The following is a 144,179-nucleotide window of genomic DNA, read 5'->3' on the forward strand; positions in this document are numbered from 1 at the left end:
AGAACAGAGGGAGGGAGAAAGGAAGGAAGGAGTGAAGGAGGTGCCTGGGAGATTGAGAGAGAGTGTGCTGAGGAGGGTAAAAGGGAAGGAGAGAGAATGTAAGAGAGAGGATACTGACAGTATAAGAGAGTGGAAGTGTTAGGGAGTGTGCAAGAGGATGGAGGAAAGTACAAAGGAGAAAAAAGACTTCATGCCCCACAGTCATACATTCTCTGCCCCAGCTTACTGGCAAGAGGCACATATATTATCCCCAAAATACCTACACCCAAAACATATATACATACATCCCACCTTCACCCCCCCACAGATAAAACAGCTAAACTCGCCTCTTAGAAATAGATACATCATACCATTGTTTCTCACACACCACATGTATACCATTAATCACTACCTACACTAGGCCCACCAACTGACATATCCCCTGAGAGACTACTATGGCTGTTTCAACCAGGTCCCTCATGTAGACATACCTTAGTCTATGAAGGAAATGGAAAATATTTATGCTTATGTCACACTGTATATAAAAATGAATTTTCTAACTTGTTCAAATTTAATTTCTAGATACAGTTTATGGAATCATCCTTTCTTTAAAAAAAAAAAAAATATATATATATTATTCTAAATCCTGTTTCCCAAATATTGCATTGGCATGTTGCAGCTTTTGGTTTCTATAATTCCTGACATAGTGTGGTGAAATGTGTTATGCATAAAATGTTCATGGGAGCATTTATTAGTCCTTCTAGTACAGGGATGGACAACCGTAATCCTTGAGGGCCACAACTCAGTCAGGTTTTCAAGATTTCTACAATGACTGTGCATGAGATTGATTTGCATGCACTTCCATTGTATGCAAATAGATCTCATGCATCTTCATTGCGGAAATCTTGAAAACTTGACTGGGTTGTGCCCCTCGAGGATTGTAGTTGCTTACCCCTGTTGTAGAAGAACTTGTCTTTTATAAAATAAACATACTTTTCCTTCAGAAGAAAAGCAATTGATGTTGATTCAAGTCAATATGATGTCTGATTATGTAAACCCTGCATTCATCTTGCATTCAACTGTCAAAAGTAAGGACATTGTCCACATCAAAGCTCTTCATCTTCTATTAAAGCATCAAGATAATCTGTGTCAGCATACAAGAGAAATCCAGAAAACAGACTGTCTGCCCAGGTTGGGTCAGAGAACAAACCATTTTGGTCTGTATAAAAGATTTCAAGCCACACTTCATCCTCTGGCTTGAGGTACATCACTGTGGATCCAGAAGCGACGTCATGGTTTCCCGTGTTGGCATCAAATGTCTTTATCCGATATTCACCGTTATGTACTAGCCCAATGGCAAGATGCTTATTTGCTAGGGTGATGTCATAGGAAAAGTAGTAAATGCCAGGAATAGCACAAATAAACTTTCCAGTGGAAGGGCTGTAATTGTCTCCTTCATTAAAGAGGACCTTATTGAATACTATTGGCAACCGTTCCTCTGGGTAGCTAGTGGTGATTCCAACGGAGAAGGCGGATTTCAGCATTATACTGCCACACTTACAGATCCCAGGTGATCCCACTTCGCCCCGTGGCCCTTTATCTCCCTTGAGCCCAAGAGGTCCATGCGTGCCTACTTTTCCTTTGTCACCTCTCGTGCCTGTAGGCCCTTGTTTTCCGCTCTCTCCTTGATCTCCCTTCTCTCCATTTGCTCCTGCTGGTCCATTTTTACCTCTTAATCCTTTAAAGACATTTAAAAAGACTTTTTTTAAAAAAATGTAAGTAACAACATTCTTTTATAAATTAATGATATTAGGCCAGTGGTACTATTCATTTATTTTTAGCATTTATATATCACTTATCGCCTAAGTGGTTTACATTCAGGTACTCAAGTATTTTTCCCTATCTGTCCTGGTGGGCTCATACTCTATCTAAAATATCTGGGCCAATGGGGGATTAAGTGACTTACCCAGGGTCACATGGAGCAGCATGGGAGTTGAACCTACAATCTTAGGGTGCTGAGGCTGTAGCTCTAACCACTGTGCCACACACAGGGTTTTCTCCATGGTGTTACTGATGTCCTAACTGAGCTAATTATATTATATAGTAACACTTTGACACAAGTGAAATCCTATGTGAAATTGCTTGATTTTGAATGCATTACTTTTAACATAGGTACTTATTGAAGTATGTTAAGTATGGGGATAAGGAGTCAATGACCCTAACTGGTGGTAATTTTCCTGTGCCCTGGTTACTGCAGAAAACTTAATACCATTGAGAAAGCTTGTGCTATACCTCCCTGCCTTTGGTTGCCAAGTGTGAACGAGGAATGTCAAAAAAGTGGCTAGGTCCCCTGTGCTAAATCCCTCTATGGTAAGCCCATCACTGAATCTAGGCAAACTGTTTTTCCAAGAAGGCAGTTCTCCCCAGATACTGTCCTCTACAGAAGCCTCCATAATTGAAGAGTTCCTTTCCTCTCTGAGTCACCCTTTGACATGACCACTTCAGCCAACAGGAGGAAAGTATCATACCTGCTTCTCACTTTCTTCCTTCTGGGTCCTCAGTAGTGCTGCCCGATTTGCCAATTCAAATTGATTTACCAATTCAGTTCAGTGAATCGATTTGTTTTCTTAAAAAAATCAGACTCACCGATTCAGTGAGTACTGATATACCTCCAGGTCTCTTAAAGCAGCAACAGCAGTGCTCTGGACAAGCTGCTCTTGGCCTGCCCCACCAGGGCCTTCCCTCTGCCATGTCACTAATGATGGCACTGATGACACAGCAGAAGGAAACCCTGGTGGGACACTGTTCACTGTCTTTGCCTGCCTGCCACTGCTGCCCAGAGGCCTGGAGGCATATCGGATCTCAAAGGAGACGGGGTCAGTGGGGAGCTGCTGCACAGGGAAATGGGAGAGTGGAGATGGAAAACTACTGCACAGGGGGGTGGAAAGGAGGGATGGAGGAGAGGAATGAAGAGATGCAATAAAGGTAGAAAGGGGTGAGTGGGAGAAATCCTGCATATGGAGGAGGGAGGGAGACATGCATGGAGAAGAGAGAGGGAGAAATGTTGGGCATAGCATGGCAGGAAGAGATAGTGCATGTGGAGAGAGAAAGAAATGTTGCACATGATAATAGAGAGAAAGAAGGGAGAGATGCTGTATGGAGAGGAATAGGGAGATTTAACCCAGGACACAAGGTAGGGAAAGAGATGGTAGACAGTGGGAAAGAAGTTGGATATGGCAGTGGAAGGGAAGGTACAGAGATGGAAGATGGATGGTGAGCACGGAGAAAGAAGAAAATGTGAAATGGGCAGGAGACGCTGGCAAGCAAGTTAACCGAAGACAAACAGAAACCAGAACCTGGGACCAACATGATTTGAATAATAAAATGACCAGACAACAAAAGGTAGAAAACATAATTTTATATTCTATTTTGTGATTACAATATGTCAGATTTGAAATGTGTATCATGCCAGAACTGCTGTTAGACAGTGAGAGTGAACTAGGACCTAACAGAAAGAGGAAATATCTTTTTTGTTTCTACCACAGCACTGATGTGGTATCATAGAGGGCAAAGGAGGGGGGGGATTGGTGAAGAGGCTACAAAATAAACCCACCAGGACATTTGATAAAAACACCTGCTTGGGTAGGAAAAGTGAATTAAATTTAAAAATCAATTCAATAGGTCAAATCAAATCAAACATTTTTCCCTGAATCGGGCAGAACTAGTCCTCAGCGTGGCTGTCCAAAGTATCACACTTTGATCAGCATGGGTTACAGGGCACCACCTGGGCCACAGCACAAAGCCACAAAGAATGGGTTTATGGATCCAGAAGTCTAAAGACTAGTAATAATGAATGGTGCTCTCCTCCTGCTGACCAGAGAATGAAAGGGCTTCAGTGAAGGATATCTTCATTTAGGGACCTTTTCAGGGGAGGAAATATGTTGATCAGGTGAGATGAGATCTTCAAGGTTGTTAGGAAAGCACCATGCTAAACGCACGATTGTGACATCCTGTCTGCACTCTAGGGATAGCTGTTTTACCTCTTCCAAAATCTACATCTCATTAGTACAAGAGTTCTCAACCTGATCTTTGAGACACACCTAGCCAATCAGGTTTTCAGGATATCCACAAAGAATATGAGATATATTTGCATATTCATTGTGGATATCCTAAATTCATGACTGACTGTGTGTTTCCTGAGGACTCAGTTGAGAACCCCTAGTTTAGTACATAAGGTCCAAAACTCCATTTCATGTTTACTGTAGAACCCTATTTGTTTCTATGGAATATAATGTACTTAACTGGTAATGTATGCACATACAGGTCAATAATGAGCTTCATGGTCAGTGCTGGTACCCAGATTTCAGCCACTACTGGATATCTGTGCAGTGCTGTCAGTGTTAGTACTATCCAGATAGCAGTGGTTTTCAAACCATCATCTAGGTAGCTAACAGGATAAAGTTAGGAAAGCACATTTTTCTGGACTAATTTTATCCAGATAGTTATCTGGACTGTAGTCTGAATATTGCCACTTTTTGGATAACTATTGTCTCCAGTCTCACCCTGCCCATGTACTGCCCACCCTGACACTATTCAGATAGAACCAAGGTGTTCTGTAAGGATATTCAACAGCTTTAAGTAGTAGATTTAAAACAAACTAGAGAAAATATTTCTTCACACGTGTAATTAAACTCTGGAATTTGTTGCCGGAGATTGTGGTAAAATCAGTTAGCTTAGCGGGGTTTAAAAGAGATTTGGATAATTTCCTAAAAGAGAAGTCCATAGACCATTATTGAGATGGCTTGGGGAAATCAACTGCTAATTCCTAGGATAAGCAGCATAAAATCTGTTTTATTATTTGGGATCTAGCTAGCTACTTGGGACCTGGGTTGGCCACTGTTGGAAACAAGATATGAGGTTTGATGGATCTTCAGTCTGTCCCAATATGGCAATTTATATGTTCTATCTGACTAGTACTGCTGAATATCCATAGTTTATGCTGGCTAAACCATCTATCCAGATAACAGTGGTTGTTATCCAGAACAATGGCTTTGAATATTGACCTAATACTTTTCAGCCCACACAAACTCTAGGGCTGATGCAGAAAGCCATGGCAAGCCTAGCCGTGGGGGTTGTATGTGTTCATTAATGGTTGAGAAATACATAGAGCAGTTGAGTGTAAGTGTGAGTGTTATCTTGCACCTAAAATGTGGCTGCAGATTGTATTGCAGTGTATGATCACGAGTCCTTTTATTATTCTATGGCAGGCAGAGAAGGGCGCAGTGGCATTTGCCACTTGGATATCACAAGAAATGTTTTTGCCAGCTCTAAGGCAGCATAGAGGGGTTAACAGCGAGAATGTAATTCTAGGTTTTAAGACTTAACTGCCAGTTTTGTCTTCTGCAGCCAGAAGTACCTGCAAGTATAGAAGACTGATGGGAGGTAACAGGGCTTATGCGCCTGTAAGAACAAAAACAAATGTTAACTCACATGGGCATCTATCCTTCTGTACATAAATATCAGCTGTGCAAAATTTTAATGTGCTAGAATTTTTTTCTTGGCTGATTATTTATACGCAGGAGAAAGGTGCCAATGTGTGCAGACACTTCCACACACTCAAGAAGCTAAGCTTACTGTAAAAGCTTTGTACGCTTGTGTCTGGCAGGCTCGCCTTTAATTTGCACACAAGTCCTGCATACACAAAGTTTGCACGTACCTTGCTTTCTGCCTGCACAGTATTACACTCATGGTAGAAACTGACCTCTATGAATGAAAGCATATGCAAACACCCAAATCAGTGTTCAACAAACAAAGGAGTCATTTACAAAGGCTACTGTGTGCAATCTTCTGCCCATTTTATTCTTTTGGAGCTCTGCAGCAGAGGGCACATGCTAACAATTAGTAAATGACCCCCCCCCTCCCCATCTGTTTTATTGGCATGCCAAATATATATTTGAAATTCCCCCCCCCCCAATACCTTTTTTGCTATTGCCATACTTTCTGGAAGCTAAAAATCCATTTGGTTTCAGAATTTAGATTTAATTACTCGCTTTTCCCTAAAGCTCAAGGCAAGTTACATATTCAAGTTCAGCTGGTAGGTCTGTGCCCAAGCAGACCTAAAAATCTAAGGGCTCCTTTTACTTTTACATAGCGGTAGAGGTTTCTACTGCGGGCCGGCGAGGTAAATGCTTTGACGCTCATAGGAATTCTGTGAGCGCTGGAGTACTTACCTCACCATTCTGTGGTAGAACCCTTTACCGCCATTTAGTAAAACCCAGCGTTAAGTTGAGGAGGAGATGATGGAGGGTGAAATGAATTGCTAGTGTCAGTGCAAAAAGCAGGATTTGAACTCCAATTTCCGTTTTCAGTCCTGCTGCTCTAACCAACATGCTACTCAATCAAATATGGCAAAAAAGATGCGCAAGTCTTTCAAAATTCAACCCTAAACTGCAGCGATATTTATGTTCAGCACAAGCATTTATTTATTGCGCTCCTATTTTGGGGGGTAGTTTATACTATTTTATACCCTGGAGTAATAATGATTTTTATAAATCTTTATTGATTTTCCATTACTAACAAAAAGTGCAAGACAATATTCATATCCGTAATAATAACAAATAAGCACTTAAATACAAACATTAGCAATATAAGCCCCCCCACCCCAGAATTACCTCAAGGAATCACACTAAAAGATATAACCTTCCCCTCCCTTCCCCCTGGATGTGTTTGAATTATACCAACAAAAAGAGAAATAAAAGAACTATGACAAATGTACAAAAGACGTCAATGGACCCCAAACTAAGTTAAATACGCTAGATAGATTGTGAGCCCACCGGGACAGGTAGGGAAAAATACTTGAGTACCTGATTGTAAAAACCGCTTAGATAATCTTGATAGGTGGTATATAAAAACCTAATAAACTTGGAAACTTGGAATGCCCTTGTATGTCGGCATTCATTTTCTCATACCTAAAGTTTAAACATAAGCTCGCCCACCAAAAAGAAAAATGAAGTCGATCACAATTTTCCCAATTGCGAGTTATCATCTTTATGGCTATCCCAGTCATAATCAGAAAAAGCCGGCATTTATAACGGTCCATGGGGGGCTTAACATACAGTAATGTTCCACATATGACTGCCTCATAGGTCAATGGAATTGTAGATTCCAGTATGAGATTAATCTGTCCCCATATAGTCTTCCAAAAGTTAAGTATCAAAGGACAACAGAAGAGGAATGATTTTTAAAATGTGCTGCTAGGTGCACTGTCCATCCTGTGAATAAATGCAATGTAGCAGTCGACAACATGAGCTTATATCACAGAATTCACTGCACTGTCTGATGTTCCAAGGTTTGGGGTAGAGAATAGCACCAAATCAAAATAGATGACTCCTTCAACTGGGAGAGATGAAAGGCTTATTAAAATTGAATGTGCAGCTTAACAGGACCAGTTACATCATAATACCCCCTCTTCTTGTTAAAGATTATGTTCTCCACATACATATACACTTTACACAGGCATGCAGACTCACACATAACCTAGAATTATGTTCACACATAACAAAGCTCAACGGATTCCCTGGAAGTTATGCATGCAAAAGCCCAATCACTACAGGCATTATACTATTCCAGGCATCCACAGAATTATACTATTATACATCTAATTATACTGCAAGATCTCACGGCAGCCAATCAGCTAGTGGCTCTGCACAGACAGGAGCGAAGGAAGGTCGCTCCTGCTGCAATTCACCGCTGGACCACCGGGGATACCTAAGGTACACAGGGGAGGCAGGAGGGAGATAAAAATAATTAGAATCAGGCTGGGACAGGAGGTGGGAGGAATCCCTCCTATCCCAGCCACCGCTGGACCACCAGGTCTCATGGCAGGCCCGGCAGAGGTCTGCGAACAGGTTTGGGAGGGGATGGATCAGTGCTGACCTGAATATAAACCAAGACCCCCATGTTTGGACCCCAAAATCTTGGTTTATATTCTAGTATATATGAGGGTAAGAGGGCAGCTGCAATCTTTTTCCTGCTCTGGTGATGCATGGGGAAAAGTGGGGGAGGCTCCTTTTCTTTGGCTCCTCTGGGTGTTGCTCCTACTGGGCAACCAACATAAAGCTGTAAGGGAAAATAAATGATAATTAAGAACTCATCATGAATGGAAACCTTTACAAGAAGATTGTAAGACACGACTGTGGGCAGAGCACAAAGCTGCCTTCCCAGAGGGGCTATCAAAGTTATACCCCAAGGCATGCATCCATTACTCAATCCTGACTGGATGAGTCAGATCCTTTACAGATGGGACTACATGGTCAGTCTAAAGAAACTGATTAAAACATGTACTATTAGAGGGAGAAATAAAAATGCTGAGCAAACAGCTGGAAACAATAACACATGTAAAAAAGCAAAGAAACAGGAAAATTCACAAGACAGAGGGGAAAAGACATTCCATGATCTGAAACCTGGAAGAACTACTGTCAGTAGGAGAGATAAGTCATTCCCACACCATATATGTTAGCTCCAGGAGAATAGCTACCACTGAGTGAACCCAGCAAAATGCCCAGGGCTGCCAAATGATAGGTGTGGCCTGCTCTGTCACTCTGTACATTTGATTCCCGATCTTTGTTCTCCACTCCCATGGGTCTGGCACACACTCTCTCTCCCTTCTCTGCCTCTCTTGTGGAGCTGACATCTTTCCCTCTTCCTTTCCTACCTTCTGCCTCATGGTCCTGCAATCTTACAGTGGGTTGCTGGCAGCTGCAACAATACAAATACATACTGCTTGCAGCTGACTGGCCCATCATTTGTCCCACTGCTGTGTCCTGCCTCCTCAAATCGCAACATTCAGTGGATGGGATGAGGCAGAGGGAAGACCATATCTTCATCACTACTGCTGCCAGTACCCATTGTAATTTGCTGGATTGGGGGAGGGGGGAGGAGGTAGAGAGAGATGCCAGACTTGCAGAGAAGGACATAAGAAAGGGGGAGAGATGCTGGACTCTGAGGGCAAGGGAAGAAAGGCCAAATCATGGGGGGAGGGGGAGGGGAGGGGGGTTAGAGGAGAAAGGGGGGAGAGATGCTTTGACTGGACGGAGTTGAGGAAAAAGATATAGACAGACCACAGAGGAGAGAATTGCTAGCCCCAAGGTGAGGGGTGTGGGAGCAGGGAAATTGCCGTCCTCCTGCAATTCGATCTTTCTGCCGCTTTCGACGTCGTTCACCACGATATTCTAATTTACCAACTCTCTGAGATTGGCATCACCTCTACAGTCCTTGAATGGTTCTCAAAATTCCTCCGTTCCCAATCCTACATTGTCAAAATGAATGGCACCTCATCCTCCCCCTGGATACCAACCTGCGGAGTCCCGCAAGGTTCTCCTCTATCTCCTATCCTCTTCAACATTTATATGTCTTCTCTAAAACTCCTCCATCTATCCCCCCCTTGAAACAATTTACACCTATGCTGATGACATCCTTGTCCTTCATGAGACTGACTCAAACCTCACTAATCTCTCAGAGAACATTTCCTCTTGTATCTCGAACCTCCAATCTTGGGCCCACACCGTCCAAATGAAACTGAACGAATCCAAGACAAAACTTCTTTGGCTCGGCCCAAACTTAGCTCAGCTACCCACCTCAATCCCACTGTCCTCTGGCTCCACTCTGCAGCTCGAATTCTCCAGCAAGGTCCTGGGTGTCATTATCGATTCTACACTGTCCTTCAATGACCACTTCAACTCCCTGGTAAAAAAATGTTATTTCAGCCTTCACATGCTGAGGAAAGTAAGATCTTGTTTCCACCAAAATCATTTTGCCGTTCTTGTCCAATCCATCATCCTATCCAGACTGGACTATTGCAATTCTATCTTCATAACCCTAACAAAGAAAAACTTTCACAGACTCCAACGGATTCAAAATGCCGCAGCCAAGCTTATCTTTGCAAAAAGTAAATACGATCATGTCTCACCGCTCCTTCTCAAGCTTCACTGGCTTCCGATAATTCCCAGAGACCATTTCAAATGCATCTGCCTAACTTTCAAGATCGTCCATGGCATCCTCCCTCCATTAATTCCGCTTTCTTGGAACTCCTCAAATCCTAATACCACCAGACCCACCCAAAAATTGAAGCTATCCTTCCCCTCACTAAAAGGCATTTCCCTCCCAGGAATACTGGGAACTTCCCTCCACTTCAGACTCATCGAGCTCTGGAACAACCCTACCTCCCCCGTCGGAACCTGAGTGCTCTCCAACCCTTCCGTAAACATCTGAAAACCTGGTTATTCTCAAAAATCTAACACTTCCCTCCTCATTTGACATCCTAGCCCTCTAACTTCCTTTTTTCCTCTGATCCTCATCTAGCCCTTTCCTTGTAGTTCTTTTCTCATTACAACTCCTGTAAACCGTGCCGAGCTCCACAACCTTGGAGATGGTGCGGTATATAAACCTAAGGTTTAGTTTAGTTTAGTTTAGAAGGGATAAGCTGGATAAGGGGAGGGACAGGGAGACAGAAGAGTTGCTGGTCACGGAAGAACAGCGACACTGAGGGTTGATGCTGGATACAGAGAACAAATGCTGAATATGGAAGGAAGGTGGAGACAGGGACACAGAGAGGAGATGCTGGACAGGACAGATAAGGGGCACTGAGGAAAGATGAATGATGGATATATATAGAGAAGAAATGCCCAATGGACTGGAAAGCCTGGAAAGAGAGAGACACTTAGATGAAAACAAATGCAAAAATAAAAAATGTTCAGACAACAAAAGGTAACACAGAGGGAAGGATAAATTTTCCCAATTTTTATAGGTACCATCAATCCTATATTATGCGCCAGGGTATGTATTGGATCCTCCCAGAGCCTGTTGATAATATCCCGGATTGGTTGTGGTTGGAATGGCGACTCATATTTCCTCTGCGATTATGCCATGTACTTAGTACCAAAATGCCTGGGTTGTACAAAGAAAACAGAATATTTGTAGACACATGGAAAACAATAAGATTTGTAAGTAATTTATCACCTATTCCAATTCACAAATCAACAAATCAAACTATATGGCTAAACTCCAAGATTCAAATTGGCGGATTTAAGGTCATCTGGAAGCATTGGATGATTGCAGGAATACGTGTATTAGAAGATGTTATTTCTAATGGTAAACTGCTTGAGTTTTCACAGTTGCAACATAAATATGGCCTTAATATGGCCAGAAGCAAATGGTTGAAAGGGGTTTTTCTTTATTTACTTAGTTCCACAGACTTTAAGTCTTTTTCTTTACATTAGGGACAACATGATGTGTGAGGCAGCCTTTATCTAGACTTTGTCTAGGTGATGCAAGTCATCGAAAAGCTACTGCCTGAGCCTTTAACATTTACTGGGCGCCTTTTAAATGGCTCATACTGATGTCCATTGGAACAACAGGGTTTAAACTAAAGGTTTGTTTAACAAACCAATTCAAATTCTTCCTTTCAATCTTTTTCTTTTGGGAAAAGTTTGACTGCCAGCCAATTCTTTTTCTTTTCTTAATAAATCACAACATTTTAGATGGATGCAACTGAAGCAGGCCATTCAGGTGGGGTTCCCTGAATGGAAAAATCTTAATAATCAATATAGCTTAGAGTTCTTATGCTTTCAGGTGGATTTTCTGGGACACCAGGCTGCTCAGTGGTACAAATTAATATCTGGATTTATGAATAAAAAACTAAAGACTGGTCTGAGAGACATTTGGAGCATTGAGATTAAACATCAAATTACTGAATCTCAATGGCTACGAATTTGGTCTTGGAGGATGAGATGTACAATGTCTGCATCTATGAGACAAACATGGTTTTTTTCTATTGCATAGAGCATTCTGGATCCCTGTTCGTTTAAAAAAATTAGATTGCTCTAAGTCTGATAGATGTTGGCATTGTCATCTTGAAGTAGGGACTTTAGATCATTTATTGTTCTACTGTCCATTTATTATGACTTTTTGGAAACCAATTTGGGGCCAAATTAATAATTTGTTAGAAAATCAAGTGGCATTATCATATGATACAATATTATTTAGCATGTCTATGAAAATTAAGAGTCAAATATCTTCCAAAAATAATAAACTCTTACTTATTTTAACAGGAGTCGCCATACAACAAATAACAAATAATTGGAAAAATTGGAAAAGATTAAACTATAGTTTTTGGTGGAATTCAGTGTGTCACATTTACAAAATGGAAAGAACACTAGCTATTCAGAAAGGGAATTTTAATAAATTTCAAGATGTGTGAGGGCCATTAACAAATTTTTGCTATGAATAGGTATTATTTTCCCTGATTTGTATAAGTGAAAGAATAGGGTGGGGGAGGGGGGATTTTATTATATGGTACATGCATTATGAGATATTGAAGGATATGAGGGGGAAAGGGATAATTCTATGTAATTTAAAGAATTATAGAATTTCAAGTGATATATTTAAGTCAAAATGGTGTTATTTTTTTATGCACTTGATGTAAGTTACAAAAACGAATAAAGAATTTAAAAAACAAAACAAAACGGTAACACAGCAGATAAAAACCTGAATGATCCACCCAGTCTGTCCAGTAGTTAAATGCCTTATTACATTACATTACATTACATTACATTAGTGATTTCTATTCCACTTGTGCCTTGCGGTTCTAAGCGGATTACAAATTAGTAGTCTGGACATTTCCAGGAACGTTACAATACAAAGAATCATGTATATAGCAAGTTACAATTGGTAGTCTGGACATTTCCAGGAGAATTACAAAGCAGAGAGTGAGTATATAATAGGTTACTGTGATGAATAATAATACATTCGGGGTACAGTAGTGAGTTGTACAATGTTGAGGGTGTTGCTGTGGTAGTGGTGGTGGTATTCATGAGAGTATATTCTAGTGCTATAGTGAGGTTAGAATGATGGGAAGTGTTTTTTGAAAAGATGAGTTTTGATTTATTTTCGGAATACTTTAATGTCTGTTGATTTGATCAGTAGATTGGAGATGGTAGGGTCGATCTTCGCTGCCTGTGTTGCCAAAAGGCTGTCGTATAGTTTCTTGCGTCAGGTACCATTGAGAGGGGGGTAGATGAATAGGCTCTGAGTTCTCCTTATTCTGGGCGAGAGGTTATGGTATAGTCGGTTGTTTAGGTAGCTGGGTGCAGTTCCATGGGTTACTTTATATAGTAGACAGTAGAATTTGAATTGGGCTCTTGCTTTTATCGGTAGCCAGTGTGAGTCTAGGTATGCATTGGTGATGTGGTCATATTTGCCGAGGGAGTAGATGAGTCTGAGGGCTGTGTTCTGTACGGTCTGTAGTTGTTTTATCATGTAGTTTATAAATTCATAATTAAATTAACTTGCCTTACATTTCTGAGCCTCTCTTGCTGTTTCTCTTGTGGCGAGACGAGATGGAGCCCCCAATGTAAAGCTCTTCTTGTTGCTCTAAGATATGTTGGGGCCGCTGAGCCCTTCTAACTATTTCTCTGGAGGTTGAGATCCTACCAGCTCCAGAGAAACAGCAAAAGGGGATTGACAGAGGAAAGTATACACCAGAGACTGAGACCAACATAATTAACATGACTAATCAAAGGTAGAAAAATAATTTTATTTTCTATGTTGTGATCGACATAGAAACATGATGGCAGATAAAGACCAAATGGCCCATCTAGTCTGCCCATCCGCAGTAGCCATTATCTCTTTCTCTCTCCGAGAGATCCCAGGCCTTTTTGAATTCAGACACAGTCTCTGTCTCCACCACCTCTTCTAGAATATGCAAGTTTTTTTAGAATGTACATCTGTCAGACATGAGCATGAAATATAACAAATCATGGTATGTTAGTTTCCAAATTTTCTAAGCATATAATGCTAAAAAAAGTAACAACTTAAGTTTAAGTGGCTGTGTTTGCATTCTTTATACGTTCTAAAGACAGTTTGCACTTTGTGTCATTACTATGTAATATCATTTATAGTTTTTATTTGGTATATGCATAGAAAGGTGCCTTGGTTCACTAAGGCCTGTTTAGTAAAAAAAAAAAAAATATATATATATATCAACCAAAATTTGCAATTGAAGTACCTACTATAGGTTTTTCTAATCCTCTTTTTCTATTATTTAAGAGTCAAAGAATCAAGTGATAACTCCATATGTAAAATATTCTAAGTACTGTTCTGTAAATACCTGCTTAACTTACATTGTGCATGTTAGCGAGGAAGGAGCTCCCACTTACATGTGTAGCATACAGGTGTCACAATATTATAACTACTCCAAGCATATACCACTTTATTTCACCTAATAAGCATATGTCTTCAGGCCTCAGCACCACCACCCCACCACTCTAATAATTTTGCAAAGCGGGAAGAATTACATGTAAAGTCATCACTGGCCCTTTGATTTTAAACTTGTTATACAGCTCACTTTTCTAAATGTGTATTCCAGTGATTAAATCATAAATTTCAATATTATTTTAAAGCCACTTACCTTTTTACCCGAGAGAGTTAGCATATAGGCATTACATAGGAGCCAGGAATATTTAGGTGCTCAATACACTAGCTTTATGGCTGGTCTAAGTGTGGTTCCTAAATATTCTAATATTCTATAATGCATTTTCATTTCTGTTACATTCCATGTAACCACACCATTTTTTTTTAAATGAGCTGCAAAGCTTTTAATGGAGCATGGCAGCCCTAAATACAAAGAGCTAGATTCACTAAACCTCCTTTGCTGCCCCGATCCGTGGCCGATCTGTGCAGGCCCAATGAATTCAGAAAACAAAAAAAATCAAATGAGGGCGATCGGAGGAATGCCACCCGCTAGTGTGCGATCCCAATGCATGCGCAGACTATCTGTTGATGGTCTGTGCATGCGTCTAAGAGCCATCTAGAGCTGCAACTTTTTTTTTTTAACCTTTTACTAGCCCAGCGAGCCCGTGGTTTTTAACCAGCTTTAAACCCACAGGTTAAAACTATGGACTCGCAGTGCGGGGAACAGCAGGAAAGATTCGGAGCAAGAGCAGGGTGGCGAGTTGGGACAGCAGGCAGGAGAGATTTGGGGCAGAGCACAAGATTGGGGCAGGCAGGAGACAGCAGGAGATCGGGGCAGGCAGGAGATTGGGGCAGAGAGCAGATTGGGGCAGGCAGGAGATCGGGGCTGAAACAGGGCAGCAGATCAGGGCAGGAGCAAGGTGGCAGAAGGCAGGGCAGTCGGATAGGACCTCAGCGACTGGTCCTCAGCAGTCACTTCTTGTGTTGATCGGCCAGCTCAGTCGGTTTCTAAGATTTCTGTAGTGAATCACATCCCTGCCTACTTTGTATGCCGTTCCCCTCATTTGCATGCACGGATCAGGATCGGATCGGAGGAGAGGTAAGTGAATTGGGCCAGAGTAAAATCGGGTTGCAAAGGGGTCGCAAACCGATCAGTACACGATTGGTTTGCTTAGTGAATCTAGCCCAAAATGTTGCAATAATTCATAAGAATCAAAAGATGAACAGTTATAACATTGTTTGAAAGTCACAAGTCTCTGAGAATAGTTTCAGCCGTCTTAGCATCCTCAATTTGTAGAACTTAATGTTAAACTCAAAGACAATGATGAGTCCAAGGGGACTCCTAAATATCATACTTCTTACTAGTTATAAATTTGCTGGCTAGCTATGTTGACCTTGTCAGCAATATCAACAGTTATAATTTTGGGAATAACCAGTATCTCTGTTCTTTCCAAATTCAGATTTCTGTAATGACCTTCCCCAGAAGGTTAATATTGTTTGCTCAGGTCTGTCTTAACACACAAAAGCACCATGATATTGTCAGCATAAATTACCAAGTCCATAAGGACACTGCACAATAGATGGATGAATGGAGAGGTTATGCAAAACTGTTGATAGGGCAGAACCCCGAGGAACATCCTCTAAAATTATAACTGGCACTGAGCTATGAGTCTCGGCACTGAACTATGAGCCTCTATGTTGATTTATTGCATTCTTATAGCAAGTTATGAAGTGAATCATGTCAAATCTGTAGAACCTATTCCAAAATTAACTAATCTCTGCAGTAATACGTAGTAGTCCAGGAAGCAAAAAGCTGCAGAAGTGTCCAGAAAAGTTAGTACAATAGGGTCAACTGCTTCCAAATGCCATTACCAGCTAATTGGTGGAAGAATAGTTTGAGAACCTGGGGTATTGGGTTTGATTCTCACTGCAGCTCTTTGTGACCACAGACAGGTCAGTTTACAAAGCTGTGATTAGAATTGGTCTTAGTGCGCCCTTACATGGGTCTTTCCCACACTCTAAGGCCATTTTTACTTTGGCCGTAGAAACCATTTATTTCCTGTTAAACTTCATTTAAGGTCGTGTGCAAATGTTATTATTAGCACATGGCCACAGGAATGCCTTCCTTAAAATATTCTCCCATACATCTATATCTATACAATCCTGTAATGCAGAGATAGGGAACTCCGGGTCATCAAGGGCCGTAATCCAGTTGGGTTTTCAATGAATATGCACAAAATCTATTTGCATGCACTGCTTTCAATGCATATTCATTGGGGAAATCCTGAAAACCCGATTGGATTACGGCCCTCGAGGACTGGAGTTCCCTACCCCTGCTGTAGTGTATGGGTAAAGGTTTCTCATACCGTTCTAATTTTAGACTGAAAATATCCCAAAATCATCTACAATAGGTTGCATTTCCTCAGAGATGGCTTAAATTTTATCTGTTGAAGTCAATGACATAAAGATTCTAAATAAACATTTAGATGAAATACTAGATCTTTCAATCATTTTTTCATAGTATGTTTTTTAGCTTCTTATTTATTTATTAATTCATTAATTCATTCAATATTCTGTATTGTTCTCCCAAGGGAGCTCAGAATGGTTTACATGAGTTTATTCAGGTACTCAAGCATTTTTCCCTGACCTGGTGGGCTCACAATCTATCTAATGTACCTGGGACGGGGGGGGGGGGGGGTATTAAATGTCTTGCCCAGGGTCACAAGGAACAGTGTGGATTTGAATCCACAACCTCAGGGTGTTGGGGCTTTAGCTTTAATTACTATGCCACACTCTCCCTACTTGACCCCCCCTACTCCCACACACACCTTTTATAAACCATGCAAGAGGTTTTTAGCGCTGACCGGCACGCTGAATGCTTTGCCTGCTCTGATGCTCATAGGAACTTTAGGAGCATCAGAGCAGTGTAGAGCATACAGTGCACCGGCCGTTGCTAAAAACCTATTGCGCAGTTTTATAAAGGGGGGGGGGGGGGGTCATAGTATTTTACATCTCTACTCCACTGAACATATACCTCCTGATTCTGATGTTTCCTTCAATACCTTTCCAGCTTTCTATTCTCCGGAGAACATAAAAACATAAGAATAGCCTTACTGGATCAGACCAATGGTCCATCAAGCCCAGTAGCCTGTTCTCATGGTGGCCAATCCAGGTCACCAGTACCTGGCCAAAACCCAAGGTGTAGCAATATTCCATGCTACCAATACAGGGCAGCAGTGGCTTCCCCCTTGTCTTTCTCAATTACAGACTTTGGACATTTTTTCTCCAGGAACTTGTCCAAACCTTTCTTAAAATCAGCTACGCTATTCACTCTTACCATATCCTCTGGCAATGCGTTCCAGAGCTTAACTATTCTCTGAGTGAAGAAATGAGAAGGGCCTAATGCTAAAAAGGACTGTTGTGCCAAAAAGTAAATATTGGGGAAAAAGAGGTAGAAAGTTGGGTTTAGGTGAGGATAAGGCAAATTCTGCCATCTTTGTCAATCTTTTTAAGCCATCAGGTCTGCAGTGTCTTGTGTTTAGCAACAGGTGAGAATGGACCTAGGCTAGGGTAGGCAGAAACTTAAGGGGTGAGAGTAGATCAGGACAGAATGGTGCATGATAATTGTTATAGGTACAAAATAAGTACTGTAAACTGCTTTGAATAAGTAACACAAAAAGACGGTATATAAGTCCCATCCCCTTTATAAAGAAGGTAGGAGATGAGAGCGAGTTGGAGGATTTCATGTATGAGAGAAAGCCAGCAGTGGGGAAGGGAGTGAGGGAATGAAAGAGCCAGAGATGCTTATGGGGTTGGGTAAGGTAGAGGTGGTAAAGGAGGGAATGTACAAGAGAAAGCTGAAGGTGGCAAAAGGGGAGGGAAGATAGCATGGCTAGAGGTGGTGAGGAGAGGAGCTGGGGTATTGATAGGTTGAGAATGAGTCAGTTCTGGTGACTAGAGAGGGAAAGGGTTAGAAAGTGACTGACGTACATGGAGGGATGGGTGTGCAAGATCATGAAGAGGCTATGGGGAAAATTACACGAGAAAGATCAAGAGAGGGTTTTGGGAGGGGATAGCATGCAGGTGGTTGATTGGGGGTGAGAGTGAATCAGAACGAAAAGGAGGCATCAGAGGGGACAGTTGAGTGTGAGTGAGTCAGTCTCAAAGAGCTGAAAGAATATGAGAGAGGATGAATAGAATGAACAGGTTAAGAGACGTGACAGTAACTGATGGGAGAAAGTCAGTACATGTTTACGTTTCTGTTTTATTCAATTATTTGCCTAAAAAGGCACCGAAAATGGTATACAATGCAAGGTCTACATCTAGAGTAGAATGCCATTATCATAAAATAGGATAGGAAAGCATAACAAAATTTACACAGAACTGACAGCACTGGCTGGCACATTCAACACAAAGACTTATCATGTTTGTATTGACCCAGAATCAGTGCAGCACTTTTGATTCCAGGTATCTACATAAAGGGGTCCTCTTACTAAGGTGCGCTAGTCGTTTTAGCACGTGTCAAATATTAGCCTGCGCTAAACGCTAACGCATCCATTATAGTCTATGCGTTAGCATTTAGCGTGTGCTAAAACGGTTAGCGTGCCTCAGTAAAAGGACCCCAAAATTTTTTGCTTGGATATTTATAATAAAACTGCTGGAAAATAAGACAAGTCTCCTCGTAAAGATATTGATTGTATTTAACATAAGGTCTCTTCCATTTAAGATATGTGTTATTCTGCCACTGAAAATTAATACATATTTAGTGTGGAGGGCCATTTTTGATAGTGCATCTAGCTCCGATTTGGATGTCTTGAAGAGAGCGTTCAAAAATCGGGAGGAGAAAAAGGAAGATTAGATTCTTACCTCAATAATCTTCTTTCTAGTAGAAAGGCATATGAGTTTTGAACCAATGGGTTATTCGCTTTTACTTGTGAGTTTGTGTAGAAGGCATCATCTACATTTTCTGGCTCAGCCTCCACTTTCTCTGCACTGTGCTCTACTCCTTAGTTTGTCCCAAAGTAGTTGACAGCCACTAAAACAGGAAAAAAGAAAGACGAGGGGCATGGGGAACTCATTGATAAAGCCAAATCTGTACTACTCTTAAACAACTATCATTAAAGAAAACCAATGCCAACAGGAACACAACAAAAGTGTTAGTGCATACTGTCTACGTAGGTGCCCTGATAAAAAGGGTTGTCTTCCCTGCTACAGGCCTCTGACAGTGAGGTCCTGATTCTGCAAAGTGCACCTAAAGTTAGGCGTGGTTTGGACATCCTCAGTAGTCTCTAGTGCTGCCCAATTTCTGATTTGAATCGATTCATTGATTCATTTCGGGTGAATCGATTCCCTTTTTTAAAAAATCAACTTCGCTAATTTGTTGCCCATGGATTGGCTGCTGTTGCTTCAAGGTGGGGTTATGCGTGACACGGATTGTATCTGAGGTGTGTGAGTGGGTATTATTCTCGCCATCTCACTTCCCCTATGGGGAGAGAGCTGGTAGGTGATTGGTGGGTGGTCGTGTGGGCGGGTTAGTTCCCTCGCTTCCTATTGTGGCTCAAGGCTGGTGAGGGAAACGGTGGGTGAATTAAGGTTAGGCTCCCTTCTACTAAACCGCACTAGTGGTTTTTATTGCTGGGAGCTGTGCTAAATGCTGCATGCTGCTCCCGAAGTTCATAGAGTTCCTATGAGCGTCGGGAGCTGCGTGCAGCATTCAGCGCGTCTCCCAGCAATAAAAAAAACACTAGCGCGGTTTAGTAGAAGGGGGCCTAGTCTAGAGATGGTTCTGCATTTCCCCCCCCCCCCCCTGTTATCTTTCACCGCAGTTATGGTGAAGAAGCCTGTGAAGGAGCAGGATGAGGTCTGGGGTCGGCAAATACGGGAGCTGGGTTCCAGCCTGCCCAACCGCCACTGTTTTGAGTGTGAGCATCGCGGGGTGACGTACATTGACATCACCGTAGGAAGCTTCGTGTGCACCTCCTGCTCTGGCCTCTTGTGAGTATCATCTAATCGGAGTCCCAGGGTATTAATACTCATCTCTGCTTGCCTGCCTCGTGCACCTTCGGCATCTCGGCTGGTAATAGGGCTTATGCTGTTCCTATGTGTATTCCCTCTTTCCCTATGATAGTAATGCAACTGTCTGTTCTGTGCCCTTTCTGTGAATTCTAACAGTATTGCTAACACCATAAATATCCATGGAAAAAAACATAATTGGTCCTGTACTAAGTTATTCCTGCCCACACTTCCGGGATCTGTCCTACTTGCTTACATGAATTGATTGCTCCCCTACATCAGCTTTAAAAAATGAGCAAAAAGAACAAACTTCGTAAGCTTCTAGAATGGATGACCAATCCTGACATCAAAATCCTTATTGAAACTATGAATCGCCCCAAAAATCACAGACTAGAAAGCTTGGGACCCATTCATTTACTTTGATCTCTTCAAGTTCAGACAAAGCTTTTATCATTTGTATCAACTAGAAAAGCTCTTTGTATACATCTCGAAAGAAAATCTGATCACTATGATTTGTGTGGTGGTGATATGGCCAGATTGGTGATATGCCTTGTAGATTGGTGATATGCCTTGTAGATTGGTTTGACCACAAAGAGTTTGCACCAGTGACAATTCAGAATGTATATAGCTGGTGACAAAAATTACAAGTGGAGTCACCCACATTACACCCTTTCTGCAAAAAAAAAAAAAAAAAAAAAAAAAGAAAAGAGCTGCCTACCAGTATCTTAAAGGGTCAGATTTAAGAAATAATGGATCTAAAATCAGAGGAGAGGGAGAGAGATGGTGGACAATGGGATTTAGAGAGGGAAGGAACAGAAAGGGAGAGAAGTTGGACACAAGGGATGGTATGGAGGGGGGTTGGGGGATAGATATACTAGATAGGAGGGAAGTTGGGAAGAGAAAGGGAGAGCTGGTGGACCCTGGGGTGGTGGGGAAGGAGGGAGAGATTCTTGATGAAAGGGTGGTTGAGAAAAGGAGAGATGGTGGATCTGGGGATAGTGGGGTCCATCACTGCAGCTGCAGGGTTGGAGACGGAAAAAGGAAAGATGCCAGACCTCCTGTGGAGGGAAAGAAAATGGAAGGGAAGGACAGAGATGGAAGATGGATGGTTAGTACGGAGAAAGAAGAAAATGACAAATGAGCAGAAGACCCTGGCAAGTGAGTTTCAGAAGACAACCAGAGCCTGGGACCAACATGATTTGAATAATGACTAGTCAACAAAAGGAAGAAAAAATAATTTTATTTTCTGTTTTGTAATTACAATATGTCAGATTTGAAATGTGTATCCTGCCAGAGCTGATGTTAGACCGCAAACGTGAGCTAGGATTTAATAGAGAGAAGAAAAATCTTTTTTGTTTGTTTATTTTGTTTACACCCCAGCGCCAGTGTGGGTAGGAGAGGGTAAATGGGGTGAAGAGGCTATAAAATAAACCCACTAGGATATTTAAAAAAAACACCCAATTGGGTAGGAAAATCGAATCAAAAAATCAATTCAATAGGCTGAATCAAATCGAATCGAAATTTTTTTCCCTGAATCGGGCAGCACTAGTAGATATAGTTTGCAGAATCGCGTTGAGTAGTGCTGAGCGCTGGTTAGACGTTCACATTTTTGGGCATCCTTTACAAAGAGGAAGAGATAATGGTTACTGTGGATGGGCAGACTAGATAGACCATTTGGCCTTTATCGGCCATCATATTCCTGCCTAAGGTGGTTTGAGATTTCCATCTTAACCAAACCATCACTTTGCCTTCCTTTTTTCCACCGACACATGACTCTGAGGCAGAGGAAAGACCTCATTCCTTGAATTGCAGGAACGCACTGCTTTTTTACCTCAAAGCAACTTCCCATCTTTGGAAATCTTCTCAATTATTCATTTCCTACAATCCACCTACCTATGGTCAACCAGCAACTAAAAAAACCATTTCATCTTGGATTTCACGTTGCATACATTTTTTCTACACAAAAGTTCAGCTACTGCCCCTTCTTCAATTGGGGCTCACAGGCTGCGAGCTGCAGCAAACTCAATTACAAATGTCCAATATAGGACATTTGTAAAGCAGCTACCTGGTCTATACATACTTTTACCTAACACTACTGCTTAGACCAAAGTTTAGCTCAAGATGTTCTCTTTGGACAGTCAGTTTTATGTAACCTATTTGCATTATAGACTGTTTTCCACCTCTCATATGCTTCTTCAGCTTGGGACTCATCATCAAGTGGGGCTGCATATCCCCTCCCTGTCTCCGGAGAAACAGGGTGTTCTTCGTAGACAGCAGGGAAATGCAGCCACACTTGCCCACCCACCATCCCCTCGTCTCCTCTTTTATAGCTAGGAACGAAACTGACAGGAGGAGGGGAGGGGGCTCATGGATTAGGACAATCCTGCACATGCTCAGTTAGCTCAAAAGCTTACTATAGCTAGTGGATATCTTGAAAACCTGACTGGCAAGGGGGTACTCTAGGACCGAGTTGAGAAACACTGCTCTATAGCACCGATAAGCATCTGAAGATGAGACCAAAAAGCCACAAAACAACAAAACTGAGCACTGCAGAGCATCTCAGAAAGACACCTTCAACTTGCGGTAAAAGGAGAAACAGATGAGCAGAGCACAGTGCAGAGATAGTGGAGGCAGTCAAAAAATGTAGATGATGTCTTCTATACCAATTCCACCAAGCCAATCGGGTTTTCAGGCTAGACCTAATGAATATGCATGGAGCAGATTTGCATGCCTGTCACTTCCGTTCTATGCAAATCTCTCTCGTGCATATTCATTAGGGCTAGCCTGAAAACCCGATTGGCCTGGTGGTCCTTCGGGACAGGGTTGGGAACCACTGTTCTATACAAATTCACAAGTAGAGATGAACAACCCACTGGTTCAAGACTCATATGCTTTTGCAATAGAATGTCCATTTTAAAATCACCATGTCTACCTTTTTTTTTTTTTTTTTAAATCACATACTTAGACATCTAAGTTTTTTGGCCATTTTTTTAAAAAACCCCAAGCCATTTGGACATAGGTGGGGCCATCATTTATACTAGACTGGCCACACAGACCTGCCAGCAGAGCAGTGGGGCACCTGCAGTGAACCTCTCAGCATAACTCCCTTAAAATGCATAGTGAGCCCTCCAATACACTCCCCAAACCTACTATTCCCACTTGTCTACCATCCCAATCTTATGGCTGCATGTGTCACCTATATGGCAATATAGTAGGCTCACACTTTCCACCATAAATGTAGTGGCCAGAATGGGATATGGGCCTGGATCCCCCTACCTATGGTTCACTACACTGCCCGCAAAAGACAGAATGGAATTGTCCGAACCAGAATGATGTTCACTAATGAAAGTGTCCTCCAACTCATCTGATAGTGTAAAAACCTTTATTCATCCAATAGCACAAAAGTTCATCCAACGACTCAATGACTCAACATGTACATGTTTCAGCTGACGGGCATGCCTCAGGAGTTTTAAGAGCCTCCAACGCCAATAAGAATAGGCGTGGTGCCAACTAACCAAGGTGTTGCCAAACTTCAACAGAAACAATTAAGGAAAAAACAAGCAGAAAATGCTTGTGGACGATTTCTTGGAAAAAAAAGCAAGGTACCGGCATACTACCATTCTGTCTTTTGCATATTTGTATTTGTGGCTTTGTTTTCCCCTGTTTTGTTCCTCCTTCACTACATTGCCTACCACGTTACTCCAGACACCTGCTTGCTGCTCTACTAGGATTTCCCATACTAGGTGCTGCTGTTAAAGAGACAGATATGCACTGTTTAATTTAGATCTTTAGGTGTGGGAGGGAGTCGGTGACCACTGGGGGAATGTTTGGGGGGGGGGGTCATATCATGACAGTAGTCATCTGGTCAATTTCAGTACCTTTATGGCCCATAGATGCTTTTAATACAGGTCTAGTTCCAGACATCTAAAAGGCATCCTGGACACCTTGGTAAATGTTTGATTATTACTGCAAGATGTACAAGCGCTAAGCATGCCCTAAGCCCACCCATAACATGCCCCTCCAACACGCCCCTTTGAGTGTTAGATGCACTGCAGACAAATAGCCTAGCATGATATGTACAAAGAAAGTTTCGAAAATCAGCACTTGGACGTTTTGGTGATTGAAATGTTCAAGTGCCAGTTTAAGCCGCCTGTTGGACATCTTTCTTTTGTGAAAATGAGCCTCATATGGAAAGTATAGTTACTGTACTGGCCCTACACATCAGGCCTAAACTAAATTATGTAAATTCTGGATGGTGGCAGAATATTGCCACTATCCAGATAATTTCAAAGCCCTCCCTTAGACTACTACAAACTTGGCTCCATAGTATATGGATATTTGGCCTGATACATTCTGTCTAATTAAAAAAAATAATTAGAGAGGTTTTGCATTTATCAGCTGCCAGTGAACATATAACTTCTTTTGAATATCAGTCTGATTCTTATTATATTCAGGACTGGAAGACCATTAGCAAACATATCAACAAATGCCATAGATTTTTGTTTTTACTGTAGTTGTCTTAATTTTTAGTACCTGCATTCCCCTTTTCTCCTTTTTCTCCTTTCCTGCCATCTCTACCATCTCTTCCTGGGAGACCAATTCTTCCATGAGGTCCATGTGATCCATTAGCTCCTGGAGGACCTGCTGGACCTGGCAAACCTGGGATGCTACAAATATATGTTGGAAAGCTATTTTCCCCCTTCAGCTTGTTGTTCAGTGGTTGTCCACTTGTATAAAAGGTGAAGCTTGCAAAATAGAGTAAGATCAACATCTTTGGATCTGGAAGAAATACATTACATATTAACACTAATAATGCACAGGCACAATTGTTGTTTGCTTTAAAGATAAGTTTGCAGAATCACTCTCTGATTACACAAATACAGTTTCGGGCAAGTACCCTCATCTCTAGTTCTTCTTCCTCCTTGCTACCAGGTCTACGAAAAACAACTCCTTCAGGAATATTAACAGGCATTTTCCATTCTTCCCAGAAGTTATTTTTACAATTCCTAGCCTTGACTACCATGTACTACAGGACCAAGCTCAGATTCTGAACTAGAACCTTCTATATAGTAGCCAAGCATTAGAGCAGCAGGCTGAGAACCAGGAGGTCCTAGTTTAAATCCCACAGAAGCTCTGTGTGATATTGAATAAGTCACAACCCTTCATTGCTCAGGTACAAATTGACTGTGACCCTTTCTGGGACCTAAAAATATCTACAGTACCTGAATGTCTGATAGCTTGCAGGCACTACGTAAGATATTCTGGCTCTTTGGATAATCAATTGTCAACAGATCTATAATAATATGTTTTTCTATAAATGAGGGATAATCTTCCCATCTGTCTTCATAGAAAGCACTATTGCTGAATCCTGCTTATAACAAAGATCATTTTAATAATAATAACTTTATTCTTCTATACTGCCATAGTCAGAAGACTTCTAGGCGATTCACACCGAAGAGTGCTGGACTGTCAGCGAATTACAATGTGCACATTATAAGATTATAAGAGTATGACATGTTATACAAGAATAGATATAATACAATTGTTGGTTTTGGGTTTTTTTGTGTAGCTTCTGTTTAGGAGATTAATCTATCGAACAATGCAGTTTTAATTTCTTTCCTGAAGGCGCCATAAGTCAACCTAGCTCCATTAATATAGTTGCCTAACCAAGACTGCTGTTTACTTGCTTGATACATGAGAGTTCTATCTACGAAGGATTTGTATTTACAGCCAGTGATGCTCGGGTATGCAAAAAGGTTACAATTTCTGGTTGTCCTTGTTGGACTATAATAGCGCAAAATGAGATAGAAGATAAGTGGGAGCTAGTCCCCATACCAGTTTGAAACAAATACAGGAAAACTTGAACATTATTTGTGCCTCTATAGTCAGCCAGTGCAGCAGCTTGTAGTAGGGACTAACATGGTTGCTTTTCTTCAATCCAAATATCAAGCGGACAGCCGTGTTCTGAACTATTCTTAATTTTCTCACTGTTTATTCGAAGGAAAGCTAAGGAACTAAGGGTTCCTTTTACTAAACCACAGAAGAGCTTCTTATCGAGGGCCAGCGAGGTAAATGGTCCGATGCTCATTCAATTCCTGTGAGCGTTGGAGCATTTATCTCTCCAGCCCACGGTAAGAAGCTCTTCCGTGGTTTAGTAAAACCCAACATAAGGGGCCAGATCTCCTGGAGTAAAGATTATACTCCTCGATGAAGTTAAATCTACCTTTCTGTATTCACTATTATAGATCTGGCCACAGCCTTATAAAACTTCAAGTGCTTCTTGAACTTTCCTATATCGTGCCTACTCCATTGTGCCTTAATAATTTAAATTGTTTCTATTTTTTCAGTATTACCATTTCAATACCACCTAATCAAGTTTTGTAAACAAAGTGAATCAGAAGGAATTGTTTAACGAACTTGATTAGGTGGTATTGAAATGGTAATATTGAAAAAATAGAAATTTAAATTAAGGCACAAAGGCATAGGCACAATATATGGAAGTTCTTGAAACACTTGATGTTTTATAATGGAATAGCAATTTATAGTCTACACTAGTGTTTTAGCCCGTTACATTCATTACAGTAACGGGTGCTAGAATAGCCCCACCTATACCCTAAACCCTAGACCCCGACTCTGACCCCTCCCATGCCCCGCCTCTATCATGCCCGGACCCTTCCTCTCACTGATCCCAGTCCCACCACCCAATCTTTCACCATTTCCTTTGTACCCTTTTGGCCCTCCTGACAGGGTCTTTACTTACCCGAGGCTGCAGCAGCAGTCCTGACGTACCAACCTTTCCTCCCTCAGTGCCCCAAGCAGCGGTGGTCCTACCATTTCCATCTCTCCCTTTCCCCCTTTCACACCCTCTACCATTTCTCTCTAACCCTGTTTCACCTCTTTTGCCATCTTTCCCTTTTCTGTCCCCCTCTGTCCTTCCCCAAGACCATCTCTCTCTCCTGCCCCCTCCACACTCCCTGAAGTCTATCTCTCCCTATCCCCTACCATCTTTCCTGGTCCCCCTAGTAGCCCCTATGTCCTACTCATCCATCTGTCTCTGTCTCTCTCTTCTCGCCTCCTACCTCTGCGGAGCTCTCGCAGCTCCTCCTTGTCCTCCTCCAGCCAAGCTTCAGCCATCTTCCGCCGCGGCCTGCAGCCGCCGACAGCTGCGGCGGCCGACATCTGCCTCGGGGGATTCTCACGCATGCGCACTCCTACCTGCAGTGGCCTACAGCACACGAAAAATGGGAGCACGCAGGTGGGAGTGCGCATGCGCGCTTAGGGCTTTATTATATTAGATTTTCAGTGCCTACTTTTGCGATTCTCTAAACGGTGGCATCATGTGATTAACATGTGATCAAGTGGCCGCCAACAATAGTGCATTTAGGGGTCCTTTTATTAAGGCGCGCTAGCCATTTTAGTGCGCACTAAACGCTAACCTGCCCATTATATTCTACGGACGTGTTAGCATTTAGCTAGTGCGCCATAGTAGAGAGGGGGTTAGAGGATCCATGCCTAAGTGTCTATTCTCTGCATCAGCTTCATGGCCAGATCCTGGAAATGACTCCAGCAGTTAAATTAGAATCTTGGCAATTGCTATGTGTTAACTCTAAAACATTAGCGCAGTCTAGAAAAAGATTGCCTAAGATATCATAAATGGTAAGAATTCTATGGGGACGTATGTAGGTGACCCTGCCACCTCGTCGGAGCCAACCCGCTCCATCCCCCCCAGCAGCAACTCCGTGCAGGGAAAGGCCACAGAGTGTGCAGCAACTCACATACTGCACGCGGCCGACTCACAAGCCTTCCCCCCCCCTCCCCGATGTCAATTCTGACGTTGGAGAGAAGGTTCCGGGCCAGCAGCAGCACTAATGTAATATTACTCTTCAAGCATATGGATTTCATGAAGTTCCAATGAGTGTTGAGGGGCGGGAGTGAGAGAAAAGAACGCAAGAAGCTTTCCCAAACTGCAGAGATGATTGCACCATGGGTGGTATTCCTTGTTTAGGCCAGATGTCATGTATACTAACTGTCTATATCCTTGAGCAAATTGCTGCTGATAGTTAAATGTCATACTACTGTCGGAGACTTAAGAAATAAACAAATTCACTGATAGTGTTTTCTTTGAAGCAAGTTCAGAAAATTGTTTCTTCCCATCCCTCCTCCTCCTTTTTTTTAACACTGAAGTAATAATAACAAATCAGAGACTAGAGTGCTGGAGTCTCTGTGCCAAATGGAAAACAGGATGAATAAGCCAATACTTATCTGTTCTTGGGAGTCTTAAAAACACATTTTTTTTAGCAAGGATTTTTATCACCTAGAGGCCCTTTAACAGAGCTACAGTAAGCACTAATGTGCTTATCACAGCACAAAATGGTGTACTATGGGGTGTGCTGAAGTGCCCTGCGGTAGTCTTGTACCTGCATACCCATACACTTAAAAAAAATATATATTTTTTTTTGGGGGGGGGACAAGTTTGTATCTGGGACGGAGATTAGGCGTGTTATGTGCTAATCAGCACAGATGCATTGCCACGTGCTAACCAAATTAGCACATTTTCTTATTTATTTAATTTTTTATCATGTCCTCCCCAGAGAGCTCAGAACGGGTTACAGGCTAACATACGTAATATACAGTTTACAGATTGCAATTTGTCATAGTTACAGTGCAAGGTTTTTCAATACAAGTTTTTGCCCTAACTTGACACAAAGTAGGGATCTAAAGCCAATATACGAGTATATAATATACGGTTTACAGGTCCTATTTGTCTTTCATGAGGTACATGTGTGAGCTCTTACCACCTACATAATGGGTGAGGTAAGGGCTTATATGCTAATCTGTTTTAATGGCAAAATTAGCATGTGTGATCTTGAAATGATAATAACTCCTTCAAAAATATCTTGTGCACCGCACTCAAATACCACAATTTATATAGGCTGCTGCTCGAGCCACTGTTCTTTACATCTCATTCAGAAAATTTCTGATAACTTTTATAATAAAAGAATGTTATTATGGAACTCAAGCGCTTACAGTTGTACTGCCATTAGAACACATCTCGGCGTATAACCTTAATGTGAGCTATCATCGGTCCTTTTTATTCTTTTATTAATCTCTTTAAATTTTATTTTTACTGTGACTATTTACTACAACTGTTCACTACAAGAATCTTCTTATATCATTATTGTAATAGTACTTAGCTTGTGAGTAGAATTACTACACAGCCATCTAGAAACGATGGAAGATCTCCGTTTCGCTCTCTCAATTTACAACAGAGCTTCTTCAGGAGCACTGTAGTTGATTTTATCAGCACTAAACAACAAAGAATAAAGAATAAGATCACTAAACGTATATACTATTTCAAACCAATTTTTCATTTACTTAAAACTCTAACCATTACTGAAGGCTTCAAGGGTCAACCTACTCACAAGCTAAGTACTATTACAATAATGATATAAGAAGATTCTTGTAGTGAACAGTTGTAGTAAATAGTTACAGTAAAAATAAAATTTAAAGAGATTAATAAAAGAATAAAAAGGACCGATGATAGCTCACATTAAGGTTATACGCCGAGATGTGTTCTAATGGCAGTACAACTGTGAGCGCTTGAGTTCCATAATAACATTCTTTTATTATAAAAGTTATCAGAAATTTTCTGACTGAGATGTAAAGAACTGTGGCTCGAGCAGCAGCCTATATAAATCGTGGTATTTGAGTGCGGTGCACAAAATTAGCATGTGGCCATTAATACAAAAAATAAGAAATTTGGCCACATTATCCTGACGTTAAAAATTGGCTTAGTGCACATTCACTTTTTTTAGACTTTGCTCTAGTAACAGTAGACAATAGCAGACAAAGACCATAATGGCTTATGTATCTGCCCAGTCGGGTGGTTAGGGTTGTAACTGCTGCTCCCTGCACATTAACCCTATTCCTTCTTGGAAACCTGTCTTGAAAATCAGAAGCCAGTGGAAAACCCTAGGTGGGGGGAAGGATGTAGGGGTTGGAGAGCATATAATATGTAGGGAGTAGTATTGAAGACTCCTGGTACATCATTCAGCAGCTGTTTCAGTTAATTATCCCTATACATCTGCCTTAGTTCCTGAATTTAATTCACTTTGAGCTACAACTGAAAGAGGTGTGAGCTAAATCCAAAATTCCTTTCTCTTTGTTGCCAGTTGGGGAGGTGGGGGAGTGAGGATATCTTTAGACTGAAATAGTGGCCAGCATCTTATAGCTGCTCACAGTCTCCCATAGACAGCAATGAGGATTTCTAGTAAGACCAACCCTCCGTTCCTGAACATGTGTGAGCTTCATTAACATTCTTTTGCTCTACTTCCCATCCCTCTGGGCTGTCCTCCAATTTCCCAGTTGTCTCTGTCCAAGTGAGATGGTAGGAGCCTGTCTTTTCTGCTCATGATACTTTTCATTTAAATTTAATCTTTTTGAAAACTGTTTGCAAGGCCTTTTGGTGCTACAGAGGATCCCTCTGTAGCAGGCATGCTGCTTCATCTCTACTAGGTGGGCCGGATCTGGTGGAGGCCCCTGATCTTGGGGAGAACCCGATTGTGCGCAGGCTGTTTAAGTCTTCAACATTTTTGAAGGTGATCATGGAATCCCTCCAGGAAATAAAAATAGAGATGCAAAGTCCTCTGCTACATAGTGCTCGCTTATGAACAGCAGAAAGGCACAGACCTCCTATTTTCCTTCTCATCAGGCCATTACCAAAATGCTCACGTACCATTGGGAGGTCCCGGAGGGGCCCCTTTGGATGGCCATTGCAAAGCTCTATCCAATGGGTGCAGAATTTAACCAGCTTTTTGTTCCTCCCAAAATGGATTCACTGGTAGCACAGGTTATAAAGTATACCTCCCTTCTTAGTGTAGGTGGCGTGGTATTAAAGGATGCCCAGCTCTGCAGGCTGGATTTTGTTCATAAGAAGCTCTTTGAGGCCACGGCCTCAGGTGTGAAAGCAGCTGCTGCGGTGTCTTTTGTTGACTGGGCTTGCCGCTCCAAGTTGCACCATGATATGGAGACTATTTTTGGGAGAGATCTCCAGTTTTTAATGTCTGGAGTTGATTATGTAGCTCTGTATGACCTTTTCAGATTCATGAGCAAAACATTTGCTTATTCCATTTCCGCCCGCAGGATGCTATGGATCAGACGGTGGACGGGGGATTCTTCCTCTAAGGCAACCTTGAGTAAATTTCCATTTAAGGGACATTCACTTTTTGGGAAAGGTCTGGATCTTATGGCCAGAGTACAAGATAAGCCAAAGTCTTTACTGGACAGCAGACCTCGAGCCCCTACGGGGTCAGGTCACAGTAATTTGTGGACTTCCAGATGAAGCGATAGGCCTGTAGTTGGAGGGGTTATCTATTGGGCCCTTGTGATCTTTTATGATAGGAGTGATTATAATCTCTCCTAAATCCTGTGGGAATTGGCCTTCTGTTAGTGTGGTTTGAATCCATAGCATCAAGTTGGTTTTGAATGTGGTGGAGGCGTTTGATAACAGGTAGGTGGGGCAATTATTGAGTTCGCTGGATGCATGGCTGTATTTATTGTAGAGTCTGTTCATATCCGACCAAAGTAGGATTGGGAAGTTGGACCAGCATCTGTCTGCTACGATGGCTTCATCCGTTGTTGGGTTTGTTATTATTTTTTCGAGATGGGTGGGTGTGTTTATGAATGCAGCTCTGATATTTGTGATCTTATTTTTGAAGTGATCTGCTAGTTGGATGGCTGTCGGTGGGTGGATACCTTGAGTGGCCAGGTATGGTTTGGGGAACCTCACTGACACCAAACCATACCTGGCCACTCAAGGTATCCACCCACCGACAGCCATCCAACTAGCAGATCACTTCAAAAATAAGATCACAAATATCAGAGCTGCATTCATAAACACACCCACCCATCTCGAAAAAATAATAACAAACCCAACAACGGATGAAGCCATCGTAGCAGACAGATGCTGGTCCAACTTCCCAATCCTACTTTGGTCGGATATGAACAGACTCTACAATAAATACAGCCATGCATCCAGCGAACTCAATAATTGCCCCACCTACCTGTTATCAAACGCCTCCACCACATTCAAAACCAACTTGATGCTATGGATTCAAACCACACTAACAGAAGGCCAATTCCCACAGGATTTAGGAGAGATTATAATCACTCCTATCATAAAAGATCACAAGGGCCCAATAGATAACCCCTCCAACTACAGGCCTATCGCTTCAATACCAATGTATGTCAAAATAATAGAAGGCCTTGTTACACAACACCTCACAAACTACCTGGAAAAACATAACCTACTTCACCACTCACAATCAGGTTTTCGAACCAACCATAGCACAGAAACACTTCTAATCTCACTCCTAGATATAGCCCGGCAACATATCAGTAAAGGAAAAAAGATGATACTAATACAACTTGACCTCTCTGCAGCATTTGACCTAGTTGACCACACCTTATTACTACAGATACTCGACGCCATAGGGATCTCAGGCAAGGTCTACAATTGGTTACAAGGGTTCCTCAAATCAAGAACCTACAGGGTAAAATACAACGATACCAAATCAGAGCCATGGGCAAACCCCTGCGGAGTACCACAAGGATCACCTCTCTCACCTACACTCTTCAACCTCTTTATCTCCTCCTTAGGAGCCACCTTAGATAAACTAAACGTCACATCCTTCAGCTACGCAGACGACATCACTATACTCCTCCCCTTCGACCCTTTAGAACCCACCACCACAGAAAAGCTGGATACAACCTTAGAAACAGTAGAAAAATGGATGATGGATCACAAACTAAAACTAAACCCAGAAAAAACAAAATTCCTCCTGCTTGAAAAGGCTAAAACCCCTACCATCACAGAACTGATAATCAAAAACACCAAATACCCAATACAACTTGAACTAAAACTACTAGGAGTTACCATAGACAGATGTTGCACAATGCACTCCCAAATCAACAAGACGACACAGAAAGCCTTCCTAACCATGAGAAACCTACGCAAAATCAGAAAATTCTTCAACCAAACACAATTCAGACTAATAGTACAATCCTTAGTACTAGGTCTACTGGACTATTGCAACTCCCTATATCTCCCTTGTCCAGCCTTTATGATAAAGCAACTCCAGACCATACAAAACACCGCCCTCAGACTAATCTACTCACTTAGAAAATATGATCACATAACAGCTGCCTTCTTAGACTCCCACTGGCTACCCATACAAGCACGAATTCAATTCAAATTCTACTGCCTATTATTTAAAGCATTACACGGCTCTTCCCCATCCTACCTAACCAACCGCTTAAACCAGATCTCCTCAAAAAGACACAGAAGAACCCCTAACCCTTTCACCTTCCCCCCTTTCAAGGGCACACATCGCAAGAAAATGTTCGATAATCTTCTGGCAACTCAAGCAGCAAAACTCAACCAATCCGTCTCCAACCTGCTGACAACATCGGACGACTTCAAGACGTTCCGCAAAGAAATCAAAACCCTGCTCTTCAAAAAATTCATCCAAAAATCCTAACCCCCTTACCTACCACCAGCTCACTTCTCCAACCTCTCACCTTCACCCAGAAAATTCCAGTTACCCAAAAAAAAAAAAAAAAAAAAAAAAAAAAAATTGCATCCTCACTGGAAAATGTCCAGTAATCTCATCTGAAATGTTTACATCTCTGGAAATGTCCAGTCAATTCTTTTGTAATCCGCCTTGAACTGCAAGGTATAGGCGGAATAGAAATCCGTAATGTAATGTAATGTAATGTAATAATCGCCAGTTCTCGGGAGGGCCTTTGGGCCAGAGTTTCTTTCAAAGCTCTAGACAAAGATTGGAGGGGGGAGGGGGGAGGGGGGCAGGTGCCTGAAATCTTCAGGATCTCACTTTGCCATGACTCCCAAGAAGCAGTTATGATGCCAAGCTGTCAGCCAAGACTTCACCCATCAGAGGAAGGTTATCAGCCTATTGGGGAATGTGGATGGAGATTGCCAGAGATCGTTGGGTGCTGGACATTATAAGGGAGGAGTATAAAACTGAGTCCTTTTCAACCACTCTTGGACCTTTTTCTAGACTCTCTAGCTGGGAGGTCAGAAAAAAGGACCAAAGTCAGAGCAAAAGTGCAAAAGTTGCTGGATCTGGAAGCCATAGAGCCTACACCAGAGGAAGACTTGGTCTCCAGAAGATATTCGATATACTTCATAATGCCTAAGAGAGACTCAGAAGACTGGAGGCTGATTCTAAACCTCAAAGCAGTGAATACGGCCCTCAAGATCCCATGTGAGGTCTGTGATTGCATCAGTGGTGCTGGGGAAATTTCTGGCCTCACTAGATTTCATGGAGGCTTATCTGCACATTCCCATTTTTCCAGAGCACATGAAGGTTTTGCGATTTTCATGTGCTGGAGCAACACTTCTAGTTTGCGGCCTTCTAGGTCTGGTGCAAAGTCAGCCACTGTAAAAGTATGGTAGTTCTTAGTTTGTTTTCCTTAGCTGCAATTCATGAACAGAGTCATGGATTTGATATACCCCATTTTTGAGGTACAATGAAAGTGGTTTACATTTATTTTATACAGGCTATTTTGCTTGGAGATAAAATATGGTCTTTCATAGCTTAAATTAGTATATTTGGGCTTGGATAGTGTGGGTTTAGTAGAAGGATGCAGACTGCAAGCTCTGACAGTCCTCGGCAGCCCTCACAGATTCACATGTACACAATCAAACTTGAGTTTTCAGTTTTAGTTTCGGCTTCATTCAAAACTGGTGATTATTTTCAGACATGACTAGAAACAATAAATAGAGGGCTCAATCCTGTACCCCCAGGACTGCAGCACTACACTCTGAGGCAGAAGGCTGGAAATTTTAACATCTTATTACAGTACTTTGTATGTCTAGGAGAAGATAATACAAATTATTTTCACTGTATTCAGCAACAATCTCCAGTCTAGTTTTCAACAGCACTAAATATAGAATATTGAAGTTGAAGGTTCTTAGAGGTGAATACAAGACTTGTATCTTACAGTGGAGAATATTAATGCAGTATTTAAGGTGGATCTTCTTGCATGTTCTGAATATCTTTTTCTGGGATTGTGATGAATATTTTGTTTTTGCCAAAAATCTCTTAAATATTTGCTTTTATAACAGTTGCTTTTTAGGCTTTTGGCTCTGTTCACCCTCTGGAGGCCAAAAAGAATTTAAGTGACTGAAATCCAAAGTGTCTCTGATTCCAAATATGAAGGTCAAGATTTAGCTTAGCTTTTATGTAATATAAAAACAATTGAACTTAAAAAAAAAGATTTTGTTTCACTGCAATTCAAAATAGGTTGTGTTAATCTACATATGCACTATGCAGAACAGAAAGTGCATTTAGCAAGTACTGAAATCTTGTGATAAGATATCTGTAGGTGTCTGGGCATGTTGATGAGAAGGCCCCAGTGTACCGGTAGTTCTCTAAAGTGAAGAACTCGCTACTGTTGCTTCTAAAAAAACCTTGAAGCTGTCCTCTACTTTGGTTTTTGGCAGAAATGAAGTGAAATGGTATGGTGGTCGTGTTAGTCCACTTTTTCAGATCTGAAGAAGAAGGGTTACCTTTGAAAGTTCATCATAAAATGCATTGAGTTAGTCCAATGTTTCCTTTGTTTTATTTCTTTATATTACCTTGGCATAAATGAAGAACAATTCTGTTTGAGGGCTAAAAGTAGGTTAGCTGACAAATGATAATTTGGGTAGGAAAACACAGTGAATGGTGAGAATTGCAGAGAAAACATCAAATCCTCTGGACGCAGATGTAGTCAATATCAACCGTCCTTAAACATATATAACATATATAATTGAGACAAATAAATAATAAAGTGCAAAGTGGAGAAAACCAGATTTCAATAACTTGGCTCCTGGACTCACAAGCTGTCCTTTAGAACCCATATCATCACATGTCTGTAAAAAAAAACCTTCCGCATAACATAGAAATCAAGATTCATTCATAATCTTCTTATTCTTCAGTATGTATTCTTTTCAATAGGAGTCTACAACAATAAACTTGAAAATGTGATTGCAACTAAAGTGAAAAAAATATGGGAAACTGCTTAAATAGCAGTATTATTGGTGAACTCTCATAAGAAATGTCCCGATATATGGAGGCAAAATTCACTTATCTCAGTTACTGCTCCCAATGTTCTTCATGTATACTGGAACACTTTGCCCAGAATTTCTCCCAACAGGGGTCCTCCTGCTTAATCGAGCTACCTCAGGGGAAGATTAATAGTTCATCTATTCACACCACCACAATTCAGTGGGAATGCTTTCAAAAATGGTCATGGCTCAGAGCCATGCTCCACTGAGGAACCCTAATATTCCTTCCCTTAGGCTGCTGGTAAAGCTTCCTGTAATCCACTAGCAGTAGGGAGGGTAACCAAAGAGTTAAGAAAAAGGGAAGTGCCTGTAAAACTGTGCTGCACCAGGAAGTGTAGCAGCCTGGGGAGAGTAAATCTCTTTTAGCTGAGAGATGGGGATGATCCAGTCCTTTCATGCACAGAGACAGAGAAACACCCTAGCTGGGTGGAACAGGCTGGAAAACCCTGGGCACCAATTCCACTCCCTTGCAGAAATGTTCTACAGGAGGAACTCAGGCTAATGAGTTACCAGGTTCTTGGAGGAAGGCTTCCCTGGAGTGGGGATAGTTTACAGAGAACTGATATTGAAGCTGGCAGTAAAAGAGTGATTCACCCACAGGTAGAAGGTGGGGGTTGGGATGTGCTGAAGAGTATCCCATGAAGATAGGAGAGCCACTTTATGAATTGAGCGAGGAAGAATGTGGAATGAAATGTGATTATGAACGAGGACAAGTTATCACAAAAAATCTTCCAAAGTGGAGGAACTGGGGTAAAATAGAAACATATAATTCTAGAACACCACCAGTACTGGGACTTCAGTAAAGCTTTTGATAGCGTTCCACACCGTAGGTTATTGAGCAAGATGAAATCGATGGGATTAGGAGAAACACTAACTACAGGGGTCGAAAATTGGCTAAGTGGTAGACTTCAGAGGGTAGTGGTTAACGGTACCCTCTCCAAAATGTCAGAGGTAACCAGTGGAGTGCCGCAGGGCTCGGTCTTAGGCCCAATCCTCTTCAACATATTCGTAGGAGACCTGACCAAGGGGCTTCAAGGTAAAAATAACATTATTCGCCGATGACGCCAAACTATGTAAGTAAGTAATAGCAATTTGCCTGACGGTATGACACAGGACCTACTCCTGTTGGAACACTGGTCCTAAACTTGGCAACTTAACTTCAATGCTAAGAAATGTAAGGTCATGCACCTTGGCAGTAGAAATCCGTGCAGAAATTACACCCTAAATGGTGAGACCTTAACTAGGACTGCAGCAGAGCGTGATTTAGGAGTAATCATTAGTGAAGATATGAAAGCTGCTAATCAAGTGGAGAAGGCTTCATTCAAGGCTAGACAAATGGGGTGTATCCATAGAAGTTTCAATAGCAAGAAGCCCGAGGTCATAATGCCGTTGTACAGATCCATGGTGAGACCTCATCTGGAATACTGTGTACAATTCTGGAGGCCACACTACCGAAAAGATGTGCTGAGAGTTGAGTCGGTTCAATGAATGGCCACCAGGATGGCCTCGGGGCTCAAGGATCTCTCATACGAGGAGAGGCTGACTAAATCGCGGCTGTACTATCTTGAAGAACGTAGGGAGAGGGGAGACATGATTGAGATGTTTAAATATATCACCGGTCGTATCAAGGAGGAAGATGATATTTTCTTTCTTAAAGGACCCTTGGCAACAAGAGGGCATCCGCTAAAAATCAGGGGTGGGAAATTTCAAGGCAACACTAGGAAGTATTTCTTCACCGAAAGAGTGGTTGATCATTGGAATGAACTTCCAATGCAGGTGATTGAGGCCAGCAGCGTGCCAGATTTTAAGAAAAAATGGGATGCACAGGTGGGATCTCTAAGAGGGTAAATTGGGGGAGGGCAATCAGAGCGGGCAGACTTGATGGGCTATGGGATATCTAGGAGGGTAAAGTTAGGGGGGTGGATCATTAGTGTGGGCAGACTTGATGGGCTTTGGCCCTTTTCTGCCTTCATTTTCTATGTTTCTATTTTCTTGCCAGAAATTTTATTATTATTTATTTATTATTTTCAACTTAAATTTCAAGTATTTCACTTGTACAGAAAGCAAGAATAGGATAGGTATCAAATACAAAGCAATATAAATCTTAAATTAAACTAATGTACTATTTATGCTCAAGTCCACAATTAGAATCCAAGAATTATTGAAAATTGGCGAAATTATCTAAAAAGAAAATTGTAAAAGAAACTGAGAACTATAGCACTGAGATGAGGTCACAATATCCTAAATATAGGGCTCAAAGATTGTTAACATTCAGGCGAGACATAGCCACAAAGTTTGTCAATTGTGATGGTTCAAAAAACACATATTTAAGAGTACGGTGATATACAATACATTTACACGGATGTCTCAAATAAAAAGTTGCTCCCAAAGATAAAACCCCAGGTTTCAATAGAAGAAATTCACGGCAACGCCTTTGCGTCTCCCGTGCCAAATCTGGGAACATTTGTATTTTATAACCAAGAAAGCTTTTTTGTCTATTTTTAAAGAAAAGTTTTAACAACCATATTTTATCAATTGGCAAAGCTAAAGTAATAATCATGGTGGTTGGTGATGCTAGATCCTTCTCAGATGTTTCTAAGATCTGCGATATATTTGGAAGTTCTTGATCTGAGGGTTTTTCTTTTAGTTGTTGATTTTGTTCTTTATCAGGCAAATAATAAACCCGTGAAAATGGTGGTAATGAATCTTCGGGTATCTCTAAGTTCTCTACTAGATATCTCTTTAGCATTTCTCTAGGTGTTACTAACTCGAGTCTTGGAAAGTTAATTAACCTTAAGTTATTACTGCGTGAATTGTTCTCGAGCATTTCAGTCTTCTTCCTTAGGTTAATATTATCTTTAACTAAAGCCTCTTGAACTTGTTTCAATGATACAATTTCTTTTTCCATTTTTTGAACAGATAAATTAGAAATATTCGTTTCTTTCCTTAAATCCTTCAATTCTTTATCATGTTCCTTAATTTTCCCTTCAATTTGTTGGAGTGTAGGAGTAATTTTTTTAACAAAACCAGCCAATAAATCCCAGATAGAGTCTAAAGTCACTTCTGCAGGTTTAATCAGTTCAATTGAGGTTTGTGTAAGTGTAGAGTGCTCACCGTTCTGAAGTCCTTCGGGGGGTGTCTTCAGCCCTTCCCCCTCATGTTGAGATGATATTCCCCCAGGTACCTCCATAGGGGCCCTGGAAAAGTGGGCCCCAGTCTCCAAGCTCTCCAGTAACTCTTCCCTTGCCTCTGGAGAGGAGAAAACCAATGAATCCGGGGTTTCCCCGCCCCTGGGAGAGCTGGTCGTCTGGGGTTGCGGGGGCGGTGCCCTAACGTCGGGGCTCAGTGTAGTGTCGGGCCCAGGAACATCCACGTTGGTTTCGCCTCCCTGTGTTGTCAGCGGGCCGCCATCCGACGTCACTGCGACCTCCTGCATGCGCCGCAGTAAATCCTGAATATTCCCGAGACCCGGGGCTCCAGGACGCCGCGAGGCAGAAGCGGCACTCCGGCCCCGTCTCTTCGGCATCGCGGTAAGTAATTACCGTTAAGAAAATTGAAAAAAGCACAGTCCTGGGACACGCAGCTCAGCGCGTCCTGTCTCAAATCGCCATCTTGGATCCTCGCTCTTCTTGCCAGAAATTTCACTCTGCCATAAAACACAAAAGCCAGATATGTGCTGCAAGAGCAAGGTATGCCAGATGAAGGGATATATGAATGAACCAGTAAAGGTTGGAAATATAAATGAAATGATCCTGTTAAATAAGAGAGAGTTTATTTTTAAATTAGAAGAGATATTTGGTTAAAAACTGTGTCAAACTTTGGGGTAGGGGAGCTTCTCTGTGTGAAACCGTAACACAGCTAAAGCAGGAAGCTGTGTGTAAAAAGCTGAGTCTTTTGTAGGCACTTTAAAAGCCTCCATGTTTGACCGTATCTTGAGTAATAAACATCTGGGAACCATGGGTGGGAACAGGGTCATATTGATCTCATTAAGGGTGGTTAGTGTTCCCCATATACTGGCCCCAACTAGAAAAGGCAGGTCAGTTATGTGCTACTCAATTAGAAAGTAAAAGTAAATGTGTGACTTGAAATATGACCAGTATTATAGTGAGCCTAGGGAAGCATTGGTGAAATGTGAAAGTAGGAGCACTGCCTGGGATTGTCAATTTGGCAGGAAACTGTGAATTGAAATCCAGGTTAGAGAAGGCTGCCTGGACCTGTAAAGCAACAGTCAATAAGCCATAAAATGGCGAAGAAAGCCCTGTTTTGATGTCACTGTACTTTTAAGATCAAATGACTGTGGGTGGAGAAATACATCTTTTTGTGTTTGGAAAGTGATTGTGTCTGAGATTGGAAATTACTGCCATTTCCCCATTGGCACTCTGTGAAGCTGGACTGTGTTTAGATAAATGTCTTCAAACATTTGTTTTGTCCAGTTTTTGTACATTCAGTCTTTTATTAGTTGGGATGGGGATGTCCCAAGTGATCATAACCTCTTTGTTTGCCACAGTTCTCTTAGGGTCATGATCCAAATGCATTTCAGATACTGTGATGTTGTAATGTTTACACATTAACCCCTTAATTCTATATGTGGTGTTCAGAATTGTGCCGGCAAATTGGGACACACACAATATAATTGCCAAATGAGTCAATTAGCAGTAATAATTGGGTGGTAATAATTATCAGTGCTAATTGCCATTAATTTAAATTTGTGTGTGCATCTTTCAGCACCGGGATCAGCATATAAATTTTTCTTGTGGAACTGAGAAGGGGGTGTGTGTCCATGGGCAGATCAGGGCTGTTCCTGCCACTTGCTCATGGTATTACAGAATAAGGGGGTTCTGTACCTAATTTAGACATAAAGATTTACACCAGTGTTCAGTTGCTGTAAATCCTCATGCCTAAAAGTTAGGTATTGATCCTGATGCAAAGCTATGTTATATAAATGGCAACAAACATGGCACACTGAGTGCTTATTTTATCAGGTGCCAATTTTTTTGTACCATTTAAAAAAATTTGGTCCTATATCTTTCCATTTGCTTGCTTTCACTGGCAATCTCTTATATCACCTGGTTATTTCTGATAATATGTTTGTGAATGATATTGCCGAAGGGTTAGAAGGAAAAGTTTGCCTTTTTGCAGATGATACCAAGATTTGTAACAGAGTAGACACCGAGGAGGGAGTGGAAAACATGGAAAAGGATCTGCAAAAGTTAGAAGAATGGTCTAATAATTGGCAACTAAAATTCAATGCAAAGAAGTGCAGAGTAATATATTTGGGGATTAGAAATCGGAAGGAGCCGTATGTGCTGGGAGGTGAGAGGCTGATATGCACGGATGGGGAGAGGGACCTTGGGGTGATAGTGTCTGAAGATCTAAAGGCAAAGAAACAGTGTGAAAAGGTGATGGCTGTTGCCAGAAGGATGCTAGGCTGTATAGAGAGAGGCATGACCAGTAGAAGAAAGAAGGTGTTAATGGCCCTGTACAGGTCGATGGTGAGGCCCCACTTGGAGTATTGTGTTCAATTTTGGAGACCATATCTGGTGAAGGACATAAAAAGACTTGAAGCAGTCCAGAGGAAGGCAATGAAAATGGTAGGAGGTTTGTGCCAGAGGACATATGAGGAAAGACTGGAAGCCCTGAATATGTATACCCTAGAGTAAAGGTAGGCAATTCCGGCCCTTGAGAGCCGGAGCCAGGTCAGGTTTTCAGGATATCCACAATGAATATGTATGAGATGGATTTGCATGCACTGCCTCCTTGAGATGCAAATCTATCTCATGCATATTTATTGTGGATATCCTGAAAACCTGACCTGGCTCCAGCTCTCAAGGACCGGAATTGCCTACCCCTGCCCTAGAGGAAAGGAGGGACTGGGGAGATATGTTTCAGATGTTCAAATACTTGAAAGGTATTAACGTAGAACAAAATCTATTCCAGAGAAAGGAAAATGGTAAAACCAGAGGGCATAATTTGAGGTTGAGGGGTGGTAGATTCAAGAGTAATGTTAGGAAATTCTTCTTTACAGAGAGGGTGGTTGATGCGTGGAATGTGCTCCGTAGGGAGGTGGTAGAGAAGAAAACGGTGACAGCATGGGATGAACACAGAGGATCTCTAATCAGAAAATAATGGGTATACATTGAAGAAACTAAGGCCAGTACTGGGCAGGCTTGCACAGCCTGTGTCCCGTATATGAACATTCAGTTGAGGACAGGCTGGGGAGGGTTTTGATGGCTGGGATGGTTAAGATGGGCTGGAGTGAGCTTTTATGGAGACTCCAGTAAATGGAACCTAAGTGCACTATTGGGCAGGGCTCTGGGTTTATGGCCCAGAAATATCTAAGAAAAAGGATCATTTAAACTAAATAATTAATTTATGGAGCATATATGGTTGGGCAGACTGGATGGACCACTCGGGTCTTTATCTGCCGTCATTTACTATGTTACTTGCTAGGAAAAAGCAGAGCATTTAGTGTACTTGGCAAAGCTACAGTTTGCAGCCTAATCCAAAAATAACACTTAACATGGGGATGTTTGAACATTTCATAATGCCGTGTTTGTCACAGAAACTTGCATATGGTAATAACTACTAACCAATGGCAAAGGAGCTTTCAAAACGATCTCAGTGTTTTCTGTCCTATTTTTGTGAACTAAACTGGTCTGCTTCTTTATAGGAAAACGACAAATAAAATCTCCAGGAATGTAAGGAACATGCAAAATGGAATGCTGAGTATTCTATTAACTATGGCAGGAAATGCAATGAAATCGGATGAATTGTTTAAAGTTACACAGTGGCCAAGTGACCCAGCCCAAAAGGAAGGTGTCGGGCCAGTCCTGGATTTTGGACAAAACCATGCTGATTTCTAATGGTAGAAGCAGGGCCTGCAAACATCACAAAATATTGCAGTTTAAGTTAAAAACAAAGGACTAGCCAAAAGTCTCATTCCTTGATTTAGGTCACTTGGCAGTACTCTGTTCTGTGAGACACACACATTGGTGGGTGGGGTGTAGAGAATCAGACATATGAACACACACACACATAGAGAGAGTAGATTCAGTACTGTCGCCTAAGGTAAGGCACTGTTAAGATCCATGCTAAAGCGCTTATTCAATAATGCAGATTCCTGAGCCCAATTTTGAGCACAAAGACTTACACCTGCTGTAACCTGGTGTAAATGCCAGCATGTAACTAATGGCAGTTGAGTACATAAAAGACCTTATTCTATAATACTGCACCTAAATTTTGGGAATGCCCCTAACACACCCATGCTCCTTCGCTGGCCAAGCCCCCCTTTTGAGTTGTGTACTATGAAATCTGTGCATGCAGTGTTATAGAATAATGCATGGGCAGATTTCATGCGTAAGCCCTAATTAATGACAATATCAGTAATTGTTAATGGCTCATTAACTAATTAGTTTGCCCGCAGACCTGGGATTTGTGCCCAGAATTGTGAGACCTTTATATAATCTGGGATAGAGTAGACATGCTGGATGGCGTGAATAACACGAAGAAAGACCTGGCGAAGCTTGAAAAATGGTCTGAAATTTGGCAGCTAAAATTTAATGCTAAGAAATGTAAGGTCATGCATTTGGGCTGAAAAAACCCGAGGGAACGGTACAGTTTAGGGGGTGAAGAACTTAAGTGCATGACTTGGGTTTGATTGTATGTGATGATCTTAAGCTGGCCAAACAGGTTGAAAAGGTGATGGTGAAAGATAGAAGGATGCTAGGGTGCATAGAGAGAGGTATGGCCAGTAGGAAAAAGGAGGTATTGATGCCCCTATATAAGACTTTGGGAGTCCTCATTTAGAATATTGTGTACAATTATGGAGGCCACACCTTCAAAAAGATATAAAAAGGATGGAGTCGGACCAGAGAAAGGCTACTAAAATGGTATGTGGTCTTCATCATAAGGCTTATGGGGACAGACTTAAAGATCTCAATTTGTATACTTTGGAGGAAAGGAGATATGATAGAGATGTTTAAATACCTATGTAATGTAAATGCGTATGAGTCGAGTCTCTTTCATTTGAAAGGAAACTGTAATGAGAGGGCATAGGATGAAGTTAAGAGGTGATAGGCTCCAGAGTAATCTAAGGAAATTCTTTTTTACAGATAGGGTGGAACAGTCTCCCGGAAGAGGTGGTGGAGACAGATTGTCTGAATTCAAAAGGGTAGTCACGTGGGATCTCTCAGAGAGAGAAAGAGATAATGGTTACTGTGGATGGGCAAACTAGATGGGCCATTTGGCTTTTATCTGCCATCATGTTTCTATTTTCTCTATGGGTTAAGACTGCTAGCAGAGATGACACTGTGCTTTGATCTCAAAGAATCAGATACTGTTTTTCATTAGAGAGAGGGACCTAAAGGGGGTGGAGCAGCTTTCAAAATTCTTAATGACATCACACAATGTGTTCTGACCTCCACGAGATTTCAATACTCTTTTCTTCTTTATAGAAAGTGGTAGAACTGTGTGTGTTGCAATCTTTCAACCTCTGGGCCAGATATAGTATGCTTCCAGTTTACAGCCCTACTGTATGTGAGTGCACATTTGTGGGAACTAGCCATGGACAGTAGACAGCCTACTGATACAAGTATAATTACATGCTCTCATTGCCTTGAAATTTCAACTTAACTTAACTAGACTATTGCCTTTTAAGACAGCACAGAGAATACAGGCATAAAAGTCATAGAGGGCATATAGAAGGTGTGAGCTAGGGTCACAGGGTGTTCTCTTAGTGTATCTAACAGAAAACTGAATGAAATTGGATGACGCTTATTAGCAAAGTTGCCAAGTAACCCCTTCCACTTACCCTGTCATCAAAAAGGCATCAATAAGAGTTCTACCACTACATATTTTCTCTGATGGCTCAATCTATTTTCCTCTTAAATATGACCTGCGCCATTGAAGACTTGTAGCTACAGGTCTGGACAACATGTTTTTAATGGTGTTGGGACAATCGTGCGCCAGACACCAGCATGCCGACAATCGAGCGCTGACAATTTGGTGCAAGACACAAGTGCGCTGTGGGAAAATTCAGTTTTAAAGAGCTCCGACGGAGGGTGTGTGTGGGGGAGAACCCCCCCCACACACTTTACTGCATACTGTTCGCGCTGCCGTTGGGGGGGGGGGCAACCCCCCACATTATAGAGAAAATGGAACTTTTCCCGAAAAAAATCAGAAAAAGTTCCATTTTCTCTATAATGGAGGGTTCCAACCCCCCAAACCCCCCACCCAAACAGCAGTGCGAAAACTATGCAGTAAAGTGGAGAGGTTCCCCACTCACACCCTGCTTCAGAGCTCTTTAAAACTAAGTTTTCCCGTGGTGCGCTGGTGTCTTGCGCTGAATTTTATGCCCTCCATTGTTGGCGCGCTGGTGTCTCGCATACGACTGATTATGAACTGTTTTTAATAGTTATGGCAGACCTATTTTTTATGCTATCTTAATAGGGGGAATGGGATGTAAAAGACTGCTTCAGAGGACACTGTTATCTTGCACATTTCAGACACTTCATCTCTCTTCCTCTGTCTCTCTGCATGTGTGTTTCCCATGCCCTAAGTTGAGGCATAAGTGTTTCACATTCTTTTATGAAACTGCATTCAGCATTCACTGAGAATCCTTATGAACCCTTCAGATATGCTCTGTGCCTCTCACAAATTCCAGATAATTAAAAAAAAAAAGTCTGTTCGGGTGCATTATTGAGTCCCCTCGATCGAACTCCTCCCCCTCCTCCAGTATCGAGTGATAGTGGGATGAAGACCAATCCTACTAATTCCACTGAGTATGGGGTTTCCTCTACTCAAACTATTAAGTTAGTATTTACCTCAATTTCTAAGTCACTCGATTTTTCGAGTGCAGTGGAGGAACAATCATTACCAGAGGAATCACAAGATATCACATTAAAGGACTTGTGGTTGGGTATTTCTAGAGTTGAGGGATTTCTTAGGTCAACAGTGAAACAAACAGTAGATTTTTCACAGTCTCTCAGAAGTTTGAAAATATGGATACTAATTTGGGCCAAAAACAAAAAAATAGGACAGTTATGCCTTTAAACCGAAACGGTGCTCAGATTCCACGAGTGGAACAGAAAGTCTCAAAGCAGAGGAAGAACTCCTTAAAGAGATCTTCAGAGTCTATCACTGCACCAACTTCTTAAGGTAGAAAGGTAGTTAAAATATAGTCCATAGTGACACAAAACTGTGTAAAAAATCTTTTTTCTTTTTCAATTTAAATTATTTTATAATAATTATAATAATTATTTTATAATAATTTAAATTGAAAAAGAAAAAAGATTTTTTACACAGTTTTGTGTCACTATGGACTATATTTTAACTACCTTTCTACCTTAAGAAGTTGGTGCAGTGATAGACTCTGAAAATCTCTTTAAGGGGTTCTTCCTCTGCTTTGAGACTTTCTGTTCCACTCGTGGAATCTGAGCACCGTTTCGGTTTAAAGGCATTTAAACAAACTGTCCTATTTTTTTGTTTTGGTTTACTCCTTTTTTGGGACATTACTTTTGTACTTTCACCCAGTTGTTATATTGGGGATACTAATTTGGGTTCATTAGGTAAAAGGTTGAATGTAGTGGAATCTCAACTTGTTACACTTCAGACTGTCTCTATCTCTGCGGTTAATGATTTTACGGTGATACATTCTAAGATAAAAATTATGGGAAACTTGTATAGAGCACGGACCCTCCGTTTGGTTAATTTTCCAGTAACCCATTTATTATCACCTGAAGTTCTGTTAAAGAAATTTGTAAAGGAAATACTGGGATTACCCAATGCGGAGGGTTTCCCAATTAGTAATTATTATTATATTCCTCAGAAAAAAATAGAGTCTGCCCAGGGTATAGACCACTTGATATCAACTGAAATTAATTTAACAGAGTTCCTGGAGGATAGTCAGGATTTGATCCAGACACGGTCTGGTGATAACATGCATGAGTGAGACAGATAAGATGTTACTAATGAAATTGTATTTTAAGAAAAGATCAATGAAATTTTGTGGAGATTTGGTTAGAATTTTTCTGGATGTCTCTAGAGCCATTCAATTAAGGAGAAAATAATTTCTGAAGTTAAAAGCTAGGGTTTTGGCTTTGGAGGCATCGTTTTATTTAAAATTTCCTTGTAAGGGCCTTGTTAAATTACAAGATACTGAATTTGTATTTTGGGACTCAAAACAATTACAACAATTTTTGCTTGCTAGAGAGATGAAATGAACACTGTTTAACTATAAAGAATAAGAGGAAGTAATAATTATCCTTATCAAATTAAGAATGTATCCAGATCCATAATGTATGGACCTTGAGTTTATTCATTTTTGCCTATAATTTTCTTTAGTAATGAAGTATATCTCCCCATTAATGTGGGTTTGAAAAGGAATTATGAATGGATGTATTGATTATGGTAAATGTTTTGTATATGATACCTTTTTTTCTGGTTTCATTACGATAATATAATGATTGAAAAATTATAAATAATTTTTAAAAGTCTGTTCTTCATAAACCTGTGGGATTTCTATTCTCATTTTTCAATATGCCATGACAGTCTGAGAAATTTGAAATTCCATATTAAAAAGAAATAATGGAACATTTAATTTACCTATTTGCTGTTTTGCCTGGGACTTGACTATGTTTGCAGAATGACCAATGAACAAAGGTGCATGATGCATGACTTTGATACACTGTATAAATAAACTGGGCCCTAAAATGACTGACTAGGTTAGGAACTGGTTGAGTGGAAGGCAACAGAAGGTAGTGATAAATGGAGCTCACTTTGGGGAAAGGGATGTTACCAGTGGTGTGCTGCAAGGTTCTGTTTTTGGGCTGGTTCTCTAACATTTTTATAAGTGATATTGCTGAAGGGCTATTTGGTATGGTTTGCCTCTTTGCAGATGATACCATAATCTACAAAAGGGTAGTTACACCTGATGGTGTAGATCAGAAGTTCTCAACAGACAGTAGGGTACGTGAGCTGCTTGTTGGGGGTATGCACTGCGCAGGTCTCTTGCACCACTTCCTACTTAATGGCTGCAGGGGATCCCGTGCCCTCCTTCCTGCTTGCTTCCCTTCTCCAAAGCTGACCAAGAAGGCTTTCTTGCGATGTCAGAGCTGATGTCAGAGGGAAGCCTTCCGTGTCAGTGGGGGATCCCAGTTACCTCCTTCCAGATGTTATGCTGCTCCTTCCTGCCTTCAGCTGCACTTGTAGGGATGCGGGAAGCCGCTGCACATGGCTCACCCCCAAGCCTTCTCTTTGATGCCAGCTCTGATCTTAAGGTGGCCAAATGAATAGAAAAGGCAATGGTGAAAGCTGGAAGGATGCTTGGTGCATAGGGAGAGGTATAACCAGCAGGTAAAATGAGGTGATAATGCCTCTGTTAGAATGCTGTGTATAGTTCTGGAGAATGTACTTTTACAAAGATATAGACAGGATGATATCAATCCAAAGGCAGCTACTAAAATGGTCAGTGGTCTTCATCATAAAGCATATGGAGACAGACTTAAAAATCTCAATATGTATCCTTTGGAAGAAAGGTGGGAGAGGGGAGATATGACCAAGACATTTAAATACCTCCATGGTATAAATGCACAAGAGGCATGTCTCTCTCACTTGAAAGGAAGTTCTGGAATGTGGGTGCATAAAATGAAGATGGAAAGGGAACAGACTCAGAAGTTGTTGTTGTTAGGTGCCATCGACTCATACTCGAGTCCTAGTGGCTTGATGAATTGCTAGTCTGGTAAGGTTCTCCAGTGTCATCTCACAGGAAGGGTGCTAGGTGCGTAGAAAGGCCTCCTGATGGAAGTAGTGGAGATGAAGACTACCTAAATTTAAGAAAGCTTGGGACAAATACGTAGGATCTCTAAGAAAGAGGAAGAGATAGGTAGATGGTATGGCAGGGCAGACTGGATAGGACATGCTAGTCAATAAAATGATTTAACAGAAATGGCCGCTGAATGGTTAAATCGCTTGTTCAGGGATATTCGACAATTTTTAGCAATACAAGTGGTTATCGCTGCTGAAAATGAGCAATTAATGGCTAAGTGAAAGTCAGCTATTTTGGAGACATTCTGGAGGCAGAATCAGCATTTGGCCGTTTAAGTGCCGATATACTGCATTAACCAGCTAGTGCAGTGGTTCCCAAACCTGTCCTGGGGGTCCCCCAGCCAGTCAGGTTTTCAAGATATCCCTAATGAATATGCATGGAGAGAGATTTGCATACCTGTCACTTCCATTATATGCAAATCTCTCTCATGCATCTGCGCATGCTCAAGGCCATCTAATTCTCCCTTTCGCCAAGATTCTCGTAGATCTCCGAGAATCTCGGCGAGAGGGAGAATTAGATGGCCTTGAGCATGCGCAGGTGCGCAGATGCATGCTCAAGGCCCGGCAGAGGCAGGAAGTTCTTCAAGCGGCACCGACACGTCCTGTGGGCTGCGTGCCGGTGCCAGATGGGGGGTAAGTTCCAAGTTGTTCGGGCGGGGGCTGCCGGTTCGAGCGGGGGGGGGGCCTTTGCGAGTGGGTGGAGCGATGCTGGTTCTCGGGGGAGGGGGGGTGCTCACAAATCGAGTCAACACTTGGTTTGTGAGACAAGTTTTACAAGAATGTTTTGCTCGTCTTGCAAAACACTCGCAAACTGGGTTACTCGCAAACCGAGGTTTGACTGTACATTCAAAACCCGTTTGTATTATCGGCACTTGGCTGTATTTTGACAATGTTCGTCCAAGTGCCGACTTAGGCTGGCTTTTGGACGTTTTTCTCTTTTGATTATGAGCCCCATACTGTACAGTCACTTTTTACTGGATGACTATATAACTTATAGAATACTATGAGTTATGCATGAATGTTGTACTTCGTAACTGCAAAGATAAATGCTTGAGTACCTGATTGTAAAACCGCTTAGATAAATCTTGATAGGCGGCATATAAAACACCTAATACACTTGAAACTTGATAAACACAGGAGAACCAAATCTACAAACTCAAAGTCACTAAACAAAGAGTAGATATGTCCTTTGCATGTCTTGCACACTTTCTATGATTAATTATATATAGTATATTTATTTTTCAATATATATATTGTTTTAAAACTTGTTACGAATATATATAAATGTTGGCGTCATTTGTAATTGAAATATTTGTGTGCCTGTTTTTTCGTTTAAGTATAGAGTTCATGAATTACGGCATTTGTTTATGTGTTTCATGTGTTCATCCTGTCCTTGTTGTACCACAATGTTGCTTTGCTATATTTGGATGTTTACATATTCTGTTTTAATGTTTTTTTAATGGTTTTATACCTATATTTTGTAGACTCCTGAAGCAGGCCGGTTGAGGCCGAAACATGTACATGTCGAGTCATTGAGTTTAAACCGTATATTTGATGAATAAAGAACTTTTATGTAACAAATAGTGTTCACCAATCTTATTAGGACATATCTACTCTTTGTTTTGCAACTTCGTAACTGCAAACATGTCTATCAGTTATTGACAAGGCATAAGTGATTGCATCGGAAAAAAGGCAAAAATTAATTACAACACTCTCCAACAACACACACTAATATATCGCAGGAAAAGGATGAGTGAAAAATTCTCACTTAGGATAAACATGAAATTTAAAAAAAACACATAAAAATACTATATAAAAAGATATGAGCTTAAAGGACATAGGGCCATGTTAATGGGAGTGGCGGTGGTTGAAATCCCCTGAAGCAGGTTGCCTTAACTAAAATGCTATAACACGGCCCTGCGCCCTTTTAGCTCAGGTTTAAAGTGCAGCACTATGTTAATGATCCGATTTAAATAAGCTATACTGATGTCCCTTTCCCTCCTCTCTTGAATAGCATTTGCTGAATAAGGAGGGTTTTTTTTTTTTTTTTTTTTTGCAGAAGAACCTTTCAGAGCAATGGCTAATTTACCATTACCTTAATGATGGTCGCTAAACCGGTGCCAGTATTTTACTGGCTGATTATCAGAATGGCTCACCATGATCTTTTCCGAGCTTACTAGCAGACTTCGATTCTGCCATGCAAATGTAGTATAATGAGGTCATTAATATTAAAATGTTAGCAAAATGGGCTCATTAAAATTTAAACAAGCAATCTGGGTGATTCTCTATCATTGATGGGTGATTTTTTAACCTTGTTGTGCTACATTTGCAGACACAATTTTCCAGCAGAGTCTGAGCTGTTATAGCCTTACTTTCCAATCAGTGCCTGAGCCTGCCTTGACAGCTCCAACACCCTTTCCTCACAAATTTTTTAAAAAAGACCCCCTCCCCGATTCCTGCCGCCCACCTATCTCCCCCCAGGCCATTCAAAGCTTCCTGTTCAGCAGGAAGGATGACCACTCTCTCGTGCTGCGGGTCATCTGCCCCCCTGACAACCTGCTTGTCAGCCCACACCTTTATGATACAGGATGGTAGGAGGGATGCCCACTCCCTCCTGCTGCCGGGCCCCCCTGCCCCCATACTTATAAGACAAAGGCTGACAGGAGGGATGTCTACTCCCTCTGGCCGGCAGGCCCATCTCTTCAAAATGGCTGGCCTGTTCCTTCCTGGTGCATCCTGTGATGCACCGGAGAGGAGCCTAAGGCTCTGACTGGCCCAGGCGCCTAAGGCCCCTTCTTGAGTAATTTTCTTGTCAGGTTTGTTACTTGGACAAAATCATTGATGTTATACGAGGTTAAATCCCAATGCAGGCTGGATGGGCTGAAGCAGGTCGCTGCATGGCACATAATTCATATTCATCATAAACACCACAAGCCTAGGCTAATTTCTTAGTCTGGCTTTACAGTTTATTTCCATTAGTCTGGCTTTACAGTTTATTTCCAGTGTTGGGATAAATGTTACATAAACAGGGCATTTCAAAAAATTACCACATTGAAGGTGAGAGTCTGTAGAGCTTATGTAATGTTACCAAATGGTTCCATAAAAAGGAGGACGGATTGAGAAATTGAGTTCCTCCAGGGACAGCGACAAATTTGTAAAGCCAAATTTGTCCTTGTGTCATTCTCTAGTTTGGGGGGGGGGGAGGAGAAGAAACAAGTGCTATAAACTGAACACCCTGTCAAAAACACACCCTAGCTATTAGAAGTAATTTTAAAAGATTTTATCATAGCATGTGCTGTCAAGTATGAGAGAAGCCACTTACATTGCTTGCAAATCCTTCCTGATGCTGCAGACTCTGAATTCCGTTGCTTGCAGATGTTGTGGTTGTTTGAAAGCCCCTATCCCCTCCCTATCCTAATCTGTAGCACTCCAGTTTAGTTTACTGCATGCTCTCTCACGCTTCAAATTACAACAGCAATGTCCCGATCCTTCCTTCAAGAATCAGCCTGGGATGCCTTTGATCTTGGGACGTTCGCATGGGATCACTGAATGTAAAGTTTATTGAATTCCCTTCAGTTCCCTCCTTTGATAGAACCCAGCGCAAGCGTCCTTGTCCGGAATCCTTCACGTCTGCAGCTAAATAAACGCTGCTAAGTATGTTGGCTCTGGGCTCGGTGCATATTTGAGCAGTAACATAACAGCCTGTCTGTTTTCAGTGCACATATTCTGACTTTTCACATCAAACATTATGAATGCAGAGGTGGAAGAGCAGCGATTGCCAAGGTGAAAGCTAAATACTGATTTACACTTTGCAGGTCGGGGCATATATTTCTTAGGTTAACCCTTTTTATAACTGTAAGGCTACATAACATTTATTTATTTTTTTCTGTTTCAATTATTATTCCAAAAGAACAAGGAGTATAGTTTTTTTAACTGTAGCTTTAACCTTGCTTTAACTACCAAAAGCAGGCAAACTATACCTATGTCAGCAACACAAAAAAAAAAGCAACCTCCCACTCCAACAATAAAAGCTCAACCACCCCGAATTCATAGTTCCCACCATAGGGCTCAGTGGTCCTAAAATAACAGTTCTCATCCTCACATATTTCATGAGATAAAGAAATCACACCTAAAGTTGGACTATATTCAACAAGACAAAAGCCCTTACGGTACCTAGATGATTTCCACCTGGAAGTTACTTTTTTAAAAATTGGCTTAAATGGCATGGTAATTGAAAATGGAAAACAAACGAGAAACTGCCTTCACACCGGTGAACAGTATTTACTCATGTGAATATAGCTACAATTCTATATGGGCTTTCACAGAGTGCAGGTGGAATTAGGTGGCATTTACAGTCTATAATTGGGGTTTAGAGCTGAACATAAACCAGACAAAGATCATGAAAATGGAAAATAATGAAGATTTTGAGCTTGAAGGTGATTGAAATCCTCTACAACTTCTATTCTATCTCCTGGGCTCTTTTGTAAACAAAGATGCAACTAGCAAGGAAGAAATACTCTGCAGAATAGCACTTGGCCGCTCTTCAATGAAGGCTCTTGACAAAATATTCAAAGGCAAGGAAATAACACTCCAAACGAAGATCAAACTTTTCCATGCACTAATTTTCTCAGTGGTCAATTAAATTACAGATGTGAAAGCTGGACCCTACAGACACAAGACAGAAAGAATATTGACTCATTTGAGCTTTAGTATTAGAGAAGGATTTTATGCGTGCCATGGACTACCAGAACTAATAAATCATTTCTGGAAGAGATCAAACTGGCTATGTCACTGAAAGCCCAAATGACAAAGTTACTGTCTTATTTTGGTCATACTGTCAGAAGAGAGATCACTGGAGAAGGACATCATGTTTGAGAAGATCAAAGGAACCAGGCGAAGAGGGCAACCTACAGTCAGATGGCCAGACATATTGATAACAACCATGGGGATGATGCTGGAAGATCTTACCAGATTAGCACAGAACTGATTTCTTTTTAGATCTGTAACTCATCAAGTCACTAAGATTCAAGCATGATCAATGGCACTTAAAGAATAAGAAAGAATAGGAGCTGATTGATCCCAACACTATACATCCCATTGCAACTAAACCAAGAGAGGCTTGACAACTCCAATATAATGGCACTGAATCAGAAGCCAAGAAGAGGCCTCAATAATGAGAGAAACACAAACAATGATGGAGTCGTGAGGATTAGATGTCAAGTAATCAGCCAGGGGTATATGGTTCAAAAATCACTTTATTGATAAATATGCCACATCTTATCTTCACAACTCAAATATAATACCATCAAAAAATAAGTAGACAAAGTTGGACAAATTCATGCTAAACTGTTGAGACTGGACTCATTTGGAGCACTAGTCTTGACCTTGGGGCCGCCGCGTGAGCAGACTGCTGGGCAGGATGGACAATTGGTCTGACCCAGAAGTGGCAATTCTTATATTCTTATGTTTAGTTCCCTATGCTTCTCTTTTCTTGCCTGTGCTAAACCACTTCCAATCAACTAGTACTAGTACTAGGTTCCTGCCTTATGGAGCCTTCCTGGTAACACTACAGATGGACGGTTTTTCATCTACCCTTGCATTACCATATATGCGGAGCTCATAGGTAATAAGGATAGATCCGATGGCGTTCTGTTTTTCCACCTAGCCAAGTGTATAAAACTTGTTCTATATATTATGGCTTTTACCATTATAATATTCATCTTTGAAGTCTGTGCAGTTTTATTAGTTTTACATTTAAACTGTATTGAAAACACCGGTTCAGCTTCAAAGCCTGGTGCATTTGTCATTGATATGCATTTTATAGTTTTAGCCAGCTGGGTAAGCAATGCAACATTGTTCTTAAACCTTTATCATATGTTTTGAATATATAATATCCTCTTTTCTACTTAAACCCCTAGGGCTAAAGAGCTGCCAAAATATTTTTATGCATGTTTTTCATATTACATCTTTCTTTGTAATGATACTTGACTTCCATGTTTTTGTAATTGGACTAGTGCTCTTGTCCTTGAGGAAATTGGAATCTTAGCATATTGTAATACCTTTAAAGGACCAGCCGAGATGAAACGAGAATGCAAAAGCGGTAACACTATTATTATGGGAGACTTCAACTATCCCGGGATAGACTGGAGTCTTGGAAACTCAAAATGCGCTAGGGAAACCGGATTCCTGGAGGCTATACAGGACTGCTTCATGGACCAGCTTGTTGGAGAACTGACGAGAGGGAATGCCACTCTGGCTCTAATCCTAAATGGGCTAAGAAGACCTGCAAAGGAAGTGGAAGTAGTGGGACCATTGGGAAACAGCAATCACAACATGATCAACTTCAAAGTTGAAGTAGGAATATCGAAAGGAAAGAGAACCACAGCGACAACTTTCAACTTCAAGAAAGGAAACTACGAAGAGATGAGGAAGAAACTTAGGAACAGCTCAAAGAATAGGCAGACTGTAGAGCAAGCCTGGTGTTTATTCAAGGACATGGTGAGCGAGGCGCAAAATCTGTATATCCCCAGATTCATAAAAGGGTGCAAAAAGAGCCGAACTAAAGACCCGGCTTGGATAACTAAAGAAGTAAAGAAAGCAATAGGTGATAAGAGGAATTCATTCAAGAAATGAAAAAAGGGTAAAACCGAGGAGAACTGGAAAGAACACAGGAAGTATCAAAAAGAATGTCACCTCGCGGTTAAAAAAGCAAAAAGAGAATATGAAGAGAGGCTAGCCAGAGAAGCACGAAATTTCAAACCGTTCTTCAGATATGTTAAAGGGAAATAGCCGGCTAGGGAGGAGGTGGGACCGCTGGATGACGGAGTTAGGAAGGGAGTGGTGAAGGAGGAGAAAGATGTGGCAGAAAGACTAATCACGTTCTTTTCATCAGTTTTACAAATGAGGACACATCCGACATACCGGAATCTGAACAAATCTTCAAAGGAGAACAAGCAGAAAAATTAACATCCATAGAAGTAAACCTTGAAGACGTACACAGGCAGTTAGAAAAATTAAAAACTGACAAATCACCGAGCCCGGACGGAATCCACCCTAGGGTACTGAAAGAGGTAAAGGAGGAAATAGCGGAACTACTACAGCAAGTTTGTAACCTATCCCTGAAAGCAGGTGTGATCCCAGAGGATTGGAAGATAGCCAATGTTACGCCCATCTTTAAAAAGGGATCAAGAGGTGACCCGAGGAACTACAGACCGGTAAATCTGACCTCGATTCCAGGGAAAATGGTGGAAGCACTGATAAAAGATAGCATCGAGGAGCATCTAGAAAGGAATAAACTTATGAAAACAAGCCAACATGGCTTCTGCAAGGGAAGATCGTTCTTAACAAACTTATTGAACTTCTTCAAAGGAATTAACAAACGGATGGACAAAGGGGACCCCATAGACATCGTATACTTAGACTTCCAAAAAGCCTTTGACAAGGTACCCCATGAACGCCTACTTCGGAAACTGAAGAACCATGGGGTAGAAGGAGACGTACACAGATGGATCAGGAATTGGTTGGTGGGTAGGAAACAGAGGGTAGGAGTGAAGGGCCACTACTCGGACTGGAAGAGGGTCACGAGTGGTGTTCCGCAGGGGTCGGTGCTTGGACCGCTTCTATTCAATGTATTTATAAATGGTCTAGAAATAGGGATGAAGTGTGAAATAATAAAATTCACAGACGACACCGAACTATTTAGTGGGGCTAGGACTATAGAAGACTGCGAAGATTTACAAAGGGATCTGAACAAACTAGGGAAGTGGGCGACGAGATGGCAGATGAAGTTCAATGTAGAAAAATGTAAAGTCTTGCATGTAGGAACAGAAACCCGAGATACAGCTACAAGATGGGAGGGCTGTTATTGAGTGAGAGTACCCAAGAAAGGGACTTGGGGGTAATAGTGGACAAGACAATGAAGCCGTCAGCACAGTGTGCAGCAGCTGCTAAGAAAGCGAATAGAATGCTAGGTATAATCAAGAAGGGTATTACAACCAGAATGAAAGAAGTTATCCTGCCGCTGTATCGGGCGATGGTGCGCCCGCATCTGGAGTACTGCGTCCAGTATTGGTCGCCATACCTAAAGAAAGATATGGCGATACTCAAGAGGGTTCAGAAGAGAGTGACATGTATCAAACGGTAAGGAAAAGCTTTCATACGCTGAAAGACTGGAGAAACTGGGGCTCTTTTCCCTGGAGAAGTGGAGACTTAGAGGGGATATGATAGAGACTTACAAGATCATGAAAGGCATAGAGAAAGTGGAGAGGGACAGATTCTTCAAACTTTCAAATTCTACATGAACGAGAGGGCATTCGGCAAAATTAAAAGGGGACAGATTCAGAACCAATGCTAGGAAGTTCTTCTTCACCCATTGGGTGGTGGACACTTGGAATGCGCTTCCACAGGGCATGATAGGACAAGGTACAGTACTGAAGTTCAAGAAGGGATTAGATGATTTCCTGAAGGAAAGGGAATAGAAGCGTATAGATAGTATAGATAGAGGAATACTATACAGGTCCTGGACCTGATGGGCCGCCTTGGGAGTGAACTGCTGGGTATGATGGACCTCTGGTCTGACCCAGCAGAGGCGCTGCTTATGTTCTTATGTTCTAGTGTCACCTGCAAATTTAATCACCTCACTTGTCGTTCCAATTTCCAGATCATTTATAAATGAGTTAAATAGCACCAATCCCAGTACAGATCTCTGCGGCACTCCACTGTTTACTCTCCTCCATTGAGAAAAATGACCATTTAACCCCACCCTCTCTTTCTACTCGATGACCAATTCCTAATCTACAATTGAACTTTGCTACCTATTCCATGACTCTTTAATTTTTTCAGGAGCCTCTCATGAGGAAGTTTGTCAAAAGCTTTCTGAAAATCTAGATACAATATTACATTACATTACATTACATTAGTGATTTCTATTCCGCCTGTGTCTTGCGGTTCTAGGCGGATTACAAATTATAAGAGATCTGGACATTACCGAGAGAATTGCGTAACAACGATTATCTAGAGAAATTAAATAACAGTGATTCATGTACTTTACATGGTGTGGTAGAGGATTCAATTGTAAGAATTACAAAGCAGAGAATCAAGTGATAACAGGATACAGTAGAGAATATCAGTATATACGGGTTACAGACTAGAAGTTACCTAATAATGACGTAAGATGTTTGTTGGATAGTGAGGTAAATGCTTATATAGGAGTCAGAATATGTTTGGAAGGACAGGTTCTAGGAGATGACTAATGTGTTATTCAATAGAGGGAGAGCTTGTGCGAAAGGGGAGGATATTAGTTGGTAAGGACGTGTTTTTTGAATAGAAATGTTTTGATTTCTCTTCGAAACACTTTGATGTTTGTTGTGTTGATCATTAGTTTGGTGATGGTGGGGTCAATTTTCGCTGCCTGTGTCGCTAGAAGGCTGTCGTATAGTTTCTTACGTCGGGTTCCATTATGAGGGGGGAAGGTGAATAGGTTTTGAGTTCTTCTTGATCTGGATGAGTGGTAGCGGTATAGGCGGTTGTTTAGGTAACAGGGGGCAGTTCCATGGGTTACTTTAAATAGTAGACAATAGAACTTGAATTTAGTTCTTGCTTTTATCGGAAGCCAGTGAGAGTCTACATAGGCGGGAGTGATGTGGTCAAATTTGCTGAGACAGTAGATGAGTCTGATGGCTGTGTTCTGAACGGTCTGTAGTTGTTTTATCATGTTGTTTGGGCATGGTAGGTAGAGGCTGTTGCAGTAATCCAAGGTACTGAGTGTGAGGGATTGTACAATTATCTTGTAGTGTTCTTTGGTAAAGAACTTTCTTATTTTTCTTAGGTTTCGCATGGTGAAGAATGCCTTCTGTATGACTTTGTTTATCTGTGTCTGCATAGTGCAGCGTCTGTCTAATTGTATTCCTAGAATTTTGAGAGTGCTCTGTATGGGATATTTGATTGCGTTTACTTCCAGTTCTGTTATAGATGGCTTTTGTTCCTTCTCTAGTAGTAGGAATTTGGTTTTCTCCGCATTCAGTTTCAGCTTATGGTTCATCATCCATTTTTCTACTGTTTCCAGTGTTGTTTTTAGGTGTCCATTGGAGCTGGGGTCTTGGATGTCAAATGGGAGAATGATGGTTATGTCATCTGCGTAGCTGAAAGAAGTTATATTTAGGGCGTCTAGGGCAGTGCCTAAGGAAGCTATGAAGAGGTTGAATAGTATGGGCGATAGTGGGGATCCTTGTGGTACTCCGCAGGGGTTTGTCCACGGTTCGGATAAAATATCTTTTGACTTAACTCTATATGATCTTGTTTGAAGGAATCCTTGGAACCAGTTGTGAACTTTACCAGTTATTCCTATGGCATCTAGTGTCTGGAGAAGTATTGGATGATCTACTAAGTCAAATACTGCTGAAAGGTCGAGTTGGATGATTAGTAACTTGTTTCCTTTGCTGAGGTGCTGTCGGGCTATATCAAGTAAAGATACCAGTAATGTTTCTGTGCTGTGATTAGCTCTGAAACCAGATTGAGTTGGATGCAGAATGTGGTGGTCTTCTAGGTAGTAGGATAGATATTGTGCTACTAGACCCTCTATGAGTTTGATGTATAGTGGTATAGAAGCGATTGGTCTATAATTTGTTGGGTTGTCTATTGGGCCTTTGGGGTCTTTTAGTATGGGGGTGATTATGATTTCGCCAAGTTCCGGAGGGAACTGACCTTCCTTGAGAGAGGTTTGCAACCATAGCGTGAGACAAGCGATGAATTTGGTGGATGCTGTTGCTAATAGGTAAGGAGGACAGTTGTTCAAATCACAGGAGGATTTGCTGTATTTTTTGTACAGCCGGTCCAGGTCTGACCATTGTGTCGTTGGGAAGTTGGTCCAGGTCCTATCTGCTGAGATGGCTTCGTCTTTTGTGGGTTTTATTAGTATCTCTTCTATGATATTTTGAGAATTGTTGAATGTGGCTCTGATTGTGATGATTTTATTTTTGAAGTAGTCCGATAGTTGTGAAGCTGATGGAGTCTGGGTTCCTTGGGTGGCGAGGAAGGGTTTGGTATCTGTGAGGTTTTTTACAATGCTGAAAAGTTTTTTGGTGTCTGGTTTTTCAGTGCCAATGAGTTTGGAGTAGTAGTCTTTACGTTTTTCCTTCAGTTTGATTTTGTATTGTTTGATTTGGGATCTCCATTCTGTTTTATTGTGGTCTTGTTTCTGTTTTTTCCATGTTCTTTCTAGTTGTCTGCAATGCCTCTTTAGGTGTAGGAGTTCGGCGTCAAACCATTTGTCTGATGGTCTGCTTATTTTGTTTTTTGTTTTTAGTGGTGCTAGTTTGTTCAAAGTGGTCTCACTAATAGAAAACCATGTGTTTATGAACTCCTTGTGGTTGTTTAAGTCTAGTGCTGGGTCTACTGTGTCCCAGAAGGTAGTGGGTTCGATTTTCTGTCTGGACTTGAAGCTGGTTGTGCTTGGAATAGGTTTGATGTTATTATGCACCCAGTTGATGGTGAAGGTGTACTTGTAGTGTTCGGACCATAAGGTTGGATTCCAAGAGCCGTTGGTGATGTGGATGTTTTGTGTGTTGAGGTTGGGAGATGTGTAAGCGGCAATGTCAAGTTGATGGCCCTTTTCATGTGTGGGTTCAGGATTGAGGATCTGGTAGGATAGGGTGTTGAGGAATGAAAGAATGTCTGCTACTTGTTTGGAGGTGTGGTCTTCTAGGTGGAGATTAATGTCTCCTAGGATCAGGTTGTGTGGGGAAGATAAGGAATTCTGGAAGATAAATTCTTCTAGTTCTTGTTTAGAAGTGTTCCATTTTCCTGGTGTGACATAGCATAGAAGGCAGTTCAGAGTTCCTGTGAGAGACTTGTCTGAGAGTTGGCAGGCAAGAAGGTCTAGGTGAAGGGTGGAGTGCTTGGTTAGGACTTTAATGTTGAGGTTGTTTTTTACAATGATTGCTAGACCTCCCCCTCTTCTGTTTTCTCTGCAAACTAGCTCTAGTTTGTATCCGTTTGGACAGAATTCAGTAATGCGAGGATCTGAGTCTGAAGTGAGCCAGGTTTCGGCTAGGAAGAGGCAGCCTAAATTATCTTTGATCAGCCAGTCTTTGATGAGTTCTGTCTTTGGACTGATGGATCGTATATTCAAATATGCGCAAGCAATTGACGTGAGTTTAGTGGGAGATTGCGTAGTGTGAGTATTGATAATTGTTCTGGATGGTGATTGAGGTTTTTGAGAGCTGGCATTAGTTTTTGATGGTGGTCTTTTTCCCCAGGTTGCGGGAATGTTTTCATGATTGGATGATGGACAAGGTATCAGGGTTCTGGGGGTTTGCAGTTTCCTAGTGGGTTGAAGCAGTCTGTGTGTTGTTGTGAGGATGGGTATAGAATGAGTGTGGTATCCAGCTGTTTTCCATTTATCTAAGAGAATGGAGAGCAGTAGTAGGACTAGGCAGAGTTTGGTTGTGAGTGTTGCCATTTTTATTTTATTTTTTTGCGTGGATAGGGGTGTTAGTTCTGGAGTTTTTTGCTCTGTTGGTGTTACCTGTCTTTTTGGAGTGCCTATGCCTGTAAGTAGGATTTGTGTGTGAGGATTTGTCTATCAACCATTAAGTATGAGTCTACAGTTAAATAAAACAATGTGAACCAACTGTTAAGTAAAATCAGCAGTTAGACATGAGACTTGTTCTTGGTGCTAGTATGTGTTTAAACAGGTTAGGGCAAGAAGTCAATCAATACGTTGTTTATCAACCATTAATTATAAGTCAACAGTAATAATAAGACAAGGTAAACCAGCAGATAAATATAACAATGTATAACAAGTTATACCAGCCTTCCTGCTGGCTTACGGTGCAAGAGGCTGTGCGCTGTTGGAGGGCTCAAAATTAAGGAGACCCTGCTGGTTTCGGGGGAGGGGCGGACCGCCTCGCGCTCCCCCGCAGGATCGGGCTCCTCTCTCCTCTTTTCCTGCTGGCTCTCTAAGCAGGCAAGGCAGTGTGTCGTGGGGTAGGTTCAAAGGAGACCCCGCTGGTTTTGGGGGAGGGGCGGACTGCCTTGCGCTCCCCCGCAGGATCGGGCTCCTCTCTCCTCTTTTCCTGCCTTCCTGCTGGCTCAAGGAGCAGGCAAGGCTGTGTGCCGTTGTAGGGTTAAATTCAAAAGGAAACACCGCTGGTTTCGGGGGAGGGGCGGACCGCCTCGCGCTCCCCCGCAGGATCGGGCTCCTCTCTCCTCTTTTCCTGCCTTCCTGCTGGCTCTCTAAGCAAGCAAGGCAGTGTGTCGTGGGGCAGGTTCAGAGGAGACCCCGCTGGTTTCGGGGGAGGGGCGGACTGCCTCGCGCTCCCCCGCAGGATCGGGCTCCTCTCTCCTCTTTTCCTGCCTTCCTGCTGGCTCAAGGAGCAGGCAAGGCTGTGTGCCGTTGTAGGGTTAAATTCAAAAGGAAACCCCGCTGGTTTCGGGGGAGGGGCGGACCGCCTCGCGCTCCCCCGCAGGATCGGGCTCCTGTCTCCTCTTTTCCTGCCTTCCTGCTGGCTCAAGGAGCAGGCAAGGCTGTGTGCCGTTGTAGGGTTAAATTCAAAACGAAACCCCGCTGGTTTCGGGGGAGGGGCGGACCGCCTCGCGCTCCCCCGCAGGATCGGGCTCCTCTCTCCTCTTTTCCTGCCTTCCTGCTGGCTCTCTAAGCAGGCAAGGCAGTGTGTCGTGGGGCAGGTTCAAAGGAGACCCCGCTGGTTTCGGGGGAGGGGCGGACCGCCTCACGCTCCCCCGCAGGATCGGGCTCCTCTCTCCTCTTTTCCTGCTTTCCTGCTGGCTCAAGGAGCAGGCAAGGCTGTGTGCAGTTGTAGGGTTAAATTCAAAAGGAAACCCCACTGGTTTCGGGGGAGGGGCGGACCGCCTCGCGCTCCCCCGCAGGATTGGGCTCCTCTCTCCTCTTTTCCTGCCTTCCTGCTGGCTCTCTAAGCAGGTAAGGCAGTGTGTCGTGGGGCAGGTTCAAAGGAGACCCCGCTGGTTTCGGGGGAGGGGCGGACTGCCTCGCGCTCCTCCGCAGGATCGGGCTCCTCTCTCCTCTTTTCCTGCCTTCCTGCTGGCTCAAGGAGCAGGCAAGGCTGTGTGCCGTTGTAGGGTTAAATTCAAAAGGAAACCCCGCTGGTTTCGGGGGAGGGGCGGACCGCCTCACGCTCCCCCGCAGGATCGGGCTCCTCTCTCCTCTTTTCCTGCTTTCCTGCTGGCTCAAGGAGCAGGCAAGGCTGTGTGCCGTTGTAGGGTTAAATTCAAAAGGAAACCCCGCTGGTTTCGGGGGAGGGGCGGACCGCCTCGCGCTCCCCCGCAGGATTGGGCTCCTCTCTCCTCTTTTCCTGCCTTCCTGCTGGCTCTCTAAGCAGGCAAGGCAGTGTGTTGTGGGGCAGGTTCAAAGGAGACCCCGCTGGTTTCGGGGGAGGGGCGGACTGCCTCGCGCTCCTCCGCAGGATCGGGCTCCTCTCTCCTCTTTTCCTGCCTTCCTGCTGGCTCAAGGAGCAGGCAAGGCTGTGTGCCGTTGTAGGGTTAAATTCAAAAGGAAACCCCGCTGGTTTCGGGGGAGTGGCGGACCGCCTCGCGCTCCCCCGCAGGATCGGGCTCCTCTCTACTCTTTTCCTGCCTTCCTGCTGGCTCAAGGAGCAGGCAAGGCTGTGTGCCGTTGTAGGGTTAAATTCAAAAGGAAACAACGCTGGTTTCGGGGGAGGGGCGGACCGCCTCGCGCTCCCCCGCAGGATCGGGCTCCTCTCTCCTCTTTTCCTGCCTTCCTGCTGGCTCTCTAAGCAAGCAAGGCAGTGTGTCGTGGGGCAGGTTCAGAGGAGACCCCGCTGGTTTCGGGGGAGGGGCGGACTGCCTCGCGCTCCCCCGCAGGATCGGGCTCCTCTCTCCTCTTTTCCTGCCTTCCTGCTGGCTCAAGGAGCAGGCAAGGCTGTGTGCCGTTGTAGGGTTAAATTCAAAAGGAAACCCCGCTGGTTTCGGGGGAGGGGCGGACCGCCTCGCGCTCCCCCGCAGGATCGGGCTCCTGTCTCCTCTTTTCCTGCCTTCCTGCTGGCTCAAGGAGCAGGCAAGGCTGTGTGCCGTTGTAGGGTTAAATTCAAAACGAAACCCCGCTGGTTTCGGGGGAGGGGCGGACCGCCTCGCGCTCCCCCGCAGGATCGGGCTCCTCTCTCCTCTTTTCCTGCCTTCCTGCTGGCTCTCTAAGCAGGCAAGGCAGTGTGTCGTGGGGCAGGTTCAAAGGAGACCCCGCTGGTTTCGGGGGAGGGGCGGACCGCCTCACGCTCCCCCGCAGGATCGGGCTCCTCTCTCCTCTTTTCCTGCTTTCCTGCTGGCTCAAGGAGCAGGCAAGGCTGTGTGCAGTTGTAGGGTTAAATTCAAAAGGAAACCCCACTGGTTTCGGGGGAGGGGCGGACCGCCTCGCGCTCCCCCGCAGGATTGGGCTCCTCTCTCCTCTTTTCCTGCCTTCCTGCTGGCTCTCTAAGCAGGTAAGGCAGTGTGTCGTGGGGCAGGTTCAAAGGAGACCCCGCTGGTTTCGGGGGAGGGGCGGACTGCCTCGCGCTCCTCCGCAGGATCGGGCTCCTCTCTCCTCTTTTCCTGCCTTCCTGCTGGCTCAAGGAGCAGGCAAGGCTGTGTGCCGTTGTAGGGTTAAATTCAAAAGGAAACCCCGCTGGTTTCGGGGGAGGGGCGGACCGCCTCACGCTCCCCCGCAGGATCGGGCTCCTCTCTCCTCTTTTCCTGCTTTCCTGCTGGCTCAAGGAGCAGGCAAGGCTGTGTGCCGTTGTAGGGTTAAATTCAAAAGGAAACCCCGCTGGTTTCGGGGGAGGGGCGGACCGCCTCGCGCTCCCCCGCAGGATTGGGCTCCTCTCTCCTCTTTTCCTGCCTTCCTGCTGGCTCTCTAAGCAGGCAAGGCAGTGTGTTGTGGGGCAGGTTCAAAGGAGACCCCGCTGGTTTCGGGGGAGGGGCGGACTGCCTCGCGCTCCTCCGCAGGATCGGGCTCCTCTCTCCTCTTTTCCTGCCTTCCTGCTGGCTCAAGGAGCAGGCAAGGCTGTGTGCCGTTGTAGGGTTAAATTCAAAAGGAAACCCCGCTGGTTTCGGGGGAGTGGCGGACCGCCTCGCGCTCCCCCGCAGGATCGGGCTCCTCTCTACTCTTTTCCTGCCTTCCTGCTGGCTCAAGGAGCAGGCAAGGCTGTGTGCCGTTGTAGGGTTAAATTCAAAAGGAAACCCCGCTGGTTTTGGGGGAGGGGCGGACCGCCTCGCGCTCCCCCGCAGGATCGGGCTCCTCTTTCCTCTTTTCCTGCCTTCCTGCTGGCTCTCTAAGCAGGCAAGGCAGTGTGTCGTGGGGCAGGTTCAAAGGAGACCCCGCTGGTTTCGGGGGAGGGGCGGACTGCCTCGCGCTCCCCCGCAGGATCGGGCTCCTCTCTCCTCTTTTCCTGCCTTCCTGCTGGCTCAAGGAGCAGGCAAGGCTGTGTGCCATTGTAGGGTTAAATTCAAAAGGAAACCCCGCTGGTTTCGGGGGAGGGGCGGACCGCCTCGCGCTCCCCCGCAGGATCGGGCTCCTCTCTCCTCTTTTCCTGCCTTCCTGCTGGCTCAAGGAGCAGGCAAGGCTGTGTGCCGTTGTAGGGTTAAATTCAAAAGGAAACCCCGCTGGTTTCGGGGGAGGGGCAGACCGCCTCGCGCTCCCCCGCAGGATCAGGCTCCTCTCTCCTCTTTTCCTGCCTTCCTGCTGGCTCTCTAAGCAGGCAAGGCAGTGTGTCGTGGGGCAGGTTCTGTCGTGGGGCAGCTCACTTTTATCCTCATGTTTATTCACACCTTCAAAGAAGTCAAGAAAATTGGTGAGGCAAGATCTCCCTCGGCTGAAACCATGCTGACTCGGTCTCATTAAATCATGTTTGCCTACGTGTTGTACAATTTTATTTTTTATAATTGTTTCCAGCATTTTGCCCTGCACTGAAGCCAGGCTTACTGGTCTGTAATTTCCTGGATCTCCCCTAGAACCTTTTTTTTAAATTGGGGTAACATTGGACATCTTGCAATCTTCAGGTACTACGGACAATCTTAGTGATAGGTTACAGATGACTAATTCCAAACTCAGTTTCATAAATGGCGCTGAGGTTCCTCAGTTCTGAGGTTCTCCAAACTGAGTTTGGCGATATGGTGTGCTATAGAACGAGTGAGCGCTGTTAATTTGTTTTGAACCCCTGACGCAGCCTTGACCGGTGAAATGGGGATTCCTTGTTGGGCATCTGTATAGTAGAGGTAGAATGACCAGGGAATGCAGTGGAATAAAGTGTCTGACTAGGAGAACGCTGGACATTGGGAGCACAGCTAAGTACTCTATGTAAACAGTGCTGGTTACTGTCACACCACGATGTTGGTTTATGTAATGGAGGCTGACTGCACCTTTAAATTTCTGAATGAACAGACTTCAATGAACTTTGAAACTGATTGAATCATTTCACTGCTTTACATGTTTTTGCACAAATCTGAAACACTATTAATGGTGGAGTTTTTTTGAAGACCCATGAAGCTTTGACAGGTCTTTTTTTTCTCCACAACTTTATGCTGTTTGGGCAATTTTGCAGCGTGTAAATCAGCTTCTTAGTCTATATTCTATTTTATATGTAACGGTGTGCCTCCTTATTAAGGTGTCAAGCATATTTTTTGAAGTTTTTTGGTGGTTTTGTATTTTGCTTCTCATTTAAATATAGTAGGATTACAGTAATTGAAATCACCCATTATTATACTGTTAACCAATTTCTAACTTTCCTAATCTTTGAAAACATTACTTCATCTGTCTGCTCATTTTGTCCTGGGAGATGATAGTATAACTCTACCTTTAGATTCTATCCTTTCACACGTGGAATTTCTATGCATATGGACTCCACACTGCTATCTATGTCATGCAGAATGTTTATTTTAGTTGATTCAATTACTTCTTTGGCATATAGCGAAACCCCTCCTCCAATTTGATCTACTCTATCCTTGTAATATAATTTGTACCCAGGTAATAGTGTCCTATTTACGCATTGAAGTTTTTGACATTGCGTGTACAACAAACCTTAATAATAATAATAACCTTAATAAACCTTAATAATAATAAACTATTGCTTGTCCTTCTTCCACCAGGTCTCTGAAATGCCTATTATATCTACCTCATCATTCAGTGCTATATACTCTAACTCACCTATTTTATTTTTTAGGCTTCTAGCATTTATATACAGACACTTCAAATTGTGCTTTTTCCTTGTAACACAGTAGATGACGGCAGATAAAGACCCGAATGGACCACCCAGTCTGCCCAATCTGATTCAATTTAAATTTTTTAAATTTTTTCTTCTTAGCTATTTCTGGGCAAGAATCCAAAGCTCTATCCGGTACTGTGCTTGGGTTCCAACTGCCGAAATCTCCGTTAAAATCTACTCCAGCCCATTTAAACTCTCCCAGCCATTGAAGCTCTCTCCAGCCCATCCTCCCCCAAACGGCCATATACAGACACAGACCGTGCAAGTCTGCCCAGAACTGGCCTTAGTTCAATATTTAATATTATTTTCTGATTCTAGATCATCTGTGTTCATCCCACACTTCTTTGAACTCAATCACCGTTTTCCTCTCCACCACCTCTTCCGGGAGCGCATTCCAGGCATTCACCACCCTCTCTGTAAAGTAGAACTTCCTAACATTGCTCCTGAATCTACCACCCCTCAACCTCAAATTATATCCTCTGGTTTTACCATTTTCCTTTCTCTGGAAAAGATTTTGTTCTATGTTAATATCCTTAAAGTATTTGAACGTCTGAATCAAATCACCCCTATCCCTCCTATTCCTCTAGGGTATACATATTCAGGGCTTCCAGTCTCTCCTCATACATCTTCTGGCATAAGCCTTCTATCATTTTCGTCGCCCTCCTCTGGACTGCTTCAAGTCTTCTTACGTCTTTCATCAGATACGGTCTCCAAAACTGAACACAATATTCCAAGTGGGGCCTTACCAATGACCTGTACAGGGGCATCAACACCTTCTTCCTTCTACTGGCTACACCTCTCTTTATACAGCCCAGCATCCTTCTGGCAGCAGCCACTGCCTTGTCACACTGTTTTTTCGCCTTTAGATCTTCGGACACTATCACCCCAAGGTCCCTCTCCCCGTCCGTGCATATCAGCTTCTCTCCTCCCAGCATATACGGTTCCTTCCTATTATTAATCCCCAAATACATTACTCTGCATTTCTTTGCATTGAATTTTAGTTGCCAGGCATTAGACCATTTCTCTAACTTTTGCAGATCCTTTTTCATATTTTCCACTCCCTCTTCGGTGTCTACTCTGTTACAAATCTTGGTATCATCTGCAAAAAGGCACACTTTTCCTTCTAACCCTTCAGCAATGTCACTCACAAACATATTGAACAGGATCGGCCCCAGCACTGAACCCTAAGGGACTCCACTACTCACCTTTCCTTCCTCCGAGCGACTTCCATTAACCACCACCCTCTGGCGTCTGTCCGACAGCCAGTTTCTAACCCAGTTCATCACTTTGGGTCCTAACTACAGCCCTTCAATTTTGTTCAACAGCCTACTATGAGGAACTGTATCAAAGGCTTTGCTGAAATCTAAGTAAATTACATCTAGCATATGTCCTCGATCCCGGTCACCCAATCAAAAAAGTCAATCAAGTTCGTTTGGCACGATTTACCTTTTGTAAAGTCATGTTGCCTTGGATCCTGTAACCCATTAGATTCATCTTTCAGCAACACTTTCATTATTTTTCTAACAACTGAGACTCTCTGGCTTGTAGTTTCCCGCTTCATCCCTGTGACTACTTTTGTGAATAGGGACCACATCCGCGCTCTTCCAATCCCCAGGAACCACTCCTGTCTCCAGAGATTTGTTGAACAAGTCTTTAATAGGACTCGCCAGAACCTCTCTGAGCTCCCTTAGTATCCTGGGATGGATCCCGTCTGGTCCCATCACTTTGTCCACCTTAAGTTTTTCAAGTTGCTCATAAACACTCTCCTCCGTGAACGGCACAGAATCTACTCCATTTTTTTGTGTAACTTTGCCAGACAATCTCAGTCCTTCTCCAGGATTTTCTTCTGTGAACACAGAACAGAAGTATTTGTTTAGCACATTTGCTTTTTCCTCATCACTCTCCACATATCGGTTCCCAGCATATTTTAGTTTAGCAATTCCATTTTTCATCGTCCTCCTTTCACTAATATATCTGATAAAATTTTTGTCTCCCTTTTTTACATTTTTAGCCATTTGTACTTCTGCCTGTGCTTTCGCCAGACGTATCTCTCTCTTGGCTTCTTTCAGTTTTACCCTGTAGGCCTTTCTGCACTCCTCTTCTTGGGTTCTTTTATATTTCACAAACGCCAACTCTTTCACCTTTATTTTCTCCGCCACTAGTTTGGAGAACCATATCGGCTTCCTTTTTCTCTTGTTTTTATTTATTTTCTTCACATAAAGGTCCGTAGCCATTTTTATTGCTCCTTTCAGCTTAGCCCACTGTCTTTCCACTTCTCTTATGTCCTCCCATCCTAACAGCTCTTTCTTCAGGTACTCTCCCATTGCATTAAAGTCCATAAGTTTGAAATCTAAACCTTCCTGGCTTTCTTTCACCATTATTGAAACCTCTCTACTGGGACTCCCTAAATATCCTGTTTCAATAGTATCCTTCAAAGCTACCTCACGCCAAACCATCCGCTCCTGGGCGACTGTCTGCTTTGCCCCGCATCTCATTTTAAAAGCTGCTATATCTCCTTTTTAAATGTTAGTGCCAGCAGTCTGGTTCCATCCCGGATAAGGTGGAGTCCATCCTTTTGGAACAAGCTCCCCAGTTCCTAACAAATCTAAAACCCTCATCCCTGCACCATCATCTCAACCATGCATTGAGACTTTGGAACTCTGCCTGCCTCTTGGGTCCTGCATGTGGAACTGGGAGCATTTCTGATAATGCTACCCTGGAGGATCTGGATTTCAGCTTTCTACCTAAGATCCTAAATTTGGCTTCCAGAACCTCCCTCCCACATTATCCTATATCATTGGTACCTACATGTACTAAGACAGCTGGCTCCTCCCCAGCACTATCTAAAATCCTATCTAAGTAATGCGTGAGATCCACCACTTTCACCCCAGGCAGGCAAGTGACCAGATGATCCTCACGCCCACAGACACCCAGCTATTTTCCAACTACACCAGCTGCCTTAACCCTGAAGACATATCCTCAGTGCGAGAGGATATTGCATCCCCTGGTGGGCAGGTCCTGGCTACAGGATTATTTCCTACTTCACCTGGGTGATGTTCTCCTTCTCGGAGACCTCTCTACTCCAAGGCAGCACAGGGTCTACTAGACTGGAGGTGGGACTACTCTATAACATCCCTTTAGGTCTCCTCTATGTACTTCTTTGTCTCCCTCAGCTCCTCCAAGTCTGCTACTTTAGGCTCAAAGGAATGTACTCATTTTCTGAGAGTTAGGAGCTCTTTTCATCGAGAACAGACATATAACTTCTCTCCAGCTGGGAGAATATACTGCATGTGACACTCAGTGCAAAATACTGGATAGTACCCCTCTTGCTGCTGGACTACTGTCTGCATCTTATTATTCAGTTGATTAATTAATTAAACCTTATTAAGCTACTAGGAATATATTTGACTAGTATAGAGAGCCTTAGGATTATATTGATTATATGCTTTATTTAGTGTTTGTTTCTTAGATAATCTTAGGGTTGTATTGTATGCTTATATAGTGTTTGATTCTTAGCAGGTAGTGAAATATAAAGAGTTATCCTATTTTTCTAATTAGAATAATTGACAATAAATTAAGAATATAAGTAAAGAAATGAGCTAGGGGTGGGCGGGAGAGGGGAGGACAGGAGGGAAAGGAGACTAATCCAGAACCTGCTCTGCCTGCCAGAGACTATTTCTAGCAGAAGTTCAAGCTTACAAAACTGTAGAACTATAAAAGGTTATTCTATGGAGACTAGCTAAGTAAAGTTTGCTTTTTTAAGATCTAAACCTACAATTTAGCTTTTCTCCCCAAACCCATCAAAGCTCAGAGCAAAATAATATACACTTATCCAAAGATATGTCTTCTACTCTTCTCCTCTCAGAAAAAAGGAGGAAAAGAAAACCAATGTGGCTCTCCAAAGAAGTGACAAACAAAATAAAGGCCAAAGGTTAGAAGCTGCAGCTTACATGATCATTTTATTCTTTTCTTCCATTTTTGCTGTTAGGCTTTGAGTGCACAACTGAGATAGGGAACACTCGATGAGCATGTCTAGAGAAAGGACATGAAAGTAAAATTACCAAAAATGTACCCTTTTCCCTATTTTGTGCAGCTCCATGGGATTTCACAGACAATGGGAAGCTTTGTCTTAAAATAAACATAGCATTTTACTGTATATTTCCCAACATAAATTGGTTCACAGCACAAAAGAGGCTAGGGTTGTGCATTTGTTTTGGAACTAAATGAAAAACATAAACTGTGTGTGTGTGTGGGGGGGGAAGAATTTCTCTTCTGTTTCATTTTTAAGGCATGGCATTTACAAATAACCTAGACATACGAGAGCTGCTAAGCTTTTCAATAGCTAAAGGCAGAAAAGCACAGCAGATCAACACCATAGAAAAAAGATATAAGAAAATAAGAATAGCCATACTGGGTCGACTGATGGTCCACCAATGGCCCATCAAGCCCAGTAGCCCGTTCTCATGGTGGCCAATCCAGGTCACTAGTACCTGGCCAAAACCCAAGGAGTGGCAATATTCCATGCTACCGATACAGGGCAAGCATATTCCCCTTCAGCCATCTCTTTTCCAACCCAAAGAGCCTTAACCTCTTATCCTTACAGCAAGTTGATCACCCTTCTTTGAACCTTTTCTAATTCAGCTATATGTTTATTGAGTACTTAGAATTGCACAAGGTGAAGTTGCATCATGAAGTGATAGAGAGGCATTATAATATTCTTTATCTTATTTTCCTTCCCTTTCCTAATACCTAGCTGCCTCTGTCACCATCACACACTCATTTCAGAGTATTGTCTACAATGGCATCTAGATATTTTTCTTGAGTGCTGACTCGTAAAGTGGACTCTGGTATTAAGTACCTATGATTTGAATTATTCTTCCCAATGTGCATCACTAGCATTTGTTCTCATTAATCCTGCCCCCCCTACCCTTTTACAAAACCACGCAAGAGATTTTTAGCGCTGGCCAGCACGCTGAATGCTCTGTGCTGCTCCGATGCTCATAGGAACTTAGGAACTCTATGACTGTCAGAACAGTGCAGAGTATTCAGCACGCCGGCCAGCGCTAAAAAACTCTTGCACAGTTTTGTAAAAGGAGGTGGGGGGGGGGGGGAAGTAAATTCCATCTGCAATTTGGATGCCCAATTTCCAAGGTCTTCCTGCAGTTTATCACAGTCTGCATGTGTTCTAATGACTTTGAATAGTTTTGTGTCATCTGCAGATTTAATTACCTCACTTGTCATGCCCAGTTCCAGATCATTTATAAATATCTTAAATAGCACAGATCCTTGGAGCACACCTTCTTCCATTGAGAGAAATGGCCATTTAACCCTATCCTCTTCTATCTATTAACTAGTTCCTAATCCAAAACAGAACATTGCCTCCGATCCCATTGCTTTTTAATTTCCTCAGGAGTCTCTCATGAAAGATTTTGTCAAAGGAAAACAAATTTCATCTAATAATAGCAAGTTATTGCTAATTTTAACAGGGATTGCCATTCAACAGATCACTTATAATTGGAAGAATTGGAATAGATTGAATTATTATTTTGGGTGGAACTCTGTATGCCATATTTATAAAATGGAAAGGACACTAGCTGTCCAAAAAGGAAATGATAACAAATTTCAAGATGTGTGGAGGCCATTAATAGAATATTGTAAAGATTAAAAATTATTCTTCCCTGAATAAAAATTTTAAGACATTAAGGGGGATGGGGGGAGGGAATTTGGTTTTGATTATTAATAAAATAAATCATTTTCATAATTGAATAAGGGAGGGGATATTATTCTATAATATGAGGACCAATTGTAAGATTTCAAGTGTATTTGAAAGTTAAATTGATAAATGCAATTATTGTACTTGTTTTAAGATTTGAAATGAATAAAGATTTAAAAAAAAAAAAAGATTTTTTCAAAGGCTTTAGAAAATTCAGATACAATACATCAACCTGTTCACTTTTATCTACATATTTATTCATGCCTTTAAAGAAATGAAGCAAATTGATGAGGAAAGATTTCCCTTGGCTCGTACTCATATGTACTTAAACATAACCCAATATTGAACCTCTACATAGGGCTGCATCAGGAGTAGGTTACTGTTAAATAAATACAAAATAAACAAGTTAGGCATTTAAAAAACTTTTGGGGGAGTGCAAAAAGGTGACTATTGGGAGCAAAGTTGGTGTACATTATAGTTTGGGTAGAACCATCTGTTTAATCATAAACAATGTAAATCATAAAACTATACAGTCACTAACATAAATGTCAAATATACTGTTAGTAAATGAATACAAATAAATAATCAATATATAAAAACTGATCTATACATTCATATCAAAAAAACTTAATAGGAAATGAGAATAAAACATATCAAATCCTTGCAATGGAACCAAGAAAAGACAACCCAGCACCTTTTGCTTTATTTAAGCTGGTTAATCAGAATACAACAGTGCTCAAGAGACATAACAAATGTGCTTTCTGCTCAGTATGAGGGGCCGCTGAAAAGTTCCCATCTCAACCAACAAAGTTGGGACAGTCTCCATCGAGGGCTATACACGGGCTCCTTTTACAAAGCTGCAAAAGCGTTTTTAGCTCAATGTTGGCGTTACCGTATAGTGCACACGTCAATTTAGCGTGCATTAAGTGCGCTCTAAAACCACTAGTGCAGCTTTGTAAAAGGAGCCCTTAGTCCAGTGTTTTTCCACTTTTTTACTTTCCACATTTTTTTTGATGGAATGAAAAAAGTGGAAAATCATTGGTCTAAGTCTATAGCCAGTGGCACAGTAAGGGGGGGGGGGGCAGGGGCGATGGACTGCCCCAGACACCATCTTGGTGGGGGTCCTGACACCTCTCTGCCCCATGCCATGTTTGTGCTCTTCCTTCCCCACTCTCACCCCACCTCTACCTCTTTAAATCTTTGCCAGCGTAAGCAACTTTTCCAGCCTGCTGTTCACACTGGCCTGGCTCACCTATGAAATCACTTTTGGGTCACGGGGCCAGGAAGTGAAATCAGAGGGAAAGCCAATGCCAGCACAAGCAGCAGGCTGACGAAACTGCTCACACTGGCAAAGAGTTAAAGAGGTACTGGGAGGGGTGGGGGCGGAAAGGGAGGACATGAGTGTGGCATGGGGGCGTGGAAAGAGCGGGTGGGGGCAGGGCAGAGAGGAGGGCACCACCACCCTGGGCACCTACTATCCTTGCTATGCCATTGACTGCCCCAACATTGTTGGTTGGGCTGAGAATTTTTCAGTAGCCCATCATATGTCATGTTAATATGAAAATTAAGGAGCCCTTTTAAGTTCAAACAATTTTTATTGATGCAAACAACAACAAATACAACACTTGAGTAACAATGATGATGCATCAAATATAATAATATGATGAACATATTGATGTGGTCAATATTACATACAACACCAAGGTGCTTAGTATAATAATGATTAGTAATGAGTGGCTACAATTTTTTATATAACTCTAATCCCGTGTAAATCAATAGCGTATAAGAAAAAGTCCACTGGATTAATGTAATTCAAATGCAACTGTTTGCTGTTTAGGACGCCTCAGCCCCACCACTCCACCACTGTAATATATTTATTATAACAGCGGGAAGGCTGTGTGGTGCCTCATCATCGGCAGTCCTTATATTAATTTTTCATTATTTTATTTTTGAATATTATTTTAAATACTTTTTTTGTTAAATCTTATAATCTTTAATGCTAGTGTTGCAGTTACTAAAAGTATAAATATGCACTTATCTCAGCCACCTTGGGAGCCAGACCCGACATGTTTCGCACTGTTCGAGTGCTGTTTCAAGGGTCTCCCTGTGAGAGAAAAGGAGAAGACTAAGAAACCAATTCCACCCTAGTCTCCCCCCCCAGAATATATAAAAACCAACGTTTAGTGTCATATCTATCAAAATTTATATATGTCTCAACAGAAAACGCTCACCGGGGCTGCCGCTGTCATCCGACTCCTGATTTTAATTTTTTCAGTGATGGCGGCGGCGTCTCCCGGCACTATTTAAATACCCCTCGCAATCGTATTGTAACCCCGCCTACTTGATGACGAACCGCCGATTTTCAGCCTATCAGTGTCCCCCATTCCACCTCAGCATTTAACCCTCTTGGTGTCACAGTGTCTAATTCAAAGATATATCGTTGTTCCAACGAGATGGAACAACGATATATCTTTGAATTAGACACTGTGACACCAAGAGGGTTAAATGCTGAGGTGGAATGGGGGACACTGATAGGCTGAAAATCGGCGGTTCGTCATCAAGTAGGCGGGGTTACAATACGATTGCGAGGGGTATTTAAATAGTGCCGGGAGACGACGACGCCATCACTGAAAAAATTAAAATCAGGAGTCGGATGACAGCGGCAGCCCCGGTGAGCGTTTTCTGTTGAGACATATATAAATTTTGATAGATATGACACTAAACGTTGGTTTTTATATATTCTGGGGGGGGGAGACTAGGGTGGAATTGGTTTCTTAGTCTTCTCCTTTTCTCTCACAGGGAGACCCTTGAAACAGCACTCGAACAGTGCGAAACATGTCGGGTCTGGCTCCCAAGGTGGCTGAGATAAGTGCATATTTATACTTTTAGTAACTGCAACACTAGCATTAAAGATTATAAGATTTAACAAAAAAAGTATTTAAAATAATATTCAAAAATAAAATAATGAAAAATTAATATAAGGACTGCCGATGATGAGGCACCACACAGCCTTCCCGCTGTTATAATAAATATATTACAGTGGTGGAGTGGTGGGGCTGAGGCGTCCTAAACAGCAAACAGTTGCATTTGAATTACATTAATCCAGTGGACTTTTTCTTATATATATATAGTATAATAATGAGGCATCGAGTAAATACATCCCATATAAACCTAGAAAATGCCTTCATTTAATAAACTGTGTTAAAAATCCATCTGTGGTAGCCCCAGTATGGAGCCTTCCCGCATGCATAGGCAACGTTAAGAACATCCATACAGTGGCCACATTTCTCATTTTCTCAATTAATGGCCATGTTCTAATTTCATATTAGCATATGGCCATTAGTGTGGTGCACTTACCAACACCTATTTTCTAGACAATAATGGCTCCTGTACTAATCATATGCTAATTGGGGGGGCGTACGACAATGTAGCTGTGCTAACTGATTAGCACAGAACATGCCTACTCTCTGTCCCTAAACACACCCACAGTACTAAAAAATAAAAAGTATTTTGTAGCCCATGGGAAGTGTGCAGAGATGCCAAGAATACTGCGGAATACCTGAGTGTACCCCACGGTAGTGCATTTTAACCTGCAGTAAGAACACAACTTATTAAAAGGGCCCCTAAGTCATTCACTCCACAACAGGAGACGTTTATGAATTAACACGTTTCAAATTGCAAAAGTGAGAAAGTGGTTTTCTTAGCCATCTTTCCTTGAAACCTTTTATATGTAGGAGAAACAGCGGAGTGGAGTGAATTTAATAGGTTGATTGATTGCAATATGGAAATGGAGTAATTTTACAGCTGTGATAAAAGTATGCAAGAAACCCATGTTTAGTCATAGCACAGACAACTTTTTAGCACAGCTTAGTATAAGAGCTCCTTAAGTTTGTAAGTCCTCTGGGGTCAGGAAAATGCCTACTGTACCTGAATGTAACATGCCTTGAGCTACTACTGAGAAAGATGTAATCTAAATCCAAATCCAAAATCCAGTATCAGGCAAAACACTACAAAACGCTACTCAGGACCTACAGAGCAATCCTATTATACCATAATAGCAATAACTTCCATGATTCACACATGAAGGGCTTACCTAGCGAAAGGCAGCATGATAAATATTACAATGGACACTATAACATCAATACAGCTATTTGAAAACTACACAAGCCAGATTAGTAGAGATCAATTCAGCTCAGTCAATGCTAACAGAAAATGACATCACTTTCACACACACAGACCACAGATATATCCTCGCCTAGTATAGAACAAATATCCATAAACTAAGGGCTCCTTTTATCAAGCTGCGGTAGGCGGTTAATGCGTGGAATACCGCGCATTCAACCGCCTGCCGCGCTAGTTGTTAATGCCTCCATTAACGAGGCGTTAGTTTTTTACTCTTAGGGCTCCTTTTATCAAGGTGTGCCATGAGGGTTAGCGCGTGATGAAATGGCCAACGCGCTAACCCCCATAGCGCACCTTGATAAAAGGAGCCCTAAGAGTAGAAATACATAGACAAAAATGAAACTGAAAATGAAGCCAGACTCTGCATACAGTGCAGCACCAAAGAAAGAGAAACAGTGATGCATGCCCCCTCTATTGTGCAAAATACTTGTGTATAAAGATAGTAGATATAAATTTCAAAACCTGATATATTCCAACTTCAGCATTACAAATTAACAAATACAAATACAGCAAAAATGGAAAATATGATGCACTATTTTATTGGAGTAAATACATTTTCAATTAGCTTTCAGAGGTCAAAACTTCCTTCTTCAAGTGAGAACAGTATAATGCTGTTATGACTTCAGGAAGGAGGGTTTAGGTCTGTAAGTTGGACATAAATGTATTAAACGTAGTCCAATAAGGTATCTACGCATTTCTGTTTTCTATTTATTAACAGAGATACTATACTGTCTTAAACTAAAAAAATAAATTCTACCTTTGTTATCTATTTATTTTTTCTAATTGTGTTGGTCCCAGTCTCTATGCATGAGAGTACCCTGATAAGCCGACATGGTGTTATACAGCATGCATGGGAGGGAGGGAGAGAGTCGGAGTTGGCAGCTTGAAACATGCTGCTGACTGCCAGGAAGATGAGTCTGCTTGGGACATTACATTACATTCTGACGTATATTCCGCCAAAGCCCTTTTGAGTTAATGGCAGATAACAATATATTTCTATTACTGGGAACAAACCCACTTAAACATAACGCAATGACAAATATTCAAATAAAAGATTAACAGCAGAAGATGATAAATTTCAAGATAAAATTTTTTAAAATAAGAATATCTTTAAAAGTTTTCTGAAAAAAAAAAAGAAGAAGAAGAGTATATCGAACTACTGATCTTATTAAAATAGGGAGATCATTCCAAATTAAAGGAACCTGATAAAAGAAGGATGCCTTCCGTTGAGCAAACGATCTAACTGTCTTTGATGAGGGAAATTGAAAATAGAATTGCTTTCTTACAATATGACCTGATCTTCCTGCTAGTAATGAAATCAATTCCACTAAATAATATGGTACCTGGCCATATAGAATATTAAAAATCATATTTCTTTAAAACCAATAAAATATTTTGAAAACAAAAAAAAAAATCATAATACAAAACTTAAAATAAATTTTTGCATTTACTTTAATTTAATAAAATATGGTGTAATTCTATCATATTTAGAGATGGAAAAAAAATTACCCTCACTGCAGTATTCTGCACAGTTTCTAATCTTTTCAACAAACCTTTAGCACATTCTAAATAAACAACATTACAGTAGTCTATCTGGGAAAGAATAAGCAGTTGAACCACAAGTATAAAAATTGACTTATCAAAATATTGACTTATCAAAATATTGACTTATCAAAATACTCGTAATTTCCTTAAAATAAAAAAAAAATGATTTTTACTAACCAAATTAATTTGATGCTTTAAGCTCATATCTAATTGAATGCCCAAAATTATAGTTTGCATATCAAAAGTGTTACTTTGGCCACAGTGTAATAAAAGACACTTCAGTTGGCAGAGTCTGAGGATCCCCACCAGCTACAATAACAATGTTTTTAAGCCTCATAAAAATGCTGCTACAAATAAATGAGTCTTCAACAGTTTTTTTTAAATCCAAACGTGTAGATGATATTGTATTAATTCATTATACTGATTCTCTTATACCTGACATTTCACAATTCTAAACTGGTCTTCACACTTTCTCAGTCTGGCTGTGTGCATATCAACTGATACTTAATCCCTCTAAAAAAAACTATTGCATGCTGGATAACGGGAAAAGTTACAGGTCCCTCTCTGCCCTCCTCTTACATGGTTCCCCACCTCTGATAGTCTCTCAGTTCAAATATTTGGGTGTTAACCTTGATCAAGATTTATCCTTTGTTCATCAAAAAGCCACTTTGGTAAAACGCTGTGCCAATTTTGATCTTTTCACGCTTACAGTATTTGGATGAAGCTTCACACATGACCATTCTTTTTGCACTGCTCACATCACCATTAGATTACTGTAACTCTATGTATTTTGACCTCACTCAAAACATCTCATGCCAAATACAATCAGTACAAAACACTGTATTGAGAATTCTTTTCCACATCCGCAAATATGACTACATTATACCTCTTTTTATCTGCTACCATTGGCTCCCTGTACAATATTGTTTATTGTGAGCTTCTATACCGCTACTAATGACGGGGGTGTCAATTCAGAGCGGTTTGCATGAGCTGTTGTAAAAGGTGTTACAATAAATGAGCTTCTGTAGAGGTGTTACAATACACGGGCTCTTTACAGAGTTACAAGGGCTTCTGTAGAGGTGTTACAATACAGAGTTACAAAGAGCTTCTACAAGATGTTACAATACATGGGCTCTTTACAGAGTTACAATACAGAGTTATTAAGAACTGCATAATTATGGCATAATCAATCATCCTACTTATTTGCATATGTTCAAACCAAATCTATCGTCCTGTCTATATTCACAGCTAATATTAGGTTTACTATTGCAGCTAAGTACACTATATTTACACACCTCCTAAGGCCTATTCAACTAAATATAGTCTATAGAAACATAGAAACATAGAAATAGACGGCAGATAAGGGCCCACGGCCCATCTAGTCTGCCCACCTTAATGTCCCTCGCCTACCTTTGCCCTGTGAATAGATCCCATGTGCCGATCCCATTTGGTCTATATACATGTATCTGTATCGTGTTTTATGTTTATCTTTGAAGTATTATATTCCTCAGAGTCTAGTTTTCTGGGCTTCAGCCCTTGGTTTATTTATATCCTTTATATGCTATATTATTTATAATATTTATATTCTTCCTATCGAGTTCCTGATTTTTTTTTTTTTTTTGGGGGGGGAGGGAAGACTAGCCAACTGTCTCCTCTATGTCGTTTTATTGGCTAAAGTAGTCTATGAAGAGGATGATCTTTATCCCTTTCTTGAACTTTCTGGTATCTTTTTCTAGTTTTAGTTCCATCAGGAGGGCATTCCACCACCTTGGAGCCATCACCGAGAACATTCTTTTCCTATATCCAATACAAGGTCCTTACTCTTACTCAAAAGATCTTACATTCTGGTATGCCACTTTAGTTGTCTTTTTCTATTCCTCGTTGACTCTTACATTTGCTCTGTACATTACCCCAGTTTCATCAGTAAAATCTGAACTGATTGATCTGTCTTTACTATTGGGCACCTTTCATATGTAGAGCTTTCTTTCTCTAAATTTAAAGCAGCTCTAAAGATCCACCTTTTTAGATTGGCCTTTGGTGATGTTTTGGGATCAGTGTAGTCACCAGGAAGTTTCTGGCTTCTCCCTGGCATATCTTATGCCCTTTCCTCAGCTGTGTGAATGATTTTGATCATGTCTTCTTTTATTATTATAAAAATTGTGTTCCTTTCCTACTGAATTTTAGCCTGTTCACTGCCACTTTATGTCCATTAGGAAGGGCGGTACAGTAAATAAAATTGAACCGTAAATTATAATAAGACAAAGAACAGTTCAGCAAAATAAAAAATATGCTAACTCAGATAGAAATGAATCAGCAGTCAAGTTACTGAATCTAGGGCGCCTTGAAGATCACATAACACCTTTTTAGTGAAATTAGTGTGGCAAGCCATTTTTATGGGGGGTGACACTTACCACCCCATGTCACTCCGTGGTGATGCCTAAGAAATCAGGGAATATAGTATCACTGGACTCTGCATCTTTTTTTTGTCTGGGGTGAAGAAAAAGGCATGTGCAGTAGAAAAGGCCATTCTGCATGGATATTTACCAATCCTACATGTGCCCTCGGGACTGCATTTTTTAAATGAAGCCTTGTGCATACATTTTAAGCACTCAACAAAGGGCAGCTTTTCGACATGCCAGTTTACCCAGATGAAATTGCTATTTGCCTGGGCAAATGGCTTTTGATAATTGTCCTTTTAAATATGCATTAGAAAGTAAACCTCACTACCCTTGAAAAATAACTTTCAGAGCATAATCAGTGTTTTTTCAATATCATTTTCTTTATATAGTAATATGAAAAAAAAATCTTATCTACAAACACACTGATGCCGGAAACATACTGCTAGCCAGCTCTTGATTTACTATTAAATGCATTTTGATAAATTCAGTCACTTACTCTGATTACTAGTCCAAGAGGATAATGTGCTGTGGATAATGTAATTCATACATAACTATGATTAAAATGAAAGTTGTTACTTGTGACCTTAAAGTTATTTCCTATCATCTCCTTAATTGTGTAATTTGGCACTAACTAATTCCTGAAGCCCTAAGAAAATAGCTCATTTCCTACTGCTGGGATGATTTCCCATTTCTCTTTTCTGTGACAGATTATGCAAATTCCTGCTTCATTTAAAGCCAAGAAAGAGTTCATTGGCCTATATTAGAATGCTGGGATAGGAATCCTGACTTTCTATTGGGTAGGGCTTCATACTAGATGCCCACTGTCCATTAATAATGGCCTATGACTATAAACAAAATATTTCAAATGCAGCACAGAATTGTTCTCTTTTGGAAATATTTAATTCCTGTTTGGTACATTGGCATTTTAGAAGTTGTAACTAATATATCAAATGTAGGAGTAAAATTTTGTATAGTCCCATATTTATTTATATTCAATATTTCAGTCCCAGAAGTTTGATATTTCATATCATTTCTCAACAGTAGAAATTTTCTTTATATCTTATATTAAAAAAATATATAAATATTTTGTATAGTGTTCAGAAAATAGAAACATAGAAACATGATGGCAGATAAAGGCCAAATGGCCCATCTAGTCTGCCCATCCACAGTAACCATTATCTCTTTCTCTCTCCGAGAGATCCCATGTGCCTATCCCAGGCACTTTTGAATTCAGACACAGTCTCTGTCTCCACCACCTCTTCTGGGAGACTGTTCCATGCATCTACCAGCCTTTTTGTAAAAATGTATTTCCTTAGATTACTCCGGAGCCTATCATCTCTTAACTTCATCCTATGCCATCTCAAATTAAAGAGACTCGACTCATGCGCATTTACATTACATACGTATTTAAATATCTATCATATCTCCCCTCTCCCATCTTTCCTCCAAAGTACATGGTTACCAAGTAGCTCTTCATGCTCAGCTCTTAACAAAAGTTTATTTGACAAGTTAACTATGAGAATTATTTTGTTTTATAATTATTATTTTGTTTATAGAAGAATTATTGTTGTTTCAATTAGAAGGTTTATTTTATTTTAGTTTAGTTTATCCCTGATAAAGCCGGCCAAGGTGAAACCGGGATCCCAATTGGGTTAAATATGGTAGCACAGAGGTGAAGATTTGCTGAATGGACTCAATGAAAATTTAGTAAGTGCCAGAGGGAGCCATTGCAGTTGATACATACTAAATCTTTTTAAAGAGAAATGGAAGATATGAACTGAAGCAGATAAGTGCACTTAATCTTCTCCTGCTGACTATCTGGAGCTATGGTTCAATAGTGGCCAGTTCTAGATAAGTGCGATGATCGAAAGTGGGTGCTTTTCACTTGTTATTGAGAAATGATATGAAGTATCAAAATTGTTCTGGGACTGAGATATTGATTTTAGAAGTTGATCAGGAAGTTTTACAGAACAAAAAACCTTGCTCTAGGAATTCCTATATTCTGTATTACTCTCAGGGCTAGATAGCTAGATTTACTAAAAGGTGCTATTGTGTTATCTCATTCTAACATGCTGTAAACAGGCATCTTAACCATTTTATGTTCTGGGACCTACTTACTACTAATCTGTATTAACAGCAGTAGCATGTGCTAGCATGGTAGAGCTTGGGATAAAGAATGGTACAAAACTGCTTTTGTACCATTCTGCATCCCATGGACTACCGTATGCCATTAACAGCTATGTGGAAATTGGGTCCACACAGCTGTGAATTGGGCTTTCAGAGATCTCACCTAGGTATCCAAAGTCTTACCTTGGGCTTCATTATCTGACATGCCCATGTTTACACTGCATTGTCTCACAACCACAGACCTTTACCCTCCCTTATCAGTAACTAAGAGAAATATTACTTTTTTTGTGTACGTGCAGAAAAATGCCATCCTGACCATGGCTTGACCCACTTGGGCTGGGCAGAACAGAAGTATAACTGCATTGTGCACTAGTATTTTAGAGGGAGAACTTCTTTAGATTTTTTTTTTTAATTCTTTTCTTTGGCTTTTTTCCCTGACATTCCATCTCTGTGTACAGTGGAGATATAGTCACAACCTCTGCAGGCAAGACCCTTCAATTTGTCCTCTCCCCATGCACAGGAGGTTAGAGAATGCCATAAATACTGTCCATCTTAAGTCAGAAGCTGCGTGAGCTGATTATTTATCTGTTGGCGTCATATTAAATGTATCTATCACATCATATTTCTTCTTGGGGGAGAATTTATCAGTGTGGGCTACTGCTAAGGGATTATTTAACTGTTAACTTTGGTTATTAGAAACTAGGGGACCGTTTTAATAAGGTGTGGCAAAATCCTGGTGCTAATATATTAAGGGGCCCTTTTATTGAGCTGAAGTAAGTACTAAGGTGTGCTTACCATAGGGTAAAAGGCACTACTACTGGGGGCAGACCTGGAGATGGAGAGTAGGTATGTCTAGTTCTAATTGGTCAGTACAGCTATATCGCCTTGTGCTAATCAATTAGCACATGGTTAGTGCAGGAGTCCTTACTGCCTGGAACATAGGTGGCATTAAGGACTCATGTGCTAATGGCCACGCATTAATGGTGAAATTAGCACGTGGCCATTAACAAAAAAAATGGAAAATGGGGTCATTTTATAGCCTCGATAAAAGTAGCCTCAGTATGTGGGGAAAACCCTGCACTGGGAATAGCGCTGGCTACTTTTTAGAGCATCTTAGTGAAAGGGCCTCTAAGGATTTTATTTGGTTTTTTTTGCAAGTATAGCACTAATTTTTCCTTTAGCAAGCGGGACTTGCAAAAAAAAATGTGGAAGCACATGCTGCCTTCAAGCTCAAAATCTGGACAAATCCTGAAGACCATGTATAATATAGAAAATACAGAGAATCATAAATTCTTCTTTTTTTTTCTTTTATAAAGGAGGAAAAAGGAGTCAGAGACCCAAGACAGATATTAAGGGCTCCTTTTATCAAGCCGCGCTAGCGACTTTTAATCATGCGCTAACCCCCATGCTGGCCAAAAAACTACCACCTGCTCAAGGCAGGCATTAGCGGCTAGCGCAGCCAGCGGTTTAACGCACGCTATTATGTGTGTTAAACTGCTAGTGCAGCTTGATAAAAGGAGCCCTAAATAAATAAATCTGTCTTATAAAACGGATCAAAGCAGTGGCGTAGCAAAGGTGAGAGATGCTGAGGGTGGTGGCGCCCCTCCTCTGCCTTTTTCTCCGACCCCGCTCCTTCCCCGATCTCACCTGCCGTGTGCATTCCCCCCCCCCCTTCCCTTGTATCTCTAGTTGAAGTTGCTGCTCACGGCGGTCAACAACATGCTCCTCGCAACCCCATCAGCTCTCCCTCTGACATCACTACCTATGTGTGGCACCTGGAAGTAACGTCAGCAGGAGAGCCGGGCCTTAAAGAGCACGTTATTGACTGCCGCAAAGAACAACTTCAACTAAAGGTATGGAGGAAGGGGGACATGCGTGTGGAGGGGAGTAATAGGAAGAGGCAGTGGGGGGGGGGGGGTGGGGTGGGGTGAGAGGAGGAGGGGTGCCGGTGCTCCCACCAACATGGTGCCCAGGGTGGACTGCTCCCCATACCTCCATACATCACTGGGTCAAAGTTCTCATTCATTGGTCAAAAAACCTCCTTAACAATCAATTTCTTGCATAATTAATTTCAAATTCTTCATATTCTATTCTCATGTGATTAATCTTCCATATTAAAAATAAAAATAAACCCCCCAAAATCTGTGAAAGTGCACTTATCTTGACCTATCCCATGGGTCGTTTCACCAAATCTTGGCATCTTCAAGGGCTTTCTTCACAACACTGCAAACATTTGCTTCAGCTTGTGCTGTTTATCACCACATCACGCTCCAGCTCACTCAGCGTTTGGCGTGATGCGGTGATAAACAGCACAATGTTTGCACTGATGTGAAGGGAAGCCATGATATGAGGAATGGGCTATTTTATAAGATAGATTTATTTATTTATTTAATCTCTGTCTTGGATCACTGAGACCTTTTTCTTCTTTTATAAAATAAAAAAAAAGATTTATCATTCTCTGCCGTCATGTTTCTATGGAAGAGGTGGTGGAAACAGAGACTGTGTCTGAATTCAAGAGGACCTGGGATAGGCACGTGGGATCTCTCTGAGAGAGAAAGAGATAATGGTTATTGCAGATGGGCAGACTAGATGGGCCATTTGGCCTTTATCTGCCATCATGTTTCTATGGTCCGGGGCATTAAATGCTCTGAAGCTGCTCTGACACTCATAGAATTCCTATGAGCATTGGAACAGCATCTGAGCCTAAGCCTGCATTATTCAGTTAGCATACACTAGTGTAATGTGCTAGCTGGCTAATGTTTCCATGCTCCATTTCTCACCTATGACATGCAAAAATTAAATAGTGCAAATTAATGCGTTCCGACAAGCAAATTACTGCCAAACACATTTTATGGTAAACCCTTGGTTTGTAATAAGGTGGTATCATTTACTGCATTAAATATTTGGTATAATAAACATCGCCTGCATCTTGTACATACCAGTCTGCGGTTGGTCTTTTGTTTTTTGCCTCTCGCTTGTTGCACCGCAGAACCTGTTGGACCCCCCTTTGTTTTTAAACCTTTCTTTCCCACATGAACTCCCCTCTTCTATTAAACTGTGCTAGCTGATTGGTCTGCGTTGCTCCCGATGCTCATAGGAACTTCCCAGGAACCCAGAATGGGTTACAAGGATACATACACAGTAGTCAGCAGGATCCACAACTTATAAGTTACAGACAATTTAAGACTGGTATCAACAACACACCTGCTAAGGAGAAACTAAGAACATAAGCAACATAAGAACATAAGCAATGCCTCCACTGGGTCAGACCTGAGGTCCATCGTACCCAGCAGTCCGCTCACGCGGCGGCCCAACAGGTCCAGGACCTGTGCAGTAATCCTCTATCTATACCCCTCTATCCCCTTTTCCAGCAGGAAATTGTCCAATCCTTTCTTGAACCCCAGTACCGTACTCTGCCTTATTACGCTCTCTGAAAGCGCATTCCAGCTGTCCACCACACGTTTGGTAAAGAAGAACTTCCTAGCATTCGTTTTGAATCTGTCCCCTTTCAACTTTTCTGAATGCCCTCTTGTTCTTTTATTATTTGAAAGTTTGAAGAATCTGTCCCTCTCTACTCTCTCTATGCCCTTCATGATCTTGTAAGTCTCTATCATATCCCCTCTAAATCTTCTCTTCTCCAGGGAAAAGAGACCCAGTTTCTCCAATCTCTCAGAGTATGAAAGGTTTTCCATCCCTTTTATCAGACGCGTTGCTCTGCTCTGAACCCTCTCGAGTAACACCATGTCCTTCTTAAGGTACGGCGACCAATATTGGACGCAGTACTCCAGATGCGGACGCACCATCGCCCGATACAATGGCAGGATAACTTCTTTCGTTCTGGTTGTAATACCCTTCTTGATTATGCCTAGAATTCTGTTTGCCTTCTTAGTGGATGCTGCGCACATATGCTATAGTGAATCTAAGGACACACAAACCATAGAGAATCTAAGAATGGTTTCAGCATGGCTACAGTAGATAGGAAAACAAGTAGTGGTTGACAGAAAGTCTCAGGTGCCCTGTGTTACAGGTGTGTCGTGTCTTAGTCACTATAGGCCTGATTCTATAATTTTCTAAGATTCACTTTAAATGTACCTGCCTAATTTTTAAGATCCTACATGGCATTCTTCCTCCCCTAATCCCACTATCCTGGAATTCTTCGAGACCTGACACTACCAGATCCACCCACATACTCAAACTATCTTTCCCCTCATAAAAAGGCGTCATGTATGCAGGTAAATTAGGGAAATCCCTTTTCTTCAAATTCACTGAGCTTTGGAATAACCTCCCTGCCCCGCTGCGGAACCTAGGCTCATTCCAATTATTCCGAAAGCATCTGAAAACCTGGCTTTTCTCCAAAACGTAAAGCTATCTATTTAAAATGTAAAGCTACCTATCCTCTTCATAACCTCTAATTTCTTATTATGTCCTTCCCTCATTTATTGAATTATCTGTAAACCGTGTCGAGCTCTATCTTTATGGAGATGATGCGGTATATAAATTTAAGGTTTAGTTTAGTTTAGTTTAATTTTCGGTACTGTTCTCCCCAGGGAGCTCAGGACGGTTTACATGATTTTATTCAGATACTCAAGCATTTTCCCCGTCTGTCCCTGCGGGCTCACAATCTGTCTAATGTACCTGGGGCAATGGGAGGATTAAGTGACTTGCTCAGGGTCAGAAGGAGCAGCATGGGTTTGAACCCACAACCTCAAGGTGCTAAGGCTGTAGCTTTAACCACTGCTTGAGAGTAATCCTCTTTCCACAATTTATTGTTCAACAACCACTCTAGTAAATCCTCTGTTGTTGGAGAAGGAATAACTCAAGTGCCTGCAGCTATTTATGACGTTAGAACTAGTCTTGTCAATATAGCCTTGATGCAAGCTATCATTGGTCCCTTTAGGCTTGCATCAAGGCTATACTGACAAGACTAATTCTAACATCATAAATAGCTGCAGGCACTTGAGGTATCCCTTCTCCAACAACAGAGGATTTACTAGAGTGGTTGTTGAACAATACATTTTGGAAAGAGGATTACTCTTAAACATAGTCCATCTATCTTTTGATTGAGTAATTAGTCGGAGACCTTTTTTTGTTGTAAGGTTTTAACCACTGCGCCACACTCTCCCCTAGCAGCAGCACCTAGCAGTGCCTCTCTCCTAGGTGCCATTCGGCATGATTGTCAATCAAGTGCTAGGTATTGTTTATACTGCAGAATCGCACCTAGTGACGCCTACCTCAACTTAGGCACCAGTAGATTTCATAATGTTAGGCTCCGGTATATTAGTCTGAATGTTCTGGCCTAATATACTGGCACCTAACATAGATGCCTATGTCATACCATGCCTATTTGCCATCCCTAACCACGCCTACTTTCTAGGTAGGCACCAGTAGGTATCTTGTCGTTTAAACCAATTTTTATAAAAATTAATTTCCACATGGAAACAAGCTAGGTGCTGCTATGCACCACTTATAGAATCAGGGCTGGGGTATGTTTCTGACTTGGAGAAGAGGAAAGTTGGAGGGTTTGAATGGAGTGAGATCCAAACTAGAGAATGACACGGTTACTGTTATCCGCGGCTAGCCGCGGGTAACCCGACGAAATGGTGGAGAGGGAAAAATGCTCACTGCAGGCACGGGGACAAAGCCATCCACCGCCCCGTGGAGCGGTGAATGGTCTTGTCCCCGCAGTTAAGGGGAGGAATGCACACTGTCACCGATCACATGCAGCCCCCTCCCTCCTTCCTACCTACCGAATCTATCTCCCTCCCTCCCCATTACCTTTGTGGTGTGTTGCGGCGTTAGTAAAGTAACTTGCTCAAAACCGGCCAAGCCTGCCTGCTTTGCACTACTTATAGAATCAGGGCTGGGGTGTGTTTCTGACTTGGAGAAGAGGAAAGTTGGAGGGTTTGAATGAGAGTGAGATCCAAACTAGAGAATGACACGGTGGCTGTTATCCGCGGCTAGCCGCGGGTAACCCGACGAAACGGTGGAGGGGGAAAAGTGCTCACTGCGGACACGGGGACAAAGCCATCCACCGCCCCGTGGAGCGGTGAATGGCCTTGTCCCCGCAGTTTAGGGCAGGAATGCGCACATTCACCAATCACGCGCAGCCCCCTCCCTCCTTCCTACCTACCAAATCTATCTCCCTCCCCCCCCTTACCTTTGCGGCGCATTGCGGCGTTAGTAAAATAACTTGCTCAAAACCGGCCGAGCCTGCCTGCAGTCGCGTGTGTGTGGGCGGAAGCTTCTTCTCTGACACAATATAAGTTGTTGTATTCTAGCAGTGGTCTCAAACTTGCGGCCTGGGGGGCCACATGCGGCATGCCAGGCACTATTTTGAGGCCCTCGGTATGTTTATCATAATCACAAAAGTAAAATAAAACATTTCTTGATCATATGATTAGCTATAAATTACAATATAATATTATTAAGACTTAGCCAAAATGAATGATTTATAAACTATAATGAGTTTTACCTCATGCAAAATTGTCATTTCTTTAATAAGATATTAACTATTTTTTTTTCTGAGGCCTTCCAAGTACCTACAAATCCAAAATGTGGCCCTGCAAAGGGTTTGAGTTTGAGACCATTGTGTTATAGGGATTTCAACATCTATATATTTTGCTGTCTCCCAACAGTTTTTCCTTTTTGTTTAACTTGTAACCCATTCTAAGCTCTTTGGGGAGAACTAGATAGAAAACGAATTAAATAAAGAGCTATGCCCACAGCTCAGAAGTGTGATTCTGAAAAAGCACATGCCAGTTGCAGCATGCGAATTTGAAAAGGGGCCTTGACCAGGGCTGGATTAGGGGGATTCCTAAATGGTAGGCGCATTGTTATAGAACACACCCGATGTGACATAACTTAGGCCTAAATGCCTGTGCCTAAGTTATGCATCACACACTGTTGCTAAGTGTGATTCTGGAAAAGGTAAGTGTACCTTGTAGAGTTGTGTTAAGCACCATTCTAGTTGGCGCCAATTTGTTAGGTACCCTATTTAGAATATGGCCCTGAGTGTGTAAATTACTCTTCAATTACAAATAAGCAGTACACTTCTCCCTCCGTATTCGCTGTGATAGGGGATTAACGGAACCGCAAATACTGAAAAACCACAAATAACTTTTTTATATGTTATTTGCTGTTTTCTATTAAAAAACCATTGTGAATATGGTGAAACTGTGAATAACATGGTGGAAGACCTGGCCTGTTCCTGAAGGAGAGGCCAAACACGATGAAGAAAGTGCTGGGAATCAGCGATTTCTCTATGCAAGCTGATGTAATTTGGGGGGAGGAGCCAGCAAGCTAAAAACCGCGAATAATCAAAACCGCAAATGCTGAAACCGCGAATATGGAGGGAGAAGTGTACTTTGCAGCTCAATGCTACAATGACCTTTCTGTCAGTACGTGAATGGTGATTGGCTCAGGCACTGACAGGAAGGGGGGCATTAAAAAAAAAAATAGTTGCATCTGTATCAACCCCTTTGAAAATCCCTGGTAGTCTAATGCCCCCCCTCCCATCATGACCTGTTCCATTTCTCACAAATAATTAAGGCACCCTGAACTCCCTGATCCCTCAAAATATCCAACACCTCCACCCTGACCACTTAAAATATCCCTGCTCTTAGTGGCACTCTACAATCCTCTCTAACAGTAGTCCTAGTGTCTAGCAGCACACACTCCACCCCTTAACCACTAGGCTGGTCTTCTGCTTGGATATCTCTCTGGCCATTAGAGAATGATACGGGGACTGATTTGTCCCCGTCCCCGTGAGTTTTGTCGCTGTCCCTGACTGTCCCAGCTCCATTCCTGTAAGCTCTGCCTTAACTGCACAAACCTCACTTATGATATTAAAGTGTTTGAGGCTTGTGCAGATGAGGATGGAGCTTGCAAGAATGGGGAAGGGGCAGGGACAGGAAAAAAACTCGCAGGGACGGGATGGGAAAATGAGTCCTCGCAGGGACGGGGAAAAATGTGTCCCCATGTCATTCTCTACTGGCCATTTTTCTAAGAGAGCTCCCAGGCAAACGGCACTGTTCCTGATTTTCTTTTTTGCTGTTCATATGTTTGGCATTCTAATTTGTAAAATGGCTGTCCATGCTGATTGGCCTCAGCACACAGATGTCCATCTCATGAATTTTTAAACAGGAAATCCTTTTGAAAAATACATGTGAGATGGATGTCCATTTTGGATTTTATGAGCTGGATGTCTACATTCTGACTTGGATATCCTTTTGAAAATGGCCTCCAAGTCTTGTGAAATTTTAATATGCCATTGCCACTTAGGGCTCCTTTTACAAAGGTGCGTTAGGGCCTTAACGCGCGGAATAGCGCATGCTAAATTGCCACGCGCGCCAGCCGCTACCGCCTCCTTTTAAGCAGGCGGTAATTTTTCAGCTAGCGCATGCTATAGCACGCGCTAATCTTGTGCGTGTGCTAAAAATGCTAGCGCACCTTAGTAAAAGGAGCCCTTAGGTGTCCACAAAGCAGTCATATATATGAAACCAATCCATTGCTGGTATAACTCAGATTAATGCTCCAATCCTGTCCCCTAAGACTGGGGATTATGAAACTAAGCATGCAACCAGGGCAGATACAATTGCAATATGTCAGATTTGCTTTGTTTGGACGCCTGTTATTAATATGTTTAAATACCAGCTATTTCATGGAAACTAAAATATATTCACATATCACAGTCTGAAAACTTAACCACTGTGTCTTGGCTAATGTAAAATGAAACTATACTATGAACGTTTCCAAGACAAGTAAACATAACCATTATAGAGATATTATTAATACTGAGAAATAAGTTCCCCCTCTGGATACATCCTTGACAGAAAAAAAAAAAAAAGAGTTAAACTGAAAAGTTTGAGATCTGGATAGAGCTATTTCATACCAACGCTTCATGAGATACACATCTTGAATAAATTAAATTTAAAAAAAAGAGATACACATCTTGGACAGCCTCCTGTGTGGATGTAGTGTCCAACAAATATCACAGCACTTGTTTTAAAGCTTCAGGGCTTGCAAATGCCGAGACAAAACAGAAAGAATTGACATACCAAGCAATAGATTTGGAAGAAGCTCTTTGACAGCATACAAAAGAGGACCTTGCTTGTAGACTAAACATAAAATATTTAACGATGTAATGGCTTTCACCATTTGTTGACAGAAGTATACTTTTCATAACTAGATTTAGTAACTGTGAAAGATTGGCAGCAATCAGAGTTGGGTTGGCATGCATTTAATATGGGATACAACAAGAATTATATAAGGGCAGTTCTGTAATAGGGCCAGTGGCATAGTAAGCGGGGGTGGGGTGGGGAGGTCAGTCTGCCCCACTTTCCATCTTGGTGAGGGCACAGACACCCATCCTCTTCTCTGTCCCCTCCCCACTGCCGTGTATGCACACCAGTTCCCTACTCCGTACCTCTGTAATGTTCGTGGTATGAGCAGCAACCCCCAATTCGTGCCAGTGTCAATTTTTCCTCTGTCATCACTTCCCACCTAAGAAGTGACATTAGAGGAAGAGCCAACGCTGGTGTGACAGGGTCTTGGGGGGATGCTGCTCATGCCACGAATGTTACAGAGGTACGGGCGAGGGGAAGCGGTGCACACGCGGGAAGGAGCATATGGAGGTGGGGGGCAGAGAAGGCGGGGAAGGGGCACCACTGGCCCAGGCGCCTCTCAACCTCACTATGCCACTGAATAGAGCACATGTAGTTATGCATATTATGTATGTGGGAGTGTTGAGATAAGTGCCACTAATATTGGCACTCGCAATCCCATTCGCTCTTGCTTACTTCATTTACCTCCAAAAATTATACTTCAATCCATTTCAAGAGTGGCAAAACCTTGGCCGCGGCTTTATTGCAACAAAACATATTCTTTAACAACAGTAACATTAGCATAATACATTCTCGCTTCCTCCACAGCTGGATGGTACCGCACTAGCTGACTTTTTTAGCTCATACAATCTTTAACTTTTTCCACCCCAAATATACGACCTGCAGTACCACAAGGCCGCACATGAGTCCAACTTAAAACACTGAACCCCATATCTTACATAATTTACTTGATCTTCTTGACCCCCTACCCTCCCTTTTCCACAAACAGCAACCGCTCTCACTCCCCAACCCCCTAACTACCCCCTCCAAGAGGGTACAGCTTTCTCCACCTGGCCTCCCAAAGCCCTCACCACCCTAACCCAAAATAACAAAAACTCTTCCCATTCAGACTTCTCAACATTAAGGAGATCTGCCCAAGGCCCCGATTCTATAAGCAGCGCCTAGTCGATTTCCACACGGAAGTTAATTTTTTTTTTAAGGGGTTAAAAGCCAATAAAAAATGATTAATTTAAGTGCCACCCCAAAAATGGCATAGCACCTAGTAGTACCTATATCAAGGCACCTGTTGGCACCTACCCGAAAGTGGACATGGTTAGAGGGCGGAATTTAGGCATGGAATGACTTAGGCATCAGAAGGCATCTGTGTTAGGCACCGGTAAATTATGACAGGAAAATCCTGGCCTAATATACCAGTGCTTAATATTATGACACCTAGTGAGGCCTAAGCTGAGTTAAGTACCGCTAGGTCTGATTGTATATAGAGGGCCTTAATTTGACTGACATGCAGTAGGTGCTGTTTTCAACAGTGCCTATGGATTTAGGTGCCATTTATATAATTAGGCCCAAATTATCGTAAATGGACAACATCAGTTTAAGCCTAAAATCACAAATCTCCTAACCCCCACTCACTTGTCCTATTTGATTAGATTGTAAGCTCTACTGTCTTTTAAATGTTTTAATGTATAGCACTCAGGGCAGGATTAACCAATAAGCCAAGTAGGCACGTGCCTAGGGCCCGAAATGGTCAGGGGGGCCCGTTGAAGGAGGGTATCAACATTGTTTTTTCCAAACGGCAATGGACCCCTCCAGCATCGATCAGCAACACGGGCCCCCCCCAATCGGCAACGCGGTCCCCACCCCGATGGGCAACGTGGCCCCCCCCTTGACAGAAAGTAAGACAAGCAAGCAACGCGGGTAAGAAAGGCAACGGGAACTGTAATTGTGCAAGCGGTGCTGCTTGCCCATAGCTTCCCTCTGACGCAGCTTCCTGTTTCCGCCTGGGCGCATGGTGGGGTGGGGCGGGGCAGGGGGCCCAGTTTACTTGTGTGCCTAGGGGCCCTCGACGAATTAATCCTACCCTGATGGCACTGAATACATCTAGCAGTGCTATAGAAATGATAAGTAGTAGTAGTAATAAATCTAGGGATCCTAACAGATAGACTAGAGAAAAATATGACATAAAGATAAGAGGACAAGTCATTCACTTGTTTTTAAGTGGTGGCTGATCTCTATATTTTTGAATGGGGAGGGAGTGCATATGAAAGTATGTCTGTGTGTGTGCAGCTGTGGAAACAAAAAAGGATCAGAAATGATTCTGAATGTAAAAAAAAATTTGAATTCAAAAGTAAAATTAAAATTAAAAACTTAAAAAAAGGAATTGATCTTGAATGCCTTATTGACATTTACATAGCTTGGCTTATGTAAGAAATTGCATTGGTACATAAGGGAGGAAAAATGTATAATAGTCATTTACCTAAAGATAGATGGCTCCAGGAATCACCATAGTTTTTAGTCTTGGCAGTCAGACAATATTACAACATGAAAATGGAAATAATGATGACAAGAAACTTAAAAATGAAATAACTATTTATGTATTTGTCTTCTCTTAGGAAGGGAAGTCCAAAAGCAGAGCAAATCTGCTTCTTTGTCTTCCTCATTTCCACATAAGACTCAAGAATAGAAGGTTATAATACTGTATTTAACCCCTGGTCAGTGTGTTATATTTTAAAACATGGGCTACAGTATTTAAATCATTCATGCTTGGGCATTCACCCAAGGGTACTCAAGGAACTAAAAAACGAAATAGCGGAGCCACTCCGACAAATATGCAATCTATCCCTAAAAACCGGAGAGATCCCGGAGGACTGGAAAATAGCAAATGTCACGCCCATCTTCAAGAAGGGCTCAAGGGGCGACCCAGGAAACTACAGGCCGGTGAGCCTGACCTCAGTCCCGGGAAAGATGATGGAGGCACTGATTAAAGACAGCATCTGTGAATATATCGAAAACAATGTGCAGCTAAAACCGAGTCAGCATGGCTTCTGCAAGGGTAGGTCTTGCCTCACAAACTTATTGTACTTCTTTGAGGGGGTGAACAGCCAGGTGGATAAAGGGGAATCTATAGATATCATTTACCTCGACTTCCAAAAAGCCTTCGACAAGGTACCACACGAGAGACTGCTCAAAAAGATATGGAACCACGGGGTGCAAGGGTCCACCGATGGATCAAAAACTGGCTGGCAAACAGGAAACAGAGGGTTGGCGTAAAGGGCCATTACTTGGACTGGAAAGGGGTCACGAGTGGAGTTCCACAGGGGTCGGTGCTGGGACCGCTCCTGTTCAATATCTACATAAACGACCTAGAAGCGGGAACCAAGTGTGAGGTCATAAAATTTGCAGATGACACCAAACTATACAGCAGGGCTCAAACGAGGGAAGACTGCGAAGATCTCCAAAAGGATCTAACGCAGCTGGAAAAGTGGGCCGAAAAATGGCAAATGAGCTTCAACGTAGGGAAATGCAAGGTCATGCACGTGGGGAAAAAGAACCCGATGTTCACTTACAAAATGGGGGGAACACCACTAGGGGTCAGTAACCTGGAGAGAGACCTGGGAGTGATGGTAGACGCAACACTGAAGGCATTGGCGCAGTGCGCCACGGCCTCAAGGAAAGCTAACAGAATGTTGGGTATCATTAAGAAGGGTATCACGACCAGGACGAGGGAAGTCATCATGCCGCTGTATCGTGCAATGGTACGGCCGCATCTGGAGTACTGTGTCCAGTACTGGTCGCCGCACCTCAAGAAGGACATGGCGGTACTAGAGGGAGTACAGAGAAGAGCGACTAAACTAATAAAGGGAATGGAAAATCTCCCATATACCGACAGATTAAAGCAGCTAGGACTTTTCTCCCTGGAAAAGCGGAGACTTAGAGGGGACATGATAGAAACCTTCAAGATCCTGAAAGGCATAGAAAAAGTAGACAGGGACAGATTTTTCAAATTAAGGGGCACCACAAGTACAAGGGGGCACTCGGAGAAACTGAAAGGGGACAGGTTTAGAACAAACGCTAGGAAGTTCTTCTTCGCTCAGAGGGTGGTGGATACATGGAACGCGCTTTCAGAGGCTGTGGTAGACAGGAACACATTAAATGGTTTCAAAGAAGGTTTGGATAGATTCCTAGAAGAAAAAGGGATTGAAGGGTATAGATAGATATAGACCACTGCTCAGGCAATGGGCTTGATGGGCCACCGCGGGAGCGGACCGCTGAGCAGGATGGACCTCTGGTCTGCCTCAGCGGAGGCAACTTCTTATGTTCTTATGTTCTTATTCAGGCAGTGCTTTATAGATAGACAGTGGTACTGAATACATGTATGATTGCTGAAATTAATATGTATATATATATGTATATATATATATTCAATCAGTATCCATGTAATTATGTGGTTTAAGGTAGGACAGCCTTTTTCTGACCTGAAGTAAACCACTTAGCTACTGAGATAGTTGTCGATATTTCACCACATTCTGTGTAGTCTATTGCTGGATGGAATGTCCATGGTGCATCTTTGCTCCATATAATGTGAGGACAGTCTCTAAGAATTTTCAGTGGTAGAAACATAGAAACATAGAAAACATAGAAAAGTGACGGCAGAAAAGGGCCAAGGCCCATCAAGTCTGCCCACTCTATTGACCCACCCACCCTTTGAGAGATCGCACTCTGATGTCCCATTCCCACTTAGAGATCCGACATGAGCATCCCATCTGTTCTTAAAATCTGGCACGCTACTGGCCTCGATCACCTGTGCTGGAAGCTCATTCCAATTGTCAACCACTCTTTCGGTGAAGAAGTACTTCCTGCTGTCGCCATGAAACTTCTCGCCCTTTATTTTCAGCGGGTGCCCTCTTGTGGCCGAGGGTCCTCTAAGAAAGAAAATATCATCTTCTACCTCAATACGACCAGTGACATACTTAAACGTCTCAATCATGTCTCCCCTCTCCCTATGTTCTTCAAGAGAGTATAGTCTCAATTTGTTTAGCCTTTCTTCGTAAGATAGATCCTTGAGTCCCGAGACCATCCTGGTGGCCATTCGCTGAACCGACTCAACCCTCAGCACATCCTTACGGTAATGTGGCCTCCAGAATTGTACGCAGTACTCTAGATGAGGCCTCACCATGGTTCTGTTCAATGGCATTATGACGTTGGACTTCCGACTAACAAAGCTTCTCCGGATACAACCCAGCATTTGCCTAGCCTTGGATGAAGCCTTCTCCACTTGATTGGCAGTTTTCATGTCTTCACTAATGATTACTCCCAAATCTCGTTCTGCTGCAGTCCTTGCCAAGGTTTCTCCATTCAATGTGTACGTTCTGCACGGATTATTGTTGCCAAGGTGCATGACCTTGCATTTTTTAGCGTTGAAGCTAAGCTGCCAGGTCGAGGACCAATGTTCCAATAAAAGCAGGTCTAGCGCCATGCTGTCGGACAAATTGCTGTTACTTACAATGTTACATAGTTTGGCATCATTGGCGAATAAAGTTATTTTACCTTGAAGCCTCTGAGTCATGTCTCTTATGAATATGTTGAAAAGGATTGGGCCCAAGACCAAGCCCTGCTGCACACCACTGGTCACCTCAATGTTTTAGAGGGTACCATTAACCACCACCCTCTGAAGTCTACCACTCAGCCAATCGTTGACCCATGCGGTTAGTGTTTCACCTAATCCCATCGATTTCATTTTGCTCAATAACCTGCGGTGGGGGACGCTATCAAAAGCTTTGCTGAAGTCCGAATACACTGGTACTGTCCATACGAGGGGGTTCTGAAAAGTTCTCAGCCCAACCAACCAACTTCCTAAATTCTGAGCATTATTTTGCCACTGTAGCTGAAAAGTGTTATCCTATTTCATTAAGGGCTTCTTTTACTAAGCTGCATTAGGGCATTAACGCGCGCTACAATGCCCCGAGTGCTAGACACTAATGCCAGCATTGAGCTGGCGTTAGTTCTAGCCACGTGGCTCCGGGTTAGCGCACGCTAAATCTGTTGCATGCGCTAAAAACGCTAGCGCACCTTAGTAAAAGGAGCCCTAAGTGCCAATTTGCAGAAACGAAATTCTATGTTTTTTGACATTGGTTCATATTATAGATTGAACCACATCTTCAGGATTAGGCTGAGAACTTTTCAGCACCCCCTCATAGAGCGCCACTCAAAATTCTCAGATAAGTACTTATCCATATGAAAGCCAATTCTGTAACCTAGGTGCTCACATTTACGCATGTTAAATGTTTAAAAGACTAGGGGCTCCTTTTACTAAGCTGCGCTAGCGTTTTTAGCGTGTGCGCTAACCCCCGCGCTACATGGAAAATACTAACGCCAGCTCTATGGAGGCGTTAGCATGTAGCACTAAAACCACTAGTGCAGCTTAGTAAAAGGAGCCCTAAATTTGAATGCATATATTCACACTGGTGCACATATATGTAGTATGGTGCCTAAATGCTATTCTGCAAATACCCATATAACTTACATATGGCAGGTCCGATCAATTCAAAAAACAAAAATATGCAGATGGGGGCGATCGAAGGAACACCCCCATCTGCCTGCATGGATCGCGCATGCGCGATCCGCGCGCATGCACAGACCATAGGAGCAGCGATCTTTTTTAAAAAAACTTTTTTGTACTTGCGACAGGACTTCGGTTAGACTGAACCAAATGTCGCCACCGCCACTGACTCCAATCCGCGTGGCTCCCAGAAAGCTGGTCCCGCTCTTGCCAGCTGCCTCACTAATAATAAAAAGATAAATGGAGCTTGTGGTTTTAACCCGCTTAGAGCCCGTGGGTTAAAACTATGGGTTTGCACTGCGGGGAAGGGTGGGAGAGTCCAGGCAGGCAGGAAATAATGGCAGTTCGGGACAGGCAGCAGTTTGGGCAGGCAGGAGAAGAGCATCGGAAAGACGAGCAGCAGGAGATAAGAAGCAGGGCTGAGCAGGGCAACATTCGGGGCGAGCAGGCAGAAGAGATTGCAGGGCAGAGAGCAGGGCTTCCAGTTGGAAAGACGTTTTCGACTGGTCCCCAGCAGTCGCTTCTTCAGGTGATCCGCCAGCCCAGTCGGATCGGAAATTTGGTGTAGTGAATCGGGTCGCTGTCCAGTTTGCATGCGTTTCACCTCATTTGCATGCACGGATTCGAAGCGGATCACAGGAGAGATAAGTGAATCAGGCCGGATTGGAATTTGATAGTAAAGGGGTCGCAAACCGATCGGTACAAGATTGGTTTGCTTTGTGAATCTAGCCCAAAGTATGTATTTTCAAGGGAGTGTACATAGGGATGGAGGATGAACAGGATATAGGCGGGTCTCTCACTTAAGTGTGTAATTTATTGTTAAATTAAGTGTGTTTCTGCTGCTTTTGACACACTCTCACACCAGCTCTATGGCTGGCATAAGTGCACTCATGGAACTTTTGTTGCTCTTAGGTACCATCGACTCGTGTTCGAGTCCTAGTGACTTGATGAACATCCTCAAGTTTTCGTGGCAGACTACAGAAGTGGATTGCCGAGCCTTTCTTCTGCGCAGTATAAATTTGATGTCGTCACATCAAACGCAATCCTCCGCCAACAACACTGCCCATCTGCTGCCGCCCAGATGGGTGGTACATCGTTAGTCTGACATCTCTGCTGAAACCTGTCCACCTTGGGAGGCCCTGCTGGTAGTGAATCTACCGATGGCATAGCTTTCGGCTTCTCAGATGCGCGCAAGGCCCTGTGGCACGGCAAACCCATGGTACATGGGCTTGTCATGTAACTTTTAGGCACATTATTAGCCAGTTACACCACTATTCCGTAACAGGATCTAGGCACCTGGGTTTCATTACAGAATGGCCCCTACCATTTGCCCTTAGGTGCCTAATTTGAGGCACACAGCTAAAGAATTGCCCCTATAGTGCCTACCACTATAAGGATAGGCACCTTTGAATATAGGGCCAAATATTTGTAATGAGAACCAGTGTCCTTCCAAAGTATTTTATTTGCAAATTAAAAAGCAAGTCATAGTGGGGTTAATATCTACAGCTCTGCTTTTTTTTAAACTTTCTTTTTCATGCTGACAGTCCTTTTCAGAGGAGTTATTCTAAAAGTATGTAACTGACCCCAAACAGAGGGCTCCTTTTACTAAGGCGTGCTAGCCGTTTTAGCACGTGCTAAACGCTAACATGCTAATTCGCCCATTATAGTTTAGCGTGTGCTAAATCGGTTAGCACGCCTTGGTAAAAGGACCCCAGAGTGCCTTAATGAATATTTAAAAAAAAAAAAAGCCCTGTCTCCTAGAAATCATGACAACAAAGCTAAAATAAAGGCTTACAAGGAAATTTCAGACTTCCTATGGACATTTTTCTTGATTTAAGTGAAAACATGAAACTCCCCTCCCCCTCCCTTTCTTCTACTTTATCTACACACAATAAAACGCACCCAACAGCGTGGGAAAACTAGACACTGTCTTCGGGAAGAAGGTTGTGCTCTTTACATGGACACCAGTAAGTTCTTGATCTTTAAACGTTTTGCATCTGCATTATTCCTGTAATATACAGGATACAGTAGTCTTATGGATACAATGGGGTGCTGAATAGTTTTCAGCCCAACCAAGAAGAGAATGATGCGGATATGGTTCATTCAATTATCTTAAATAATGTCTAAATGTGGAATTTTGTTTCTGCAAACTGACACTTCACAAAATAAGAGAACACTTTTTCAGCTAAAGTGGCAAAATAACACTTAGAATTTAGGAAGTTGGTTGGTTGGGCTGAAAACTTTTCTGCACCCTCCTCGTATATACAGTACTTTACCCTATATACTGAGAAACATTGTGCAAATAATATTTCACTGTTAGAAAACCAAACAGAAAGTCACAGAAATACCTTATTGTTGGAGAGCTGATAATTGGTTTTTCCAGGTCCCATATAGACACGATAGATTTTTATGATTTCAAAGCCTTCAGAAAAATGCACAAAAGAAATCGGTCAGAAATCATCTCTGTGTGTGATCAGACCTACAAGCTGATATCCTTGCAGCAAGTTTTGAGGCTTGGACTGTTTTAGTCAGACTCCCACGTCATTTTGCTGACATTTGCCAAGTCCTCTAATTTGAAACAACTGCAATTTGTTGCCATTAAAGCTCAGATTTCAGCAATCTTGGACCTGGAGCTGAGTGTACTTTTATTAATGAGTGAGTACGGTAAATGCTCAGAAAGCTGAAAACTGACCCAAAAAGTTGCATCCTAAATATTAGCTAGATTTGCTATCCTATCCTGCTCAACCTCCACAAACTGCCACAGGTTTGCTTTAAAAAAAAAAAAAATCCCCCCCAAATCCCAAAACAACCAAAGCCATCTACTACATTCTTGAATTTTTAGCTGTTTTATTTTTCATCCGCTTTGGCATCCATCATGCTAACTTAAATAATGATTTTTGGACACAGGCCCTCGCTTGGTCAGAAACTGTTTAAATCCTCAACTGGGATGGCTTCCTCATAAACACTGGACTAGGCCAGTCATTGTCTTCCCTTTAACATAGATGCAGGTCATATCCTAGGCCTGATTGAGAGATCAACACTTCTGGAAGTTTGCTGTGCAAAAATTTGTCATGTCTGGAGGCATAAATAACAAGAGGTGAGCATTGCATTAAAATGGGATTCACTTTCTTTCTCCCTTTTCTACTAAAGAAACATTCCATATTGATTGGGTGGCTACAGAATCACATCAAGGACATGCACGACATGTGCTATACTTGGATCTCAGCAAAGTCTCATATAGTGTCCAATATATGAGACTTATGAATTATTGCCTGATTCTAAAAATGGCACCTCACTTCTATGTGCCAAAGACCAAAGGTCCATCAAGCCCAGAAGCTTGTTTCCAACAGTGGCCAACCCAGATCCCAAGCACCTAGAGTAGCTAGATCACAAGTAGCTAAACAGATTCTATGTTGCTTATTCTAGGAATAAGTAGTTGGTTTCCCCAAGCCATCTCAATAATGGCCTATGAACTTCTCTTTTAGGAAATTATCCAAACCTTTTTTAAACCACGTTAAGCTAACTGATTTCACCACATTCTCTAGCAACGAACTCCAGAGTTTAATTATATGTTGTGTGAAGAAATATTTTCTCTGGTTTGATTTAAACCTACTACTTAGTAGCTTCATTGCATGTCCCCTAGTCAGTATTTTTAGAAAGCGTGAACAAGAAATTCACATCTACTCTTTCCACTTCACTCATTATTTTATAGACCTCTATCAAATCACCCCGAGCCATCTCTTCTCCAAGCTGAAGAGCCCTAGCCGCTTTAGCCTTTCCTCATAGGGAAGTCATCCCATTCCTTTTATCATTTTTGTCACCCTTCTCTGTACCTTTTCTAATTCCACTATATCTTTTTTGAGATACAGCGACCAGAACTGCATACAGTATTTGAGATGCAGCCGTACATAGAGCGATACAAGGGAATTATAACATTCTCATTTTTGTTTTCCATTCCTTTCCCGGTAATTCTAAACATTCTATTTACTTTATTAGCCGCCACTGCACACTGAGCAAAGGAGTTTAATTTATCATCAACGATGACACCTAAATGGTTTTCCTGGGTGGGGAGTGTGTGGCGCAGTGGTTCAAGCTACAGTCTCAGCACCCTGGGGTTGTGGGTTCAAACCCACGCTGCTCCTTGTGACAGTGGGCAAGTCACTTAATCCCCTCATTGCCCCAGGTACATTAGGTAGTTTGTGAGCCTGCCGGAACAGAGAAAAATGCTTGAGTACCTGAATAAATTAATGTAAACCATTCTGAGCTCCCCTGGGAGAACGGTATAGAAAATTAAATAAATAAATGATTCCTAATGTGAAACTTTGCATTACATAGCTATAGTTCAGGTTCCTCTTTCCCATGTGCATCATTTTGCTCTTGCTCACATTAAACAACATCTGCCATTTTGATACCCAGTCTTCCAGTGTCACAAGGTCCTCTTGCAATTTTTCACAATTTTCTTGCGAACAACTTTGTGTGTTCAATGCCGTTGTCAATCACCCACTAGGTGCCATTTACAGAATCATGCCTATCAATGCCTAACTTGACATAGGTATCACTAGGTGTCCTAATGGTAGAATCCAGTATATTAGGCCAGGGATTTCCTAATTAGGCCTAATTTACGGTGCTTAACACAGACATCTAATGATGCCTAAGCCTTACTATGCCTATTCTTCATCCTTAACTACACTCGCTTTTCAGTTAGGTATCAATAGATGCTGGTGGGTGTTTCAACTTAAATGTCATTGGGCACCGTGCTGAATTCTGTACCCAAATTCAATTAAAGTTAAATTAATGTTGTGTTGTTGGGTTTTGTTTTCTTTTCTTTTAATGGCATTTTCAATTAAAATCAATTAATAAATTTGGGGTTGCTTGCAGAATTCAGCTAGGTACCACTGATGTAGGCACCATTTATATAATTTTCCCCAGAGTAGACTGAAATGAGTCTGAAATCAGTAAAGTGGATTAGAAATTGGAAAAGTAATTGCTAAAAAAAAAGGATGCTGATAAACAGAATTTACTGGAAGAAAAAATAAAAAGAGGGTAATAGAGTGCCACAAGAACTGGTGCTAGGACTGGTTCTTTTTAAAAAATTCTTTATTCATTTTAAAGCCAAGAATAAGTGCAACATATTTTACAGACATTTTACACTTTAACAGCACTTAAATTCAGTCAAATTTATCTTCTATAACAAATACATATTTCACCTTACCCCCCCCCACCCACTCACCCTGGACGTGTATTATCAAAGAGGAAAATCAACAATCACTCCTTACAGAATTTTGTTAATGGCTCCCAAACTTCCATAAACTTCTTATAATGTCCCTGTTGTATGGCCATCATACGTTCCATTTTAAAAGTGTAACATAGAGATCCCACCAAAAAGTATAATTTAATCGATCCCAATTTTTCCAATTCCTCAAAATAAGTTGTATGGTAACCCCTGTCATTATAAAGAGAAGTTTGTTATTCCGAGCAGATATTTGGCTTTTAGCCCTCATTAATGTACCAAATAGGATGGTATCGTACGTCAATGCCACTGGATTTTCCAACATTTTGTTCACTTGATCCCAGATGGATCTCCAAAACTTAAGTATCAAGAGACAATTGTACAATAGATGATCCAACGTCCCAACTTCGAGATGACAGTGCCAGCATCTATTAGACTTGGAACTATCTAATTTCTGTAATTGAACAGGGGTCCAAAATGCTTTATGTAACCAGAAAAACCATGTTTGTCTCATAGATGCAGACACCGTACTTCTCAACTTCCAAGTCCAGATTCGTGGCCATTGAGACGCAGTAATCTGATGCTTTATCTCAATGCTCCAAATGTCATGAAGACCAGTCTTTGGTTTCTTATTCAAAAATTCAGATATTAATTTGTACCGCTGAACAGCCTGGTATCTCAGGAAATCTGTCTGAAAGCACAGGATCGGCAAACTATACTGATTTTTAAGATTTTGCCAATCAGGGAACCCCTTCTGAATGGCTTGCTTCAACTGCAACCACCTATAATTTTGAGCTTTAGTAATACCAAATGTTTGTTGCAGTCGTGAAAAATCAAGCAGCTTTCCATTAGATATTACATCATCCAGAGTACCTATGCCCGCCTTCATCCAATGCTTCTACATGATCTTAAACCCACCAATCTGAATCTTGGAGTTCAGCCAAAGGGACTGACAGGTTGATTTATGAATCAGAATACGTGTTAAATTATTAATAAATTTTAATGTCTCCCAAGTGTCTAATAAAATTCTATTGTCCTTATACAACCTAGGTAACTTGATACTCTAAACGTGACCCAATCTCAATGGAGACAGGAGTTGCCACTCCAACCATAACCAGTCTGGAAGATTTTCCATGAGCTCAGGAAGGATCCAATGCATATCCTGACGTATTATATAGGCTTGATGGTACCTATAAAAGTTGGGAAAATTTACCCTACCCACTGCAATTGGTTTTTGTAAAGATACTTAAGCAATTCTTGCAGCTTTCCCCAGCCAAATAAATTTAGTAAGAATACTATTTAATTTCTTGTAAATGGACCCCTGACAAAACACTGGCAACATACCCATTTGGTAGCAAACCATAGGTAAAATCATGTAAAATCAGTAGCCAGCTTTTATATCGGTCCAAAGGGGGTTTAAGATGTAATAATGTCCCAAATATGACTACATCATATGTCAATGGGATCGATGACTCCAGTACAGTGTTAATCTGCCCCCCTATCGACTTCCAAAAACTAAGTATTAAAGGACAGTAAAATAACAGATGATCCAATGTCCCAATGTCAAGATGACAATGCCAGCATCTGTTAGATTTAGAATTATCTAACTTCTGTAGACGAACCGGAGTCCAAACAATCCTATGCAACAATAAAAACCAAGTTTGTCTCAGAGATGCTAATGCTGTACATCTCATCCTCTAAGACCAAATTCCTTGCCATTGAGTAGCAGAAATCTACTTCTTAATCTCAATGCTCCAAATATCTCTCAAACTTGTTTTAGCAAAAAAAGGAAGTCACTGAATCAGTAAATGAAATCATGCCATCAGGATGCTCCAATATTTGTATACAGCTTACCCAGAAGAGCCTGGGTGCAAGAACAACACTTACCCAGCAATAAAAGGAATTAATCCAATAAATGATTTCATTAGGCATACCAAAATTGATTGAAATCCTGTCCCTTAAGTATTATAAGCTATCTGATATATTTAGTAGAGTAACTTTTCAGACCTCATAAGTCACTTTCTTTCAGCAAAAGAAAACTTGTCAGTATTTTCCCCTTTTTTATTAGTAAATGTTATTTATCATCCTATATCTTTTGCCTCAAACCAGCAATCATGAAAAATTCAAAAGAAAAACCCACTGTCCATAAGAAAATAAATAAAATAATCTGATAAGAGCTCTAAGAATACTGAGATCCAACTGACTTTCCAATTGTCAGTTAGAATCCTGCATTAGGACATCTGCTGCAGGTGATTATTAATGAAATCTTGTAAGTCTTTAGGATCCCTGCAATGTTTAGTATTATTATTCAAAGAAACTCTCATGATTGTTGGATAAATCAGTCTATATTTAGCTCCTAATTCCCAAAGCTGTGGTCTTAAGTCCAAGAATCATTTTCTGAGAGAAGCAGTGTTTTTTGCAAAATCAGGGAGGAACATAAGCTTTCTGCCCTGCCAAGTGACTGAATTTGCCTTTTTTGCTGCCCCAAAAATCTCCAATGCATGCTGGAAACGCAAGACTTTAAATATTAGAGGTCTAGGACCCCTCTGAGAGTTAGACAGCCAGGATGGCACTCGATGTGCCTTCTCAATCTCAAATGATTGGGTAAAACTGAGAGAGAGGACCTTTGGTATAAAATCAGTGAGGAATTGAATTGCATTACCTCCTTCTGCTCCTTCATTTAAACCCCAAATCCTAACATTTTTCCATCTGGACCTGTTGTTAGCCTCTTCCAGATCTTGAACTGACTGAGTAACATGTACTTCAGCAGCCATCATCCTCTGCTTTAATTGATCCACATGAGCATTACTCACTGTTAACTGATGTGTCAACGCAGAGACCTCTTTCTGGAGGGAGATTAATGTTGAAGTAGTTTGACCCAGCATGTCTTTTATGGTAGCAAGATCATGTCTCCTATTGGCTTTAAAAGTATTTCCCTTTAACTTCATTGAGTGTCCCCTAATTTTTGTTAGAATGAAAAATTGATCCACTTGTATCCATTCTATTTCACTCAGGATTTTGTAGACTTCAGTCATATCTCCCATCATCCATTTCTTTTCCAAGCTAAAGAGTCCTAACCATTTTAGTCTTTCTTCATACGAGTGGAGTTCCATCCCCTTTATCATCTTAGTTACTCTTCTTTGAACCTTTTCTAGTGCTGCTATATCTTTCTTGAGAAAAGACCAGATTTGAACACAATACTCCAGGTGAGGTCACACCATGGAGCAATACAGAGGCATTATAACATTCTTAGTCTTGTTAACCAACCCTTTTTAAACAATTGCTAGCATTATGTTTGCTTTCTTGGCCACAGCCGCACATTGGGTGGAAGGTTTCATTGTATTGTCTACAATGACACCCAGATCTTTTTCTTGGGCGTTCACCCCCAAGGTAGACCCTAACATTTGGAAACTGTGATTTGGGTTATTCTTCCCAATGTACATCACTTTGCATTTGTCCACATTAAATTTCATCTGCTACTTGCATGCCCAATCTTCCAATTTCCTAAAGTCTGCCTGCAATTTTTCACAATCTTCTTGCATTTTAACAAGTTTGAACAGTTCAGTGTCATCTGCAAATTTAATCAACTCACTTGTTGTTCCAATGTCCAGATCATTTATATAAATAAGTTAAATAGCAACTTTCATCAACCCAAGAAAAACTCTCTCAAACTCTTCAACCACAAATGATAATATCATGAACACTAATATCACTGTAAATCTACTCTTCTGTTCCTGCACTCACTTGCTACCTTTTGATGTAATTAATTTATCAATAAAACTGTATTCTCTCCTTATAATGTAAGGTTAGGTTGTGCCGAACTGGGCCACACAAAAAATTTTATTTTATTTACATTATAGGCAGTCCCTAGGTTCTGGCCAGCTCCCTCCTCTTAGCCACATGTCTTTTCACAAAGCTGATAGTAGTGGCTCCTACACACTGCCCGTGTCTGAACCTGAAGCCTTCCCTCTAGGCTTCTGGGTCAGCCATGTGCTGTGTGTCGGAACTGTGGCCACAGCTTTTTGAAGAGAAGTGCAGTTGGGAGGAGGGATCTGGCCAGAACAGGTATACACCCTCGGGATGGAGGCACGAACTTGGGACACAGAATAGAGGGAGGGAAGGACAAAGAGGAGAGCATTGAAACATGAAAGAGAGGAGGCACGTTGGGATGCAGAAGGAAGGGAAGGACACAAACTTCAGACAAAGGATGAAGAGAAGGAAGGAAGAAGGGAGGAGACATGAACTTGGGACACATAATGGTGGGAGGGAGGGAGGGAGAGGAGCACGTGCTTGGGACATAGGATGGAAGAATGGAGGGAGTGAGAGAAAGATATGCTGAGGTGGGGGAGGAAATGGAAAAGGAGAATTGTTGGGCATTGGTGTCTGAGTGAGAGAGAGAAAGAGAGATAATGCACCTGGGGAAATGAAGAAAGAGGAGAATTGTTAGGCATAGGGAGGGAGAGAGAATTATTGGACATTGTGGTGGGAGAGGAGTGAGGTACAGATGCATGGGGAAGAGAGAGATGAGAGGGAGAAATGTTGGATGTGGTGGTGGAGAGGGAACAGTGGGATGGATAGAAAGGGATGCAAGAGGGGCCTCCAGGAGGTGGAAAAGAATACTAGGATCAGACTTTGGGAGGGAAAAAAAAGTTGCTCAGAGGGAAGGCTTCCGGGTTAGCTGTGGGCAGCATGGTGGGAGGGAGGGAGGAATGTTGAACATGGTGGTGAGGTAATGGAGGGAGAGATTTGGCATGGTGTTAGAGAGAGGTGATACAAGGAGAAATGTTGGGTATGGGGCTGGTGGGCAGGGGTGAAAGATGCTGCACATGGTCCAGGTGAAGAGAGAGGGATGTAGCAATACAGGTGGTGGGAGAGATGTACCCTGGGAGGGGAAAAAGAGTGTGCTTTGTGTAGTTTAATTTTATGGTTATAAAAATGTATTAGAAAGATTATATTGTATGTACCATATGGTGATGTTTATATATTATGCACTTTATTGATTATACATTTGAATCACTCCCCCCGCACCCCACCCCACCTCGGTCCATAGAAAAACTGTCTTGCATGAAACCAGTCCGTGGTGTAAAAAAAGGTTGGGGACCGCTGTCTTGAACTATCCATCCAATTGTGGATCAGAAATAGTTATTTATAGTCAATTGTAATTGTCTTCTACAGATAAAAACAAAAATAAAACCCATAAGGATTTCATTTACTGAAGACAATTTGATGATGACAATTATTTGCCTAGCATTGCCCTCTTGTGGTTCTTTTTGAAAATGACAGAATAGAGCACTGGTTTTCAAAAGAAGAATATGAAAAAAATCTGGTTTAAAAATCTGTTTTTATTTTGTAAAGATTCCGAAATAGAAAAATGCATTCATCTGTCAAATGTAAGCATTCATTAATTAGTAATATGTGAGCAATTTTACTTATGCACATTGTAGATGGTGATGATTTTCTGCTATAAATCATCGTCCTAGAACCTTTTGCAGCTTGATTCATTTTCTCCATTGCAACTGAAATTAAAGATGGAATCCTCGTGCTGGCCCTGATTTGCTACCCCACCTCACTTTTTAAAATAATCACCCACTTTAGTCAATCTACAAAGAGAAACAATGTGCATGCTTCCCTTTGAACATTTACAGCCATAAAGCATACATATTAAAAGCAGAGAAAAGGTATGCTATGCCAGTGTAATGCTAATACCATCCCATTATAGGAAGGATTGTTCATGAAGGAAAACAATGACAGAGATGAATAAAGATGTTTCATAATATTTTTTACACACAATAACCTTCCATGAAAGATTTATTCATGCCTTGTAATTAGTAGTGATAAAATTCCTTGATGAAGTCAAGGACTGCATTATGGAGCAGCTGGTTCAGGAACCAACAAGCGGTGAAGCAATTTATTTATTTAATTTTCTATATTGTTCTCCCAGGTGAGCTTAGAATGGTTTACATGAATTTATTTAGGTACTTTCTGTCCCAGTGGGCTCACAATCTATCTAATGTACTTGGGGCAATGGGGGGATTAAGTGACTTGCCCAGGGTCACAAGGAGCAGCATGGGTTTAAACCCACAACCTCAGGGTGCTGAGGCTATAGCTTTAACCACTGCGCCACACTCTCTTAGCAGATCTAACTCTTAGTAGAGCACATGAATTGGTGCGGGAGGAAATGGTATTGGGGGCCACTTGATAACATGACATAACATGATCAGATTTGATATAATCCCTGAAACAAGTTCACACAGGAAATCCAATACAACAGCATTTAACTTTAAAAAAAAAGGAGACTACAATAACATGAGGAAAATAGTAAAAAAGTCAAAAATATACATCAGGTGTGGATGTTATTAAAAAATACCATCCTGGAAGACCAGACTAAATATATATGCCATGTATTAAAAAAGGAGGGAGTAAGTCCAACCGGCAGCTGGTGTGGTTAACAAGTAAGGTGAAGGAAACTATTAGAGCTAAAACAGAATCCTTCAGAAAGGATCTTACTGAAAATAATTGTAAACAACACAAGTCAAATGCACGATGCTAATAAAGAAGGCGAAGAGAGACCTTGAAAAGAAGATTGCACTGGAAGCAAAAACACAGTAAAAACTTTTGTAGGTATATTAAAAGCAAGTAGCTGGAAAGAGAATCAGTTGGACCACTAGATGACCGAGGAATAAAAGGTGATCTCTCAGGGAAGACAAGGTCATAGCGGAGAGATTAAATTAATTCTTTGCTTCAGTCTTCACCGAGGAAGAAGTGGGGGAAGCTACCAGTGCCAGAAATGGTATTCAGTTCTGATGAATCAGAGAAACTCAAGCAAATCTCTGTAACACTGGATGATGTAATGGGTCAGTGTTAAACAGTAGCAAATTGCCTGAAACGGATGGTATATATCTCAGAGTGATGATAGAAATTAAAAATGAACTTGCAAAGCTATTGTTAGTAATTTTTCTTTAAAATCCAGCAGAGTGGAGGGTGGACAACGTGACACCGATTTTTTTTAAAAGGGCAGACACCGTTTAATGTGAGCAAGTGCAAAGTGATGTATGTAGGAAAGAGGAACCCGAACTATAGCTAAGTGATGCTGTGTTCTATGTTAGGAGTCGCTGTCCAGGAAAAGGATCTAGGTGTCATTGTTGAGGACACACTGAAACCCTCAACTTAATGTGCGTCGGCGGCTAAGAAAGCAAATAGTATGTTAGGAATTATCCGGAAAGGAATGGAAAATTAAAGATGAAAATGTTATAATGCCCTTGTATCGCTCTATGGAACGACTGCAATTTGAATACCGTGTGCAGTTCTGGCCACTGTATCTCAAAAAAGATATAGCGGAATTAGAAAAGGTGCAGAGAAGGGCGCCAAAAATGATAAATGGTTTGGTATGATTAGTAGCATAGTAAGGGGGGAGGCGGTCTGCCCCGGGTGCCATGTTGGTAGGGGCAACGTAACCCCTTCTCCTCTCTGCCGTCTCCGCCCTCTCTGCCTCTTCCCACTCCTCCCCTCACCACATATGTGCACTCTCTTCGAGTTCTTATGTGAAATTTAGAAGAAACCTAAAGACATACTTGTTTCTTAAATATCTGGGTAATTAATTTCCATGCTTACGGACATCATACTTTAGTAATTTATTCTGTTAGTTTTATTTTTGTTAAGTGACATAATTTCAAATCTATGCAATTGTATACACTATTATAATCTTTTGTTAACCGCATAGAACTTCATGGTCCTGTGGTAAATAATATGACTGTTATGTTATATTATATTATATTCCCCCTTACCTCTAGTTGTTCACCACCATGGGCACCAACTGCAACATGTTCCTCGCAACATGTCAGCTCTCCTGCTGATGTCACTTCCGGATGCCGTGCATAGAGCATAGGGACAGAGGGAGAGCTGCCAGGGACGCGAGGAGTATTTGAAGTTGTACTCACAGCAGTGAACAACCAGAGGTATGGGGGAAGGGGGGGTGCACACAGCAGGGGGGATCGGAGGAGTGAGGGGTGGAGATGAAGGTTGGGGAGGGGCACCTCCACCCCGGGTGCCTTTCACCCTCTCTATGCCATTGGGTATGATTTCGCTATGAGAAGAATCTAAAGCAGCGAGGGCTCTTCAGCTTGGAGAAGAGACGGCTCAGGGGTGATATGATAGAGGTCTATAAAATACTCAGTGGCGTGGAGAGGTTTGATTTGAATCACTTGTTTACTCTTTCCAAAAATACTAGGACATGCGATGAATCTATTAAGTAGTAGATTTAAAACAAACCGGAGAAAATATTTCTTCATACAATGTGTAGAACTGAAAGGTATTGGCGGGATAGAAGACATCAATGTAATGTAATGTAATTAAAATCTGGAATTCATTGCCAGAGAATATGGTGAAATCAGTTAGCTTAGCAGGGTTTAAAAAAGGTTGGACTAATTTCCTAAAAGAGAAGTCCATAGACCATTATGGCTTGGGGAAATTTACTGCTTATTCTACTTGGGATCTAGATAGGTAGTTGGGACCTGGATTGGCCACTATTGGAAACAGGATACTTGATGGACCTTGTGCTTGATGGACCTTCGGTCTGTCCCAGTATTGTAATTCTTATGTTCTTATGTTCTTTTCTGGAGTTTGAAAAGCCTTTCACTTCTGATTTTTATTCCATCCAAGCCATGAAAGTGTAGAAGAGAAGATGTATATTATTTTAATTTTTATTATATATGTTTGATGTTATGTAAGAAGTTTTTTTTTTTAATGATGTAATGATTTTATTGTACAGTATGTGAAATTTTTATTTTGTTGTAACAGGAGTCATTGTGGACAATACATTGAAATCCTTTGCCAAGAGTACACTGATTTCTGTTTGTTTGTTTGTATTGTTATGTGTATGTTTGTGTTCTTAGTTGATTTGTATTTTAATGATTGATGATATTATTAATAAAAATATATGATAGGAGCAATATTAATTGTCAGGCATTTGCTCTGCAAAATAAGTATTTTTTGGATTTATTTATATTATGTACCATACTAAGCCATAGTTTGTACTGATATTTAACTATTTTTGCTGCTGTAATTGTCTAATGCCTATATTTGGCATATTCTTAATGTACACCACCTTTGATGAACTTCTTTAAAAAGGGGGTAAATAAATCCTAATAAATAAATAAATATGGAGAAGGTCATTCAGGGTTGAAATCCCACAGACATTACTTGTAACCTTGAGCTTGTCACTTAGCTCTCCATTCCTTCAGTTACAAACATACAATATTCAGCCACTGTGGTCAGTGCTATTTTTTTTAAACACACTCCATGGCTTTAAAACAAATTTGGATATTCAGTGCCAGCATTGTCTGGATAGTGGCAATATTCAGTGTGCTGTGTGAATAATTTATTTGGATAGCAGCACAACCTTTTTGCTGTCCTAAGTTACCTGGACAAATTTTCTGGATAACAATCTATTGCTGTTGTCTGGACAATTCTCAGGACCAACCATGTTCTATCCACTCTTCACTCTGGCACTAATCTAATCTAATCTAGAATTTTTGAGTCACGCTATGCCTAAATAGGTTCAAGGTGACTTACAATGTAAGGAATTACAGAATGTAAATAATACTTTATAGCAGTTTGAGAAGGGCCGAGTTATGAACGGAGTAATGGGGAGGGAGAGTGGAGATTCTATGACTGCACTGGTATAACATTTGGGAAGAGTATGGGATTTAGTGAAATTAAGTATTTCAAGTTAGTTGTCTACAGTGTGTATGGTTCCAAAGAAGAGAACCTTCAATTTCCTTTGGAATCTGTTGTAGAATGTTTCCATCATGATGTCAATCGGAAGGTTGTTCCAGAACTGAGCGCCAAGGTAGGCGAAGAGTGAGTCGAACATGCGCTTGCATCCAACCCCTTTAGGAGATGGAAGGAGCAGTATCCAGTTACTGCTGGGTCAGTCAGTGATTATTTTCAACAGCATAATTCAGATAGTGTTGCTGAAAAGTATATTTGCATTTCTTCTGAATCTATTGCTCTTTAATTGTCGATAGCTAAAAATAATTGACTCCCACTGACCCACAGAATAAATGCGGCTTTTATATTTTAAGCCATATTGTAAACTTCCTAACATTACCATGCTCATCTGACTCAACACTGCTCTTCAGAGACACTCCCCCCCCCCCTTTTAAGAGTGAAAGGATAGTTCAATATTCATGCTCAGTCTTTATCTTCTCTGCTGAGAGTACTATCATGGGGGGGGCAATTAATGCCAAATTAGGATGGTAGGACCTTTGATTGTGAAAGGGATACCTCTCTCTGGGGAACTGAACTGAGACTATGAACTTGCTGTGCACAGACCATCAAACAGCTTTCATATGATAATTATATTTGATCTCTCCTAATGTGATCCCAGTTTGAGCCAATGACCTAGAAGTAAAAAGTTTTGTAAAGCTCCATCAATCCACTGAACCTCAAGCTATCCCCCTCGTAATCACCTCTAACTATTTCTATTCTGGGTGAAAGCCAGCACACTTCTCTGTTTGGTTTCTTATTGTGTTAGCATGGAGGCCTAAACTGAGCATAAATGTTTCATGATATCGGATCTTTTAGATATGACACACAGACTGTTGTATATTAATCCCGGATCTTATGTACACATCCTAAAAGCAAGCCTGAGAAATATGTAGGAGGCAACCTGTGCTCTAGTGTTACCATTTCTCATATTTAGGGCTTCTAATCTTAAGTATTTACAAATTGTACATTTAAATGCTTATTTTCCTGTTGGGATTTTTGAGGCTAGAAAAATCAAATCTCTCCCCCCCCCCCCCACACACACATTTTTCTAAGCTGTGGTAGAAGTTTTTAGCGTGGCCTGGAGCACTAAGTGCTCCAATGCTCATAGAATTCCAATGAGCGTCAGAGCAGCGTTGGAATATTTAGAGCTCCAGACCATGGTAGAAACCTTTACCGCTGCTTAGTAAAAGAGGGCCTTAGTGTTTTTATGTCACAGGTGCTATTGCTGGATACATTTCCAGTGGAATCAAATATGTACATTTGTGCCAGTTAGGAATTATTTGCATAGAAAAAAAGCATCTTGAGTGGCGGATACAAGAAAAGCCAGAGTACTAGAGAAGTGGTGCTGCTCCAGTATTTAACCAATAAATACTCAGGCCTAGATTCTCAAAAAGTTACATTACAAACGATGGGCTAAATCGCAAACCATTATACTAGCAATTTTTAAAAAGCGAGTCATTCCCCCCAAAATGCTCATTCAAATGAGGTTGGCGGAGAGTAGCGAAGATTCACTAAGGTGCATTAGCATTTTTAGCGCACGCTCCGGATTAGCGTGCACTATAGCGTGCACTAGATGAAAAACTACCGCCTGCTCAAGAGGAGGCGGTAGCGGCTAGAGCATGTGGCATTTTAGCGTGCGCTATTTCGCACGTTAAGGCCGTAACTCGCCTATGTAAAAGGAGCCCTATATTTGCATGTGCCCATCGCTGGCGATAGGTACATCACAAATTTGTGTGTATTTGATGTTGAAGTGGTAAAATTATGGTATTTTATTATTCTAATTAAAAATGTGATTTTGAAAACGTTTAAAAGATTAATTAAAATGTGCACATAGGTTAAACATGGGATTAAAATTCAATAAATAATTAAAAAGTATGCTAGAACTGAATTTTTTACATGAAAGTTCTGCTTTTTCTAGTTTAACAGGCAGAAACACTTTCCAATCACAGCCTTCTTTAGAGTTGCTATACCAAGACTATGGGGCAACATACTTCAATATCAGATAAGTAAATGCTATTACAATAGTGCTTCCTATGTTTTCTTCAGTGTATGATATAAAGAAAATTGATTCTTTCCTCTGGTTTTATTGTTTTACAGGTGAGACTACTGTTTTCTCCTTTTTAACTTAGGTAAGTATAACCTGACCATTTTTTTTTCATCAAAACGGGACATCTATTGTCAGTCCTGCCCCCAATCCCAACCTAGCCCCGCCCCCTATCCCGCCTCCAATTTCTTCCATTCATTTTTCATGTACACAAAATTCAAAACTTAACTTCAATTAATGTTTTTTAAAGCACTCTGCTTCTCTTTATTCCCTATCTAGGAAATCTATTTTTCTCCTTAAAGTTCATAGAATAATTAAGAAACTGTGCTCCCCAATTCTATTCCTATAAAACTCTACAGAAATTATCTCTTTTTCTTCCAAATATTCACTTCACACACACAACCTTAAAAAAGCTTCTGCAAAGCCCAACAGCTTATTTTCTCTCTCCAACCTTCACTTTCAACACACAGTTGAAATAGGTCCCTCAACAGACTTGTGCAGCCAGATTCATGCACTAAGATTATTTGGAAAGCTCATGCCTTCACATTTACAGTAGAGAGCACAAACTCACAGAAATACATAAAATTAAGCTTTAAACCCCCCTCAATTTTGGATAAATACACTTTAAATCATGTCACAGCACTGAATTATCCTGAATTATGTAAAAATTAATATTTTTACACCCATGGTAGCCCAGAATCAGTATCTGACGTTTTTCAGCATTTTTCACATTAGATGATCCAAATTAAGGTCACAGTGCTCACAAGGCACCTCTAAACATTTAAATTCTGTAATTAAATGTACTACCCACACTCTTTATATACTTTAAATTAATTACAGGTGTCAGTGCCAGTTTCCACTGACTGCACTGAGCGTGCATGGGAAATTGCTCCGAAAATGGGCTTTGTGGGCTTCTCTTACGCCCCCCCCCTTGAACTTCCTGCTTCCTCTGGGCCATGTTTATGAAGAAAATGTGCGTTTTGTGCATGCATGATGGTACATTAATGCGACCCCCACATAGGCCATCTTTTGGCCTCTTCAGCCCTGGGCCACCCTTCAAATATACATTTGATTAAATTTATTATAATTTGAGGCCCCTGGCCCCAAAACACTTTTTCTGGGCTCCCCCCTTGTTTGGCCTAATTTCAGGCCTCTGTGCATGCGCGCACTGTGATGTCATCATGCGCACATACACAATGACATCACATGCATGCATAGATGTCAGCCTGACTTGTCCCCAAACCCAGGCAGAGCCAGGGCTTTTCCTGCTGCTCTCCCCAGCTGAATATGAGCCTTAAACAGCTCAGAAAAGGAGCCTCTGCCTCAGGAGTGCCAATACCTGTGTTGGGACTGCGAATCACGTGGCTCCCGACCACGGGTTTCCCAAGTTGTTACCTCATTCACCCAGATTCCCCCCAAATGTAAAATAAAATTTCTAACTACTGGTTACACAAAACACATTTAGGATTTAATGACCAGCTGCTATTGAGCAGCACTCCACTGGAGGGATTTCCCCCCTTAATCTCCCAGTAGTTTTGTCCTCCCAAATCCAAACTGGTAAGAAAAAACAGTCACTGGTATCCTCAGGATAATAACCTGTTTTGTTTCCAAGATTGCAAAGATAACTGCCATCCTGAAAACCATCACTATTACATACTGTATGTTTATTTTTCTAAACTGAATGATTATGCTGCACTCATCTGGTCCATTTCTCCATATTTTAGAACCGGCTCCACATCATCTACAATACTGTTGACATGAGATGCACTGACCTATATTCTCAATTTCAGTTTCTCTGACTTATCTAAAATGGCGCGTGCATTAACCGCAGCAGTGAGTCTAGAGCGATAGAATTTTGTGCCTAATCTCAGAGCAGGTTAATTGAGGTGGAAGACAACTGGAGCTTTGTATTCTTTCCTACTGGTGAAAGTAAGGCGTTGAAATTTACTCCTGTCATTAAATCTCACTAGTTTTAAATAATCTCAGAAAAAAATGATACATAATCAAATTGACTTTTTTTTTTTTTTTTTTCGCTCCTGTGTTGGGGGCTGCCATCACTACGATTTATTTATGCATTTTCTACCAAAAGATGTTGAAAATGACTGTTATAAGAAATACTACAAATGGCAAGGGCTAATAATTCAGACAAAATGGTGTCATCCCATTACCAGAGTGCAGTACGTGAAGCACAGCCATTTAATTAACCCCGTTACACTGAATTTCACACAACATACCGTTAACACTCCATCCATTAAAACTGGGAAGCAGATGGCAGTGAGCGGTTTTATCTACAATAAATAGGCTACTAATTTAAATTATTTGTGGCTCTGAAATTTATAGGGGAATTACATGGTACGGTGTTTTGTGTTCTCATTTTATCACATCTTAAAATCTATACAATCACACTGGACTGTCTCCCCTTCTTTCGGAAACTGAAAAGCTTAGAATGATTGCTTACATGAAGCTCTTAAAGATTCAGCGGAACAAAGTCGTATGAAAAAGTGATCACAGGCTATTGTGTAGATTGTAAGCTCTTTCGAGCAGGGACTGTCTCCTTTGTGACTCAGTACAGCACTGCATATGCATGGTAGCACTCTAGAAATAATTGCCCCTGAATTAAACCAGATTCTGCTAAAACACAGTTTGCCTATTTAGTTCATGGTCATATTTATAAAAGCTAAATCCATTGTTTAGTGGGCAAACTAAGGGCTCCTTTTAATAAGCCACGCTAAGGCTTTAACGCGCAGAATAGCGCACGCTACATTGACCCACGCGCTACATTGCCCCAAGCACTAGACCTTGACGCCAGCATTGAGCTGGCGTTAGTTCTAGAAATGTAGCGCGTGGTGTAGTGAGCGGTAATTTCCTGCGTGCGCTAAAAACCCTAGTGCACCTTAGTAAAAAGAGCCCTATGTTTTAGCTTGTAAAAACAAAATGGCATACCTCAGGTCTCCATAGGTTCCAACTGAAGGAGGGGGTCTGTCGTGCACTCTTGAAACCCAGGTACATAAGCATTGTCATACTGGGACAGACTGAAGGTCCATCAAGGCCACTATTCTGTCTCCAAGTGGCCAATCCAGGTCACAAGGACCAGGCAAGATCCCAAAACAGTAAAATATATATTTTATGCTGCTTATCCCAGGAATAAGCAGTGGATGTTACATTACATTACATTAGGGATTTCTATTCCGCCTGTGCCTTGCGGTTCTAGGCGGATTACAATATAGAAGATATCTGGGCATTTCCAGTAGAATTACATTACAGGATAAGAGTAAGTTACAGGAACCGTAAAGAATTATGATACTTCAATTTCATGGAAGATAATACATATCAACTGAAACAAGTTAATTGGAGGAATCACCCGAAACCTGCAGCCAAGGCAGAGGCCAATGAACTGACAGGATCCAGCACTGTTCCAAGAGGCCCCGGCCCGCCACCAAGTGCACACGCACCGACTCTGTACCTGGCATTTGCCAGCACCAGGCGCGCAGTCTGATCCGGAAGTCCCCCGCCAAACCACAGCAGGTTACTGCTTTCTCCCTCGTGCAGTGGTAGCCCTGCGCTGTGTTCTGGAAGCGGTTCTCAGGATCCAGACCCACACTTTCCTTTACAGCCGCACAGGAATGGGTCAGGTTATTTGTGGTTTTGTGTCTTTTCTAGGGTTTTGTTTTTTTTTTTTTTTACAGAAAACCCGCGAATAGCATACAAAAAGTTATTCACAGTTTTTCTGTATTCGCGGCCATACTGTTCCCCTATAACTGCGATTACGGAGGTGGAAGTGTACGTAATTTATTTGCTCAGTTTCTATACTGCACTATTCGATATACTGGGCGGTTTATAACCCAGCTCCATCATAAAACTGGCTTATGGACTTTTCCTTCAGGAATTTGTCCAAATCCTTTTTAACCCTCTTAAGCTAATTAGAACCCCTAACAGAACCTATATTTAATAGTACACCCGTCGTTCAGTTCTGTTTGGAGTTCCATATTCAAAGTGATCCCACCAGCCAGAAACAGCTACAGACCAGTTAAATCGCTTGTTCATGGTGAACCGATCATTTCCCATAGCAGTTAACCAGTCAGTTCTGCTGAAAATGTCCAGTTAGTGCTGAACTCAAAACCAGGTATTTGGGGGGCAGAGTCAGCCCTTGGCTAGTTATATGCAAATACTGACCACTTAACCAGCCAAGGTCACCACATAAATAGGACCGCATAAAAGTCAGTTTTATCTTTATATGGTGCCTCATAGCCCCTTTAATATTGCACTTAATTGGCTATGCTTTAGTCAGTTCCACAAACCCAGAAATTTAAGCTTGGTCATGTCTTGGCATTAAATTTCTGGGCATAATGCCAGTGGTGATCCGCAAAATTCTGAGCACCTCTGGCAAAATATCAATCCCCAAATGAATGGGAAAGTATATACCGCATCACACCATGTGAAGAACGTCAAGTATTTCTGCTGGGATATACAGATGATGTCATGTGTCTCATCTCTGAGTAAGGTGCTATCTTTCACAAAAGGACGATCAAATAGGGCACGGCAGGAAATGACAAGTGCAGAACTGGAAGAGTTCTCCAAATGAAAAGCTCACAAACCAAATTGGGGGGGGGGGGGGGGAAGAACTCATTTACTTGCAATTTTGCTATTGTGAAAGCTTTGATCTTGTTCTGGCAGAGAAGGCGGCACTTATGTCTGAGTATACTCCCTGTTGTTTGCGCTGGAAACAAAAGAGCATCTCATGGAGGTTTGGGGACTCTGACACCAAAGACACACATTTAGCATACTAAGAAGACTTATTTTGTGTTTAAACAACAAAAATATCACCGTCAATGGTGCATTAACTTTTGCACTGCTCTTTATACAGACCCAAGTATGCAATGGCTTACTAACTAATAAAATGTCCAAAATTGCAGCAGAACACAAAGGACAGCGGCCATTTCATATTAAGCAGGAGACATGCGTAGGGAACATGAGAATCCACCTTCTGTTACCATTTGGAGTAACAGAGGGGTCCTTTTACTAAGGCGCGCGCTAAATATCAGTGCGTGCTAAACGCTAACGTGCCCATTATAGTCTGTGGATGCATTAGCGTTTAGTGCGTGCTAATGTTTAGCGCGTGCCTTAATAAAAGGATCCCAGTGTTGCTATTGTTTCAGAATGCGTTGCAGGGTATACATCAGAAGTGCCACACCAGCTGACGCATTCAGACGTAGTAAACTAATGGCTGCCACTAGCACGAGGAAAAGGAAATTAGGACAAATTAGCCAATGCTTCTCAAGCAGGATACTGTGGAAAAGTGTACTTTGTATTCTAAATTTAGCACCCCCAGCATGATCTCCTTTTCCGCCCCCTAGGCATGGGCCTCAACTATATTGGGCAGTGCCCTGTACCAATTACTTGCAGCTCCAGCATAGGGTTACCAGATTTCCTCATTAAAAAAGGAGGACATGTGGCCCTGCCACATTCTGCCTTAGCCCCGTCCCCACACAAACCTCGTCTTTTTCTCTGAGCTCGGGGCTGCATATGGAGGGCCTCCGTGCATGTGCAGATGCGACACGATGACATTGCATGCATGTGTTGACATCATCGTATCGCATCTGCTTATGATCAGAGGCCCTCCAGACGTGGCCCTGAGCTCGGGGTCTTCCAAAACCCGGACAAACTGGGCCTTAAGCAACCTGGGATGCACTGGGGAGGGGAAGGCCCACCATTTTGACGAGGTGGGCCTGCTGGTCAGAGGTAGTAGGCATCCCTCTAGCTGTCCTTTGTGAACAAGGTAGGGGAGCAGGGGTAGGGGAGGGGGGTTTCTCGGGGGCACAAAAGTGGTGACTGGATGGATGGGCATTCCTGCTGCTACCATGGGGGTGCGTGTGTGTCAGGGATTGCTTTATGATGATTGTGAGAGGGAGTGGGCATCCCTCTTGTTGCCATGAGATGTCTGGCTTGCTTGACGGTAGCAGCGGGAGTGGGCATCCCTCCTGCTGCCGGGGGGAGGGTAGTGGTGCTTGCTGGCGGCGGCAGGAGGATGTGGGCATCCTCCCCACTGTTGGGTTGTGTGTCTCAGGTGGGTTTCTTGATGGTGGCAGCAGGAGGGAGTGGGCATCCCTCCTGCTGCCAGGGATGTGTATGTGTTGGAGGGTTGCTTGATGGTGGTGGTGGGAGGGAGTGGGCATCTCTCTTGCCGGGGGCATCAGAGGAGGGGGCAAAATATTCTGGCAGGTCTGAGCTGTCATGCCTTACTTTTCTGTCAATGCCTGAGCCAATCAACACTCAGGCACTGACCAAAAGTAAGGCTAAAACAGCTCAGCTCGGAAAATTTTGCTCGCAAATGTAGGACAGCGATGTTAGGGAATCACCCAGCGATAATAGAGAATCACCTGGAGTGCTCATTTAAATATTAATGAGCTTGTTGTAATACATTTGCATGGCAGAGTTGGAGTCTGCCAGGAAGCTCAGAAAAGACCACGGTGAGCCCTTTTGAGAATTGGCTGGTAGAATACATCCACACTGAACCGGCTGGAACCAGTTTAGCGACCATTGTTAAAGGCAGAGTGGGTTTTGAAAATCTTCCCCTCAGAGCTTTCTTTTTTTATTTTTAAGTCCGTCTCTTGTTTTCTTCTCTCTTGTGCAGCTGCCGGTTCCCTGCTGTGTCTCTGTGATGATGCACAGCAGGCATTTATTTATCAAATTGCTACCTCCCCCCCCTTCCTTCTCTCCCCTCTCCCCTCCCGGACAAAACAAGAACTTTTAAAAAGCTGCCTGGACTTCCTACAGAGTCCTGGAAAAGAGGACAGGTCCAGGTTTTTCCGGATATATGGTAACCCTACTTAGGGTTACTATATGACTCCAGAAAAAGGAGGATGGATTGAGACATCTGGATTTTACTTCTACTGAAAGCAATGAAACATAAGAACATAAGAATTGCCGCTGCTGGGTCAGACCAGTGATCCATCGTGCCCAGCAGTCCGCTCACATGGAGGCCCCCAGGTCAAAGACCAGTGCTCTAAATGAGTCCAGCCTCACCTGCACACGTTCCAGTTTAGCAGGAACTTGTCCAGGAACTTGTCTTGAATCCCTGGAGGGTGTTTTCCCCTATAACAGACTCTGGAAGAGCATTCCAGTTTTCTACCACTCTCTGGGTGAAGAAGAACTTCCATACGTTTGTACAGAATCTATCCTCTTTCAACTTTAGAGAATGCCCTCTCATTCTCCCTACCTTGGAGAGGGTGAACAATCTGTCTTTATCTGCTAAGTCTATTCCCTTCAGTATTTTGAATCTTTCGATCACGTCCCCTTTCAGTCTCCTCTTTTCAAGGGAGAAGAGGCCCAGTTTCTCCAATCTCTCACTGTACAGCAACTCCTCCAGCCCCTTTACCATTTTAGTCGCTCTTCTCTGGACCCTTTTGAATAGTACCATGTCCTTCTTCATGTATGGCAACCAGTGCTGGACGCAGTACTCCAGGTGAGGGTACACCAATGCCCGGTACAGCAGCATGATAACCTTCTCCAATCTATTCGTGATCCCCTTCTTAATCATTCCTAGCATTCTGTTCGTCCTTTTCGCCACCGCCACACATTGCACAGATGGCTTCATCGATTTGTCGATCAGAACTCCCAAGTCTCTTTCCTGGGAGGTCTCTCCAAGTACCGCCCAGGACATCCTGCATTCGTGCATGAGATTTTTTGTTACCGACATGCATCACTTTACACTTATCCATGTTGAACCTCATTTGCCATGTCGATGCCCATTTCTCGAGCCTGATTATGTCATGCTGCAGATCTTCACAATCCCCCTGTGTCTTCACTACTCTGTATAACTTCATATCGTCCGCAAATTTAATCACCTCGCTCGTTGTACCAATGTCCAATGGAAGTAAGGATGACAGAGACATCTGAGTTTTATTTCCATTGAAAGCAATCCAATCCAATCACTGGGATACCTGATGCATCTCCTTTCTTTTTGCCTTCAGAAGTATGGTATGTAGCTTGTACACAAAGACTCCCTGAAGTACTAGAGCCCATAGAGTATCCTCTACCAAATCAAATTACTACTTTCATTTGGACCATGAGCCTACCTATATTAAATTTTTCCTACACACTAATGTTAATCTCTCAGTTTTATCAAAAACCTTGAATCACTCAATCAGAGAACTTCACCGCTTTTATCTATATGTTACCCCTCCCCCTTCTTTTTCCATTCTTAAAAGAATATGCCCTTAGGAATTTTTCCTTCCATCAAATTCAATAGTAACTGTTGTTATGGAATCTAATATTGATGATCTCTATGTTTACATGCTTCAAGTCTGGTTTCCTCTGTCTCCTACACCTTTGCCCTTATTACCTTCATCCCCTCCTAGTATTATCCCTTCACCACCAATTGGTGTACATACTGATCTATCTGGCCCATTGTCTGCTTTGTATAGCCATGTTCAGACTATTTTGTATACAACCAAAATGTATGCTAATTAATAATCACTAGATAGTCTCTGTAAATCTAGAAGCAGCTCAACGTGTGCATGTTACAGTTCCCATGGAAGATATTACGCTAGGTCTTTACTGACTGCTGGATAACCCATTGACCAAGTAAGGAACTGGTGCAACAACAGTGGTATGGTACACTATCTTGGGAGGTACTGGAATGGTCATGGGACCCTCAATACTATTTGCAAATTGAAGCTCTAATTAATAAACTGAATGCATTGGTTCAATATTCAGGTCAGTTTGAGGATATCATAGAAAATATGTCCTCCACAATTGAGGTCATTGGCCGTATCTTCTTCATTGTGTTTCCTATCCTCTGGAAGGCTCATTTAGTAGAATATTCACCTCCCCACATTTTAGTTATTGTCACAGGTCTCAAACATATATTTGTGTTTTTCTGTGTTAAATCAGGACACAGCAGTTGCTCAGTTTCTTTTATATCCTATCATTCCCCCGTCCACCATCATGCATAATGGATCTTTGTTTATGTTGCCTGAAAGTCCATCACTTGAACCTTATGTATTAGTTATCTAACATGACTCCTTTGTCTGTGTCACACTCCTTTAATGCTACTATATCTTCTTTTCTTGGAAACTGTACCTTTATGAACCAATACTACACCCTACTAGCGCTATTTGGTCTACAGATCAAATCCTTTGTGAAAGTCACTTTAGATTGCATATTAATGGTATTTTTGTGATCGGAAATTAGTCTTATGCTAGTCGAAGCTACCCAATCCTTTAATGTTATTGTACAAGTGTTACAGGGGATATTATACAAGGTTACACATAAAATTCAATCTGTTGTAGCTCTTTACTGGTGGGAATCTCTCTTTGGTTACTCACCATCTGTTCAAGAATTTCTAAATGTATTGATCCATCTAGTAATTGCACTGTGTATTTTTCAGGCTATTGTATTTATTATTTTTTGACAAACATTTTACAATTGACACCAAGCAATGTCCACTTGTACAGAAATCAAGAGGAATAATTAAATTTGAAATACAATTGAGAACTACCAATTAAGGAAAAAGAAAATAACATTAAGTTTATTAAGACACTGAGGGGACAGAGTACAAGATGAAAATTCAATAAAAGAGAGAAAAATAAACTTTGGAGCTCTTTTACTAATGCTTAGTGCACGCTAATGGAATTTGTGTACTGTATTCTAAATGCTAAGAAGCCCATAGGTATAAAATGGACTTCTTAGCATTTAGTGCTTCACGGATTCAGGCAGAACCATTGCAGAAAGCCTAGCAAGGGATGCTTGGCAAAATGGTTTACCTTTCCCCACTACTCTAAGTTGGTATGATCCTGATAGGAGGAGCATACCAGGATAGTAAGAATCCCAAAGGATATATATATGTGAATTACATGGTCCAGAAAAAAAAAAATACCCATATTGAACTCTTGCTGACCCCCCTGGCATATCCTGATAACTTGTTGTGAATAGGACATCAAATAAGAAATGTATAAACTCAAGGCAGACACAAAGACCAGGTGAAATTTATAAGCTCAGGGTAGACACAAAGGCTAGGTGATCATATAAGCCTCCTCTTTAGAAGTAGTTTAAAAATTAACATTTGTGTGTGTAATGAGCTTTGTTTTTATATCTATTTATGTACATGTTAATTCAAAACATATGGATAAAGAATTTTAAAAGCTGTTCAATGTTTTGAAGGTTCAACATGGTTAATTAATTTAAAATATTCTCTTTAACTGTGAAATCTTTACTAGAATAAATTTCACATAAAAAAGTCTGTTCACATTATTCTACTAAGAGGTTTTTTTCCCTCTAATTAAACTTAATTATGAAACCCTTTGTTACAAAATCAGGTCCCTTGTGAGAAGTCCAAACAGATACCTATTTTAATCTTATGTACCTTTACAAAATTGGAACCCAGTAGGTGACACACACATTTACACATAATCCAAAGTAGATGTGAATGTGTGCATGCACTCTAAGCATAGGAGCAATCTTTTCATCACACATTCCTTATACTTGGACATGGATAGGCATTTTCAATAGGAGGTCCAAGTCAGAGTTTGGACGTTCTGAGAAAGACGTACAGAAATTCAGTAGTAAAAATGCCCATTCTCAAAACTGCCACATGTCTATCTTTTTTATGACATTCTCAAGATGTCCACATGAAAAAGACATCCACATGAAAAATGCATAAAAGCAAGCTGTTTGGATGTATTACCCAAGTGTCCTACCCCGTCAGAACAGCTTGCCATCAATTGATCGTGGCAGGGGAATCAGCTGAGCCAGTAGGAATCAGCTGAGCCAGCAGGACTTCACGAAACTGGCTCAGTGGATCGAGATTCCCCTGCTGCGATCAGCTGATGTCAAGCCCCAAAATACTGTTTTCCCCCCCATCTTTGAGTGGTTATGGGAGGGGTACTGTGGTATATTGGGAGCATGGTATTGGGGGTGTAGGATTTGGGTGGGATGGGCATGGGTTTGGGTATATTGTAAAATGGTGATGATGTTTCATGCTTCTGTTTCTTTTTGTTGGTGGATTACTATGGATTTTTATTGTTTTTTTGTTTTGTTTTTTATCATTGCCACTTTGTGTTTTCTATTCTGTCGTTCACTAATAAAAATTGTAGAAATCTTAAAAGTAGCCCTATATGATTCAGTAATTACTTTCATGATGTAAAGCAGTGTTTCTCAACACATGGTACACGGCACTGTTTCTCAACATTGTTTCTCAACACGTGGGACGTGGCACTGGTGCTGTATGTCTCCCAACTTCCTTTTTTCATCACATCTACAGTATGCAGCACCAGTGCTGTATGTCTCCCTTCTTCCTGCTGTTGCATATACGCAGCACTGGCGCTGTATGTCTCTCTTCCTCCTGCCATTGCGTATCTCCCACCTTCCTCGTCTTCTCTCTCCAGCCTCCCTCCCACCCCAAACAGCAGCAACTCACTGTGTGACCTTTCTTAGGCCAGACCACCTCTGACGAAAGAGGAAGTTGCATCATCTGAGGTGGACTAGCAAAGGCCCCGAGGCTGCCTGATGGAATTGCCGGCTCAGCAGTACCTCTCCTCTCCCTAGCGGCAGCTCACTGCGTGCTTTTAACTTCTCCATGCAGCTGCCGCTAGCGTTAGTTTAACCGCAGTTCCATCATGCAGCCTCGGCCTTTGCTAGGCCGGACCGCCTCTGACAAAAGAGGTGGGCCGGCCTAGCAAAGGCCCCCGAGGCTGCCTGATGGAACCGTGGTTAAACTAACGCTAGCGGTAGCTGCATGGGTAAGTTAAAATACGCAGGGAGAAGAGGTACTGCTTGATATGGGGAAGGGAGAAGGGGTGCTGCTGGACAAGGGGGAGGGGAGGGAAGGGAAGGGAGAAGAGGTGCTGCTGGACTTGGCAGAAGTGGAGGGGAAAGGAAAGGTTCTGCTGGACTTGAAGGAGAAGGGGAGGAAAAGGAAAGAAAAGGTGCTGCATGCTGGAGGGGAGGGTGAGATGGTGCATGGGGAGAGAGCATATTAGTTGTGAGTGAGAATGGGGGGAGGGAAGGAAGGAAAATTGTTGCAGGATGAGTGAGAGTGATGAGATAGGGAGAAATGAACATGGTGTGGAGGAGAGGGAGAAATGGGGCATAGGAAGAGAACATTTTGTAAGTGGGGTTGGGGAGAGATGGATTGGGAGGTGGGAAGGAGAGATGATGCACTTCAGAGAAGGGGCGAGGAGAAAGAAAACGTGCAGGAGGCAGAAAGTGTTGGGCTCATAGAGAGAAGGAGAGATGGATGGGGAGGGCAGAAAGAAGGGAAGGAGAAATGTCACACTCAGGGGAAGGGGGAGAGGGAAGAGAGTGAAAAGTTGGACTCATGGAGAGGGAGGGAATGAAGACTGGAGGAGAGGAAGCGTGCAGGAAGCAGAGATTCATGAAACCAGATCGGACAACCAGATATTCATGAAACACAAGACAACAAAGGTAGGAAAAATGATTTTATTTTCAATTTAGTGATCAAAATGTGTCCATTTTGAGAATTTATATCTGTTGTCTATATTTTGCACTCTATTTGTCTATTTTTCTATAGTTGTTACTGAGGTGACATTGCATATAAAGCGATATGTTCAATTGCTCACAGTTACTACTATTAAAGTTGTTAAATGTATTTTGCCTTTACTTTTTTATTTACCCTCATATAGTTCTGTCCAGCTTTCACTTGGTTGGAAAGAATAAACAAGGTTTTCATGTTACATCAAGTTTGAGAAAACTCCACTGGTTGCCTATTAAATTTTGCATTGTCTTCAAGGTCTTGGTTCTGACTTCTAAAGTTATTCATTATAACATCCCATGGTATTTCACACAATTGATGAAACTATACCAGCCTCCTAGATTATTAAAATCAGAGGGACTGTTTCTATCAACAAATGAATTAGCAAAAGTACATTATGCAAATATGAGAGCATCTATAATATCAATTGCAAGTGTATTATTATGGAATAAGCTGACAGGACAGTTGAGGCTGCTTTTGGATCTTCAAAAATGTATGAAACTGCCGAAAACAATTTTGTTTGCGGAGGCATTCTCTTGATTGAGTTATGATTCTGATCGTAAATGCTTCAGATGTGTTTATCTATTTACCTACGTATGCTTAAGCGGGTTAGAAATTTTTTTAAAAAATTACCCCCTTTTTACAAAACTTCGATAGCGGTTCTTAGCGCAGGCCAGCACATTGAATGCTCCATGCTGCTTCCGATGCTCATAGGAACTCTGAGTGTCGGGAGTAGTGCATCAGCCTGTGCTAAAAACCACTATCATGGTTTTGTAAAAAAAAAAAAAAAAAGGGGGGGGGAGGGGCTAAGTAAGTTACTATTTCAGGTCAGATGAGAAAGAAGAACAATGGACCATGAAAACCAGTTGATGTAGCTTTTTTAGTTTCCTTCCATCTGCTTCTAGGTGCTTTTATGAACTTGGAATACAGCAGGGATTTTAAGGCTCGGGACAACATTTGACAACAACAGTCTGGCCAGTAGCAGTAGGACAATGGTTTCCCAGGGTTCAAAAAAATATTGAAAAACCCTATATATTTTCAATGCAGTCTTTTTTTTGTCTGTTTTATCATCTGGATCTTATGGAGTGATAATTAAACTCCTTGGTAATGTCACTTTGTGCCTGCTCAGGGGGAATGTAAATAGAATGCTTGCCTGAAGAACTGTCTTTTTTTCTGCACATGATGGAAGCAACGGCAAGGAAATCTGAAGCCAAACTGTTTTTGACAAGGCAGCAGGTGTATTAATTACTGCTGATTGCTTGGTAGTTTATTGCTGTGGTCACTTATGCCTTCTGATCTGCATCAGCACCTGGGTGCAGTAGATAGCTCACTATTTCACTAAGTAAGATGAATATTGGCCAGATGGTGACTCCAGTGGGGCACTCTTCAAGGACTATTCTCTTGCTCTGCATGGAACACTGTGTTGGAATCCCAAATGTCACCCTGAATCTCAGCCATGTACTTTTCAGTCTTCCTTCTTTGTTTTGTTAACAACTTCAGTGGCATATTGGCAAGAGATCAAATGGCAGGCAGATCTCAGGGACTGAAACTAAGCTCGTGCTAGCAACTATGCCTTCATATCTCAAAACCATCATATCATGTGACATTTCTGTATCCAATTTCTTCCATGTGGAGATGTCCAATGAACTAATTTATACCTTTGTTTAGAAAATGGACTGTACTGCAATTCTGAAAGGCATCCAAACTAAACACCATTTTATTGACTGATAAAGAAATGCGGCAGCATCAACAATATACTAAGTGCTATGTGAAAAATATATTTGGAATGGAGTACAGCAGGTAACAAGAATCTGTATTTTATTAGAAAAAAAATGTGATCTCAACATTTATAAATTGGTAGGTGTATAAAGAAAGGATGAACCCAAGATAATGGTATAAGATTCCACCCAAGAAAGCAAATCTAGAGTCATCTTTTGGTGAACATAAAGAGTAACCATATATTGGGATAGAACATATTTTCACGTATTGCCAGCACAATATTGTAACTATTGCATTAATATATTTAAGCTCTGAAATTCATTGCCAGAAGATGTGGTAAAAAATGTTGGTGAAGCTGGGTTTAAATAAAGTTCCTGAAAGATAAGCCTTTAAACCATTAGTAAGCTAGATCAAAGGAAAGTCATATCTTATCCCTGGGCATACTCCACATGAAATCTAACTAGGACCTGTTTGGTACTTGTGACCTGGATTGGTCAAACATTCTGAAGTTACCACTCTTAGAAACATAGAAACATGGCAGATAAAGGCCAAATGGCCCATCTAGTCTGCCCATTTGTAATAACCATTATCTCTTTCTCTCTCCGAGAGATCCCACATGCCTATCCCAGGCCCTTTTGAATTTAGACACAGTCTCTGTCTCCACCACCACCACCTCTTCTGGGAGACTGTTCCATGCATTTTCTGTAAAAAGTATTTCCTTAGATTACTCTGGATTCTATCACCTCTTAACTTCATCCTATGCCCACTCATTGCAGAGTTTCCTTTCAAATTAGAGAGACTCGATTCATGTGCATTTACATTACATAGGTATTTAAATGTCTCTATCATATCTCTCCTCTCCTGCCTTTCCTCCAAAGTATACAGATTGAGATATTTAAGTCTGTCCCTATATGCCTTATGATGAAGACCACATACCATTTTAGTAGCCTTCCTCTGGATTGACTCCATCCTTTTTGTATCTTTTTGAAGGTGCGGCCTCCAGAATTCTACACAATATTCTAAATGAGGTCTCACCAAAGTCTTATACAGGGGCATCAATACCTCCTTTTTCCTACTAGCCATACCTCTTCCTATGCAACCTAGCATCCTTCTAGCTTTTGCCATCACCTTTTTAACCTGTTTGGCCACCTTAAGATCATCACATACAATCACACCCAAGTTCCGCTCTTCTGTCATGCACATAAGCTCTTCACTCCCTAATTTGTACCATTCCCTTGGGTTTTTGCAGCCCAAATGCATGACCTTGCATTTCTTAGCATTAAATTTTAGCTGCCAAATTTCAGGCCATTCTTCAAGCTTCACCAGGTCTTTCTTCATGTTATTCACACCATCCGGCGAGTCTACTCTATTGCAGATTTTCGTATCATTCGCCAAGAGGCAAATCTTACCCGACAATCCTTCAGCAATATTGTTAATAAAAATGTTAAAAAAGAACAGGCCCAAGAACAGAATCTTGAGGCACACCACTGGTAACCTCCCTTTCCTCAGAGCGATCTCCATTGATCACTACCCTCTGTCGCCTTCCACTCAACCAGTTCTTGACCCAGACCATCGCTTTGGGACCCATCCCAAGGGCACTCAGTTTATTTATTAGATGTCTGTGTGGAACACTGTCAAAGGCTTTGCTAAAATCTAAATACACCACATCTAGCGTACATCCTCTATCCAATTCTCTGGTCACCCAGTCAAAGAAATTGATCAGATTTGTCTGACAAGACCTATCTCTAGTGAATCCATGTTGCCTCCGGTCATATAATCCACAGGATTCCAGAAACTTAACTATTCTCTGTTTTAAAAGCATTTCTATTAACTTGCTTACCACAGAAGTATGACTTACTGGCCTGTAATCCCCTTCTTCTTCCTTACTTCCACTTTTGTGAATAGGGCCCACATCTGCCCTTTGCCAGTCCTCTGGTACTACTCCTGACTTTAGAGACTCGTTGAAAAGGTCAGTCAGCAGAGCTACCAGAACTTCCCTAAGTTCCTTCAGCACCCTAGGATGTACACCATCTGGCCCCATTGCTTTGTCTACCTTTATTTTAGCTAGCTCCTTACAAAAATTGATCAGGGTCTATTACTCCTCCATCCCTATTCACGTTTGTCTTCTGTGGTCCTGCTCCTGGCGCTTCAGCCGTGAACACAGAACAGACATATCTGTTAAGCAATTTAGCCTTTTCCTTATCAGCGTCTACATATTCCTCCCCTTCACCTTTGAGTCCCACAATGCCACTTTTGCACTTCTTCCTATCACTAATATATCTAAAAAAATGTCTTGTCTCTCTGTTTTACCATGTCAGCTATTTTTTATTCCATTTGCATCTTTGCTTTCCTGACTACCTTTCATTCCCCTGCAACTACTTAATCCATTTTAAGTAGACTTTATCTCACATACATATAAACAGCTCACAGTTAAAGAAATTGTAGCTTACAAGGGAAAAAGATATTACAGGGCTTCAGTGGCTGGAATAGTTTAGATGGGCTGGAGTGAGCTTTGACAGAGTACTGTGCAGAGTTCTGAGTTTCTGGACCAGAAATATCTAGGAAAAAGGACAATTTAATTAAATTAGTAATTTAAAGAGAGGGTACAGTTGGGTAGACTGGATGGACCATTCAGGTCTTTATCTGCTGTCATTTACTATGTTTCTATGGTGCTAAGGAAGGGTAAGAGAGCAAGAGATGAGTCTCTGAAGGGATGAACAGAGGTGGAAATAGGTTTAAAAAGATGGTGAAAGAGAGGCATTAGGAGATGAAATAGACAGTAAAAGAAAGAAAGGTTTGGACATAAGGGAAGAAAGGAGATACTGGGATCAACTTGGGACTGGTGAGTGTATGAGAGGCAGTGGGGGTAGATGAGTTTAAAAGATGGAAATGGGAGACTGAGGAGGGGTATAAGACACTGGGGAAGGATAAAGACAGAGGGAGCAATGGGATTGCTGGAGAGGGGAAATAAGGAAATGGGAAAAGCTGGTAGGTAGATGAGAGGTGAGAGAGAGAATGATGGGTAAAAATCAAATATGGGTGGATATAGAGGCAGAAACGTGAAAAAAGAAATATAAAAAAAGAAAAATCAGTGGCGTAATAAGGGGGGGAGGTGGACTGCCCAACCTGCTGCTCACACCGACCTCGGCACTTCCTCTGAAGTCATTTCCTGAGTGCCCCCTACCCTCGTTACACTACTGTCAGTGTCAGATAGAGAGAAAGAAGGGAAGAAAGACAAGAGGAGAGAAATGAAATAGAAAAACAAACCTGGAAAAGAATTTAGGAGAAGACGGACACATGAAGTGGAGCAGATGGGGACCAACCCAATTAGAAAAGTGCCTAGACAGAAAAGGTAGAAAATCAATTTTTGTTCAATGCTATTTAAGGATTAGAATGTATCCATTCCGAGAAATGTCTATCTATTTTTGTATTCAGCAGAGTATAGGAGAAACTGCATTTCTGTTTCTCTTTTCCCAGAAATGCACTGCTTATGGAGTTTGGCTTTCTTGGGTGGAGGGAAAGGGTATTTTTATTTTTTTATTATGGTCCCCTATTTTCTATCAGGCAAGGGTCTGAAATACACAGCCCATCTGAAGACATTATTCTGGAAGGTATGAAACTACTTGCTATCACTGCCAGTTATATTGCTTCCCAAATAAATACTGCTTTTCAACATCTAGAAACCACGTATTTCTAAGGTCCATATTAGAATGGTATGGGGAAGGGAAAAGTGATGCTGAGTAAGGAGAGAGGAAGAGAGAAATCACTGAAAAGGGAACGTGCTGATGTCAGGCCTAGGGAAAAGGGACAGGGAAAATGTGCTCTCCCTTTGTTCATTAAAGTGAATACAAGAGGGGCCATAATGAGAGACATTTCTCCTTGTTGACTAAATTCAGTTTAAAAAATATCTATATCTCTATATATGAGGGTAAATCAAAAAGTGAAGGCAAAATACATTTAACAGCTTTGCTAGAAGTAACAGTGAGCAATTGAACATATCACTTTTCCACCTAGTCCCTATGCGAGATGACGCATTTGTTGTATTGTTCATCCAGCTTCTGCACTCCTGCAGAGAAGTTTTTCAGCTGCTCCCCGAAGCCAGGTGAGCACCGTTTCCTTTACTTCATCATGCTTTGTCTTTTGCTCTCCGGGTCGCAGTGATGCCCCCATGTCTCATCGCTGGTGACAATTCTTTCCAGAATACTCAGACCTTCTTCATTCTGTCTCAGAAACTGGGTCTCAACCTCCACAAGCTGTTGCTTTTGCAGATCAGCAAGCTGTTTGGGAACCCATTGTATGCGGACTTTCCTGGCAAATGCAGGTCCATAGCTGATATCCAGATTTGCAGCCAATTGAGACACCATTATTCGTCGGTCTTCTCTAATCAAGGCATCCGCCCTGTCAAGGTGCTCTTGTGTGCACAATGTTGATGGGTGACCAGAACAACCTTTGACGGTTACACCTGTTCTTCCCGCTTTAAACCTTTATACCCGCTCATAAACTTTTTGTTGATTCATGGTGCTATGTCCATACTGAGCCAATATCCAACGGTGAATTTCCACAGGTTTCACACCCTCTGCCCAAAGAAAGCACATTACTGCACATTGTTCTTCGATGGTCCTTCTTTCTGACCTCATGGCTGCCACACAACTAAAGGCCGAGCCCTGTACTGTGCGTGGACAAACTATCCAACAGGCAATGTACGAGTACATATGTTGCATTTTGCTAGCTCTGTTCTGGTTATCACATAATTTAACAATTGCCTTTCATTTTTGATTCATCCTCACATATTCAAGGCAAGGCAGCAAGACCATCAAGGTCGTTTTACATTCAGGTATTCTAAGTATTTTTCCTTGTCTGTCACAGCGGCCTCACAATCTACCTGGAGCAATGGAGGGTTAAGTGACTTGCCCAGGGTCACAAAGAGTGACATGGGAATCAAATCCTCAACCTCTCTCTTTACTGTTTTGATTTACTGTTTCCTGTTCAGTCTGTTAGTCTTTTTTCTTTTGGTTTTCGTTTGGAATAAGCATAATGAATATGTACTCCACCCCTCTCCACCATGATTATGCCTGTAGTTTCAGGGGGTACTCATAAGGAATATAAATCTTGATTTTTTCCCCCCAAGTATACCTTCCTCTTCTTTCCACAGAATTAGGCAGCCTCCAAATCAATTTCCTAAAGTGCATGATGGAGGCTTGGGAATAGGATTTGGGGAAAAGTATTTGAAGTTGCTCTGTTAGGATGTCAAATTCACACAGAAATAGTAGTATAATGAAGCCACTTCTAGACCATTGTCACAGGGAAGACCCTGTGAGCACGAAGGAAAGCCTGCAGAATCAGGGGGCAGATAAAGAGAGAAACAGATTGGCACAGGTTCCTGCACAAACCAGACCCAATGCACAACCTAGAGTGCTGCAGAAAGAGAAAACACCACTTAAAACCAGTTCTCAGACTGGGTCTAAGCTATCAGAGTCCTAGTATGCAGACTAGACCTTTAAAATCAGGACTACAAATCCCAGCTAAGCTAGAACAGGCAAAACCCAAACTCAGAACTGGAACAGCTTCAGCCAGCCTTAGGCATGAAACTGGTTTAACCCCGCCCACCACACAAAAGAGCACAGAGACAATCAGAGCTAGAAGCACACCGGGATTTAGTTTCAATTGCAAACAAGAAAAATTCACCAAATGGTTCCACAGTAAAAAAGGGACAACCAAAGAGCAAAACAGTACTGTGGAAATCATGATCTTGATAAACACATACCACAGATTTGATACTGTGTACCATTTGGATTTCTCAAGTAAATGCATCAATCTTATTTGTGAAGACTTTTTCACAATAAACTGTTTATCAAGATCATTGTTTCTACAGTGTTCTTTTGCTTTTTAGTTTCAATTGCCCAACTGCAGGGAGAGAAAAGGGAGGATCCCTTAGCAGCAAGCGGAAGCAGTCACAGAAGTGGAAGTCAGTAAGCAGGACTCAAGTGAGCAGGACTTTTAAACTGGTCTCAGGTGAGCAGCATGACACACCACATTATGAGGCTCAGGTAGGAACCCATGATTGGGAGGCTCTGGGAAACACCCTATCTTTGTGCTCTGAAGATATGGAAATTGAGGAGAGTCTGAGTGCCTATAATGATGGTGGTATTTATTCAGTGGCTGCAGACCCTGAAGAAATGGACATGTCTTGAACCAGTTAAATGTCTGTGGCTGATAAAAGAAAGATAAGTAAAATACTGTATAGTTTTGTACCAAATTGAAAGTAGAATGCAAACAGAATTTTGAAGAGGGAGCTGTTTGTTAAGAAAATAGCGCAGTAAATGGAAAGGCCAGAATTTAGACCACTGCTTTGCCAAAATAAAGTAAAACTATTTTGAGGGCTTGTATTAAGAAGTTTTGGTATGGAGGCCTTGCAATAGGAAGTTCACTGAAAAGAAGGGTTAAGATCAGTTGGGATATTCTTTGGGAGGGATCCAGATAAACTGAACATATGGATGGATAGATCCCATGCCCTGGGTTCAACATAGAGGTCAAACCCAGGGAAGTTCTCCAGTGGTTGTACTGAAGGTACGGTGAAGTTAAAAGCAGAGTTGGAAGTGTGTATAATTGTTTTCCCAATGCTTTCAAACTTGAATTGGTAAACTGGTCTGGTACTGCTGACTAGGCCAGACTGAAGCTTGCAAGAGAGCAGGAAAAGCACCATTTGGCAAAAGGAGAATGTTTGTTTTCAGTGTGGTGTTTAGCATTTGAACAAAGTTCAAAGTCTGTGAACAGTAATGAAGTGAATGAACCTTACTTACCTGAGGGGGAAGAAGACCCTGTGTTCTGGTTTTGTTTACTGAATGATTTTTTTGCTGAACTTTTAAAATACAGAAGTAGAAAAGACCAAATAAAAAAATATATTTTGAGTTTTTCAAGATTGGAGTGCTTTTTTTTTTTTTTTTGTTTTCAGACCATTTCCCGTGTAACCAATTCTACCAACTCCATTAGAATCGCTCGGTCAAGGTTTTGTGGCCTTGGACATGGCCGCTGGACACTAGCAGTGCGACCACACCCGGTCACACCATTCAGGAGAAAATCAAGTGCAAGCTCCTCAGTAGTAACTTTTCTGTTGGGCCTCTAGAACACCAATATAAACGACTGGGTTGAAGTCAAAAAGACAAAATTAGTTCCTAAAAAAAAAAATCAACTAATAAACTGAAAAAGGAACTAAAAAACTCCTTCAAAACACTTTTAATCCTGGACGGTGCTCAGAATCCAAGATGGAATTTAAGAACTCAAAGCGGGGGATAAAACCCTACCAGAACAAACAGAAAGCCTATAGAACAGGGGTGTCAAAGTCCCCCCTCGAGGGCCGTAATCCAGTCGGGTTTTCAGGATTTCCCCAATAAATATGCATTGAAAGCAGTGCATGCACATAGATCTCATGCATATTCATTGGGGAAATCCTGAAAACCCGACTGGATTCCGGCCCTCGAGGACCGACTTTGACACCTGTGCTCTAGAACAAACAGAAAGCTCTAAAGTGCCACTGGGGCTTGCATGCATCTGAGAAGCTGAAAGCTATGTCATTGGTAGTTTCACTACCAGCAGGACCTCCCAAGACGGACAGATTTCAGCAGAGATGTCAGACTTACGATGTAGCACCCATATGGGCAGCAGCAGATGGGCAGTGTTGGCAGCAGAGGATTGTATTTGATGCAACAACAATGCCAACATCAAATTTATACTGTGCAGAAGACCTGGCAATCTATTTCTGTATTCTACCACAGAAACCTGATGATGTTCAAGTTGCTAGGATTCGAATACATATCAGCACCTAACAAAGTACCTAAAGAGCTGGAAAATGATCTGTGTTTCATAATATTGCCTACCCTTAGTCAGAATTAACCAAAGGCGTTTGGTCCCCAAAATTTTGCAGAAGAGTTTGAAAATGTAGGTGGGAATGCAGTATAAGGATATTTAGAGAAGTGAATAAAATGTTTTTACTGGGTACTAGCAGAGCTGCCAAGTTACCCTTTTCAGGAGGGAGACTTTTGGCTGGTCCCAGATTTCTGTCAACATTACCCTATCACATCCCCGCTCAGAGTTTCAAGTTCCCTCCAATCCTTCCGCAAACACCTGAAAACTTGGCTCTTTTCAAAAATCTAACACTTCCCACTTTTTGGTTCCCTGTCCCTCTTTATCTTCCTAGCTCCTTTCCTATAACCCTTCATTGTAGCTCCTTTTCAACCTAACCCTGTAAACCGTCCGGAGCTCTACACTTGTGGAGATGGCACGGTATACAAACCTAAGGTTTAGTTTAGTTAGTTTAGTTTAGTTTATGGGATTTGCAGCACTGATTTCAATGGGAATCATGGACTACAAATACTACACTACTTTGGGATGTAAGTTGAAAACCAGAACCAGCCCAAAACTCTTCCTTCTGGAATGGGTAACTTGGCAGCTCTGTACCAGATAATGCTACAAAGTGAGCAATCTCTTTTAATAGTAACTAAAGGAGACATGAGAAAATGTTCAAATTATAAAGTTGCAGGGAAAGCAAAGACACATGAGGACATGTAGCATGGATGACTTCCAAGTAAGTTGCCTTTTTCATTGCTTGAGTCCGAGTGCAGACTCCACCCATCCAGCCTATCTAATCTGCATTCTGACATCTTCCTGGGAAGTAGGTGGCCCTGTGAATGCTGACATAAAAGTGATACTGCTGCCGTGTTTAGGAGAAACTTCAAGTCCTCTGTTGTATTGTTGGCACAATTGTTAGTGTTTTTGCAGGCTACCTATGCCATTACTTGTTCTCAAGGTGCAGACTCCACCAATTAACCCCGTCTAGCCTGCATTCTATATTATACAATACTATCCTACATTATTCTTATATTCTTCAAAATTCCATCTAGATTCCAAGTGGATTACAAAAATAAGATATCCTACACTTTAGGAGAAAAACAATAAACTATTGTTTAAAATCTATCAAATTCAAATGATCTTACTAAACAAGAGCATTTTTAAAGCTTTACAGAATGTAATATACTTCTAAGTTTCCCTAATACATGCGTCATTGGTGAAGCCCCACTTGGAGTCTATCTGGTTAAAAAGACTTGAAGTGGTCCAGAGGAAGGTGATGAAAATAGTATGGGGCTTATGCCAAAAGACGTACGAGAAGAAAATGGAAGACCTGAATAAATATACTCTACAGCAGTGTTCTTCAATCTTTTCACACCTATGGACTGGCAGAAACAAAAGAATTATTTTGTGGACTGGCGGTTGAAGAACACTGGGCTAAGTTGTGAGCCACAACCCGCCCATCTCCATCTCAGATCCCACCCCCATAATAGTACTAATTGTAACACCATTTTTTCCATTCATTTTTCATATACACACACAATATAATCTTATTAACAACACATAATGGTTAGCCACAAAATTAAACTACACAAAGCACACTGTATGCTTCTCAACATTCATTCCTACCAGAAAACAGATAACCTCTATGCAAATACGGGACCATAAACCAAAAGTGCTAATATATACAGTACAAACAAACCCTATGATTCAAGACTCTGTATGCTGTACAACCCCAGAGAAAAAGAAACATATGCATTTCTTCCTGAACAGTGCAAAATACAGACAGCAGATGTAAATTCTCAAAATTAACACAATTCAATCACTAAATTTAAAAATAAAATCATTCCCCCTAACCTTTGTTGTCTCCTTCCCTCCATGCTGTGCCTTACCTTTTGGCCTGCTCCCACCTGGCCATTTTATACCACCCCGTGTTATCTTCGGGCCGGCTCCCTCTTCCTCACTGATGCAGTGCACAAAGACACGGGCAGCATCTCCTCACGTGACTCGCACCTCATCTGGAAGCCTTCCCTCTGATGTTGCGACGTCAGAGAGAAGGCGTCCAGTTCAGGCGCAGGATGCGGGTAGGAGCTGCTGCCCGTGGTTTTGTGCACTGCGGCACTGAGGAAGAGGGAGCCGGCCTGAAAATAATGTTGCATCGATCGCATCGCAGACTGGAGGCTGAAGAACACTATCTTGGGTCTGATGCACATGCCAGCCCTGTGGACCGGCAGGAATAGTCTGTGAACCAACACCGGTCCACGGAGTGGCGGTTGAAGAACACTGCTCTACAGGAGATCAGGGGAGATAAGATAGATATTTAAATACTTGAAATGTATTCATATAGAAATGGTTCTTTTCCAGAGAAGGGAAAATAGTAAAACTAGAGGGTATGAATTGAGATTGTGGAGTAGTAGACTGAGGACTCGGAGTAATGTCAGGAAATTCTTTTTTCACTGAGAGGGTGGTGGATGACTGGAGTGACTTCCTGAGGGAGGTGGTGGAGATGAAAATGATGATTGAATTAAAAAATTTGTGGGATGAACATATAAGATCTCTAATTAGAACATGAATGGTATAAAAATCAAAACTTAAGAACATAAGAATTGCCGCTGCTGGGTCAGACTGGTGGTCCATCGTGCCCAGCAGTCCGCTCACACGGTGGCCCTCTGGTCAAAAACCAGCGCCCTAACTGAGACTAGCCCTACCTGCGTACGTTCTGATTCAGCATAAATTTGTCTAACTTTGTCTTGAATCCTTGGAGGGTGTTTTCCCCTATGACAGACTCCGGAAGAGCGTTACAGTTTTCTACCACTCTCTGGGTGAAAAAGAAACTTCCTTATGTTCATACGGAATCTATCCCCTGTCAATTTTAGAGAGTGCCCTCTCGTTCTCCCTACCTTGGAGAGGGTGAACAACCTGTCCTTATCTACCAAGTCTATTCCCTTCAGTACCTTGAATGTTTCGATCATGTCCCCTCTCAATCTCCTCTGTTCGAGGGAGAAGAGGCCCAGTTTCTCTAATCTTTTGCTGTATGGCAACTCCTCCAGTCGCTCTTCTCTGGACCCTTTCGAGTAGTACCGTGTTCTTCTTCATGTATGGCAACCAGTGCTGGATGCACCATATCCCGGTACAACAGCATGACCTTCTCCGATCTGTTCGTGATCCCCTTCTTTATCATTCCTAGCATTCTGTTCGCCATTTTTGCCACCGCCACACATTGCGAGGACGGCTTCATTGACTTGTCAATCATAGCTCCCAAGTCTCTTTCCTGGGAGGCCTCTCCAAGTACCACCCCGGACATCCTGCATTCGTGCATGAGATTTTTGTTACCTGCATACATCACTTTACACTTATCCACGTTGAACATCATCTGCCATGTTGATGCCCATTCTTCGAGCCTGATTATGTCACGTTGCAGATCTTCGCAATCCCCTCTGTCTTCACTACTCTGAATAACTTTGTATCGTCCGCAAATTTAATCACCTCACTCGTTGTACCAATGTCTAGATCATTTATAAAGATGTTGAAGAGCATGAGTCAAAACACCGAGCCCTGTGGCACCCCACTGGTGACACTCTTCCAGTCCGAGTATTGTCCATTTACCCCCACTCTCTGTTTCCTATGCTCTAGCCAGCTTTTAATCCACGTGAGTATTTCACCCTTGATTCCATGGCTCTCAATTTTCCGAAGTAGTCGTTCATGCGGAACCTTGTCGAACGCCTTCTGAAAATCCAGATATACAATGTCGACTGGATTACCCTTGCCTATCTGTCTGTTTACTCCCTCAAAGAAGTGCAACAAGTTATCAAACGCGATCTGCCTTTGCTAAAACCGTGCTGACTGGTCCTCATCAGCCCGTGTCCGACAAGGTAATTAATGATGCAGTCCTTTATCAGCGACTCTACCATCTTTCCCGGTACCAAGGTCAGACTCACGGGTTTGTAGTTTCCCAGATCTCCCCTCGAACCTTTCTTGATCGGCGTAACATTTGCCACCTTCCAGTCTTCCAGACTCTTTTCCGATTTGATCGACAGATTGGCTATTAGTTGAAGCAGTTCAGCTAAGGTCCCTTTCAGTTCCTTGATGACCCTTGGATGGATGCCATCTGGTCCCAGAGATTTATCGCTCTTAAGCCTATCAATTTGCCTACACACCTCCTCTAGACTGACCGTCAATCCTGTCAGCTTTTTGTCTTCATTTCCAGCATATAGCCTGATGGGTTCCAGTATGCTTTGTACATCTTCTTCGGTAAATACAGATGCAAAAAATGTGTTCAGTTTGTCGGCAATTGCTTTGTCCTCCTTTAGCGCTCCCTTTATTCCATGGTCATCCAACGGTCCCACCGCTTCCTTCGCGGGTTGTTTCCCCTTAATATATCGAAAGAACGGCTTGAAGTTCTTTGCCTCTTTGGCTATTTTTTCCTCGTAGTCTCTTTTGGCCCCTTTTACCGCCTTATGGCACCTGCGTTGATGTTTGTGCTTGTTCCAGTTTTCATCCGTCTTTGACCTTTTCTATTCCTTAAACGTAGTTTTCTTGTCTCTGATCGCTTCCTTCACCTCTACAGTGAGCCACACCGGTTCCTTGTTCTTTTTCCTCTTAGATCCCTTGTTGATACAAGGTATATATAGATTTTGCATCTCGGTGACTGTGTCCTTAAAAAGGGACCAAGCTTGCTCTAGCGTTTTTACAGTGCTTATCCTCTTCTTAATCTTCTTCCCTACCATGAGTCTCATCCCTTCGTAATTCCATTTTCGGAAGTTCAGTCCGTGGCTGTCGTTGTGGACTGATGTTTCTCCCCTGTGTCCAGATCGAAGCGGATCATATTGTGATCACTGTTTCCCAGCGTCCCTTCTACTTCTACATCTTGTGCCGGTCCTCGTAGGCCATTTAGAATTAAGTCCAGAATTGCATTTCCTCTAGTGTTTTCCTTGACAAGTTGTTCTAGTAAGCAATCGCCTACAGCATCCAAGAACTTGGTCTCTCTAATGCAGCCAGAGGTGCCTAGGTTCCAGTCTATTCCCGGATAGTTGAAATCACCCATGATAATTGCGTTGCTTCCCTTGCAGTTGCGTTTAATTTTGTCCGTCATTTCTCCGTCAATTTCTTCGGACTGCCCTGGGGGTCGGTAGTAGATGCCGATCTTTATTTCCAGGCCATTTGTTCCTGGAATTTTGACCCTAGAGACTCTAACTCAGTGGTTCCCAACACTGTCCTGGAGGACCACCAGGCCAATCGGGTTTTCAAGCTAGCCCTAATAAATATGCATGAGAGAGATTTGCATATAATAGAAGTGACAGGCATGCAAATCTGCTCCATGCATATTCATTAGGGTTATCCTGAAAACCCGATTGGCCTGGTGATCCACCAGGACAGGGTTGGGAACCACTGCTCTAACTTATCCGTCAGTTGTGGCGTGTTCTCTCCAGTAGATTCAATTCCCTCTTTGACGTATATGGCAATGCCCCCACCTTTTTGAGCCACTCTGTCTCTGCAATATAGTTTGTATCCCGGTAGCACGGTGTCCCAGACATTTTCCTCAGTCCACTAAGTTTCCGTGATGCCTGTGATGTCAACGTTATCTTTTTGTGCCATAGCTTCTAAATCGCCCATCTTATTTCTAAGGCTCCTTGCGTTCGTGTACATACACTTGAGTTTGCGGCCTGTTCCTTTCTTGCATTTCCTTCCCTTTTGTGTCCTTTTCGATCTGTCATGCCTGTGATCTGGTGAGTCTTTCCCTCTATCTTCTTGCACAGTATCCTCCAGGTAAACCGGTTCCCGAACCATCGACTCTTTCTCTTGGTTGACTGTCGGCTTTCCCCTTCTTCCTAGTTTAAAAACTTCTCAACTTCTCTCTTGATGTTGGTTGCAAGTAGCATCGTTCCGTCTCTGCTGAGGTGGAGTCCATCCTTCCTGTATAGCTTGCTCTTCCCCCAGAACGTTGTCCAGTTGTGCACGAAACTTAAATTATTGCATGTGTTTTTGATATGTTGAGTGGTGTTTAGATGGTGACTCTGGCCGTGAAG

The 144,179-nt window shown here is 41.9% G+C and overlaps 1 protein-coding gene across 2 annotated transcripts; it reads right to left on the minus strand.

Moving 5' to 3' along the window:
* Positions 1 to 1,085: 1,085 nt before the first annotated feature.
* On the minus strand, positions 1,086 to 101,482 carry C1QTNF7 (C1q and TNF related 7). Of its 2 annotated transcripts, none has more exons than XM_033948930.1 (3): positions 101,409 to 101,482; positions 24,772 to 25,017; positions 1,086 to 1,717 (listed from the first exon to the last, which is right to left on the minus strand). In XM_033948930.1, the coding sequence occupies exons 2-3, from the start codon at positions 25,007 to 25,009 to the stop codon at positions 1,086 to 1,088; spliced, it is 870 nt and encodes a 289-aa protein (XP_033804821.1). In that variant the 5' UTR covers positions 25,010 to 25,017; positions 101,409 to 101,482. The 2 variants fall into 2 exon arrangements, with proteins under 2 accessions (XP_033804821.1, XP_033804811.1); XM_033948920.1 differs by lacking the exon at positions 101,409 to 101,482 and adding an exon at positions 52,515 to 52,806.
* Between the last annotated feature and the right edge of the window lie 42,697 nt (positions 101,483 to 144,179).

This window comes from Geotrypetes seraphini, chromosome 1 (assembly GCF_902459505.1).
Source record: "Geotrypetes seraphini chromosome 1, aGeoSer1.1, whole genome shotgun sequence".
NCBI classification, from domain to species: Eukaryota; Metazoa; Chordata; class Amphibia; order Gymnophiona; family Dermophiidae; genus Geotrypetes; species Geotrypetes seraphini.

What these genes read in the sequence shown, in the direction of transcription:
- C1QTNF7 (XM_033948930.1), bottom strand. Translation starts at nt 25,009, where the DNA reads ATGTTGATCTTACTCTATTTTGCAAGCTTCACCTTTTATACAAGTGGA. An exon ending in AGGAGAAAAGGGGAATGCAG is followed by an intron (nt 1,718 to 24,771) that starts GTACTAAAAATT and finishes ATGTCTTTAAAG; the next exon opens with GATTAAGAGGTAAAAATGGA.